At 37.6% G+C, this 144,179-nt stretch overlaps 2 long non-coding RNA genes across 2 annotated transcripts; one reads left to right on the top strand and one right to left on the bottom strand.

The window, feature by feature from the left end:
* Positions 1-25,127: 25,127 nt before the first annotated feature.
* LOC309394739 lies at positions 25,128-71,722 on the bottom strand. The gene is made up of 3 exons (XR_014175781.1): positions 71,585-71,722; positions 63,448-63,537; positions 25,128-25,169 (listed from the first exon to the last, which is right to left on the bottom strand). It is a non-coding gene; the product is annotated as an uncharacterized lncRNA (long non-coding RNA).
* Positions 71,723-72,151: 429 nt separating this feature from the next.
* LOC309394757 lies at positions 72,152-113,414 on the top strand. The gene is made up of 3 exons (XR_014175785.1): positions 72,152-72,229; positions 79,327-79,425; positions 113,268-113,414. It is a non-coding gene; the product is annotated as an uncharacterized lncRNA (long non-coding RNA).
* Positions 113,415-144,179: the final 30,765 nt, after the last annotated feature.

Below are 144,179 nucleotides of genomic sequence, written 5' to 3'. Positions count from 1 at the left end.
CCCCCTGCTTAGGCAGAAAACCCTACACCACTTCAGACAAATGGTTATCCAACATATTTTTTAAAAAAAACTTCCAGTGTTGGAACATTCACAAATTCTGGAGGCAAGTTGTTCCATTGATTAATTATTCTGTCAGGAAATTTGTCCTTAATTCTAAGTTGCTTCTCTCCTTGATTAGTTTCCACCCATTGCTTCTTGTCCTACCGTCAGGTGCTTTGGAGAATAGCTTGCTTCCCTCTTCTTTGAGGCATTCTCTGAGATATTTGAACACTGCTATCATGTCTCTCCTAGTCCAATTTCTATGATTGGATTCATACAACAATGTTCTATGGAAAGGTGTCTGTGTGGAATTAATCTTGAAAGATTAATGTGTCCTTTCCTGAAGAAGTCACCTGTTGAATCTATTACTTCACACAGTTATCAGCTTATATCCAATCTTACTTTTTGAAGGTTGGAAATTCTGAGGGTTTTGGAAAAATTGGTGTAAATCCACCTGTAGGGAATGATAGGGGGGGGGGAGTTTATATAGATATATAGCCGCCAGGGTTCATGCTGGATGTGGGATGGAATAACATGATTTACCCAATTGAATCATCTTCCCTGAAAACTGAATGGAGTATGCTCATATTCACTCTATTTGACTTCCCAGAAGTATTCAGTAATATCAATACCTTGGTTTCCTGCAAGGTTTGGGCTTGGAAGAACTGTACTGCAGTGGTTCTAAATGGGAAGTTCAGCTGGTGTGCTGGAGAAAGAATACATCCATAATTATTCCTATATAGGCTCCTACATGGCTTAGTCCTCCATGAATGCTATTGAAAATCTATGTGAAGTCACCAAAGAATGCCATTCATCAGTTTGATGCCTGATAATGGCTAGGACTGGACTGGGAGCACTATAGAAGTCTTATTTTTTTAAAAAAAAAAGTCTTATGATAGTGCCTGGAAGATAGAAAGGTTACAAGATAAAACAAGCTCAGGTTGCTGGTTGTTAATGATCAATCTAGTTGATTCCAATTTTGTTGAATAGGATTGTACTCCCCTTGAAAGAGGAGAATCTTGATTTGGATTAGGAGAGAGCAGCAGGTGGTAGTCAATGACAGCTCTGTCCAGTTTTGGCTATTGCTCCAACTAAGTAAAGCGTATGGACACACGAGTTGCTCACATTTGTTAGTTTAGGTTTTTGGTGGTTTAAATTGCTTGTATTTGATAGCAATAAGCCTTGAATCCTTGGCTGAAATGGGCCAAGTTTATAAATAATTGTATAAATATAAGTCATAATGTAGTTTGTGTTCTATGATCTGTTTAAGAAAATATAGATGTCCTTCTACCCAAAGAAATCATCAGACCATATAATTTTTATATAATTTATAAAAAATTATAATTTATATATATATTTTCTAACGAGAGAGGGGGGGAGAGGGAGAGAATATTTACCAAAGGGTTCACAAAAATGTTTACAGTATACCTTGGTACTTTACTGCTTTGAAACTTGTTGAATTTGATACTTGATGCATTATGACATGAAAATTTCGTCCCAATACTCATTTGTTTGGTACTCATTGCACAAGCTACAATTTGTCAGTGTTATGCCTCGTGACTCACTACCCTTTCCAGCTGATACAAACATCACATGGTTTGTTTGGTATTTCACAGTTTTAGTACTCATCATGCTTCCTGGAACCAATTATCAAGTACCAAGGTACCATTGTAAAAAAAAGTGGGTCTATGGTAGGGAATACTAGGACTTTAAGTTGGGTCTGCTATGAAAATCATCTGGTTCTGTTATACAAATAAGACAAAAAACAAATTGAACAACAAATTTTAATCTGCCTTCTTTTCTTCTTTATTTGCTCTACTTCAAAAATTAATGCTACTTGTCCTGCGGAATATACAGAGAAGCAGAAAGGATTGTGATATAGAAAGAAAGCTCTGAATCCAAGCTTTAAATTTGTTATTTATCTGGATTGTTTAACATGGTGCAATATGTTGTCATAGAAGGAATCTTGGGCTTAATGGGCTGTGACATTTTAGCTGTAGTGTTATTTTAACAAAATAATCTCCTCCAGTCTTTTTAATATTGTATGTTACAACGTATTTGTGGCAGAACTGACATGGATAGAATAACACTGATTGGGCTTGATAGCTGTAGCAAAGCTAGGCGACTACAACATTATTTAATGTATTTTGGATTCCTTTTAAAGAAAAGGAAAATTACAGTGTGTGAATAATTGTAATGCTTAAGGCTAAAAATGTTTGCTTAGCCTTTAATATGCTGTAATTTTCAGCAGTAATATTTGGTTAGATTTAGAGTTGGTATAAGACTACTAAAATGAGTGGGAATTAAATTACGTAAATTTTGTTTATTTCAACAGCTATAGTCAAAACATGATTATGTTTATATGAAAGTAGTTTTATTAACTGAACTTTCTTTTCTGAATAAAAAAAAGACTATGCCTTATAGTCTATATTAAAAGAAATAGAAGAAATATAATAAACCATTCATCATTGTTTAACAAATTCATTGTTAGTCTAGCTGTTTACTGACATTTGCGCTAATTCTATATTTAAAATGAGGTTTTAAAACATTTATGTTTTATACACGTGCATGGCCTTGTGTGGAAATCTAGAGTAAAAGTATTGTTTCCTTTGGGTTTCCTTTATATTGCCCAATGAGGACACAAAAGAATGCCACCTAAAACCATTTCTGACAACTCAGTTTGTCTTTATTTATTAAAGTATTATTTACTTTCCCCATATGCAATTGAGCATGGAGGTAAAATAGATTTTCAAATGATGCAAAGCATTGCAGAGTTTATTTTATTTGCTTTGCAGTAACTAAATTAAATAAACTGCCCAATGCTGCATTACCCTTTGTGGCACACTTCCAATACGACCGTCGATTTATAAGAGTTACATGTTAGCATGAAAGGTTATAAAAACCATGCAATATGGACTGTGTGAGCTATATCATAATGCACACTGATTTTGTAATGACAGGTCAGCTACATTTGTGATAAGGGGAAGGCTTAAAACCATTCATTTGGACTTTCAATAAGGATTCATGGTAAACCAGACATCCCTGAAAGTCCAGAGATGGCATTGTAGCAGAGATTGGTCATTGGTGGTCAGGCAGCAAATTCTGGCCAGCAAAGTCTCTCCGGAAAAAGGAGATCGTGAGAATGGCCATTTGTATTCTGGACAGCTGCTTCTTGTGAATAGACTGCAGGAAATGAGGGTTTTGCCTCTGGTGTATGGAGCTGCTGGAAGTCGAGAGATTTCAGTCAAGCTCACGGCCATAATCCAATTTACAGTACGTGGATGTAAGGTTTGCCGAGCCTTGTTTTTTAATTATTATTATTAAATTTATTTGGCGTCCTTCTTGTAGTTTGAGGCAACTATGATCATGCTTGGAAATTGCCTCTTAATTGTTTTTCAGCCATTAGCAACCTTTAAAACAAATTTTATGTCACAGGTCCAGCAAGTCTCCTTCAATTCTAAGGGGAAAAAAATTAAATTCCTTAAAATTTTAAGGAATTTTTCAAAAAGGTTTTTTAAAAAAATAAGCAGCAAAAGGATGATTAAATTGATTTTGGAAAGACTGAGATTGATTTGAAAGTGCATTTAAAAAGCAGAGGCTCAAGAATGATATGGAAAAATAGACTACACAGGCTATACAAATAAAAGCAGCTGATGTCTTAATAATAAAAAGAGATATATAGATAATAAACTAAAAGAGTGATCTGGATTTACAAAAGAAGGTTTTGAAAGATTTCATGAAAAGGAAAAAAATGAAAAAAATCTTCAAGTTCTAAGACAGTGATGGCTAACCTTTTTGTCGTTGCGTGCCAAAAGTGCATGCTCACGACAGTGTACCCATGTGCCCGCACTCATAATGCAATGCATATGCGACTCCCGCATGCCCCTGCATATGTGTACACAACACCCTGTGTGTGTGCCCCACTCCCAGCACATGCACAAGTGACCCCTCCATGCTCCGTGCACACCCACCTCTCCCCCCTTGCCCATTTTTTGACTTCCAGGTACAAGAGGACTTCCAGGCCCAAAACAGAATGTGAGGGGGAGGCCCCCGGCACCCCAATTTGGGCCTGGAGGGCCTCCTGCACCAACCTGAAAGTTGGGGTGCTGGGGTGCTGTGCAAGGCCCCAAAATTCAATGCGAGCACTCCTACACATGCATCCAGCCCCTTGCACATGCATGCACACATCCACTGCATGGGCCCCACCCCTGTACATGTGCAGCAGAGACCTGAAGTCCATCTGGCCAGTGGGAGGTATGTGCATGCATGGTGAAATGGGCTGGGGCAATGGCTGGCGTACCTGCGGAGAGGGCTCTGCATGCCACCCATGGCACGCGTGCCATAGATTTGCCATCACAGTTCTAGGACATTATTTGAAAGGATTAAAGGTTGTTAGAAGTAAAAGGAAGGAAAATATAGTTGATTTATCTGGCCAAGGTTAACATAAATATGTTTTTATATATGGTAACCCTTAATGTTTTGCTGACCAGGACTAAATGATGAATGTTACAGCATGAGAGTATTCTATATCATTTAATAGTAAGCCTCTAAGTTAAATCATGCAGGTGATAAGAATAGCATGGAATTATTAGTATTATCTTAAGTAATGAAGTAATTTCAAAATATTTGTGAATTTTGAGGTGATATAAATAATAGCATATTAATTATTTTACATTGCTTTATGATTTATTTGAGTGTTTATTGACATTTCATGACTACTTAATGGTATAGTATCAGCTACATACATGTTCCTACTCTTTTAAAAATGCAGTATTATTGTTCAGATTTGACTGCAAAATTCCACTCCTAATCAAGGTCAAATACTTGATCCTGAAGTCTAGAACATCATGATACTGCTCTTGCTGATATGATCATTTTAATCCAACCAATTTTTGTGTTGGTTCAGAAAATTGGTCCATTATAGTTACCATATGTTTAATAATACAAATTTAACACATGCTTGTCCTAACTAATAAGTGTTTAGACAGTGATAAAGAAGTCAATAGTTATTTTGTTTAGATCAAAATTCCCCCCTCCAGAAAGTTTCTGTAAATTCTCACTATCTTTTTCTCTTTCTTGTATTCAGCATACATGCATTTCCACCACACAAAACAAATCATTATTAACTTGAACAGGCACAACAAATTTCAGTGCAAAAGTAATTTTTAAGAGAAAATGGTTAAGCCTTGAAGAGAAGGGCTTAGATTGAAATGACCATCTCAACCATAACTGCAGTATATAGTATTGCTGCTGAAACACTAATAAAAAGGTAAGCATAGTGGATATTTGTTGGATTACTTTTACCATGGTTGACAGTAAACCCATGATTGCTTTTCCAGAACTCCATGAGAAGAAAAGTAATGTCTATATGTAAGGAGACTTATGTTGAATTTTATCAGAGATGCTGAAGTTTAAACTATGTCAGCAGTATTCCTGCAGTATGTAAATTTTTGTGGTGGGTATTTTGGTTCTAATTTTGCTTCCAGAATGACATTTGCCTTTTTAAAGTAAGAAAAGCCCAGTGAATTTTTATATAACTACATTTTGAGAAATCATGTTTTGCCTTTTGTATGTTTGGTGGAAAAACAACTCTCTGTAACAGCACAATATTGTAGTGGTAAAATATATCATTGCCTCGGTTCACATATTGTATTATTTCTTTAACAGCTTTCTGTTGAATAAACTAGAGTTGCCTAACTCACATATAACACTGAATAGATGGACACATCATTTAAGCCATATATGCTGTTATGGCTTAAAGCAACTCAAAGTTGAGCATGCTCCAGTTTAATGGAAATAAGGCAACAGCTGAAATCACAATGGGTTAAAGTCAGCAGTCAGGAAATTTGCAATATTATTGTTATGGTTATGTTATAAATGGCATGCAGAATACTTCCTTCTCTAATTCCAAAATCACAGTAGCCCTGTGGAATAGCATGGGATGACAGATAGTGTCTGATCCAAAGTCACCTGGCAAACTCTAATTGCTGAAGCTAGTCTTGAGCCAGAACCCAACGCTATAAATTCTACCAACCTTCCACAACTGGACTGCTTCCGAGTGTGCTGATCAATCCTACCCAAATATGGATTATGACACATTAGAGATAGCTGGAATAAGCACAAAGTAGTGCCAAATGGTGACTGGAATGGGCAACATGATCACATTAATTAAAAAAGAGCTAATGTTCAAGGTCATATATCTCAACACATTGATATAATCTCAGTGAAATTAGCAATACTATGCACAATAATAAAGTGGTAAATAATAAACCAATTATCCAAAGAGGTTCTTTGGGGTTTCAGGGATGATAAATAAGTATTTAAGTTTGACACATACAACCAACTTTTATTTGAGAAGTTTCCTTAGGAAGAGATAATCTGTTTCTTTGAAGAATTGTCTTTTTGAATAAGTAATTAATGAGAGCTACACTGGGGATATGAAAACAATGAACAGGATCAGAATCAAGGAGGCATTTTTTAATTGATATATATGTCACCTTCCCTTCAGAATGTAAGAGAGAAAAAGAGACAGAAAAAAAAACAGTTTTAATTTCATAACAATCTTGTCATTGTTTCATAACATTGGTATTAGACATTGCCGACAGAAGGAATATGACACAGTAAGGATTTGAACCATGACCTTAATTCAGCACTCTAGTCTACCGTATTCCATTGTCATACACTTTGATATCCATTTAAAAAGTAGCCTGAGTTCTCTGCCATTGAAACAACTGATTTCTCTGTGTGAAGCCTGATTTCTTTTTGAAAAGCCAAATCCACATCAAGTAGGATTGAGGGCCATTGGTAGCGACCTTTGCTTTGCTGCTTTAGGGTATGTGTGTATGCATATATATTCTAACATAAAGGGCTTTTAAAGGAAATCAACAAATTAAATGGTACATTTACAAGATGACAAAGTGCAGAGAAAATAAAATATTATTCCATGAAAGGAAAACAAAATTCATGAATCTATCAATCACTTACATGATCATTGAAATAAATCAATGTGTTATCGCAAAAATAGCATTTCCACCAAACTGTATAACTTTGCATTTGGCATATGTCCAGGCTTGGATTTGCAAGTTTAAATGAAGGCCGAAAGGTTTGTGCTTATATGATGGTTTCAGACCAAATTCCTTTACAAGTCTTCATCCAACTCCATTACAAAAAGACAACACAGTTATTGCCAGGAAGAATGCTGGAGTCTAGCTCCATATCTGAAAAAACACACTGTAGAACAGATAATATATCCAATAATAGTTTGTTAACATCACTTTGTTTCATTTAAATGCTAGAAATAGTCTTCATAATAGCCTGCTTTAAATGATGAAATAATCCGATAAGTATTAACCTCTAACTTTGTTTGTTAATTATTAATGAATAATGCTAAGGATACATGGAAGAGGCATAATTTATCTGGGTTTTTTTTAGAGAAAGAAAGAAAATATTCAAATTGACTGTGCAGATTTTGCTCAACAGGAGCTTTCCATTAAGAATGCATTTAGTTAATGGAGACATATGGCATCCATAATGCACAAAGTCCCAACTGGTACTCTTGGTCTCCTCTGATTGTAATAAAGAAATAAAATATCTATAATCCTTTGCAATATGTGATACTGTAGATGGTGATGAGAATTACCTTCTAATTACTCAAAACTGGGAAGATATTGCTTCACACAATGCATGGTTAGGGGTATGCTGATCAGTATGCTGCAACTGGGAGCCATGAAGTAGTTAGGTATATATCTAGTCTACCACTTTTGAAATGCATTTTCTTCATTGCTACAAAATCTTCCTCATCTAAGATAAAGTTGGTGGTAATGCTGGAGCAGCACCAAAAGATAGGTGGGATGGCATTTCCGTTTTTAGGAATCTTGCCTGGGTAAATACCTGGCAAATAATATTAATATTAGGTAAATGTAAAGGTTCCCCTTGCACATATGTGCTAGTCGTTCCCGACTCTAGGGGATAGTGCTCATCTCCGTTTCAAAGCCGAAGAGCCAGTGCTGTCTGAAGACATCTCTGTGGTCATGTGGCCAGGATGACTAAATGCCGAAGGCGCACGGAACACTGTTACCTTCTCACCAAAGGTGGTCCCTATTTTTCTACTTGCATTTTTACATGCTTTCAAACTGCTAGGTTGGCAGAAGCTGTGACAAGTAATGGAGCTCACTCTGTTACGTGGCGCTAGAGATTCAAACCACTGAACTGCCGGCCTTTCTGATCAATGAGTTCAGTGTCTTAGCCACTGAGCCACTGCGTCCCATACTATTAATATTACTTAACACTAAATGCTTTACACCTTAGGAAAACATGCAGAACATTTTTAATTTCAGATTTTATCATTCAAATAGTTATGCTTTATGAGATTTATACAAGTTCAAAATCCCCAGATTTTGGAGCAAGGTAAAAAAAATAGCTTAGGATAAATGCTGCAATAGCTTTTTGCTTTGGTGCCAGTGTTCACATCTGGTTCTTCAGGGAGAAGATGATAGCCTTTCCTGCCAGAATATATCCTTGTCCCCCTATTAGCTTTTCAAGAAGGATTTCCTGAGATCCTCAGGAGATTTACTCAATCCCAACATGGTTTAATGGGGCAACATGGTGCAAATACCTTCTAATAAGAGCAATTCTAAATAAAGGTGGGGGAATGGCGAATGTGGCATTTACTTTCCTGTCTTTCAGTTTCATGAATACAATTGTATTACAACTCCTCTTCTTGATCCTCCTGAAATGTAGAACTTTTGCATCTCATTTGGAAACCAAGGACTCAGAGTATGGAGGAAGAATGGAGAGGCCAATCGAGCACAGTAATCCCACCGTCATTGAACCAGTTTTTGGTGCTTTTGGCAAAAGTTGCTTTCATCAGAAAAGAGGACTTTGGACCACTGAGCAACAGGACTTTGGACCACTGTGCTTCATTAAGACCAGGGTCAACGCAGCCGTCTACCAGGAGATTTTGGAGCACTTCATGCCTCCTTCCGCAGATGAACTTTATGGGGATACTGACTTCATTTTCCAGCTGCCCACACTGCCAAAAGCACCAAAAACTGGTTCAATGACTGTGGGATTACTATGCTTGATTGGCCAGCAAATTCGTCTGACCTGAACCCCATAGAGAATCTATGGGACATTGCCAAGAGAAAGATGAGAGACATGAGACCGAACAATGCAGAAGAGCTGAAGGCCGCTATTGAAGCATCCTGGTCTTCCATAACACCTCAGCAGTGCCACAGGCTGATAGCTTCCATGCCACGTTGCATTGAGGCAATAATTGCTGCAAAAGGGGCTCAAACCAAGTACTGAGTACATATGCATGCTTATACTTTTCAGAGGCCCGATATTGTTCTATGTACAATCCTTGTTTAATTGATTGTATGTAATAGTCTAATTTTCTGAGATGGTGGATTTGGGGTTTTCATGAGCTGTATGCCATAATCATCACAATTATGACAAATCATGGCTTAAACTTTCTTGCTATGCATGTAATGAGTCTTATCTCATATATTAGTTTCACCTTTTAAGTTGCATTACTGAAATAAATGAACTTTTGCACGATATTCTAATTTTTTGAGTTTCACCTGTACAAGCAATGCAATTTTTGATCCTTTGAAACCATTCAGCTTGATTTTTTTCATTATTAAAATGCTGTGTCCTTTGTTCAATTTATTATTGCATCTGCCATTCATCTGCGTCCAAAAACAATATCAAATTTTTCAGTGACTTATTTCAACACACTTCCCCAGGAATTATTTGATAATTTTTGTAAGTTGTGCTCCTAACCACAATTAATTATTACTTTGAGAGAAAGAAAGAAATTGTGTTTTCTAACCACAAAATGAATATATTCAATAGTTTGTTATTAAACTGTCATGGGAATGGCTATGTGGTTAAAAGGAAAGTTGCTTTCAACCAATATAAATTCTGTGAATTCCAACTGTTATGAAATCATGTAAGTTTATTTTAGAGATTTGAAATTTGACATGAGCAATACTTGATAAACTCAACCTCTGAACTCAACAGACCTTTGGAAGCCTTGGCTTCATGCTGCTGTTACTAAATGCTAGGTCAGTCTCTAATAAGGTAATTTACTCACTGTTGAGAGGGTCAAACTGGCATATATTACTGAGACTTGGCTGGGACCAGATTTGGGGGGGGGGAGTCTTACTGGATTTCTAGATAGTCTGTCTGAAGTCCTAGTGTCCACTTGGAGTAGGAGGGATGCTAAGGCCTTGGATTGGATTGAGCTTATGCGACCTCTTCCCTCTCATAGATCCCATCATTATCTGGATGAATTGAGGGAGATGAAATGAGAGATGTCCAGGATGTTGCTGGTGCACAACAAGGGATGAAATTGTTCAACATGGATTAGAGTTGCTATGAAGGCCTACCTTATCACGATAAGGGTGGTGAAGTAGAAATACAGCCACCAAGAGAGCCTGAGTCACTGGAAACAAGGCTGTGGGGTACCTATTGAGTTTGGTGGCTGTATGCAATAGTATGCTGGAGTCTTGGACAGTTTAACAATCAGCTTGTAAATGCTTGCAAGAGCCATTGTTATATTTTCATAAATTTTGTGAGCTGACAGAGAGCAGAGCTGAGCTGAGATCTAGTGTGCTGTTCAGTTATTTGGAGCCATGGCATGAAAGCAGCAGTGGAATTGGCAGAAGTGATTGATACACATGTATTCAAACAACTGCTCAGAATCAGTGGAAATTAGCTGGCATATAAATTTAAAAAATTATTATTAATGTCTGCATAGCACTGGCTGCACATAGATATGATTTTGCACCTGTTTCTATCTTTATTTCATTCAGGCTATTGCAGCTCCACTTACAACTATTTTAAAAAGTATTTAGGGTGCAAAATATTGATAGGACTTTAAATACAACAAATAATTATAAACTTGACAGCGCTATAAATACCTTGACAGAAACTGGTTTTTTTTTTTTTTTGAGCCCATGCGATCGCTTCCCTCTCATGAATCCCACCATTTTTTGTGTTCATGGATAAATTGCAACAACTGAACAAACCTGCAACTAAAATATTAGGGATGAGAGCTAAGCTAGGAAAGAGAACAGTCTGTCTAGATGTTTCTTTCTGTTTCCTGAATTCTGAGGAATTCCAATTATATAATAGGATATGGACCATTTGCTAGCCAGATTGTTTTCTTGATGCAACTTAAGACATACTATCAGATGTAATCAGAAATCGGTTAGTATTATCATTATACCATCCAATAATAGTATAAGAGAAAAACCCATTAGAACAAGATTCAGTGGTCCATCTGCATTTGAAAGACAAAAGTCACTTTTTTGAAGACAGCCAAGTCCACATTTGGGATAGAGAGCAGAGGTGGGTTGCTCTCAGTTCAGCTGAACTGGTAGTGGATTTTAGGCCTGGGTCACAGAATTGGCAGAGACCCAGGCCTGCCGCCCCGAACTGGTTCCCTCACCACTGCTGGGTCACTGCTATTTTGGCTTTTAGTGACTGCACATGCGCAGTTCACTGTAAATTGTTCTGTGCATGCACAAAGAACAATTTACACTGAACAGCACACGCGTGTGCAGCTGTAAAACTGGCAGCAACCCACCCCTGATAGAGAGGACCATTGATATGAAAGAGGGGTAAAAGAGGCCACGTATGTTAGAATTGAACAGCCCTCCTTCAAAGATGAACAAATATGACACTAGCATAAATGCATTAGACCATATTCATGAACAATGTTTTAATTCCTTAGTTATGCTTCCAATAAGTCCATTCTTTGAGTCTTCAGCACATAAAAATATTTTTGAACTATAAATCACATATTAGTTTTGCTTCATTTATATTGAAGGTTTGCCATTCAAACACATTACTCTAGAAATTGCATAAATATTGATTTTATCTAATTCCTTTAATTTTTTATACAAAAATTGTTACTGACTAAACACACACAATTCATGAAATCTTTATGCAATTTTTGAAGGGCCAAAAGCCCATCTTGAAATCCAGAAACCTTTAGCCAAAAGCAACCAAATTACATAAAATGAACAACAAATGTTTAAGTTAAATAAACCTTCATACATTGTCAGTAGAACTTTTATAAACAGCTTTTTCAAAACTGAGTGGATTCAAAATTGATGACGATGTTGATGATGAGAGAAGTTGAATTTGGTACCATCATCAAATTGAAGTGCTATTTTAAACTGGAATTATTACAGAATAGAATTGTAAATGATATTTGTAACCAGATAATTTCCAGATACAATCTACTTTGATATATTAACTGTAGGAATTAAAAGTGATAAATAGGGTTCTTAACAGTTGTCAGAGTTTCTATGTAGTTTTATAACCAATGTCAAGTAGGACCTGAAAAAGAGCTGTATTATGATATTCCTTATCACAGTCAATCACTGATACTAGAAATCTTGAAGAATGTTAACCAAATGACTCCCTGTGGCTGCTTCAAAATTAATTCATAAGGCCAGTGTCATCTCTTCCCTTTCCAGTGAGGGGATGCTAAATTTAAGAAGCTTTTTCAGGGTTTTTACGAGGTACTTACTGTATATGGTTGATGTGGTAAAATTTATTCTTTAATGGGAGGCATTTTGGTGCCTGATGCCAGTTTGCAGTTAAGGCATCAGGCTAGAAACTGAGAAGCCATGAGCTATTATCCTGTCTTAGGCATGAAGCCAACTGGGTGACCTTGAGCCGGTCACTTTTCCTCAACCCTAGGAAGGAAGCAATGGCAAGTCACTTCTGAAAAACCTTGCAAGAAAACTGCAGGAACTTGTCCAGATACTCATCAGTAGTCAGGACTCAAAAGGCACTAAAAACAAAACAACCCCCAACCCTTCTAGGAGAGTTTTGTCCTGTGTACCCCTTATACTACTTTGTGATTTTTCTTTTAAACAGCTGCTCTGTGTATTAAAGATTTTGCCATCTAAATATAATGCATGAACAAATATATTGCTTGTTTCTAGGATTGTATGCTTTGGTGAACCTCAAAGCAAACTCAATGTTGTAAATATCTGGTTTCTTTTCACCTTCTGAGTTCAGTGTTGTGCCCTCTAATTCATGCTAAGTGTATTTTCTCTTCTCTGTTTTTTAAAGGATAAAATCCATAATCAAAGGTCATTGTACTCAAGTCATTGGCCCTTTTGTTTTACCTGATGACAATAGCAGATAAAATCAAAGATTTACACTGCACTTTGAGTTTACCACGACTTTTGGATATAGATGGTAGCAACAGTAGTACAGTAAACTGACTTTAGCAATTGCTACAGCGACACAGGGCTTATTCTGAGTCAAGTCATTGACACATCTAATCAAGTATTATCTATACTGATTGAAAGCAGCACTTGAGATTGTTTGATAAAAGTATTTTCGTTCTTTGCAGGGGAGGCTGGGAATTGAATTTCTGCATTTAAACCTTGTGCTCTACTACTGAGCTATAATGATTCTACCATTTGCTTTCAATAAGAAATAAATACAGGAGTGCAGCAAAAAATAATAATTCTGCATGGCTGGAGAGAAATTACTATTCTTAGCTTAAAATCTTGGAAATGTGTTCACTCTCAGCCTTTGAATTAGCTCTTTATTGATGAAATGGAATGACTTGATCAATATAACCCCATGAGGGCAAAATTTAATTTGTTGTTTAAAAACTGAGTTGCTTCTATATATTAATTGTATTTTTTCTTGCCTTTTGGGATTTTTTTCCCCTGTTCAAATCTTCTCTTTTATATATTTTATTTTGTATTTTATAGTAGGTTTTACTTTGTCCTTTTCTTGTACATCATAGCACAGAAGTAAAAAACAAATATAATGTCTTCTCTTGCCTGCCAACATATTTCGCCATCAATTTGCAGCTTGTACTGCTGTTCTACAATTTAATTCAATAGTTAATGTTTCAATTTGCCAGTATACACATTTCCTTCCTTCCTTCCTTCCTTCCTTCCTTCCTTCCTTCCTTCCTTCCTTCCTTCCTTCCTTCCTTCCTTCCTTCCTTCTCTAAGCACTTCTATTAGAAGTGTAATTAAATAATTGGTAGTACATACAATCTTTCACTATCTTAGATGAAGGAAACATTTGATTATTCTGAAGTAACAAGATCAACAATTAGACATTTCAAAGACCAAATATTTATGCTCTTTAGTCTATTGCTTTTAACTGGAGACTATCCTAGGGATCTGCAAGAAAGAAAAAAGTATTTTCTAGAAGAAAAATATATAGAATAGATGATATGGAATTAGAGTTACACTTTTGTAATATTTCTATATTAGCTTGTGACTTTTTAAAATACATTTTAAATGGATACAGCTGTCCCATAGCTTGCATTCAAATTAGGTAAATTTACATATTAAAATATAAACTGAACATTTTTCCCATTTGAAATGATGTGTCCTTTTCTCATTTCAGTGAATCTATCAAGAACAAATAGTTCTGTTAAACTTACTAATAAACACATGTTCAGTTATTAACTGTGAAAATAAATTAAACAAACAGTGGAAAAGTTTTCTGTTCTAAATTTTTAATTCTGAAACATTTTCATTGAGAAGTATTATTGCCATGTACTGATTTTGGAAACATCTGATGATCACATATGGTGCTTATGGCTGCATAATTATGTTCTGACTTTCTCACTTCCATATTTCCATTTGTTGTCTTATTTAATTCAGTGACTCCTGCTTATTTATCATCATATAAGCCATGTGTTTATTCTCTAGTTTAGTCATCATTTTCATTAATGCTAAGATGCAGAATTGTCAATGTGAATTACTTTATTTGTGAAACAAAGCCAACTGCATTTTAGAGGACACCACATAGGCACCTGCAGCTGGCCAAATGGTTAGAAACAATGGTTGGAAACTAATCAAAGAGAGAAGCAACCTGGAATTAAGGAGAAACTTCTTAACAGTGAGGACAATTAACTAGTGGAACAGCTTGCCTTCACACATTGTGGGTGCTTCATCATTGGAGGCTTTTAAGGAAGAGACTGGACAATCATGCATCTGAAATGATATAGGTTCTCCTGCTTGAGCAGGGGGTTGGACTTGAAGACCTCCAACGTCCCTTCCAGCTACTATTCTGTTCTGTTGTGTTCTACATGCTATTCTAATAAATGTCCAAGTGATATCAAATGTCAGGACACAAGCTCCACAAACTCACACATGCAGCACAACATTACACTTAAATATGCGAGTGGTGGAGTTTGGATTGGAAGTTTGTGGTGTCACAACACATTTATTGCCCCTATTCTCACCCATGTAGAGAACGTTGCAGTAGTCCAGGCGAGAAAGGACGAGGGCATGAGTGACTGGCATCGGGACATCATGTCGAGGGCATCGTTTGGGTGGTTTGGGGTAGAGATGAAAAGTTAGGTATCACCAGCATATTGATGATACCGTACCCCAAAATCACGGATGATCTCGCCCAGCGGTTTCATATATATGTTGAACAGTAGGGGTGAGAGAACCGAGCCCTGGGGCACCCCACAAATGACGCGCCTGGGGGTCGATCTCTGCCCTCCAGCCAACACAAACTGCGACCGATCTGATAGGTAGGAGGAGAACCACCGTAAAACGGTGCCCCCCACTCCCAACCCCCCGAGTCGTCGCAGTAGGATACCATGGTCGATGGTATCGAAAGCCGCCGAGAGGTCTAATAGGACCAGGACAGAGGAGCAGCCCCTGTTCCGGGCCCGCCAGAGATCATCGACCAATGCGACCAATGCCGTCTCCGTGCTGTACCCAGGCCTGAAACCCGACTGAAACGGATCCAGGTAGACAGCTTCATCCAGGTACTGGGGAAACTGACGTGCTACCACACTCTCGACAGCCTTCGCTACAAAGCGAAGGTTGGAGACCGGACGGTAGTTGGCTAAAGAGGCTGGGTCCAGGGAAGGCTTCTTAAGGAGGGGCCTCACCACAGCCTCCTTCAAGGTGGTGGGAAAGAACCCCTCTCTCAATGAAGCGTTGGTAATCGCCTGGAGCCAGCCTCGTGTTACCTCCCGGGAAGCCGAAACTAACCAAGAGGGACACGGGTCCAGCACACAAGTGGCAGCACTGAGTCTCCCCATAATCCTGTCCATGCCTTCGGGGGTCACAGGGTCAAACCCATCCCAGATTGTGTCCTCAAGATTCATCCCCGTCGGCTCACCCGAATCTACCCAGTCAGAGTCCAAGCCTGTCCGGATCTGAGCAATTTTATCCTGCAGATACTGAACAAATTCTTCAGCCCTACCCTGCAATGGGTCTTCCCCAGTTCCTTGGTTAAGTAAGGAGCGGGTCACCCTAAACAGGGCGGCTGGGCGGTTATCTGCGGATGCGATAAGGGCGGAAAAATATTGCCGTTTTGCCGCTTCTATCGCCCCTAAGTAGGATTTAATATGAATTCTTACTAGTGTTTGATCAGATTCGGACCGGCTGGCCCTCCAGCCACTCTCTAGGTGTCTTTTCCAGCATTTCATCTCCCAGAGCTCCTCGGTAAACCAGGGAGCCATCCGGGATCGACACCGGGTCAGAGGCCACAAAGGCACAACACGATCCAAAGCCCCAGCGGCAGCCCTATCCCAGGCTTCCACTAGGGCTTTGGTCGAGCTGTGAGCAATCCAGCTAATACATCCAGCAGCTCCGGCAGGGCCGATGAAATATAGCAGGGAGACGGGTATGTAACAAAAAGGCCCACCTGAGCTCCAAGGCCCCACTTCACAAAGAGGGACTCACACCCGCCTATCTGAGGCACAGTGACCTCCTGAGGTCTGAGACTTTCCCTAATAACCACTGCTACCCCCCCGCCCCTGCCCTGAGATCTCGGCTGGTGAAACGCCCAGAAGCCTGCTGGGCGTAGTTTGCTAAGGGGCAGACACCCCTCATGGTCCAACCAGGTCTCCGTAATGCACGCCAGGTCCGCTCTACCCTCTTGTATGAGGTTGTAAATGAGGGGAGCCTTATGTACCACAGACCTGGCATTAAGTGACACCAGCCGGAGACCAGGGTCCTGTAATCCCGGGCACCCAGGGGTGCAAGAAAGGCGATGAGGGTCGGAACGCGCGATCGCTCTTAAACAGCAAACCCGCGTAGTCCGAACATCATTTGGCCCTCGGCCCCCACCATATCTGCCTCTCCCACAAACAGTAGAGATGGTGAACCCCCCAATGGAATGGCTTAATGTCTCCCCCGGAATCCCAACCCTTCCTAGCCCTCCCAATCCATGCCCATTAGTTAGCACTGGCCTGTGCCCTGGCAGACTCCCCCCCCCAAGCCTGTCTGAGCCATCTGAATCAACCCCCCTCCCCTCCTTAAAATTTGGTTTAAAAGCCCCTGTAAAAAACCCTTAAGAAGTCTCTTCTTCGCATGCCACCTCTTGGGATCCCAAGATCCGTCATTAAGGAAGCGTCTTAATAGGTCAGAAGGCCATCCCCGGGAAAGGGGGAGTTCCCGGAGGAAATAAAGTTCTGTCGCAGTATAGCATAGAGGAGAGTGTGGCATCAACCAAACGGGATGACATCATGGGGAGATGGAATGAGGAGATGGCATGTCCATGGGGGGGGGGGCAGCCGGCAGTGTTCAAGGGGGTAGCAGGAAGCTTATGTCCATCATAAAAATTGTCGGTGTTGGGGACAATGTGTAAGGGTAATGGCCAGTTCTCCAAAATCACAGCAGATGCTAGTTTGCGAGGTGGTAAAGCGCCAGTGATGGCAGCAATGAGGACAGCAGCAGCATCGGCAGCTGCTCCAACTCCGACTCCAACAGCTAAGCTCCGCCCATGCCAGCCGCACTCACATCCATCGCCAGGGCCGCACTCCATTGACCCAGTCCATAATATCACAGGAGGGGGGCCAAATGGCACAGAACGGTGGCCCAGGCAACGGCAGTAATACCAGGGGGGGCACAATGAAGGACCCCCCACTCCAGCCACGCCCGCGCCAGGTCCCGAAGCCATCTTCCGCTGGAGTTAGTATCCATGCCAGCTGCCTCAGCCACTCCCCGCTGATCTAATTTATCATGTTCACAAGCAAGGAGGAGGGGGGAGCAACCGGGATAATACCACGGCGTGGGGAGCGGCAGCTGTAGAGACCCCAAACCGGGCATCCCGCCGCCACCGCTGACCATACCCACGCCGGCTGCAGAGACTCCAGGCCGGGCGTCCCGCCGGGTGTCCCACCGCAGCTGCTGACCACACCCATGCCGGCAGCTGACCGACGCTCTCCATTCTCCTTTCACCGCCCCATTTCACTCACAATGTTCCGGCTATAAGGCAGGACATCGCAGCTCAAGGGTATCCCCCGAGGTCCCAGGAAGTTCTCATAGCTGGACCTGGAACCAACGATGGAATAGGGTACCCCTGCAAGCCCCAAGAAGGACAATCATCTCCCCGAAGCTCTCCTCAAACGCGACAGGACACCATCTTGGGCATGCGTAGTTGAGAGATGCGTAGTTGAGAGTTGAAAGTGAATTTACTGAAGGTATACATTGTGATTTTTAATGCTTTTGGTATGATGAAATAACTAAAATATTGCCTCTATAAAATATTTTGTACTAATATTCCTTTTTCTTGAGCATCAGTGATGAAATATGAGTGTTTCCCCAATTGTTGATGTTGGAAATTGATTGATTTTATTGTTCTGAGGGCCTGGAACCACAGTATACATATCGCTAGTTCTGGTCTTAAGCCCTTATGCCATTTAGACACACAAAGGAGCTGTCCAGTAGCACCAGATAATCAATATTACTCAAAAGGCAGGATTATCCTGGTGCTAAGTGAACAACCAAAGAAGCTGTCCAGCAATCATTAGACAAAATGAAATTATTGCCTGCAGAGAAATTCTGCATTTTTCCCTTTGCCGATTCTTGTTCAATTTGATGAAAGGACATTTGCTTTAGAATTAGTTTTCTATCAAGGATTTTTAGTATGGACATTTTTGCACATATTCAGTGACAAGATGACCAAGAGGTGTTGCAAATGTCCTTTCTTTCATTAATCTAGCATCCTTGACTTGACTTCCTGTGCTTAATTGCATTCCAGGAAAGGAAGAATGAGAATTCTTTCATTACTGTGGAAATTTGCTATTGAGAAATGTTGGAGAATTTTTCTCTCCTCAGAGACGTTCAGAGTCATGTCCCTTCAACTTCTCTGATTTTAAAATTGCTGGAGAATTGAGCACTATATGTGCGTCACTCTAAGTAGTTAAGGAAAATGCTTAAGTATAAATTTTGTGAGGGAGGGTGTATCTTCTTATTGCAATTCTCTCCATAGCATATCAATCATTAGGAATACAGATCAGATCTGTCTGAACTCTTAAGTGATTGATGTCATATTATTGACTTTTTTATCATTTTATTCTTACTAGCTTGGTTTAATGTTTTCATAGCATTTTGCAGCTGCTGGCTTTGTTGCTATTTTTAATTGTGCTTTTTTAAAAAAATCATGCTTAAAAAAAGAGAAATCCAGAGTAGTAATATGAAATTTAGAATTGCTCTCCATTCTTACCTAATACCATGATGCCCCAACTTCTTGGTCTATCAGCAAATATATTTTCCACTGCTTCTCAAATGCAGTTCTCTTATAGTAGTCACATCATAACCCCCAGTTCGTTCTGTAGTATCTAAATTAGAGTGTACGGGATTAAACTAAAATATTTATATACCATGAATCAAACCTATAGCACAAGATTTATCTGCTTAAATGGACTGTTCATTACATGCCATATGTATATAAAAGGAATACTGTTTTATATATTTAAAAGGAGACAAAAATACTCTTCCTTCTAAGTTGGAGGGAGCAGCTGTTTAAATAACTCCATAGAGGGAAACAATGACCAACTGACTTGTATGTTGTAAGGGAAAAATGATATCTTTTCCTCTGAGAATGCCATATGTTCGACGCTTTGAGGCAAGCTGCCAACAGTACACAGCAATTAGACAGAGCAGACACTGTATGAAAATTTGATCCAAAATACCAACAGAGAAGGATCTCTCTAGGCATTTTAATTGCTAATAGAGATGCATATCAACACTTGAGATTTATCATACCATAAAATAAATTTCATATAATGCAAATTCTTGCCTGCTACACCAATTCTTTGTAAGCCAGAGTTGTTGTTGTTGTTGTTGTTGTTGTTGTTGTTGTTGTTGTTGTTGTTCTTTTTGGTGTTTTTAATGTGAACTATTACATGAATTGTTGTGGCCCAGTAGTTTGGGATTAATCAGCTCTCTTGGTAAATGTACAACTGTTTTTTCCTTCTTTTTTAGTTTTGTACCTGCAACTAATGACCTTGGACAAGTATTAGTTCTAGAAAGCTTTATATAGGTATTCATTGATACAGTGGCGATTATAACTCATTCTGACAGCTTTATTTACACTTGGGCATTAAAAGTCTATGTTATGTAACTAATATACTACTAATTTATCATGTGAATTCTAGTCACTAGAATCTTTATAGATTTGGTTGGGCAAACAAGCATGGATGGAAGTACACTTCTAAATTATTTGCTAACCTATTACCAAATAATGAATGTTTTTCATTATTCCCTGTCTCTTGTGCATTATCTTCTCCACATAGTAACTTGTTTATATTTGGTTTGCTTGACCAGAGTAATGAACAGAGTAACAGGTAAGCATAATCAGACTGAGCTGTAAATTTCTTGGGGAACACACCATGTTTATACAAATTTGTAAGGCATTCTACAGAGTGGCAGTGTTGAATATAGGATGTCTTAGGCAGGGAGCACTGTATAAGAGATCAAGATGATGGATGCAAAGTGGCAATTCACGTCTTTCCATTTTTATGCACCACGGTGCAGCATTGAGGTTCAGAGACAAGGGGTGAGGTTTCAGCTAGTGTTGTATCTACCATCTTGCAGATTTTGACCCATCCCTTATAGATTCTGCTAGCTGAATATGTACAAATATACTTTTTTTTTTTTGCAAAGAGAAAGCAACTCCTAACTACCACAGTCCTATTTGTTAAGTCTGTAGTAAATTTAGAATTGAAGATGTGGTCACCTTAGAAGAAGTAGAAGAGGAGGAATGGAAAACAGAGGAGGGTGGTAACATTGGTATTCTGAATGGCTGTGAATCCCCTTCCTACAGCATTGTCTTTTTGCTGGCCTTGGCACAGACACTGTGATGACCAGGTCGGGGCTGAATTCATTCTTAATGCAGTCCCTCATTTTTCAAATAGGTAGTCTTGGCTGGCAACTAAGTAACTTTTGGTGGGGACTGTACTGACCACCCTTTTCTTTGTGAGAGATGATGGGAGAAGATTGGTTTGGATGGGTATGATTTGAAAGGGGCCCCTGACCAGTCCAGTGAGAGCGGTTGATGGGGCTGAGTTTGACTGTACTGTTATGAGATTGGGAAGATAGTTCTAGATACAGTACCCCTGATGTTGATGAGAGCTAAGGCTGAAATGCTGAAAGGCTCAGTGGAGCCTTCTTCCCTTCCCCAGAATGGATGATATTGAGCATGGGAAGAGTTCTTCCTGGGAAGCAAGAGGGCTGAATAAGGAGATATTGGGGGAGTTGGGAAGAGTTGGAACAATGTCATTGATTAAGTCCTGCCCTTTTGTGCTTGCATTGCAATATCCCACACCAGTACATCAGGGATAACATTGGAGTTACAATCTCCTAGCATACATTGTCACTTGCCTTCTATTTGCCAATCACCATTTGGGGAAATAGAGATTAGGTAGCAGGTAGGGCGACTACATTATTTTCACTGAGGAGCTGCAGCCTGGCCTTGCTTTTTTGCATGAAGAGATTCAGAGCAGTGGCTTATAAAAACCCCCAAAAAGATGCTCAGTAAATAGTAGAATCCTTGTAGTATTTTCATGACTAATCTTTTAAGAATGCCTTGACTTGTACTTTAGAAAAAAAACATGTGAGTAATAATTATGTAAGGCTTGGGAATGCCTCACACTCATATATTTGAATGATTGATTGTGTTGAGTTCAAATAAATCCCTTCAGATATATCTCCAATTATTGTAGGAAAAAGTGGGGCCAAGTCTTCAAATTACTCTTGTTTTCTCCTCATTCACGGGCATCTGTAATACTTAACATTCTTATATATGCAGGTTTTTTTTCTGCTTTGAGACCTTCTGCAGGCAGGTTTCCAGAGTGAGATGTTTGCAATTGTTCAACTGATCCATCTTTTTTCAACTGTTGTGTCCAATGATCGGTTATCGTGGATAGTGGACAGAATTGCTAAACATTTCTGAGTTATCCATATATAGCATGGATGCATGGGAGAGCTCATTTGAACTATTCTTCCTATAATACTTTCCCAGGTTTTACCCTTTACAAGAAAATCCTTAACCATATGAACAGCTTGCCTCCAGAAGTTGTGAATGCCCCAACACTGGAAGTCTTTAAGAAGATGTTGGATAGCCATCTGTCTGAAACGGTATAGGGTTTCCTGCCTAGGCAGGGGGTTGGACTAGAAGACCTCCAAGGTCCCTTCCAACTCTACTATTGTATTGTATTGTATATCTATAAATTCTATGTGTAATTTCACTCTGCTTTTGTTCCTTTTTTTGTAGGAAATAATATAATCTTCATACATTTCCATAGATCCAGTTGCTGATCTTTTGGCATGTAATATTTTGCAACATCATCAGGTTTCACCTTTAAAACAACGCAATCTGAACTGTTCAGGTTGTTTTTCCATTGTGCTTCATTTGGCAAGAAGTATAGCATATTTCATTTTGTTCACAAATACCAGAACACATTGTCCAATTGTTCAAGATAGATAATTAGAGACAAGTTTTATTTCAAAGATATTTTCTCTACACACACACAAACACACACACACACACCGGAAATGGCAAAAACAATTTCATCCCCCCCCCCACCCTCCCCAGGCTAAGAGACAAGTTAGAAATATTAGGGAGTCTGAGACACAGATGGGGATTTGACTGGTAAAAGTTATTACTGATAGAATAGTGGTCGTTGAGACGGAAGATATGAAAATCATAATAGCTTTTCAGGTGCATATTCATGATATGAGTTATGTTACAGAACAGGTCAAGCAATCAGTTTTACATTCATATCCTGAGCCTTAGTCATTTCTGTTAGAATGCTCTCCTGTGAACAGCTAATTCAGCTGGGGCTTAGAAATTTATTCTTGTGTGAAGTCTGTCTTATTTAGCAAAGGTGGAAGGAAATTTAAAACTATCTCTGACCTAATTCTAGATGACCAAGATAATGCATTTTTTAAAGAAGCGTGTTAGCTTATTTATTAAAAATTGTAAAAAAATGATTTTGTGGATTTATAATTTAGGTGTTTTTTTTAAAGGATGTTTTGGAGTTTAGGGAGCAAAAAAGAAAAAAATCATGCAGGAAATATATTTATATCATTAGGATATTAATTAGAATTCTTAAAATTTATTTATTCAACAACGTTATTCTGAATAAGAAATTCTTGTTTATATTTACAAAGATTTCCTGAATCGTTTAGCAATATTGTTTCATCCACCATGTTACCTATAGTTTCATAGAATATTAGTTCCTTTCTTGAAAGCTGAGTGGTTTGGCTCTTCATCATGAATGCAGATGCCAAGAGTGGTAATAAATTGATCCACAATAATGCCGACAGCGCTAACTGAGCATCTCTTGGCTATAAGTTCCACATTCTTGGTACTTTCATTATGGATAAAGAGCAGAGAGAAATAAATCTATATGCGATCATATTGCACTCCATTATAACAGGATTCCCCAATCTTTTGGGGTTTGGGAACTGATGGGGTGGGAGAAGGGATGGTTTTATGTGAGCAGCGGGCAAGAGTCGTGCGTGCCCTTGCTCACACAAAAGGGAGTACACGAATGGAGCACACATGCAATATGCTCACCTATCGCTCGCACATGCGGTTGCCCGCTACTTCCACAGCCTGGTTCCGAAAGGCTCAAGGCCTGGTAGTAGTCTGTGGCTCAGGGGTTGGGATCCTTATGTTATAAAACTGTTTTCTCATTTGCACTGGAATGGAAAAATAAAAACAGAAAGAAAAAGTCATAAGCTATGGATTTCATAAACAGTTTCCTTACTATTTGGGTGATGTATATTTTCCCCTTGTCTTTTATTGTACAATCATTACTATAGCAGTTTTCTGTTTCCCAGGAAGACACTTTGAGATAGCTCCTCAAATTGGGCTTTCTCAATACGATTGCTACTGTCACACTAAGGTTTGTCTTTGAGAATGTGTTGAAGACTTTCTTCTTTCTCTGTAAAAATTAAGTGTAATTGTTCACTCAGTTCCATTCATTGATTTGGTGGTAATGTTGAAAGACCATTTGTATGTAATACTACTATTATAAATTAAAGCTACTTTTACACCGAGAGGAACATTGCAGAGAACAGATGTAAACATGAAATTCCCCCAAAACTTTAAACGAGAAAGAGGGAAAAAGACAAGAAAATTTATTCAGCTTTTATTTTCTTTGGATTTGGTATAAAACGTCTTCAATAACTGGCTCATTTATTATCTTTTTAAATTATGATCACTTTTTGTAATGATGCAGAGAGGTATTATCACAACTAAATTGGCAGAGTTACAGAAATTTGATCCAATGCTGGAATCAATCTTAAGAATCCTGAATTATCATGCTCAATCTCACTTGTACTGCATTCTATTACTATTGGTAATAGTACCAATACAATTTGCAATAGTAATTTACATGCGCCAGTGATATTTAAAAGTTATGCTGCTGACCTGTCCAAGCAAAGACTTTAAGAGTGGATTGATCATTGAAAATTTAAATCTTTGTTGATACAGTATTATGCTCTGAATTTGCCACCTCATTTTAATAGGGCAGCATGCTGCAGTGGAAAACACAGTAGAAAGTGTCTTTTCAGTTTAGGATTTTAGCACACCAGAAGTGGTAAGGCAACAGTCAAATGCAATATCCAAAAAAGAAAAAAAAGGTACATTGTCCATCTTGAGTTTTGCTAATAGGCATATAAAAGAAGCCTTTTATTTTGGAAACATTCAAACATTATCAACATAATTTGTCACTTCCTTTTTACTTACTTCTAAGTAAGTGTACAAATCATTGGCAATGATGATAATGGTTATTGACACCACAGCTGAAGGAGAATCTATTTTCCCTTTCTCTTTTACTTCATTCCCTGCTCCTCCCATAAGTCATACTGCAAGAACAAAGAATAGCTTTTAGCGTGGTCCAAGATAGACACAGATTATAAGACATGTTTAGCTGCCATTTACTTCAAGCACTGTAGGATAAATCACCCACCTACTTCTAATAGTTGTCCATGAGTGCTTTAAATGGAACAGGCCATGTGGTAGTTAAAAATGTTTTGTATGAAGTCCTCAAATGAAGGTTATGTAAGCGAAGAAAGTCCTATCAATCCCCCAACTAGTCCATAAAGCTCCAGAATGGGTACAAAGTTGAAAGGAAAACCCCCCCCTCCATAATTCTAAAATGTGATGGTTGCTACTGGGCCTCTTTTTAAAGAACAAATTGCATTATTGGAGCATAAGGCTGTGAAAATTAAATGGAAAAGTAAAAGACATTACCAAACACAATATCCAGAGTACTCTTTCCAACTGAGGATGGTAGATGGTTTGCTATATAGTAAGGCTTCCAGCCATGGAAGATGAGCAGGACTCAAAGCAAAAGGACAAAGAGAGGAAGAAATTGGAAAGCACCTGGAAGCAACAGAAGAAGGGGGGCATCTCCACAGCAGGACCTGAGGGATGTAGCCATCCAAGGGAAGAGTAAGCCCAGGAATGAACCCAGCAGGGGTGAAAAGAGAGAGAGAGATGGCACCCAAAGCTTGTGGAGGTGGGGGAAGAGAAGTAGGGAATTTACACAGTAGGAGAAGAGCCAGGAAGAGATGCAGACAGCAGATGCCAACAGCAGGAGGGATGTTTGGAGCAGGGAGACAGAGCTTATGGAAAAAGGAAAAGGAGGAAAGTAAAATGATTCCCTCCCCATCTTAAAAAAAACCATAAATATGGGCATAATATAGAGTTTAAAATTAATACTTATTTTTTTAATTATTGAAACAGTAATCTAAAGCAACATGGTGTTATTTAAATGGCACAAGTATCTGGGGAAAAATCTTATTAAAGAGGTCTATGCTGGAGAACACTTGCTGCTAAAATCAAAAGTGGAGATGTTTCATTTGAATCCTATTGACTAGTTCATGAATACACTTCTAACACCACGATACCAGACACAACGAGCAATGAACATTTGCTCTGAATTATGCCTAAACTTCCTTAAAGCTATAAAATAAATAACCCCATATATGTTTTTTAAAAATATAACTATTACACATCACAACCTTTTTTAATTGTAAGAGGACCTCTATCATGCATCCAGATAAAATGAGACCAGAATGGCTGAATTTATAATATATGTTAAGCTAAACTACAGTTGGCTTGGGTGATTTCATTGTTATGGGAACTCAACCATTGTTTTTGCATATTGCATGAAATGAAGTATTGTACTAAGCCATAATTTTATCTTCTTTTGGGTATATTATCTTGTGTTTTATTAAACTATGTGCAGGCTTACTTAGGATTTTCAGACATGGTTGCAAAAATTATGATGATCACAAGCTGGCAGTAAATTCTGTTCTGCCTCTTAGTGACCATTTAATTTTGTAGGGTACTTTACTTTTACTTTTATTTAGACTTTTATACCGCCCCCTCTCCCCAAAGGGACTCGGGGCGGTGTACAGTCAGATAAAACACATCAAGATAGAAAATACAAACATAAAAGGAGGCAATAAGAAACTGTACAAAAAGCAATGCAGTTAAAAACAATATTTAAATAACCCTAAAAATACCCAATTAAAATATCTGCCAGGAGGTAGAATAAGACTATGAATGGGCCAGGCCGGCTAAACGGAACAGGTGAGTCTTCAGTTTTTGTCGGAAGGAGCGGAAGTCGGTGGTGGTTCTGATATCGGGGGGGAGGTCATTCCAGAAGGTTGGGCCCATCACAGAGAAGGCCCTACTCCTAGGCGCCGCCCGTTGGCATTGCTTAGTGGACGGCACCCGGAGGAGTCCTTCCCTGTGAGAGCGAATCAGTCGCAGGGAAGTGTGTGGTAGGATGCGATCCCGCAAGTACCTAGGTCCTGAGCCATGGAGCGCTTTAAAGATGGTAATTAACACCTTGAAACGCACCCGAAAGACCACAGGCAGCCAGTGCAGCTCGCGCAGGAGCGGTGTTATGTGGGAGTACCTAGTACTCCCCATAATAGCCCGCGCGGCTGCGTTCTGGACTAGCTGCAGTCTTCGAGCGCATCCCAAGGGAAGCCCCATGTAGAGGGCATTGCAGTAGTCCAGCCGAGACATCACCAGTGCATGAGTGACCGTGCGTAGGGCATCCCGGTCCAGTAGGGGGCGCAATTGGTGCACCAGGCGAACCTGGTGGAACGCCCCCCTTGCCACGGCTGCCACATGGTCATCCATTGACAGCCGGGCATCTAGGAGGACGCCCAAATTGCGCGCCCGTTCCACAGGGGGCAATTGCTTGCCCCCTATGGTCAGTGATGGAATCAACTGACTGAACCGGGGTGCCGGTAGCCACAGCCACTCAGTCTTGGAGGGGTTGAGCTTGAGTCTGTTGTCCCCCATCCAGACCCCGACGGCTTCCAAACACCGGGTCATCACCTCGACAGCCTCGTTGGGGTGGTCTGGGGTGGAAATGTACAGCTGCGTATCATCAGCGTACAGATGATACTCCACCCCAAAACCACGGATGATCTCCCCCAGCGGCTTCACATATGCGTTGAACAGAAGGGGCAAGAGGACTGACCCCTGAGGCACCCCACAAGTGAGTGGCCTTAGGGTCGACCTCTGCCCCCCTGCCAACACACATTGCGTCCGGTCGGAGAGGTAGGAGCCGAACCACCGCAGAATGGTGCCTCCAACTCCGATCCCCCCCAGCCGGCGCAATAGGATACCATGGTCGATGGTATCAAAAGCCGCCAAGAGATCTAATAGGACCAGGATAGAGGAACAACCCCTATCTCTGGCCCTCCAGAGATCATCGACCAACGCGACCAAGGCCGTCTCCGTGCTGTGTCCGGGCCGGAAGCCGGACTGGCGTGGGTCTAGATATTCAGATTCCTCAAGGTGTCGTGGAAACTGCTGTGCCACCACATTCTCTACAACCTTCGCTAAAAAGGGAAGGTTGGAGACTGGACGATAATTAGCTAGCTCCGCCGGGTCAAGGGAAGGCTTCTTGAGTAAGGGCCTCACCACCACCTCTTTCAAGGCGGCAGGTAAGGACCCCTCGCTCAAAGAGGCGTTCACCAAGCCCAGTAGCCAGCCTCGTGTCACTTCCCAGGATGCCAGTACCAACCAGGAGGGACACGGGTCCATTAAACATGTGGTCGGTCGCAGCCGTCCACGCAACCTATCCAAATCCTCGGGGGCAACAGAATCAAACTCCTCCCAGAATGGTCTCACAAGACTCACTGTTGGCGGCTCCTCTGGTCCACTGAAGGGGGCCCATCAGCTCCGGATCTGAGCAATTTTGTCCTGCAGATATTCCCCAAACTCCTCTGCTCTGCCCTGTAAAGGGGCTTCCCGCGTCCTCTGTGATAAGAGAGAGCGGGTCACCCGAAACAGGGCGGCAGGGCGGTTATCGGCGGATGCAATAAGAGTGGCACAATGTCTGCATTTGGCCACTCTTAATGCCACAAGGTAAGTCCGTGAATAGGCTCTTACCTGTGTTCGGTCAGATTCGGAGCGTGAGGACCTCCACCTGCCCTCTAGGCATCTCCTATGGCGCTTCATCACCCTCAGGTCATCGGTAAACCAAGGAGCCCGGGTGGGTCGTCGCCGCAGGAGAGGCCGCAAAGGCACAACTCGGTCCAGGGCCCCAGCGGCCGCCCTATTCCAGGCGGCCACTAGGTTCTCGGAGTGAGAGCGGGTCAGGGCTACAGGGAATGGCCCAAGCTCCGTCTGGAACCTATCCGGTTCCATCAGGCGCCTGGGGCGGTACCAACTTGGACAGTTTGGTTCCGCCTCCTCGCGGTGGGGGGTAGCGCCCGGGAAGTCCAGCCGGAGACATGAGTGATCTGGCCATGACAGGGGAGTGATGGTTACATCCCCTCTTCCCAGATCACTCGTCCACTGTTCAGATACGAAAACAAGGTCCAGAGTGTGGCCACCATCGTGTGTGGGGCCCTGAATTAATTGGGTCAGGTCCATGGCTGTCATGGAAGCCATGAACTCCCGAGCTACCTCAGATGCTTCCCCCGTCGACGGCAAGTTGAAATCCCCCATAACCACAAGCTTGGGGGCCTCAACTGCCGTCTCTGAGATCAGCTCGAGGAGCTCGGGCAGGGCTGCTGACACATAGCGAGGAGCCAAGTATACAATCAGCAAGCCCCACTGCCTCCCTGGGCCCCATTTCACACCAAGGGACTCACATCCGGGTATCTGAGGTACAGTGAACTACCTCGGCTCTAGACATTCCCGTATAACTACTGCCACCCCACAACCCTTACCCAGGGCCCGAGGCTGATGGAATGCACGGAAACCCGGTGGGCACATTTCCATGAGGGGTAAACCACCCTCGTGGCCCAACCAGGTCTCCGTTATCCCTGCAAGGTCCAGCTCCCCCTCTGAGATCAACTCATTAATGAGGGGGGCCTTGTTGGTCACGGACCTTGCATTGCAGAGCATTAGCCTCAGGCCCTGGCTCTGTAGTTCCTGACCACCTAGATTGCGGGGGTTGGTACAAACGACCGGGTGTAACCAACAACCACGGTCTCCCAACCGATGTTGTGGTCTTCTCCTGTCCTCGCATCCCCTCCTTCCCGTGACCGATGTAATAAGACAACCCTCTATTGGAATGTTCTTTCCCCTCCCCCCCTCCACCACACTCACTTCCCTCCTAGACTCACCCGTTCGTCTGGCACTGGCCCCCCTCCTGGACAGATTTCCCCCCCCACCCTAAAACCCTCCCTGGAACCCCCTAAAAAAGATAAAAAACATTTAGTTAAAAACCCCCTAAGCTTCCGTTTCTTCCACCTCTCGGGGTCTATAAACCCGTCATCAAGGCGGGCCCTTACAAGCGTCAAGGGCCATGCCTGCGAGAGGGGGGACTCCCGCAGGCAGAGCAGGCCTAGCCTCGAATAAATAATCTTAAAAATCTTAAAAAACATGATGGGGTCAAAGGTGTTGTAGATGATGAGTGGTCAGTCAAAAAAAAAGGGGGGGAAGAGTGATCAAATGTCCAAATGGTGGTCTGGGTGGTGGAGAGATAGTCCAAAGGGTGGTAGCAGCCTAGATGATCCTAGGTGGGTGGGAGTTCATAGAGAGAGTTTGTAGATAGTAATCTGGAGTTCTTAAGGAATGGGGTTCCCAATTGGGAGGGGGCCGATGTTCTTGGGGGCAGATGGTCTTGGCCTAGACATCCCTGTGGCCTACCCATGGCCCTAATATAGGGCTTCCGGCGGCCTCCGGTGTTCCAGGCCGCCCCCAGTCGCCCCCAGCCTCCATTCCAGTCCTGCTCTCTCGTGACTCCCACCCAAAATCCAGATGTTGGTGGGTCTCACCCAATGTCCTAATGATGTTCCTGGCGTCCATGGCAGCTCTTTCAGCGGCTGCTGCTGTTGGTGCCAGCCTCTCTCCTTCCAGCGTCCTTCCAGCGTCGCTGCAGCCGCAGCCGCAGCCACTTTCTCTCTATTCACCAGCTTCTTTCCTTCCAACTCCTTCTTTTACTCTCTCCTTCCAATCTCTCCTTCTCTCCTTCCAATCCTCTCTGCTCACCAGCCTCTCTCCTTCCAACTTCTTCTTCCCTCTCTCCTTCCAACGTTGCTCACCAGCCTCACCAGCCTCTCTCCTTCCAGCGTTTGCTCACCCGCCTCTCTCCTTCCAGCGTTTGCTCACCAGCCTCTCTCCTTCCAATGTTTGCTCACCAGCCTCTCTCCTTCCAACGTTCCAACATTTCTCTACCCGGCGTCACCGCGGCTATAGCCTCTCTCACGCAGCCTCTCAGCTCACAGCTCACAGCTCGCAGCCTTACATTCCTCCTTCCTCTCTCCAACGCTGCCGCCGCCGCCGCCGCTGCCACAACGCCGCCATTTCCGCTGCCGGCTTCTCTCCCCACTCCGCACACCATCTTCTCTCTAGCCTTCCCTCCAGCCTCCCGACCCACCCTGGCGGACCCAAATGGGTCCAAAATGGGCCAGGGTGGTCATGCTGTCTGACTCCCGGCCCTCAGATGGAACGAGGGCCGGATACAGCCTCTTTCCCCCATCGCCGAGCTCCTTGGCGTTCCGGAGCTTCAGGAGGCGACCGCCATTGCCGGAAGCTCCTCCTCCTTGTAGCTCTAGATTAACTCATTCTGTAAATCCAGCCAACGTGTATTATTTCTGAAGCTGGATCACATCACACCAAGGAAGTTTCAAGATAGATATTTCTTGGCACTATCCTTCAAAAAAATGTAGCAACTCCATATTGTCTATTTAGTTGATTTTTTTAGGATGAAAAGTTGGAAGCCATGGTAGAAAAATCAAAGGAGAATGTCCAAGGGAAACCTATTATCTTAAATTTTGCAAACAAGTTTAGTAATTAAAAAATAAAAACAAGTATGGATGCCCCTTCAAATGGAAAAACAGGTTATGGTGGTTGAGGGGGGAGGGAGAAGGCTGAAGCTTGGAAGAACCAAGAGAATGAAACTCATTAGCCATGATCCCATGAAACAACTAAATAGTTACTGAATTAGCTCATTTTTAGATCACACAGTATACACTGAACCATAATCTAACCCAGAGCTGTCAAACTCTTGGTCCATGGGCCAGATACATCACACGCTGGTTATGTCCATGCCCGGTTTAATGAAGGGGGTGGGGAATCATGATACATCACGTGACACCTCCATGACAACGCGGATTTAATACCCCTGATCTAACCCAATAGGTTACAATGGTACAATGTTCTAAGATATTAAACAAAAACAAAACCCACAAGTTAACCACAATTAGTATGCTGTATTAATGGAGTCATTGGGACTATCTGACAAAGACAATTTTATCTTCAAACACAATTTTGGAGATCAAAGGATCTGCAGAAGTTTCCACCACTTCTGAATCTAAATATCACACTTGGGAAAAATGTGATTCCTTATGAAATATCTTCTGTGTAAACTTCTCATTGATATGAATTCTCCTACACTGGTATCTCCCTCATTTTTAACTGATTACTTGCTTATTCTAGAGGAATCCAAAAGGTCATTGAAAATAAAAGTAGGTATATTAATTCAAATTGAAATGGTTGGTTTGGATTTATTTTGTTGGAATATGCTTATCCTATTGTTTATGTAAATGTAAATAGCTTGAATATATATTTTACTTCGGGGATCTGTCTAACTGTTGGTCTTTTTTCCATTTTTGACTAGAATTTGTAAAATTCAATAATTTATCAAGAGTATATCATATACCAGATCACTTCCGGTCCCCGAGGGTGACAGACATTGGCGTCCACTGTTCGTCTTCTCGGTGGGCTCCCCTTAAGTTTAGGGGGAGCACAGGGAGCCTTGGAGGGCCCCCCTGCCGTAGGGTGGCTTGTTGGGACCCCCTGAATCGGCAGCGGCTGTGGGGAGGTCGCCAGTTTCGCCCCAGGAGCCGGGGAGCGTGGAGGGTGCACAACAGCGCGCCTTCGCCAAGCGGAGCCTGGAAGGAAACAGCTAATCGGATGTTACAGTTGAAATGCAGTGAGGTGGGAAGCTTCCCTCAATCTCCTTTTAAATCTATCTAATTGATGAGCAGCAGCCTTTCTAAATTGTGGATTCAATCCTTTAAAGTGTTAAGATTGGAGGGGGGGATTTTCCACCACCCCCTCGGAAAAGCGGCAATTGGAAAATCCTTCTCCCTCGGAAGAGAGAGAGAGAGCTAAAAGTTACTTTCTCTTCCTCTAAGCAATGGGAGGATGACTTCTTGCTACAATTACAAAGGAGGATTGCTGAGTTGATTCTTTTAAACTACTTTATGGAAACTTTGGACGTTGCTTTCTGATCTCCTGTGAAGGCGGAGCCAAGATGGCCAACTTCCTCCTTCTTCTTGCACTTATGAATGATTTTCCCTTTTGAAAGAATTTCTGGCTTTGTACTATATCACACCCTAGAGATCTCCAGGAGCCTCTTTTTGCACGTATCTCCCTTGGATTTGGAATATTGATTCATACCACCTGGCTTGGAGCTGTATAGAGATCTATGCTCTCCTCTGGACTTGCTTGTCTTGTGACTTCTCCCGGTTGTGTCTTTCCACAGACGCCATTTCTTTGTACAGACTTATAGCTATCTCTGAACCTAATATGGGTCCAAAAAAATTACCACCTGGTAAGCCGTCTTCAGCCCCAACATCATCTACGTCCAGCCCAGTTACCCAAAAGACACCATTGGCTTCATTTTTACAAGCTAAAGCGACTGAGGAAAGCTCAAAGGAACTATCAGTTGAGCAAATGTTTCAAACTCTCTTAAAGGGACAGGACGAATTGAAAAAAACAACTGGCAGATTTAAATGATCAGCTCAGAGAAACGCAACAACAAACAATACAAAATAAACAGAGAATAGGGGTGCTGGAGGAGGGAGTGACTGGGTTGAGGGAAGAGATTAAAGCAAGCCAGAAGGGGACTGTAGAATTTGAAAACCATATAATAAAGGTGGAATTTGAGAGAATGTCTTTTTTCTTAGATTCCAAAACTTGCCAGAAACAGAGAATGAAGATCTCAAGGAGATTATGACCACAATTTTAGCAGAATATATTAAAAGAGACAAACAACAGCCCTGGTGGGATATTGATTTGATCTGTAGGATTAACTCAGCATACGCTAGAACACACAACATGCCAAGGGAAGTACATGTTGAATTTCTTAGAAAGACCACAAGAGACGAGGTCTTAGGAGCTCAAAGGGTGGGACCACTAAAATATAAAGACAAAGAAATAACCATTAAGCAGATTCCAAAAAAAGTAAGACATAAGGGGAAGAAATACTCCTCATTAGCAAAGAAATTATATAACAATGGAGTCTGGTTTAAATGGTTGTTGCCAGAAGGAATGCTAATTTTCTGGGAGGGCAGTAGAATTAGAATTAACACAGTTGTGGAGGTGGAAGCCTTTATTAAAAAAATAGTGCCCTCCTAGATCAAACAGGGGACAGTACACATGATGTGAAGGAGGGAGGGGCCGCGGCTCTGCCAGCGGACATGGGGGAGGATGCAACACTTAGAAGACTCAGATCACAAAAATGAGTTGAAACATTTTTGCAATTGTTGTTATAATGTAACTCTTGGAAGTGATATAAAAGATGATTGAATATATTGATGATTGAATGTAAAAACAAAAAGCTGCCAATGTTTATTCAAATTTTGATGTTTTTTCTTTTCTTTTTTGTTAAAGTTGTGAGATTCGGGGGGATTTCTACCTCCCGCATGATGTAGCTGTCAAAAATTTTCTACACCTATTTACCTTTTCCCCTAAAACATTTGTAAAAAACCAATAAAATTTTACAATAAAAAAAGTATATCATATACCTATGATTCCTAAAAACAGCAACAAAATAAATTTAGGTACATGAGAATACAATGATGACAAGCTGAAATGAACCAAGATTGGAAAATTTTTGTCTTCCAGAAATGAAATGTACAGTAGATTTATCTTTCAACTAGCAAGTTTACTCTCCATTTAATGTTTTCCTTTTTTCCAGTCCTTTATAGTGTTTCTCAACCTTGGCAATTTTAAGGTGTTTGGATTTAAATTTCCAGAATTCCCTAGGCAGCATGCTTTGGGGGAGGGGGGATTTCTGGGAGGTGTAGTCCACACTCTTTGAAATTGAATCGATGTTAAAATAATTTAAAAGAGGAGCCCCTGTATGCACAATGGGATTTACTTTGTAGCTCTCAAACTGCCTTGAAATATTGGCTCTGGCTGCATATTTACAATGGAAATGTTAGTATCTGCTTTCTCAGATTCCTCTCTCCTGAGAACTAGATCTTTCTGCTAAATTCCAAACAAACATTGGTTGCATATCTCTGCCCCATCTTGAGCACTGAACCACACCTATTAAATTAAACCCTAGGGTAAATAGGGAAATATTATAAACGGGAAGCCTTAGGCTATCCTTGGGGCAAATGGGGGAAAATAACCACACATATTAATATTTACAAATCTTAAAGTCAATAGGGTAAATAGGATAATAAGGCAAGAGTGTAAATGAGAGGATTAGACTTTAGACAATCATGGATTAGACAAGATAAAAGTTAATCTGTTGTTTACAGGTTTGATTTATTTGCACAGTCAATGAAATTCTACTCCGTTTGAATGGCCCAGGAGGCATTAGCAAAATACAGTTTGGAAAGTCAGGTATTTGGCTAAAAAAAGGCTTATTGACATAGCATTACACAGATATAATAGATTACTATAAAATAATAAAGTTAAAAAACAATTTTCATTAAAATGGTAAGCGGAAGATATTTGATACTGATAACTATATGAAATTCAAATATTCAAGGAACATTTACAGAGCAATCCTATTGTTCTCCTTGAAGGAATCTAGCAACACAGCCTCAGAATGGTCCAATGACTTGGGGGGGAAAAAGACAGACCAGGTGATTGGTTTTGTAGTTAGATACCAAAACACTAAACAATTAAAAGCAAAATAAAACCCAGCTCTCAAAATCTAGCCATTTCAGTCCAGGTTCTCTATTTTAAAGACCTATCACACTGTCTGTTGAATATAATGCTCTTGCTGTTATAATAAATGTAACTGTGGTGAATGGTAGTAGATCTTTGTGGCCACTGTTCCAAATCATAATATATTTTGGGTTTGGCTTGTGAAATGGATTCTTGACAGTAAAGTATAACATCTTCATCTTACATGTTGCAGCTTCCTTGGAATTTATGTTGGATAGCTTGTAAACGAAGCTCCAGGAAGAGAACATCTGATAGCAATAACAAATTTCAATCAGCTGGCCTGGCACTTTCTTAGTTTTACCTCCCGGGATTTATTTATTTTAATTGGGTTTTAAGGGTTTTATAGGCTTTTAACGTATTATATTTATTATTCGATTACAGTCTCATAACCTCCTTCACCAGTATTAATTTAATTGTTTATGTATGTATTTTACAATGTATTTTAGTGACTGTACACCGCCCCGAGTCCTCTCCGGGAGAGGGGGCGGTCTATAAGTGTGAATAATAATAATAATAATAATAAAAAGGCTTTGCGCTACTCCAAATCCCCTGCAAGTTTGCAATAAAGAACTGTCCACCAGGGGGCAAAGTGATTCTTAAACCTATAAAAGCTTGCTTTTATTTTTAGCAGAAAAATTGAATTGTGGAAGAAGCACAAATATTAGCATCCAGGTTATTTGATGGTGATGACAATAGCAATACAGCCACCATCCTCTCTTAGCTTGGGTGGTGCACTCTCCTGCATGCTGGAGCCACTTATAGAAAAAGCATATTTAAAATGATCTGCTCTGTAAATCTTCACTGTATAAATTTGCAGTAGGAAAGGCAGCCTGAAATCCACAACTGAATTGTGGCTTATAATAAAGGCAAACGGTGGGAATATTTCAATACAGTACTGTATCTCGCACCAGTTAGCAGCTTACTGCTGCCTTATGTGCCAAGTGCAGCTTCTGCAGACTTTTCAAGAGAAGCTCCATATAGAGTATAGTAGTCAAGGGGATTGGCAATGAGGGCATGGATAACCATGATACAATTAGTAGGCTTAAGGAAGGATTCAGATAGTGTATTAAAGGAAATTGTACAGAAATTATTCTTGGCATAAACACATCCAAATCCAGGAAGAACTGGGAATCAGGAGTATTATAAGACTGCAAACCTATTTTAAGATAAACTATAACCTATAGTTTCACAAGTTTATTATTTATCAACACTTCCTGATTTTTTTGTCTTTCCTAGTTAAAATACAACCTGTAAGGGAAGCCATCCAACTAGCCTGCTATCCTTACACACAAAGGCCAACCTACAGCATTTCATCATGCCTCAGGCTGTCAATATATCCCTTCACTTTCCCTCTCACACTTTCTTGGGGCAGCAGGGAGATAAAGTCTAGCTTTTTATTACCACCTAGTATGTATGTATGTATGTATGTATGTGTGTGTGTGTGTGTGTGTGTGTGTGTGTGTGTGTGTATATATATATATATATATATATATATATATATATATATATATATATATATATATATATATCCATGGTATGTCTAGCTGATGAGAGCTAATTAGCTCGAAATAGATCTATACTAGTCTCCCTTTATTTATTTATCAGTACAAATACAACACAAATATAAAAAGGCAACATTAAAAATAAAAATATGGTTTTCTGCCTGCATGGTCTTCTGTGATGAGCCGAAGGACAGAAAGAGGGAGTAGTGACCTTCCTCCCATATTTAGGCATACCAGGGGTTGTAACACAAATACAAATACATATACAAATACACACACACACACACACACACACACACACACACATATATATATATATATATATATATATATATATATATATGTGTGTGTGTGTGTGTGTGTGTGTGTGTGTGTGTGTGTGTGTGTGTTGTAATTGTACTGATAAATAAATAAAGGGAGACTAGGATAGATCTATTTCGATCTATATATATGCTTGGTGGTTGAGTTTGTCAATCAAAAAAGTCAGCATTCAGCGGTTTGAATCCCTAGTGCCACGTAATGGAGTGAGCTCCCATTACTTGTTCCAGCTTCTGCCAACCTAGCAGTTCAAAAGCATGTAAAAATGCAAGTAGAAAAATAGGGACCACCTTAGGCGGGAAGGTAACAGCATTCCGTGTGCCTTCGGCATTTAGTCGTGCTGGCCACATGACCACGGAGGCAGCGTTGGCTCTTTGGCTTTGAAATGGAGCTGAGCACTGCCCCCTAGAGTTGGGAACGACTAGCACATATGTGCGAGGGGAACCTTTACCTTTAGTACCTATCCAGTTTCTTTGTAGTTATGTTCTGATATCCCTATAATATATTCTCCCCAATTTTCTTTATACATCCCTTCCCTTTACAGCACATCATGATTAACCATCTGATTCATCATCCTGCCTTCCCAAGAATATAAATGTTAAATATAAACACAGATCTCCTCAGCTTGCAGATTTTTCAAAGGGAAAATGCTATTGGAATCATCCATTTGGCCAGAACTTTGACTGTCCAGCATAGCAATAATTTTGAACCTCAGGCCTAGGAAAGTGAGGCAGTCCTGGGCAAAAAGCTTTGGCTGAGAGCATCGAGTCAAGGGCTAGATCCTATAAGACAGCAATTTTCTATGGGTTACATGGCAGTTTGAGAAGGTAGACTTTCCTTCTCTCTCACTACCTACCTGAGGAAAGTAGAAGGGTGAGAACTGTTTTGCACATAGTTAATTTGTGAGTGGGCTTTTCTAATACAAAGGAGGCCACATAGATGTTTGATGGAAACTTTGTGCTATACCTCTTATATGATAAATTATAGCTGTCAACATTCTCTCTTCCACTCAGATGTGGAAAGCATATTCCAAGCACTACTTTGCAGTTTGTATTCAGTCACGCGAATCTGGTCTTGTTAACAGAACTAAGCAAAGAAATAAACTTTTATCAAGACAGGAAACTTTTTTACTACTTGCTGTAGAATTAGAAAAGCTGAGGATGTGGAGACATGAGTTAGAATATTTTGAAACTTTATTTTTCAATGTAATATTCTTTTGTACTCTTCCGTGAACTTTTTAAAACATAAAAATTGCTAATGGGCAATTTTGGGTTGCTAATGGTAAATCTGATTGTATGTTCAGTCATCTTTTACCTCAAATATGTGATTAAAACATGTCTATATCATAAGTAGTTTTTGCAAAATGTCCTAATTCTCACTGCCTACTATAATTAGATTATAATTAAACCCAAACATTAATAGCAGAAACAATGATATATTGTTTCTCTCAATAACCTGCTATTATTACCTTTGTTATTTCTAGTACATTAAATTTTAGATTGTAAATTTGGTAGGACAGGAATATGAAGCATAAAGACACCAGGCAAGCTAATAGTGCCATATTAAGTGGATGAATGCATATATCATTCCACCATTGTTCCTGATAAAGAGGATTGAATTGTGGTTGTAACATTGATTATGAAGAAAAAACAAGGTATATAGTAGCCAAGAAGAGAAATGGTTAATGGTATTCAAGTAAAAGTTGATAAAAAGTAATCTAATGGCATAATACTTTGAAAAAAGTATAAAGGTAAAAAAAGATTTAACTCCACTAGTTGTTGTGGACTACAGGAGGTGGTACTCATCTCTGTTTCAAGCCATTGAGCCAACGTTGTCCGAAGATATTTCCACAGTCATGTGGTCAGCATGACATCAGGCAGCACTGTTACCTTCCCACCGGTGGTACCTATTTATCTACTCTGACTTGCATGCTTTCGAACTGCTATGTTAGCAGGAGCTGGGACAAGAATGGGAGCTGACCCAGTCACTTTGGTCTCAAACCTGGGCTACCGGCTTTTCAGGTGACAAGCCCTTAACCACTAGGCCACCGTGCCACCTTTGAAAAAGTATACAAGAAAACAACTATTTAGCACAGGCATAAGACTAAGAACTTTGGTAATGTTGAAAAAGACCATTTAAGCTACTGAGTCCAAATCCCTATTTTATAGGAAGCTCAGATTTAAGGATCCCCGATATATGACTATCTAGGATTGGCTCCAACATATTTAGTGACAGAGAACCCAGCAGTTTTCTGGCAAGTGGTTCCACTATGAAATGGTTCTTAGTTGAATATTTGCAATGTTACTCATTAGATTTCAATCAGGTTTTAAATCAGTTTGTGTAACACAGCTTGCATGTATTGTTGTCCATATATTATGGAATGCTATAGGATTGTTTCCCAATTCATTTTCAGTAATTAAATGGAGCACAAATTAAACTATTTCATAATGCCCTTGTATTCTGTAAAATTGTGATTTTTAAAAAAATGCCTACTTGCTCATTTACTAGCTTATTTACTTGATATTATAATGACTTGAACAGTACATTTTGACTTGTGACTTTCAAATTTTTTACAAATGTTGTTTAAATTAACAGTTAACTACAAATTTATGATTCCTTATCACTAGTGTTTGAAATAGATCAACAATCTTATGGGAATATCTGTTCTATAATCAAATCAAACTGGGATTCTAATATTATTTTTTCCCTCAAGTTAAAATATAAACAAAATTCTTTCCCTTGAATTAAATAAAATCAATCAAAATATGTCACATATAAGTACAATTTTAGTAAGATGTAATTAGTTATTTGATTCAATCCAGTCATAATCAAACACTCATAAAAACAGAAGTAAGCAATAAAATCAGAAGCTGAAAGGAAGTATTTAGGCTGTAGAGTCCAACACTCAGCTCTGTGCAGGAGTTCAATGAAAAATATCTAACAAATGTCTGTTCAGCTTTGATGAACTTCAATAAGTTAGTGAACCAAACCAATAAACCTCCTTGATAAGATTTTATAAGCCCATTTAAATCCCATAATTTCAGTCATAAATGTAATAAGAAATGTGCACAGTGGAAACCAATAATCGGTAAATACTCCAGATTAATGAATATTAACATCAAATTGACTTTTAGGAAATGCTAAGAAGAGCAGAGTTGACACCTAATTTCTATCAGAAAAATAGGTAGAGAACTGCACAAAATTTGGGATGTCTGTTGCATGCCTCCAGAATAGTGGGTCTCAACCTCCCTAACGCCGCGACCCTTTAATTCAGTTCCTCATGTTGAAGTGACCCCCAACCATAAGATTATTTTATGTTTTCCTTATTTTTTCAAAAATATGTGTTTTCCAATGGTCTTAGGCGATCCCTGTAAAAGGGTCGTTCGACCCCCAAAGGGGTCCCGACCCACAGGTTGAGAACCACTGCTCTAGAGCAAAGAACTAAATCTTGAAAATCAGGTGTTATCCTACTAATGGACTAATCAGTTTAAAGTAGTTTTTACATAAAGAGAAAATATAAAAGTAGTTGGGGAAGCTTCACCAAAGTAATTAAATCAGGCTTCAGTTTTTTTCTTTTTTTTACATACCATATACAAAACCTCCAACTACCCACAGTTGAGAAACCTGGGACAAATTGAGACATCAATCAGTTGTGTGGGTTTTCCCCCTCCTTCCCCCAAAATAACAGGATCAATTAGTCAAACATATATAAGAGAAGCCTTGGTGAAATATACGGTAGTTAAAAACTCTGATCAAGGAAGCATCTACTATTTGGCATGTTTGATATTCTCCTGAAGAAGACATTATATTGAATAACTCATCAATGCCACGACTATTAGGATAAATTGTTAGCAAAAACATGTGGATAATGGAAATTTCAAAAGCTGCAAATCTAGCATGATAAATGATGCCAAACGCCATGTGTTAGTTTACTTAGGTTAGATTTTAATGTTTTTAAAATGAGTGAAATGATGTATCTCTGTGCTACAGTCACATTATCATAAATGTATTTGCTAAAACAGAAGACATAAATTGCAGTTAAATGCAGAAACGTACAGCGGTATGCTTGAATGTTTCTTTGTGATTAAATGTGAACAATTGCTCCTTAAGGTAAAGGTCTGTGTATGCGTGATTAATTAGATTGGAATGACAGTACGGACAGCTCATGCCATGCCTAGTTATCAGATGATTGATTTTTGTCTATGTGGCTGGGTGAGAAAACATTTGTTAATAACTACATCACCAAAACTCTGATGTCACTGATAGCTCAAATCTTTTAACACATTCTGTATTATCTGGTTCATTTATAGGCATTGTGAATACAAATGATGTATTGGATTGCATAATATAAGATAAAAATGCAGATTTACTCTAGAACAATTCTTAGAGGCGTATAATGTGTATGTATGTACATACACACACACACACACGCACACACACACACACACACACGTACACACTATTATAAAGTATGTAATATGTATAAGGCAGGGGTGCTGCCGGTTGGCTCGTGTATGCGCTTTGTTGTGCGTGGTACTGAAAAACAAGATGGTGCCCCCTATGGTGCCAACTGGAGTGGCAGGCCAGAATCGCTGCCAGTTCCAGAGACCTAGGCCGCCAAACCACTACCGGCTCGGATGAACTGGTCGAAACCGATAGGAACCCACCACTGGTATAAGGTGTATTTTTGTAAACTGGCCAGAATCACTGCTAGTGAGTGGGCAGCCATACAAATATTTCTTAAATAAATAAAGAATATGATGACACAAAATGAGTATGCCATCTTGCATGATAATCTTAAGTAATAAGAAACATGATGACTTCTCTATACAAGACCTAGTTAAAATGATCTGGAAACGAAGAACACTATGCAATAATCAACAATGCATGTCTAGGTCTTGTACACACACCTTTATCTCAAGTTAGATATTTCACAAATGGTAGGAGGAAAAAAGACTTTTAACTAGTCTGGGTGAGAGATGTGACATAATGAAAGAGGGAAAATTAGGTAGTCCTCAACTTATGACCACAATTTAGTCCAAAATGTCCACTGCTAAACAAGATAATTAAGTAAGTTTTGCCTCATTTTATGACCTTTCTTGCCATAGTTGTTAAATGAATCACTGCAGTTGCTAGTTAGTAACATGGTTGTTAAATGAATCTGGCATCCCCATTGACTTTTCTTCTCAGAAGGTCACAAAGGGTGATCACATGACAGGGATTCTTCCGCTATCATAAATACAAGCCAGCAGCCAAGCGTCTGAATTTTGATCATGTGACCATTCGGATGCTGCAATGGTCATAAATATGAAAACCATCATAAGTTACTTTTTTTCAGTGCCACTGTAACTTTGAACAATCAGTAACCAAATGATTGTAAGTTGAGGACTATCTGTAATCACCTGTTATAATAATAATAATAATAATAATAATAATAATAATAATAATAATAATAATAATAATAATAATAATAATAATAATAATAATAAAAATTTGAATTTATTAGCCGCTCCCTTTCCAGACAGGACTCGGGGCGGCGTACAATGGGCATATAGAACATAGAAACATGTATACAAACACATAAACATACAAAAATACAGAGACACACATGCACGGAGGAGGTAACCAATTACAACATTTAGACAGTTAAAATCCCCATTAAAATACCCAATTGTAAAAAACCCAATGTACAATTAAAATTTAAAATTTAAAAAGACAGTCAGGAGGAGTGAGAAAAAATTACGGTTGAGCCAGGCCAGATAATTGAAAGAGGTGGGTCTTCAGCTGTACACGGAAGGAGCGGAGATCGGAAGTGATCCTGATGTCACGGGGGAGGTCATTCCACAGGGCTGGGCCCATCACAGAGAAGGCTCTGCTCCTGGGTGTCGCCCCCCGACACTGTTTGGTGGACGGCACCCGGAGAAGTCCCTCTCTGTGTGAACGAATTGGTCGTAGGGATGTGTGGGGCAGGATGCGATCCTGCATGTAACTAGGCCCTGTGCCATGAAGCGCTTTAAAGATCATAATCAAAACCTTGAAACGCACTCGGTAGACCACAGGAAGCCAGTGCAGCTCGCGCAGGAGAGGTGTTACCGGGGAGTATCTAGTCCTCCCCATAATCACCCGCGCGGCCGCGTTCTGGACCAACTGCAGTCTCCGAGTGCATCTCAAGGGAAGCCCCATGTAGAGAGCATTGCAGTAGTCCAGGCGAGACGTCACTAGCGCATGGGTGACTGTGCGTAGGGCATCCCGGTCCAATAAGGGGCGCAATTGGCGCATCAGGCGGACCTGATGGAACGCCCCCCTTGCCACGGCTGTTACATGGTCATCCATGGACAGCCGGGCATCTAGGAGGACGCCCAAATTGCGCACCTGTTCCATGGGGGCTAGTTGCACGCCCCCAATGGCCAGGGATGGAAGCACCTGGTTGAACCGGGAGGCCGGAAGCCACAGCCACTCCGTCTTGGAAGGGTTGAGTTTTAGTCGGTTGCCATCCATCCAGACCCGTACGGCCTCCAAACACCGGGACATCATTTTGACGGCCTCATTGGGGTGGTTCGGGGTGGAAATGTATAGCTGAGTATCATCAGCATACAGATGATATCCCACCCCAAAACCACGGATGATCTCGCCCAGCGGTTTCATGTATGTGTTGAACAGGAGAGGCGAGAGCACCGATCCCTGTGGCACTCCACATGTGAGTGGCCTCCGGGTCGATCTCTGTTCCCCTGCCAACACACGTTGCGTCCGGTCCGAGAGGTAGGAGCCAAACCACCGTAAAACGGTGCCCCTGACTCCCAACCCCTCTAGCCGGTGCAACAGGATACCATGGTCGATGGTATCGAACGCCGCCGAGAGATCTAATAGGACCAGGATAGAGGAACAACCCCTATCTCTGGCCCTCCAGAGATCATCAACCAATGCGACCAAGGCCGTCTCGGTGCTGTGCCCGGGACGGAAGCCGGACTGGCGCGGGTCTAGATAATCATTTTCCTCCAGGTGACGTGGGAACTGCTGTACCACCACACTCTCTACAACCTTCGCTAAGAAAGGAAGGTTGGAGACTGGACGATAATTAACTAGGTCCGTTGGGTCCAGGGAAGGCTTCTTGAGCAGGGGCCTCACCACCGCCTCTTTCAAGGCGGCCGGTAGAGACCCCTCACCCAACGAGGCGTTCACTAGGCCCAGGAGCCAGTCGCGCGTAACCTCCCAGGATGCCAGTACAAGCCAGGAGGGACACGGGTCCAATAAACATGTGGTGGGTCGCAGACGTCCACGCAACCTGTCCAAATCCTCGATGGCAACCGAGTCAAACTCCTCCCAAAGCGGTCCCTCAAGACTCGCCACGGGCGTCTCTACTGAACTACTGAAAGGGGCCCATCCCATCCGGATTTGAGCGACTTTGTCCTGTAGATATTTCCCAAACTCCTCTGCTCTGCCCTGTAAAGGGGCTTCCCGCGGTCTCTCAAACAAGAGGAAGCGAGTCACCCGAAACAGGGCGGCAGGGCGGTTATCTGCGGACGCAATAAGAGCGGCGCAATGTTGACGTTTGGCCGCTCTTAATGCCACGAGGTACGTCCTCAAATAGGCTCGTGCCTGTGCTCGGTCGAATTCGGAACGGGAGGATCTCCAACGACTCTCTAGGCGTCTCTTGTGGCGTTTAATCACCCTTAGCTCCTCGGTAAACCAAGGGGCCAGGGTGGTTCGTCGCCGCAGGAGAGGCCGCAAAGGCGCCACCCGGTCTAGGGCCCCGGCAGTCGCACTATTCCATGCGTCTACCAGGTCCTCCACTCGGGGGCGGGTCAGGTCCACAGGAGGTGGCCCAAGCTCCGTCTGGAACCTATCTGGTTCCATCAGGCGCTTGGGGCGGAACCATCTAATACCTTCCAGTTCCGCCTCCTCGCGGCGGGGGGGTAGCACCAGGGAAGTCCAGCCGGAGAAGTGAGTGATCCGACCATGACAGGGGAATATTATAGATAAACAAGATTTAACCAATCAACATTCAGCCTCTACATCATTTTAGGCCTCTCTATAATGAAGAACAGGACAAAAACCAGAAAAGCTTTCAAGCATGAATGAGCAAACCTCAGATTTTTATTTTAGCTATAATGTATTATTGTCTTGTAGGCTTGTATCATACGAATAGAGTTTTCATTTATTATATCTTTTTAAAATTGATAAGCTATAGTTCATTCTCTTTTTAGAATGTGAACCATATTATAAAAAGACACACGTAACAATAATAAACTACAAAATAAGAGACATAAACAATATTCAACCAGCATTAAAACTGAAAGGAATTGTAAAAAGCCAGAAATAGTTAACCTATTTCATTTCCCTGGGAGAGCATTTAAAAATCAGGTGCTACCACAGGGAAGCCTCTGTCCTTTGTAACTGTGTTTAGAATTTTTCTTACAGATGAGAAATGGATGGTTCTTACTGCTCTTTTTCTCTATACTTTTTGCACAAAACCTGCCAATTCATAATTGGTTCTATATTTCACTCTTCAACTAACATTGGATTACTGTACAAATATATTATTGCAGAGAAGCAGTATATATGCAAATTTTGTTTTTAAAGCTCAAATGGAGGGGAAGTTCTTTCATATTATTGCAGCAACTTCTGAAAATGGGATAGAAATTTTTATATGATGGGATCCAGTTAATTTTAAGGCTTACAAATTTATCATCAGTATTTTCAAGCATGTTGTAGTTCTTTTTCCAGTGTGATTCATATTTCAGACTGTATTTTTGACAACCTATTTCATGCTTGATTGACCACAAAGGTTAAAAATGCTCCTCCATATTGGATTAGTAATATATTTTAACAAATATTAAATTTGTTATGATAAATGGGTAACTAAGTTAGTTTAATTGCTGCTGGTTCTTCCAGGATCTCTATTTTTTCTATTGTTGTTTTACGTCTATTGCTTTTACTTTCTTTTTGGTTAGAAGGAATGCGATCAAAAGATACAAACAGATCAAGTTGGAAAATTACTTTAAAAGGTATCCATGTTGAGGTTGAAGATTACTGGATGAGAGAAAACAAAATATTCATGGGCAACTTGTAATAGCTTTTGCATTGTTTATTCATATTGCTTAGTCAAAAATATTCATCTTTCCTATTCAATTATGCTTAACACCAGTGACGTGCGGTGAGGTTTATGACTGGTGAGGCACTGACACAGTGCTGAGTTTCAAATATTTTTAGACTTGTGGACTTCAACTCCCAGAATTCCACAGCCAGGCATGCTCAGTTCTAATTTAAAGCGACAGCATTTGTTTTTCTCCTTTGCTCCTTCTTTCTTTTTCTTTTTCTTCTCCTTCCCCTCCTTCCTCACTCTCTCCCTTCCTCCCCCTCTCTCAAACACACACACACACACACACACACACAGAAGTTGGATTGGACTATCTCTCCTACCCCTTCCCTCTCTCACTCACTCTCAAACAACCCCCCCCCCACAGGATTGGATATCTTTTCCATGGCTTGAAAGCAGCTCCTCTGCCATCCCCCCCCTTCCCCTGCTGCCTTTCCCAAACACCTCCACCATTGCAAATACAGCCTGCTGTCTGGGTGGGAAATGCCTGGAACACAATAAAGCCCACCCATCACCTCCTGCTGGCAGGCTGGGGTGAGAGGAGAGGCAGAGAAGCCGGAAGGCCGAGCCTTCCAAAAGAAAGAGGCTGGGGGGAAGTGTGTGTACTACAGCATGGCTCTTTGCCTGGCTTCCTGCCTCCTCCTGTGGTCTCCTCAGTGCTCGCTTGTGCTCTCCCTCCCCAAGTGTAGTTTGATTGCAGGTGGAGCCACGTTGCCTTTTCAAACTTGTAATCAGTGAAGCTGGGCTAGATTTTTATATAGTTTTATCCAGCTGTGTGTGTGAGAGAGAGAAATGAATGGGGGCCTGGGGAGGAAGTCACTACACTTGGGGAGGGAGAGCATCAGTGAGGTTAAGCAGAGTCATCCACGGTGAGGCAGCAACTAGCTCAGCTTTTTCCTTTTACTTTTTTTTTTCCATGATGAGAGTGGTGAGGCTGTGCCTCACCTGCCTCACCTGACTGCACGTCACTGCTTAACACTATATACTATGGTGCGTATATACTATGGTGCGAAAACAAAATATGTGTTGGTATATAATAATTATTTTTTCTGGTGTAGAATTTCCTGTAATAAAAATAATTCAGAATAACAAATCATTTCTTTATTACATGTAGTCCTTGACTTATGACCATAATGGAACCTGTAATTTCCAGCATAAGTCATGATGGTCACAAGTTGACACAGCCACATAGCTGACTACATTTTACAGACTTTTTTGCAGCAGTTTTTAAGTGAATGCTGTGGTGGTAAAGCAAATATGGCAGTCATAAAATAAGTCAATTTATTCCTATAGACAATTCTACTGGAAATTGGCTGAGAGGGCCAGAAACCAACATCATCAATAGGTCCTCTGGACAGCTCCTCCTTATGAGGACATCACAGGACAATGGTTTTCTATGAGTTTGAACACTAGAAGATAATGGGATCAGCCGTTTTGCTTACAGTTGTGACAGACCCTTTGAAAAGGCTGTTTTCTTAGATATAAAAAAGAAACTGGCTGATGTTTTAAAAATTAAAAGGGACATATTAGTGATCAAGGGGATGATCTGGCAATGCTTTCTTACTGGATCTACAAAAAAAGAGGGCTGAAGAAATGTATATGATGGGATAAAGAGGAATTGAAGAGAAATATGGATGGTATATATATATATATTTCTCTTCAGTTCAGTGTGTGTGTGTATATATATACAAATCAATGTGTGTGTTTATACATACATACATATGCACATATATAGAATGTATATGTGTGCGTGCATGTAGACACACACATATCTTACCAAGTTCTTTTCAAAATTTACTGATACCAGGATTAAAAAGTTGATGTTTTATGGATTTTCTTTTCTGTCTGTCCTTCTTTTCCCCATCCGTGAATGTGGGATCAATCATAGATTAAGCTAGCTGCAACATTCCTCGCTCATATCTTTTTGTAGTATTGTTGGATGCCACGTTTTAGATTGCCTTGTATATAGAATAAATAAATAAAGTTATTAATTTTAGTATAATGAGATAGCGCCTTTCAAATATACCTTATTATGGATTGATTTTCCGTTCCCATGGTGAACAATAGGAGGGCATTGGATTTCTGTTTATGATGCAAGCTAAATAGTGATAGAATTTTCCTGTTACTTGAAGCAATAAAACAAAATCTGGAATGCAAGCAACATCAAATTAATATTTTGCTTTCTTTTCAAAAGTAATTGTACATCAAGCTGTGTCATAACTTCAAAGAAGAAATAAGTATAAGTTTTCAACAGCCACACATAGCAATTTGCTAGCAAATGCCAATTTGTTTATATAATGGACACTTGTTTGGTAGGGAATAAAGATTATTTAGCAGAATTGTGAATTGCATTGAGGCCCTTCCTTGTGAAGAATTGTCAGAACCATAGATAGAAAATGAAAAGTAGGAATTGGATTAATATAGACCAACCGTATATCTCTTTCACACCATATGCTTTCTTCAGTCCCCGCATCAAATATGATTGGCTTTCAAATGATTTAGCAAAAGGTTTAGCTTGAACTGCCTGCCCCAAATGACAAAGACAACAAGGACACTAAACTTAGGCAATTAGCAGATAGTATCTGGGTTTGTGATACAAGGGATGTTGTTATATGGTAGATTTTCTCTTCCTCCACCAAATGGGGGTTTCTCTACAAAAGTCAAAGCAAATTAAAGATTGGATCTACCTGATCAATAGTATTTTTTGCTACCAAGAACCAAAATCACATAAGCCTGGAACTGGTGCAACCTTTCCCATTGGAATTTAAAATGAGGGGGGGGGGGGGAGAAACCGCAATGAAGTTCAGCTGAATAGTTTTGTAGGTACTTCGTAGGTAGACTATTTATATTTATAATGAGTAAATGATCTATACTGTTACACATCCTAAGTTCATTTACAATTTCACTAGTGTAGCTAAAAGGTATCAGATATTGAAAACAAAATCTTACATCTGAAAAGCTGCTGAAAGTTAGAAGGTGAGTAATTAAGAATTATAGATGATCCTTGACTTACAGCCACAATTGGAACCAGAATTTTCATTGCTAAGTGATGTGATTGTGAAATGGTCATGTCATATTTTACTATCTTTTCTGCTGCAGTCAAGCAGATCACTCAATCATCCCTCATTGATTTTACTTATTGGAAAGTCACAAATTGTGATCACATAATCCCGGGATGCTGCAACATTGTGAATAGATACTGGGTGCCAAGAGCCTTAAGTGACCATGAAGATGTTGTGATGGTTACAATTGCAAAGACCAAACACTTTTTAGGGCTGTTGTAACTTAAACAAATGGTCATAAGTCAAAGACTACTTGTGAAATCATTTTGGAGCTTAATGAGAAACTGTAACTACTTTATAGTATTTCTAAAAAAAACTTTTATTAAACTACTAAGAAGTCTCAAACCTTTGTTTGATTTTAGAACAAACAAATTTGGGTGAATTCAGGAAAGTACGGGCATAAACCCAGTTTTGGTTACTCTAAAATGAGAGAAAAATCCTTACTCAGTCAAGGAATGAGAGCATTGTTGCATTTATAAAATCCTTTATGACATTCACAATGAGTCCATATGTAGTACCATACATTTTTGTTAGTTTTAAATCAGTGCAAAGACTGTATTATAAGACTGGGAAGAACAAGTGAAACACATTTAAAAATTAAATCTCTGAAATGATTCTCAAACATACCTACTTTGTTTCTGCACTGAAAAAAATAATAGGATGGACTTAGATTTTAAGAACTAACTGCTTACATAGAATTTAATACAGTCCTATATAGTGACTGGCTAGAGGAGAAAAAAACCTGAAATGTTTATTCATACTTTTATTTATACTTTAAAACTGAAATGTTTATTCATAATGTTTATGAACCCGGTAATGACAAATCATAAGAAGTTGAAGCTGCAAATCTAAGAATTAATAACATTTAAAAACAATATTTCTTTTTTCTCCCTGATAATCTTACATTCATTCCATTACTATGTAATCCAGGATATTTAAATGTATAGGATATTGAAATTACATTTGAATCAGCTCATTCCATTGAAATTAAGTGCTCTATTCATTAAATGGTGTAGGTTTTCTTACTCTGAAAAACACAGTAAGACTGTTTTGATGAACATAACCTAAGGATTTTAATTAGACTCTTCCCTAAAAGGTACATAAGCTCATTAATGAATAGATACAGTGTACATCTTTACAACTAGGACAACTATCAAAGCTAATGACATATTTTAATTCCTGTCTGTTGCTGGAGATGTTATTCATATTCACAGTATGGGTGCTTCCATCCATGCTTGTCTAAATGCAAATGAAGTGAAAGGGCAATCAAATGGAAACAGAGAAAAATATAATTTTCAATACTGAACTCAATGATGGATGAAATTCTGACTCCATCAAAGACAAGACCCTAAGGCCATCTTCTCAAAAGCTAGTCCCACTTCAATGGGACCTCACTGAAATAAACAGGAAAGATTGCAAACAAAGTTTTCTATTAAGAAAATAAAGCACTTTAATCCTGAATTTTCTAAGAGTGGATCTGGTTGCATGCTTGTTAATAATTGAAACTGATGCATCTTTTTCTGCACAGAAACAAATGTAAAGGTTTATGCAGAGGTTTACACACACACACACACACACACACACACACACACACACTTACTTATATTCATGGAAAACTGAACTAAACTATTAGTAAGAATAGATGCTTCCACTGGTGTCATTATTAGATAAAATCATGTACAAATGGGATATAAAACATAAAACACATCCCAAACTCCTAAGAATAAGCATATATCACCCTGAAGGTACAGTGGGAACGGAACCAGAAAAAGCTATTTCAAAACCAACAGTTGTATTAGAAATTTAAGGAAGCTGAATTCTGTCAGTTTGGAAACTAAATTAAGTTCATCACCCCAAAGGATATAGTTGATACATTGTTGGGGAACATGTTTTTACATTTGCAGATTTAAAGGGAACCTTCACATCTTTTACTGTTCATTTCTTCATATATAATTTTCTAACCTGATTCCTTTCCACCTTCAGTTGCTAGTTGTAGATCCAGATTTGTTTAAAGGCATTATGATGATGCCAACTTTACTTTCAGTCCCTTTAAGGTTCATAACCTTCGTATGGAATTTGCCTTTTTCACAAGCTGCCAGACAATGAGACAACATGTTCACTGAGCTACCTGCTATAGTTTTGAATTATTTTCTCCCATGTACTTACTTACACATAGCTCAGACTCCATCAATGCATATGTAAAGTTAGATATATTTTTTTAGTTTCACTGTGTATCATTTTCCACTAACTTCACTTGAATTGCATTTGCCATCTGGCTCTTATGATTTATTTCAACCACTGTGAATAGTTTGATATCATCTTTATTTGACCAGCTTGCCCCCTACCCTTCAGTCAAGATAATATATGAATAACCTAAAAATCATTAGTCTTAAAAACACAGTTTCTGTAAGAACTCAAGTTCTTTCTTCTCTCCATTGAGAAAAATCACTCATTTACTCCTAATCATTGCATTCTGTTTTCTAATCAGTTAGCAATTTATAAAGGGACAGATCTACTTATCCCATTATTACTCAATTTACTCAAAAGCCTTTAATAAGGGATTCCATTTGAAATGAATCACAATTGTTAGAATATCCCATGACAGTTGTTCCTTCTCACATCTTTTGTTATTTTTAAATACAAAAAACATTTGTTATATACAATACAACAGATTGTTACTTAAAGTTTGGTGCTTTTAATTAGCTGTGCCTTAAATTATCCTGTTATATGAAAGGAGGGAATACTTGTAACTTGGAGATTAAATATAATTACTTAAGTAAATTCCACTTAATTGCACTTAGTAATAGCTTCACTTACATTGAACCCAAATCCTAGTAATTATATGGTCACATTCCATTGTTTGCTTAGCAACGATATGGAAGCTGACTTCCATTGCCTTCTTCCAGGATATTCTTTGGACTTCCCTGTCCAGTCTGCAGCTCTACTCAGGATTTACTCAGTGTAATTACCAAGAGGACAATCCTTTCTTACCCGTATAGATTTGTTTAACTAACAATAAACCCTCTGAAGAACATTTTCATCGATTTCTCCTCAATGGATCATATGTGATAATTCAATCACCAGATGATTTATGAAACAATCATGAGGTTGCTTTTATGACTGATATTTGATGCTATTCTTGGGATTTTATAAATAACAGAGCTCCATGCCAAACTTCTGGACCCTGCCTTGCCTTTCTTCATTACCCCGTTTGAGTGGATAGACAAAAGTAGGGATGAAGAGCATGGACAACAGTCTTTACTCTTCTTTTTTTATTCTGAGTGTTCAAGAGCTCAAATAAATGGAGCATAGGAACAGTAACAACACTTGGGGGAAAAGCACTGAGTGCATCTTATCCAAGCACCCTCTTCTTAAATCTGGGTATAGCTCTGCATTTTTTGCATCCATGATAATTTGTGTTCCAAACAGAAGTGTTGTGCTGCTCATTTTCTAATTGAAATACATTTTGAATATTTACCTTGCAATAATATGGTTTCCAATCTTTTCCTTTACACCATGATTCAAAGCATTTGCAGTCCATCATGCAAATTGAAGCAGCAGCACTGTGTTTATAACACTCCTAGATAACATTCACAAAACTCTTACAAATAGTCTAATAAACTGCCCAAGTTTTAATCTTGTGGGATTGGGTGATCTTATAACTATTTGGGCTTTTTAAAAAAAGGCACTGACATTCTATGCAATATCTGTGATATACTCATAGACCACAAGTTGGCAACCAGTCATCTATTTACATTTTCACATATCTGTGAAAGGATGTATATGGATCTATGCAATAACATAAATTCTCCATTGTGGTATGTTTTTGAAGTACAATGTAAGATTTACAGTGAGGAGATGGGTATCTTTCTATCTCTTGAGACAGACTTTGATACCCTTTGTAATGAAATCATTTGACTTTTACTGCTAGCTTCCCATGGATCTCAGAGTACACGGTTACTTGTTCAATCTATGCTTAAAGGAGTGTATAAGAAAGTAGTGTAACTTTTGTCAATACCATTGTCCTATTTTTGGATTCTAATTTTTAGAAGACTCTTTTAATTATGAAATAAAACTGTAGGATGGCATTTTGCTAAAAACAAATTTAGCATAAACATTATGTATAAAAATATTTTCACCCCCCCCCCCGGAGTTTTTAGAAAAGAAATCTGCTTGTATGTCATTGGATAATATGTAAAAATTGCCTTAAAAATGATAAAGAAAAGCTGGTGTGGTAGAAAGCAGACAATGAAGGTTAGATGGAGTGGCAATGATGAGCCTCAGCCATTTGCTTTTTGATATAAAGATATTTTAAGGTTGTCTATTTATCATTAGGAACTGTTTAATGCTTAGATAAGCCTAGTCATGAAAGTCATTTCCTAAAAGCCTGCTACAAAGTTCTTCAAAATTCCAAATGGGCCCATTGGTTGCAAAAGACTGCTTAATTCTCTTAAATTTCCTAACCTGACTATAAGCATTGTAGTCATTTTTCCTATTTCTCTTTGTATATTATTGCTTCCAGCATTAATTTCTCGTGCGTTCATTTTATCAAGGGTTTTTTTGTCACCTGTACATGAAAAAGGACTCTGCCCTTGGATGGGGCAATAAAGTCTTCTTACACAGTTTTCTGATATTGCTACTTCCTGACATCCATGCACCAAGTATTTGGTTATCTATTTTAGCTATTTTTTCAGGATATTTCCCTCCCTTCCCTGTATTTTTTAAAAATAAAATAATTATTAACCAGCATAGATTTGGAGGTTTACAATGCCAAAGGATAGCTATGTTTTATTGGGTGTCCCCCCCCCAAGTATGTTTAGAAATAACATTTTAAAACAAAATGTCAATTAACATGGTATCATATTACATGATGGATAATTTAAAACAGTGTGAACATTATCTGCATTTGCCTTATATGTGAATGTTCTAGACACAGTGGTAAAGCTGAAGTTAAATTAGTGTGAGATTTTTGAAATGGAAATGGAAATGAGTTCAATGAGCTAGGCTGCCTATTCCTCAATGAAAAAAATGGAAATAAGCAGTTAAATCATAACATTATATCTATGCTTCACTAATCAGTTTTGCTTCCTGATCTCGTTCTCTGCCCTCTCTTTTGCTTCCCACAGCCCACGTATGCTTAGCATCCTCCTGAGCTATGTTAACACAGTCGCTAATTACAAGATATAAACACAGAGACTATTGTGCTCTAATTTTCTACATAAAACTTGATGCCTTATTTAGAAATAGTAAAATGTTTAGAAAACTAAGTTCAAGGATCTTTATTTAAACATGGAACTGCATACCGAGCAGAAAGACCATCATACTGCATTTGAATTATTCAGTCTTAAAGTTAAATCAGTGATTGCTTTATTCTGTATAGATCCAAACATTATGACAAATCCTTCCAACATACCACTGCTCCCTATCTTACTATGGTGATTCCTAATTCTATATACTACGGTGATTCCTAATTCTACATGCTGCTATCTATATGCTCTTAAACTTTCATTGTCATGACCTTTAACTGGGAAAAATGGTGCATCATAGGACAACAATTTTTTTAACCTCAAATGATCTAACTTACATGATGTGTTCAAAATTTGGGACTCATGATTCCCAAGGGAATCAACTTTGGAGAAGTTGTGGCTCTTCATAAATACTGCCGGCTACTGCCTGCAGGCCTGCTGTTGTGGTCATGTGAACTTCATTTTCAACATTCTGCGACAGTTTTTTTGCAATTACTTACTCCCTCCCACACCAAGCAGCAGTCATTTGCTTGCCTATTGGGAAGGGAGATTTCTGTTGGTCCCTGCCAGATCCCCACAGGGAAACTCAATGGGGAAGCTGGCAGAAAGTCAGAATTTGTTCCTGTTCCTGTTGCTTTACTTGCCTTTGGTCATTCTGTTTGTTTAGGTAGGAAATACCTCTGAAATGATGACTCAGTGGGGCCCAGGCTGTCTAAAATATGGATATGTATGTATGTGTGTGTGTGAAAGAGAGTGTGCAGGTATGTATTTACAAAATCAATTCACTTTGAAAAAAACTAGGAATGTTCACTGACCACAAGATTCGGTTTGGGATCAATTTGGCACATCAAAAAATTGAAATGGCCCAGAATAAATCAGAGATTACCTGTTTCAATTCAGTGTCTAATAGTGGAGAAAACCACACCCAGGTGTAACGATTTTGAAACTGTCTTCAATATGAATTGAGGAAATCGGTATGCACAATAGAAGGTTCTGGATGGATAAAGAAAAAGTGAAGAAAACTGCAGGCAAGAGTGAAAACCTATTAAATTCTGGTTTACTTTTTAAGACAGAAGAGTTTATTTATTTATAAAATTTATTGGCTGCCCATCTAACTTCAGGAGAGCTCTGGGTGGCTTGCAATTATAAAAGATAAAAATCGTATAAACAAAAAGATAAATAATACAAAACAAAATTTTTGTTTGGAGGCGGATTTGAATTTTGTAATCTCTCTAAGGTCTATGATTGAGTTAGTTCTAGGTTTTCTGTTTTGTTTCATGTAGCCAGAGAACTCGACAGAAGTAGCTCAACTGGATTTAGGATTGTCGAGATGTGATGGTTCTTGGTAGTTAACTTTAAGACTGTCTACTATTATAAAAGTGTATTTAAAAGTGGTAATAGAAGAGGAAGAGACAGAGGCTGTTTTGAATGTGGAATTGAAAAGGACAGGTTACAAGAACGATATGGAAAAAGATGTAACATTGGGTTTACAAATGAAACTGGATGTGTCTTTATAATTGAAAGGAATGTACAAATTACAAATAAGAACAGTTACTTGGATAACTTTTTTTATCTTGGATTTGCAAACATGTTAAACATATGGTAAAGTTTTTGATAGGAAACAAATAAAAAATGAAATCACGTATTTTTCTTTTTCACTTTAATTTTAATATTTTTCTCAGTTTGCATTAGTTTTTATCTTTGAATCTGTAAACTTTAGTGAAATTATGTAAAAAAACAAATGTGATGATTTTAGAGTAGGAATCCTGTGTCCTACTGATGTTACTGAACCATTGGCTTTTATAGCCAGTGGTATGGGATTTGGAATTGGAAGGCTATGAGCTTTTGATGACAATATTTGTTGCTTAATTGAGATAATCTGATAATCATACAATAGAGCTATCATTTGGAAGATAAATGCATCATACTTTTAGAAATTATTTTTAGTGGCTGAGGGAGGGTCACAGAGAGGCTGTGATAACATCATGAAATGACAGAGCCACTTTTCCTTTGCTTTGTGAAGACGCTATGTTGAAGACTTAATATAACTTATTTCTTTTCTAATTGTTTAAACTCATATGCATAAATGTTTTTTATAGATTTAGGATTTTTCAGTGTGAGGACCTAGATTCACAGATTAATTATAGACCATTCTATATTTTGCTTGGACTCATTCTTCGTATTGATCATCTACCTGGATTTACTTCTATAGTGACAAAAAAGAAAAACTAAACACATGGGCAGCTTGTATACCTTTCCTTCCTAGGTAAGTTGTGTATACCGGTTGCTGTAAATTTCATCTCACTTTACACAAGGATGGATGCATATAGACATACATCCTGATCTACAGAATACAAGTGAAATTTTTCTAACTCCTCCAATGGCCATACATGTGCTTGAATTACTCCACATATTTACAATTCAACTAGTAATCTTAAAGTTGAATACAGTGGCACCAATATATGTTGACAGCATGGGATGTTATATTGCCAGCTATTGTAAGTGTAAGTTGATAATTAAGTTATATTATGGATATGGATTATAAATTATGCTGCCTGAACAAAAGGACCAACTGCTGAGACATCTTTTCTGCCTGCTTTATTTTTGCATAATATTGGAAGCTTGTCCATGTGCAATGATTTTCTTATCTAAGAATACCAGCTGCTTACTGTCGGCTGAAACGAGTTGTTCCTTTCTCCATCACTGTCATAAGGAGACAGAAATATGTGCATGACTTTCATAATGCCTTTTCATAATGATAGATGCACTTTACTTAGAAAATTGATTATAAAAATAGAAAATCAGCTTTGAAAAGCAATTTAAAGCCAGGGCATTTGTCTGTTTGTGATCATATTGGAGATAATGAGTATATTTTGCTTGTGTAGTTAATATTTTCAAATTATTACAGCATTGTTAATATAGGAAAGCCAATGTTTGTGGTATGATAAACATTTTACTGATTTGCACCCGTATTATATGCTAACTATTTAGTCTATTATTTGAATGGAAGATGCATGTAAAATGCAAATATAATTTACAGCTAAAGTAGCTATCTCATTTAGAATAATAACAGAATTGCAGTAAGTACATTGATCTACTTTTATCTTAGAATGACATAAGTAGATAATTTATATAACAAATTGAACGGAATTGCTATTTATGATTACAGTAAGTGTGTATTCTGTGTGTGTGAGTGTGTGTGTGTTAGAGAGAGGGGGGCAGAGGGAGAACATTTTTTCTATCAGCAAGTTATAGATGCCTTCAAGGTATGGCGAAGTATTCAACTTCTTATCACATGCTCCCCTTTTTGCTTGTGGAATATAGGAGAGATTGCAGAAATGAAAGCTTTTGTTCAATACTGTATAAGAACAGAATAGCTATTGATGGGCAATGGAATAACTTATTATATACATCATTTTGGTGGCATTGCCTGGCTTTTTTTTTGCCAAGCACAAGTCTTACATTTATCATAGGCCACATCTTTGGCATTTTATCAGACAAGTATTAAAATGCACTACGTTCTTGTTAGTAATTTGTATAACAATAGGTAATGAAAATTGTTATTGGCAGAATGCAGTACTCACACTCAATAAGCGGGTAAATGTTTATATATCTATTGTTAAAAAGTGCAGAAAATATTTTTATCACCCTAAAATGGCATGTGAAATACAAGGTCAATATGTGAAACATATGTTTTCCTTGACAACATGCTATCAATATTATTAAAATGGTGTCACAAATTGTAAAAGGTTGCAGGCCATTTTCTTAGATATATAAAGTTATTGCATGATAATAAAGGAAAAAGTTAGCCATGAAAAGACTAATAAATAAATGGTTTGATGCAAACATTTTGACATATAACAAGAAGGGTTAAGAATCAATGACTGTTCCTAGTAATATATCTGGAATCAGTGCACATCTTATGAACAGTGACCAGTCTCCAAAGTTTCAGTTTTCAAAGTATTTCAAATAAGACAGAAGAAGAGGAGGAAAATGAAAAGGAGGAAGGAAGATGAGGGGGACAATGATGGTGAAGATGCTGCTGCAAGAAAGAGTTCATCTTTTATTATGAAGCATTATTATAGCATATTAAACTAGAAGATGCAGGCTGAAGGAAGCCTTTTGCAAGTGGATTGGTCTTCTTTTGCAATTCCATGGTTGGTTTATTTGTTGATGATGAGATAGAGATAAAGTTCTGCTTAGAACTTTATTGCCACCAATAAGATTTTCCTTCATTTTATAGCAAAATAAACTTGTTTGGCCCTATGTAGCCATAGTCCTTTGTTTTAGATTGAGATAGATGTTTCTGGATGATGTTCCTATTGTGGATGTTAGTTCCTTAAAACCATACTCCCCTGTCTACAGCTTCCCTGTTATAACGAACCTTGAAAGCTTCAAAGAACTGCTTTTGTCAAGCAGTAGCCATCCATGCTATGTAGCAAGCTGTAGCTGAAACTTGGGATTTTCAAAAGCAGCTTACATTGTAGAAGTATAGCCTCTATTTAACAATCCAGTGCCCTTCCTCCTCCTGGACATGCTAAGGCATCATAGGACTGTTGTGTACCTAAAGGAATCTCTTGATATAGAACCCAGACGAGGCCTGTTAAATGGAAAAGGTGGGGGAAGAAGGGGAAAACAGAAAAGAAAATATGAAATGTATAAGTATACGGCAAAAGTGAGATACAAAGGGGAGTAAAATATAGCTAGGATAGATTAGCGAAGGTAAGGGAATAAGAAATTATATCAAATTATATTTGGGTCTGCGGAAATACCATCCCAAAGAAATATAAACTGAGGCCAGAAAGAGACACCTACAATAATAGAAAAGAAAGCGAGAAAGGAGGAGAACATGAAAGGAAGATGGGGGAAAGAAGAAAGAGGCAAGGAGAGGAGGATGGAAGGGAGAGGAAGAGAAGGAAAGAGTGTAGGAAGGGGAAGAGGAGGAGCGGGAGAAAGGCAAGGGAAGAAGGAAGGGGAAGGAGAGGAAGAAGGAAGAAAGTAGAGAAGGGAGGGAAGGAGAAAAGAAAAGGAAAATGAGGTGGTGTTACAACAGGAAGAAGGGATGGTAAATAAAGCAACCCCAATTGTATACTATAACCTATTAAATGAAGTAATAAAGGTATAAGAATGATAAATGTATAGAAGAATAACAACTATGTGAATGTATACTTAAAATGCTATGTAAGAGAATAAAAAATAAAAAAAAATCTGGAAAAAAATATATTTTCTACTAGTCAGACAAGTAGAGGTAAAGTTTTCTGTGGTGTAAGCCATACTCATATAGGGCTTTAAAAGTGACAACCAGCATCTTGAATTGCACCTAGAAATGCACAGGCAACCATAGAGTGCAGCTCATGGACTAGTGATGTTATAGGTGCAATTTAGCTGACACCATTTATTTATCTGTGCAGTTGCATTTTGTACCAAGTGCTATAGTGCTATCGTGGCTATCTTCCTATTGAGAGGTGGAATTCTTTTTATGCAATTTTCTATGTGCCTTTACCCTTTATTTGAATATAAATAGAGCTGCTTTTTATTTCATTTATATGTAGAGCCAGGAATGGATCTATTGTACAATTTCCAGACTACGCACGCTTTGGCAATGATAATCTGGCATACATTTCAACATTTCTTGATTTTTTCCCCACAAATAAATATGTATGCTACGTAAAGCCAAACATACAGATGGCAGTAGAAACAGTAAACTATAGTTACTCATTGAATGCCAATCATGATTGAACATGCCTGACAAATAAAGCACTGTGGTTTTTTTTTTTTTACAACTTTTGTATTTTGATAAGATTGAATAACAACAAAAATGGAGCCAGGGGAGAAAGAGGAATCATTGTTACTATTTTTGTCTGGCATAACATGTGCTATTGGGAAGCTTCCCATTTTGCAAACATGAAATACATTGGCTTATACATGACTTTTGAAAGATTTTGTAATAGAAGGTTATGAAGGATCCAGAATACGACTATCATAAAAAGTGTCCATGTTGTGTATAATATATACATCACGTCTTGGTATTATGACTTAAGCATCTTCATTTTAAATGTTTATGGCAGGGGTGTCCAAACTTGGGAACTTTAAGACTTGTAGACTTCAACTCCCAGAATTCCCCAGCCAGCATGGCTGGCTGGGGAATTCTGGGAGTTGAAGTCCACAAGTCTTAAAGTTCCCAAGTTTGGACACCCCTGGTTTATGGAAAATATGTTGCTTGCAGAGATTAAATCTCAAGAAAGGACAACTAAGGAGAGATTGAAAACAAAATCAATACATGTTCCAAGTGGATGGTGAGATAGGAAAAATGTGCTGTACATTAGGGTTCCCCCCCCCCCGCCGTGGAAAATAACTTACTTGCAGAATTAGGTTTTCGGCCATGCTTGACTATGTCAGTATGGAACTTTCCTACTTTTGAAGGAGAATAACGATGGAGACCAGTGAAGAACATATAGATATATCCAAATAGAGGACTTCATGATGGCAACAAAAGGAGATGTTTGTGGAAGAAAGAAAACAGTAGAAATAGTTGCACAAGAACAAAGAAGGCAGGAAGAGAACCCAAGGAGGAGGAAGGCAATTCTTCCAATGTATAAGCCAATTGGAATACTGGATACTTGAATACATGCTAACAAAAGAAGGCAAACTAAATAAATGGCTATGCAGCTGGAGCTAATTTAAAGCTCTGGATATAAAAGACAAAAGTTTTCTGAGATAGTTCAGTCAGACCAAAAGAAAGGGCTCACCTTCACAATTACCACCAAAACTAAAGCTCTACATTAGGAGAAAAATAAGATTGTTGATCAGTGGTGGGATTCAACATTTTTTACTGGGCTTGGTGAGTATGGCAGGGGAAGGATACTGCAAAATCCCCATTTCTTCACAATCAGCTGGGGTGGGGGCAGGGCCAGTCAGAGGTGGTATTTGCCGGTTCTCCAAACTATTCAAAATTTCCGCTACCGGTTTTCCAGAACTGGTCAGAACCTGCTGAATACCACTTCTGGTGTTGATGGTAGCGACTACATACGTTTTTCCCTAACTTGATATTTCAGTGCTTCCAATAATCTGTAATTTATTTATTTATTTATTTATTTATTTATTTATTTATTTATTTATTTATTTATTTATTTATTTATTTATTTATTTATTTATTTATTTATTTATTTATTTATTTATTTATTTATTTATTTATTTATTTATTTATTTATTTATTTATTATTTATTTATTTATTTATTTATTATTTATTATTTCTTAGATTTTTAGACCGCCCCTCTCCCAGAAAGGGATTTAGCCTATCTACCTTGCTGCTGGTTGTCCTCTTCACTTTATATCCACCTTTCTCAGTATTTGAGCCTTCTCCAGAGAGCTAGTTCTCTGCATAATATGTCTATAGTAGGATTATTTGAAGCTTATCATTTGTGTCTTTAATAAGAATTATGGGTTGATTTGCTTGATAATCCATTTGTTACTTTGCTTGGGCATCCATAGTATGCTTTTCCAACAACCAAGTTCAAAAGCCTCAATATTCTTCTTATCCTACTTCCAATTTTTGCTTCCATAGAGGGACACAGTAGAATACCATTGCTGCAAAATGCTGATATTTAGACATAGTCATACTTGTTGGTTATATAGTCTTATATTAGAGACTAGATCAGGGGTAGCCAACCTTTTTATACCTACCGCCCACTTTTGTATCTGTTAGTAGTAAAATTTTCTAACCGCCCACCGGTTCCACAGTAATGGTGATTTATAAAGTAGGGAAGTAACTTTACTTTATAAAATTTATAAAGTAGAGTTACAGCAAACCCCTACCACCCACCATGAAAGCTGGAACGCCCACTAGTGGGCGGTAGGAACCAGGTTGCCTACCACTAGACTAGATGATTATAGGGCTACCAAGTCTATCCTTCAATAAATGTAGATGGCTGTTGCCATTATTATTATTAACTTATCATCATTTTGAATAAACTGAATATTTGCAACACAGATCTGCTAGGTTTACTTACGCATCTACCCCTTGAATCAAAAATATGAACACAGTAAATTATGACTCCTGTATTATGTTCTGGTTTATACATCAATAAATTCTCCATGCTGTGGGACAAGAGAATTATGGCTTAAAAACCAAGGAAAACATGAATATATAGACAATAGTATCTTCTATTGTTCAACAGTTTTACTTTTGGTGCAAATATTTACTTCACAATAAATCTGAAGATAAAGGGAGAGAATCTTTTTGGAGCTTTTTGATTGAAAATTCGAACTGTGTATTCAAGGTTTCCATATGAAACATTCTTTAGTCACTACTCTAAAGTGGCTCTGATGGAAACTTTAAACAGCTATTACATCTCATCGGTTTTATTTTCTGCAAAATTATGTTTAACCCTTTTTTACTCTGATGGTTGAATCATCTTAAGAAATTTCTGAAGTCTAAAAGGTATTCCAGAAGAAAAATGAAAAATATATTATTTATTCTTATTAGAAGTTGAATCATTTATTGTATATCTAAACTTACCATTTAGTTTGATTTTTGGCCATCTGATATCAACCTGCATATTTCCTTCTTTTGAAAACATAAGGATAATTCAATTGCTCACTTAGCCATCTGAAAACAATTAAGATGAATAATATATTAACTAATTTTTACAGTAAATAAGCAATTTTATTTTTAAATGTTGTGGTAAATCAATGGTCAGCTATAGGAGCATTTTGCAATCAATTGATCATATTTTAAATTATTTCTAATAAGATAATCTAAAACAAAATGTCCTTAAGGACATTACAAAATATGCCTGGAATTCATATACTACTATATCACATTCCTCAGGAAGTCTAATATATTTACAATACATTCAGAATATTCATTATACTAACTTAAAGCTCTTGTAAAGCTTTATATATTATATTTTGGGGTGGAAATATGAAGATCTCTATAACAGATATTAGTTTTTCAAAGTTTTTAAAAGAACTCTTGTTTATATTTTACTTTTATAAAGGTTTGCATTCCAAGACCCAATGGTCATATCCCCAAATTGTTCTATTATTCATTTCTTAAATAGAGTTTTTTAAAAAAAAACTTATCAAAAGCAAACAAAAACCAAACTCAAATAAACATTGTAAATGTGGCTAAGATTAAAAGAGCTTGTGTGTATAGGAAAAGGACACCTAAACTTTAATATGATACGCATTGCTGATAGCTATATTTGGCCACGAAGGCCTAGCTTTTGGTAGAAGATACACTTGAGTGCATGTTTTTGTTTGACATGATCAGATTTTGCTTTACTGTTCTGTCTAAAATGAGAAAATGTTATGGATGCTTTTTGCAAAGGTATTGTTCTGTTTTTGATGGTAGTTCCAGGGCTATCCCATTAGTAGTTGTGAGCATAAGCATTTTAATGCACAAAGTGTAGCACTACTTCAGCCAATCTGTGATAAGAGAAAAAAAGAGATCACTATGGAAACAGCAGGGAGATTCTAAAAGGCTTTTTTTACAAAGTCAATGTCTGATGTTTGTGACTGTGGAAGCAAAATATTCATAAATCTGTACGATGCTATCATTTCTGATTTGTTATAGCAAATGCCAAGTGTTAGCAGTCTGGCCATAGTTTTATTAAGCGCTTTCTTTTTCAAAGAGTATTACTGGTTCTCCAGAGAGAGAAGGCAGAATAAGCGAAAAGGCATGTAGGAGATGGCAGTACTGTCTTATTTGTTTAAACTACACAGCGTATATACACAGCATAATGTATATATGTTTGTTTGTTTGTGTGTGTTAATCACTGACACTTTAGGGTTTATACCTTTGGAACACCAGTATGATTTCCAGAAAAGTACTAACTCAAGAGAGATCGAATACAACTGAGAAAACATTTTCTCTATTACATGTCTGCCTTTGATCTCATATTGAAAATCTGTAACCTTCTGACTTCAATCCAAGAGATAAATGCGGAAGGGATAAAACCTTCATGGCGCAAAGAAAGTGTTAGGGATCAACATATAAAGGTAACAGCTGCAGCAACAGCTCTTCCTGGACCTGCTTGGACGTCAGTCAGCTAGATTCCCTGGATGAGTCTCAGAAGATTGCTGTGCTTTGAGGTAATGCAGCATCCCTGGCCTGGGAAAGGCTAAGCAGTGCTGGCATTTAGGTTTTGTTTTTTCAGTCCTTGATGAAACACTTAGTAAAGCCAGGATGCAGTAGTATATCTGATCAGTTTCCTGTTCTCTACAACTACAAACTCAGGCTGAAAGAAAACGATGGTAAGCTGGTTACTATCATTGCCATTTAAATATACCTTTTTTGTTTTCAATCCAATAGGATAACTCTGAACTTTTAAAAATATAGATATGCATTATTAAATATTGTACAATGGAAAAATCAGGTTTGTTTCGTTAATGATTATTAGAAATATAGGAAATTTGAGAGACATATGTAAAGGTGGACTTACAGGTTGTTGAAGTAGATTTTATGTCCACATGAAGGGATTGTGTCTAGACATGTGATAGGCAACCTATTATTTTAAATAAAGTATTATTATGCACCTTAACTTTAGATGTATCATTGTAAAAGTCTAACTAAAAGTGAAGATTACTGGTTTTTGATCTACATTTTTTGAAGATTACAACATGAAATTGGATAATAAAGTTAGAAGAAAGGATGGCTTGCTAAAATCATCTAGTTACTGAAGTTGGTTATGTTTTTTAACTGGACCAATATTACTAAGAATTGGGGATGTTTTTCAAGCCTAGTGATATGAAATTGGCAATGCATCCTTTTGAAAATATAGAAGCAAATCTCTGAGCCATAAATACAAATCTAAAAATGATTTGGTTTCTTATATTTGTTTTGCTCTTTCGTGAACACCATTGTAATCTATTAACCAAGAAGAAAATTGACTTTTTGAAGGAAAATTAAATGGCTTTTAAGAGCTTCCTAAAGAGGTGTAGTATGTTGGGAAAAAGCCAATAAAACGTTTGTTTTAAATGGTAAAGATCTTGCTACATTTATAATTCATGTTGTGTTCAGACCATATCAGAAGATGATGACAGCACTAACTATAAAGGGCAGGGTGATGGTAGAAGAGCAAGATCTTGGATGTCTGATTTTCTCTACAGTGAAGATATTCTACACATATGGCCTTTCCAATCAGTAACCTCAACGGAACAAATTACAAGGTAGGTGTGAATGAACTAACAGACAACTTGATAACTTTGAGGCAATCAAAGAGTACAAACCACACATTTTTATGAAACATCTTTTTATTTTATTTTGTTTTAAATATGTTACATTTTATTTTTCTGATATCTGAGGTTTTCAGCTTTTGCTTCTAGATAAGAATAGAGAAAGGGAACCCGGGGAAACAAACAATTGTCAGTATTAAAATTGCAGACAAAACAATGTTATAAAAACATCGCTTTCTTTACAGCAGTGTTTCTCAAACTTGGCGACTTTAAGCCCTGTGGACTTCAACTCCCAGAATTCCCCAGCCAGCTATGCTGGCTGGGGGATTCTGGGAGTTGAAGTCCACAGGACTTAAAGTCGCCAAGTTTGAGAAACACTGCTCTACAGCATTATATATTATATCTAAAGATCTTTGAGATGTAGATTTGTGCCTAGAGCAAGGTGGGTGGCTGAAAACTCTACCCACCCATGGTGGTGACTGAAAATTCTATCCACCCAAGGTGGGCGGTTGAAAACTCTACCTCCACCTGTGAGATTTCTAATGAGTTTTCAGATAAACAGAAATCTCACTGGAGCTAATAAACTACCAACTGAAAGGTTTTTTTTCAACATATCTTTATCATGTTAAAGGTCAATATTGCAGGAAAATTTGATAAACAAAAGCTGTCGGTAATTTTTTCCCCAAATTATTTTCAAATGACGCTAATAAATAATGTTTACCACTATTACTGTTGTAATTTGTACACTGCCTAACTCTATTTCTATGAAAACAATACTTAAAAAGTAATTTGTTGCAGTAATTTGAGGCTTATAATAAATTATATAATGTCAGACGTTGGCCAAACTGGCTTTTGCTATCTTTTTCAGAATCTGTAATATTAGAACAACCTCACTAGCATCTGCACGATTATAACACCCAGTGGCTGGGGGATTCCAGATTAGCAATTGTCATATACTGTTCTAACTGAATTTTGATTTTTTTTTCATATTTCTTTACGATGGATATTTTGGTCAGTAGTTTTGCCTCCCATCTAACTGATATAGGCTGCAAACCAATGAACAGCAAACTTGCTTAGGTCCTAATGAAATATATACTGATTTCAGAACTGTACCAATAATGTAGAACGTAAGTTGGTATTTAAAATAATTTATATCTAAGAACTAACTGAATTATCATAGTTCTTGTCTAGCAACTCTCCATTCAATGTTAATTTCTTTAAATGTTATAGTAGGAAAACTACTATTTTAAATACATAGAAATGAAATGTGTGGTAATAAATATGCTCCAAGATTTATATAGCAACTATTAAATGAAGCTGATACAAGCTGAGTATTTTCTTGGTATACTTCACACACAAACAGAGAGAGGGGAGGGAGGGAGATATTTCTACATCTAAATGATTTCTTACTAATACATCAAAACTATATAACTATAAACAAATCATCATAGATAACACTAATGAGTTAGTTGAAGGGAATGCTATAACTGCAACCTTAAATATCATCTGCAAATACCAACTGATTATGCGTGAAAAAAAACATGTTCCTTAGCTTTTGTGCAAACCAAATCATTTCAAGCAAGCCAGAAAGCAAAATGAATCCTAGAGAATTGTAAGAACTCTTGCTATGGGAATTTATGTTTGTTTCTCCTTCTTCTAACTTAAATTGATCATATATTTTTCTGAAAAACACTCAAAGTTAAAGCATTTCATTCTAAAAGTATAGTTACATCATAATTTTTGTTTAATGACATCTGAGAACATGCTAATAAATTAAAACACATGGCTTTATTTGGAGAAATGTTAACAGATCTAATTAGGTTGAAACTGGTGAAAACCTTCTGAATACCGTATATACTTGAGTATAAGCCGACTCGAGTATAAGCCGAGACCCCTAATTTTACCCCCCAAAACTGGAAAAAGTTACTGACTCGAGTATAAGCCGAGGCTGGGAAATGCAGCAGCTCACGGTAAATTTCAAAAATAAAAATACAGGTAGATAACAATAAAATTGCTAAAGGTGTGTGTGTGTGTGAGAGAGACAGACAGACAGAGGAACAGAGAGAGGGAGAGAGAGAGGGAATCAGAGAGAGACTGACAGAGACGAATCAGAGACATACTTTTAACTACCTGGCAGCGGCGTTTTGCCTTGGGGGGCTCCTCAGAACATCCCAAGACTTCGGAGGGAAGTTTACAGCCCTCCCTCGGAACGCTTCGGAGGGAAGCTTCTGCAAAGGCGAGTGACAACAAGTCTCCCAGGCTTTAATTTGCCGAGCTGTGCACACGCGCCTGTTTTCCATTTTTTACAAAAAAAAAATGTGGCTCTTTAAACATTTTAATGCGGCTCTTCTGTGTGCTGGGCGCCCGCTTCCCTCCCTCCTCTCGGGCTTCGGAGGGAAGCTTCTGCATAACCCCGGCGAGTGACAAGTCTCCCAGGCTGTAATTTGCCGAGCTGTACGCGCGCGCCTGTTTTCCACGGCATGGAGCAGCGGCGAGATTCTGCGTGGCGAGCGATGATTCCAGGGGCCATCCGGGAAGATGAGGAACGCGAGGGGGGACCCTGCCCCCCCCACTGATGGCCCCCGGAATCATCGCTCACCGCCCAGAATCTCGCCGCTGCTCCACGCCGTGGAAAACAGGCGCGCGCGTACAGCTCGGCAAATTACAGCCTGGGAGACTTGTCACTCGCCGGGGTTATGCAGAAGCTTCCCTCCGAAGCCCGAGAGGAGGGAGGGAAGCAGGCGCCCGGCACACAGAAGAGCCGCATTAAAATGTTTAAAGAGCCACATTTTTTTTTTGTTCACTGGAGTATAAGCCGAAGTGGATTTTTCAGCCCAAAAAGTGGGCTGAAAAATTCGGCTTATACTCAAGTATATACGGTAATATTCTTTATGATACTGTAATGATGCACTAGTTTACAGAGTCCAGGAATGTCTTGATTAGGCCATCATAAGGGACCAGAAGGGATTGTCAAAAAGATAAAGAATGAACACAGTCATCTATCACAGGCACTTTAAGGATAGGATATTCCAACATGCGTGCAGTTAAATTAAATACTCTCTTAGCTTTTAAAAAGGTTTTAATCCCATTTTTTCAGAATATAGAATAGTACACTAACTTTTGTTGCAAACTTTTTATCAAAAGGGAAAATGTTGCAGGAAGCAAATCTAGTTTCATTTTGACTTAAAAAAGTGGTTTCATATGATTCTCAAATAATATATTAGGGTGGTGTAATTTTTCTGAAGATTTTAGAAGCAATTCCACCCACCCACAATTGGAAAAATTAAGCAGCTATATTGTTTGTGCCGCGGTTCTAATCTTGGTATGGTCCACTTATGTGGCATTTAAGCTGTCAGGTAAGAATTTTGGGTGTATTATTATTATTATTATTATTATTATTATTATTATTATTATTATTATTATTATTATTATTATTATTATTATTATTATTTAATGCTTCTAGACCGCCCCCTCTCCCGTAAGGGACTCGGGGTGGTGTACAGTTCATACAAAATATAACAAGATACAATAAAATTAAATATGTACAGTTGACAGTTGACATGGAGGAGGTTAAAATGTAGTTAAAAGAACTGTACAAAGCAAATATAATATAAGTTTAAACCCCTAAAAACAGATACAGTAAATTAAAAAACCCCTAAAATAACCAGATACAATATATTTGCCAGGAGGGACAGTTGAATTATGCCAGGCCTGCTAATCGGAACAGGTGAGTCTTCAGTTTTTGCCGGAAGGAGCCAAAGCACTAAGTCTTGTCCAATCTTAAAAAAAATACAGTGAGATATAAGTATTCATCAATATGAAAATAATGATGCTTGTCTTCTTGACATGAATGTTTTCAGTTCTCTTTACAGTTCACATTGCTACAGTACTTGTGTTCAGAATGTGTTTAAATGACTAATCTGGGATTAGCTTCTGATTTATGGTATGGCAAATAGAGGAAGTGATTTTGTTTACATCACTGGATGCACTATATGAAAGCTTTATGAGACGGTGAAATATGTTTAAGCTGTAGAACGACTTATATTAAGGAAAAGTGATAACTTGTCTAGGCAAGAAAGTTGAGAAATATTCTACTCTCTTCTAGTAGTCTGGATTGGAATTTTAGTATTTTAGGAATATTAAGAGATGACATTGCACACTACTTGGAACGGATAGACTTGAGACATTGTGGTGTTATAAAGCTATATCTTCATTCATCATTCATCATTCATCTCAGTGCTATTTTATTCTTTGCAAAACAACATTTGCATAGTGCTATTGGATAACACTATTAAAACAAGTTTGGGTTAATGTGTGACAAATGGATACATTTGAGAAAAACTGATTTGAGAAATTATGAAACAATTTTTTTAACAGGCTGACCCTGCTAGTTTGAGCTGCTTGAAGAAGCAACAGGATATCTATGTAATTGATTTTTTCAGCTATAATAAGTCTGAGTATGTTTATTTTAGAATATCTTTTATACTTTTTAATTTTATCATAAAATATTACATATGCATAGGACATTTATAGACTTCGGCATCATTTTCTTAAAATATCTATTGTTCCTTTCTGTAAAAATCTGCATTAAAATGGCTTGGCCAAGATTCATTGTTTTGAATTACATTGTTCATCCTTACCGTGGAACATTTTATCTTTTAAAGCTGAAGATATATTATAGAACAGTATATTATAGCAGTTCTCTTAGGAAAGAGCACATATGACTTCCTTTTAATAACAACAATCCATTGTGATCTTTTCCATGTAAGAAAAAAGCACTGCTCAAGTCATACTCTCAAAGTCATACTCAAATTCCATTGCCTTTTAAAAGGATATGTTAAAACAAAAGTGAATATATACAACAGAACACCAATTTGTTCTGAACGTTTCTTTGCAGATTTTGAATGTGCAGTGCTAGGACTTTAAGTCCTGTGAATTTTAAAAAGTGTACATCTTCTTAGGTTCCTCTCATATTGTCTTTGCTATTGATTCTTTTACTTTTATTTGGAAGGAGAACTACTTGTAGCTTATGAAATCCAAAATTGAGGGGCACCATTCCTAAATAAGTCATAGTGGATTCAATCTGTTGAGGAATAAAAATTTTCTCCATGAAATATCCATTTAGAAATACAATGGATACAGATCATACTGTAATGAATAGTGACAGTTATTATTGGTGAAAAATTCTTACTTGCATACATGTATCATTCAAAATATAACAAGACTGAAATCAGCAATAGGAAAGAAGTTTGCAGGCTTAAGGTCAGCCAATATACATCGGGCTACAAGTAGCATAAACTATTTAGACATTTTTCACGGAAGGTATAACTCAGTTCCTCTCAAAGTACCGCCTAGTTTCCTAAACATAATATTTTTTTCGTTCTGCAATTGTGTGCGGTATTTAAGAGTACACGTGCATGTGCGAACACAGAGAAATACGATTCCTTGGTTTTCACGTGAAGGAAAAAAATACCTACCCATATACCATACATTGCCCATTTAATCCATAGGGAGCTGCGGAGGATTATGGAGGGTTAAAATAAATAAACTCAGTGGTCGTTGAGCTCAGTGGTCGTTGAGCTCTGCCAGAGATTGGGCGGCTGGCTGCAGCTCAGTCCGGGGAACAATAGGTACCTGTATTCGGCATGGACCGCTGGGCAGGGACCAAGCAATCTGGGGAAAGCTTTGCCTATTATGCTTCCTCCGGGAGAATGCATAATGAGAGCTCCACTTTCCCGCGGAGGGGAAGGGAGGAAGGCGAGAAAGAATCCCGGCTCTTGCATGAGGAGGGGCCCGACTGAGCTTTAATCATTTCTAGCCAGCCTTGACTTGGCCTGAACGTGAGATTCCCGGGGTAGAACTCGGCGGGCTGCCTTTCCCCTTTACTACTTCAGTCAGACACTGTCGCTGCAGAAGAAGCACATGCCGCTTCTCGCCCCTTCCAGGCGGGCGCGCGCGCGCTCACGCCTCCGCCCGCCCCCCCCCCCCCCCGCTGGTCTGAGCAGGCAGCTTAAGTGTCACCGCTACAACCGAGCCCAGTGCAGCACCCGTCGCCATGGTGTGAAGAGGGGGCCCCGGGAGATGACAACAACGAAGGAGCTTCGTTCGGCTTTCAAGTTGGGGTAAGGGAGAGTCTTTATTTCCTCCACACTTTTCGAGTCCTTGAAGAGTAGGGTTTTATCCTAGGCTTACCTTATTTTCAGGGTGAAAGCTCTTTGCAAAGCCCGGATCGTAGGCATACATTGCCTGTGCAGAAACGGACTTGCCCCGCTTTTTCGGAGATGAGAACTCTTCGAATTCGAGTGGCTTTTAACATTCGGCAGCCAGAATAGGTTCTTTTCTTTTCTTTTTTCCCCTTTTCTTTTTTGCAGAAGGGAGAGTATGGTCCTTGGAATAGAGTGCTTACTTGTTCATTAGAGTTGGGAGTGAAAAATGTCCCTTTGCCCTGGCGATCCGTCCCATTTATTTTACTTTTTTTTTTAACACCCTTGCCTGTCTTGAGGTCAGACTTTTAAAAAAATAATGAACTTCCCTGCCGAGTTCAAATAACATAATATACACGAAGCAGACGACCTCATGATCTCAGGGATATTTTTCGCGCAGGTGTAAAGTTCAAACTTTAATATGTTGTTTTCGGAGTACTTTATATTAATTGGAAGTATGTTTTTCCGTTAGAAAAATGTCACGTATCTAAATTATTAGCACAATGCAATGTTAACAAAACACATTGCAGAGCATAACATAAGTAGGCAGGTTTTTTTGTGAACTGCATGAATAAATAATACGGGGATCCTCCCTACATCATAGGTGTGTAGTAGATTATTGTTAAGCGACTTCCTAAATATGTAATTCAGAGAAATTCATAACAATTGAGGAAAATGCAGTTTGAACCATAAATGTAAACTTATATCTTAAAAAGATGACCAAGAATGTTAGCAAAATAAATTGAATTATACAATGAAACACAACAGCAGGGAAACAGCTTAAAAAGTCTAATATGTACTTTTTGTTATTTATAATGATGAAAAAGAAGCCACAAATTATTACTGGTATTTGTTAGTTAAAGAAACAGCTAGGACTAGCTGCAGCAAATAATCCTTTTAAAAGTCCTAACTGGTTCAGCAAAAGACTATCTCTGATATAGAACTAGTTATTATATTTTATTGGTTGTAAAATAGAGCAAAGGAGCAGTGTGTATTATGATCTGTGAGAGAGCTGCATTATATTAAATCACCCATTTCTAAGTTTCATTTTATAATTATGTAATTATGCTTCATGGAAAAATAACATTGAGATTTGGTTTGCTTTGAAACATATTCATTTCAGCTGGAATGCATGTTATTTATTCAATGTGATGCAAGAACAAGAAAATAGTTTTTCCCTTTTGGACCTATTGTAATGGGCATAGGATGATCTAATCTTTTTAATTTTGATTTTCACACTCCAGAAGATTAAAGAGAGATTTCAGCTCTTTCTAGTGGTTGCTTAAGTCTTTCTAAATGTTTAAAAGACTATTCTTGGTTGCTATGGCTAGACTGACCTCTCTGCCATTTTAGGTATTAAGGCAATCCTTTTTTACATTAATTCCATGTACCATGATTTATCTTTAAAATTGTGACTAAATGTCTTTGTTTCCAAGTGATAAATGTGGCATGTATTAATCATTTATTAGAAGTAAACATTGCTGTCCTACTCAAAATACGTTTTGTTCTGAGTTAATGGTATGGAACAAGCCACTCTCAGCAAACAACTATCTATTATTTTAAAGAGCCACTGAAAACTTGGCTCCAGAAGAAGGAAATTGGCATTCACTTTCTCTTTCATCGGTGTTTCATTTCTGATATCTGATGATGAGACAGCATGTAAACTGAAATGAATGCCTAGTATTCCATTCTCCAGCCAGATGTATATTGGGTCAATTTTGTATATGTATTCCATACTATCCCCCACTGCTATTTTATTATCACTGACTGTACAAAAGATATGTAAATAGAAGTATTCTTCTGATAGAGGCTCCCTAGTTTTATACTAGTTCATTGAATAGCATCAAATTTTGTTGTTACAAAGTATGTTCATCTTTATTTAATGTCCCTTGCATATTAGAAAATCTTTCAGAAAGATTTAGGTTTTTTAGATGTTTTTCACACCCAGTACAAACTGCTTATTGAAGAAATACAGCAGGGCTTCTTTCCCCCCTCTGTTGGATGAAAATTGCTGGTTTGACTTGTTGTTTGGGTTTTGTATGCCAGGCTAATGTAATAATGATCTCAGGCTAGCAGAGAAAATTATTTGGGAGTTTCAGATGCCTGAAAAACACATTAACGGTTAACTTTTTTTCCTTAAAACTATTAGCTAAAATTGCAACTGTAGATGCAGTGTGATGCCGAATGCGTTACCAGTAAAATTTTTGATTTAATTAGCACGCACACAAACTAATATTTTTAAAGAATATATTTCTTTAACATGCAGGAAGAAGTGCATGAGTAATCCCAATGATTTTAGGGGTCCACTCTATGTCTAGCGACAAGGCATTAGCTAATGGCTTTCAAAAATGATTGCTGTCTCCCAATTAGGCATCAATTGGGAGACCCAAAGTAGTCTTTTAATATTGTAATAAGGGGTGCCCTATTGAATAATGTTTTGTCATTTAAAGAAAGTTTTGCTTAAAGCATTTGTAACTGATGTGATCCTTAATTCTGTTGTACATTATGTAATATTGAAAATATAATTGAAGGTGTCTGAGATTTGAGATAATAAAGGTGATGCTCTTTAAGAAAGTCAGTAGTCAAAATGTTCAATATAGAAAGAGGCAAATTTAGTTAATAAATGGCATGCATTAGTTTTCAGATTAACAGACTTTAGAAGTTGGGTCTTTTGGAACATTATTCAGTTTTAGATGAATTTGAGTATGTAAGGGGATTGTTAAGGATTATATAGGTAGAATTATGATATATGAAGCTTGAAGTCAAGGGATTTAGTCTAATCAAAACAAAGAAAAAGTCCCTCCAGCAAAAGAAAGAAAGAAAGGCTAAAGAGAAGTGCAAAATTGCACTTTGTTCAAAGTCTGATTATAACTAAATTACAAACTTACTGAAGAAAGCACACGGTTCTGTCATGTATTAATGACACTTAGTTGGCAAAGGGTTACCTTCAAATATATTTACAGTGAAATATATTTAAAATAAGAGTTTAATAGTATTTTTGTTTGAAAGATTGTCAAAATGAAGCATTGCGGGTTATCCAAGAAACTCCACATCACAATCATTTCTCAATATGTAAAGTAGCACAAATTTGATTTGTTCTTGTGAAGCCAATGCATGAGGTTAAACAACTTTATAAATGTATAAATGTATCAACTTGCAAATGAAAATGTATGTACAAAATGTATGTACTAAAGACGGTTATGCATAAAAAAGCACAGGCACACATATCCTGCATTAGGGAAATTGCTTACAAAGCTGCATTGATAAACGTATGTATTTTAGAAGAAAAATGTGTAAGATGGTATATAGATTTCCATTACATTATCAAAAAATCAGAAGGGGATGATGAAGAAAGAGAAACAACTTGAAAAAAAGATAACTAAACAAATTCCAACTGGATCATTTATTTCTACTTGCGTAAATCAGTGGCCAGATAATAGGCAATTATTTCCTGGTATCAGAAACCAAAAGGAAATACTTCATAATTAATTGAAGCACATAATGCTGTTTTAAAAAAAAAAATATTGTCACTCTTCTTGATGATGTATGTACATTTTCATTTTTTGTATGTTTACTTAAAAATATTAAGTGATAGAATTACACTGTCTATTAACTGGTGCCAGATGCAGCATTATTGATTAACTAACAGAAGGTACTGTTGAAGCATTTCAGCTGTCACCTTTATATTGGGCTTCATCAATTGCAATACAAATGTTTTTACAACTAATTATTCTTATGTTTTGACTTCCTGTAATTTGTGAACTAAGTCTTTCATTTTCCATTATCTTTTCATCTTTGTAGGCTTGTACTGCCTTCTGCTTCTGAAGTATAATATTGTTAGGCATATGTGTATTTGTGAAACATGTGGAGTGTCAATTGAGTAGGAGTGTGTTAAAGCTCCTTCATTAAATGAAACCCATATTAAACATTGTATCTTGTAAATTTGTTTAATACAACACTGCCAGCCTCCCACGTCTGTGCTTTAGAAATGTTATAAATACTACATCTCAAATTTCTAGTCAGATTTATATGTAAACATCCTTGTAACTTAATGATGTTCAAAATGCTTTCCTCCCTCATTCTCTCTCTCATACACAGCCAAAGAAGATACAACAGAAATGCTGTATTTATTCACTTTCTTAACAGAAGTGTTTTTGTTCACACTTCCAATCAGACATTCATTTTAAGCAGGGCCAGTCCTCTTTCCCATTGTTTTGATTTTTCTGTTTTTTTCCCACCCTTCTTTTCTTCCCCAGCTATTACTTTCAGTTTGTTTTCAGAGAGCATTTTTAAATTTCAGGTTCTCCCAAGCATGTTAATAATAATCTCTCTTTATCCTCAGTGAAGCCATTCTGGCTCCTTTTGTATTGGCACAAATTATATAATTTGATTGAGGCATTCAATTTATTTATTTATTTTTAACTTCCTAGTTCTGTATTTCCCCTGATTATGTGTTCTGACTTTGTATTCTAATTGTGCAAAAACATTTTGTTGCAATTGGCTGCCAAGTTAAAATATGGAGCATGGTAATGCCCATTAAATATTAAATTATTCTGACTTGAGAAGCCTGAGAAGTACATTTCTGCCTGTTCCTGTTCCTACTTCTACTATATTTTTGCCCATTTCTTTGGGAATGAGTAGCTCCATTTAAAAAAAGATACAGGCTAGAACACCGGCAAGAAAAGACAGAATGCTTTAAGTAAGTAAATAGTTTAAGTAAAAGTAAGATAATTACTTTTATATAAAAAAGATAAAGAAAAATCAGAATAGTTTTTTCCCCATCATTTTTATATAAAAGTAATTATCTTGTTGTATCATCGCATTACAGATCTTAGGGGTTTGGAATTATCATCCATTAATGCAAATGAGTGTTGTGTTATGTCTAATGCAGTGTTATTGCAAGTTATTTAGAGAATAAAGAGAATTATTGCCTCATAACTACCAAAGACAGATTTCCTCTAAATCCTTCTATTGATTTGTTCCCCTCTGCCCCATCCATAAATAAAAGCCTAGGCCTTAACTGGATGTCCCATTTTGTGCTTTTCTAAAATCATTCCTGCAAGTTGTTTTCAGTTTGCAATTCTTACTTTCTTCCTCCTGGCCACAAACATCCCCAGCCTATGAATTCCTTTTGCATACTTTACTGTATATTTAAATTGCACTGTACAGAAATATTGGCAGTGATGAGCAAACTCGTAGAATGTAATGGTCTTGTATTGCCCTTTGGCATATTGTTATTAATGTTTCAATTTAGACTATTCCTCTGACTACCAGATACCCAATGAGTTTCATTAAAACAAGATATAGAAGGGAAATCCTGGGAAATATTATCAATTCTTCATGAAGATCAAAGCACTGAACTTCTGCACATATCCTTTGAAGCCTATTAAATTGAAATACAGAATATTGTTAGCTGACAGTAGATAATGTTTTCTTATTTTGAAGAATGATTTGAACTGAAGTTGTGCTTTTTGAAGTTTTTATGAATTTATATTTTTTCCCTAGTCCCCAAAATTAATTATTTGTTCCAAATCAAATATTACTAATATTTCTTCTTTATACACAATGTACATTTTAAAATTCTGTTTAATATTCATTGTCCACTGTTAGTAGTTACAATTTTGAATCTACCATGTTATATTACCTTTTTATAATTGTACAATTAAGGTTTTAGCAAGATGATTTATTTTTTCTTCGAGTAATTTTTGTGTTTTTTCTTCTCCCATTTTATCGAAATATACATAAATTAGGTTATGCTGGGCGTAATGAAGATTTGATTTGATTTGAAATTTGATTAAGGTTCTTTTTAGATCTTCGTTGTTTTTGTTGCCCAGCCTCATGTGAACCTAAGCCATTTGTTAATTTACGTTTCAGTCAAGTGTAAATGCAGAAAATGATAATAACCAAGATTAAATGTGTTGTGTAAACATAGTGATCGAGTCAGGAAGAGTAGCAAACATTTGTTAGCAAGCTGATGTTTTGGTGTTGAGCATAATTGAAGAACCAACCAACCAATCTATGTGTTGTCTCCTGCCTTTCACCCTGTCCATCTGTATTGATAGGATGGGTTTCTTTCCATTCACTAGAAGAATAAGATTGGAGCCAGGTTGAATTATAAAGATCAGTTGGTATAGTTATGGATTGGGCATCTGGGGTTTCTTTTGGGGGGTAAAGTGACATATGACCATTTTACACACTTACAACCATTGCAGTATCACCATGAACATATGATCAAAATTTACACACTTGGCAAGTGACTTATATTTATGATGGTTGTTGTGTCCCAGAGTCATGTGATCACTTTTCGTAACCTCCTGACAAGCAAAGTCAGTGGGGAAGCCAGATTCACACAACTAACTTAATAACTGCAGTGATTCACTTAACAATTGTGGCAAGAATGGGACAAAACTCACTTAACAAATATCTTGCTTATCAACAGAAACTTTGGACTCAATTGTTGTAAGTTGAGGACTATGTGTATTGTTCTACTAGACTTGTGTGTCACAAGGTGGGCAACTGTAAATATCTTTTAAATAAAATAACATTATGAAGAAGAACTATAAATATACTGATTGAATATACTTACAGTTAAGTATTCAATCTACACAATAAGAAACTATATATTATAATCAGGTCCTTCCAGTGGTGGGTTGCTGCCAGTTCAGCCCAGATCGGCCGAACTGGTAGTAGCGGTGGCGGGAGGCTCCGCCCATCCGTCCAGACGCTTCTTGTGCATACGCAGAAGCATCACGAGCACGCAGGGGAACGTGCCCGAACCAGTAATAAAGAAATTAGCAACCCACCTCTGTATCCTTGGTTAAGCAGAATATTGTAAGTATGTTCAACAGAATACAAACCCATTTTGTCTTTAGAAGATACTTATTAATACAAGAAAGTCATGAACAGAATAGACAAAGTCCTTCTTTCAAATTATTAGGCCTTGATCCCATAAATTATTATATACTATGAAAACCTATCCTTATTTTAATCAGTTAAGAATCTTTTTTTTTTTGCAGTTTGAAAGGACTTCTTCCAAATCAACGTACAGTAAAATATTATATGAATGAGAATCCTGGACTGAGATTAGACTATAAAGAACAAGATTGAATATTCTGGTATGTTTTCTCTATAATCTTCTTCAGAGTTGTGAAAGTTATATGTAAGTTTTTATTAGGTCTGTCAATGTTTATTTTTATCCTACTTTTTTATTTTTATAAATTAGTCAAGGCAGTCTACATACCTATTTTCCCTCCTCCTATTTTCCCTACAACAACAATCCTGTGAGGTGGGTTAGGCTGAGAGAGTAACAGGCCCAAGATCAACCAGCCGACTTTCACGCCTAAGGCAGAACTAGAACTCTCAATCTCCTGGTTTCTAGGCCAGTATCTTAACTACTATTCCAAACTAGCTCTTCTAGCTTGTCTTCCATATACCCTTATGTCATTTGATTACTTCTGTAATTGTTCTAATAAAATATTAATTGTATGAGCAAGGGAGTTCAGATCTGTTCTAATAATATATTTGGGTCAAATCAAATGTAAATCTCTCCTCAGGGTTAATGCTTCTTTTGCAAGAAGATTCCTAATATGATGCCAGGCTCTTGTTTCCCAGTAGTTTTGTGGAATGGGACAATTCACCGTAACCAACTTGCCACAGTCAACCCACTGCGGCCAACTCACCACGTGGCGAGTTGGCCGCGGCAAGTTGGCCACATTGAGTTGGCCTTTAGCGAGTTGTCATAGATCCGTAGTTTTGAGGGCATCGTCATAATAACTGTAGTGGCTGTTCCAGAGAAGAGGAGGGAAGAACACATACCTGTTCCATTCTATAATCCAGTTTCCTATCATGCACTCAAAGATGTAGACTGAAATATTAATATGTAAATGAACATCACAGGGTAAATAGGGATGGATGACTTAGTTTGTTTCTTATTTCTGAATGTATTACCTATAAGACCAGTAATACTAAAATGTTGTTTCTCAGAAAACAATGTATTTTATTTTGTTTGAAAATAGAGAATTTGATACTTTTTTGAGCAAGAATCATGTTAAAATATATAAAAATGCAGTGTCAAGATCAAAACAAATTAATTACTCTCTGTTTTGTGCTGTTGTAGCACACCTATAATACTGTGATCAGTTCTGGCCGTGTTTTAGGAAAGATACTGACAACATATGCAGAGAAAAATAGACAAGATGATAAAGGACCTCAAAAGAAAAAAAAAACATAAGGGACTATTTAAGATGTCGGATAGGCTTAGCAGGAAAAAAGTGCAGTATATATGCTAGGTCTGCAAAGTTGTAATGGAGAAATTCAGAGTTGCTCCAGATAGTAGGATAAGTAACAGTGGGTTTAAACGATGAAGACATTTTGATTGGCCAAATTCCTAACAGCAATACTTATTTAACAATGGAACAAATTACTCTGTGAAGTTGTGGATTCTCATTTATTTGAAGTATTTAAACAGAGTATGCATGGCCAACTTTTAAGGATGCCGCAATAGTGGATTTTTGCACTAGCACCACAGGGATCGGGGGTGTCAAATTCATGACACAGCCTGTGACGTATCACAACTTTTTTCCCCTTCGCTAAAATGGGAGTGGGGCGTGGCCAGTGTGTGATGCATCCGGTGTGAGTTTGACACCCCTGATATAGATGATCTCTCAGGTAACCTCTAAACTTTATATTATTTGATTGTTTAGAGGCAAACTTGATGTAGTATTCATACAATTAGTACTTATATGAATGTTGAAAATTCAATTATAGGCATTTTGACAGCTGATTAGGATTGAATACTTGTGTGGAAGTTGATAATGGTGGTGAGGGTACCATTTGACCCAAACATAAGTTACACATTAGCTTTAGGGAAGCTAATTATGCAGACGATCATATTCCTTAAACACTGGGAGATCAACAGTTAAGTGATGGCAGAAGAAAGAAGAACTCAGCGCCAGACGAACAGGTGAGTCCACGAAGGAAGTGAGCGGGGTGAGGGGTGAGAGGGAACAAGTTATTCCAGCAGAGGGTTGTTTTATTACAACGGTCGCGGAGAGGGGGGGATGCGAGGACAAGAAAAGATCGCAAGGTCGGTTGGGAGACCGTGGCTGCTGGCTACGCCTGGTCGTTTGTACCAACCCCCGCAGCCTAGGTGGTCAGGAACTACAGAGCCAGGGCCTGAGGCTGATGCTCTGCAATGCAAGGTCCGTGACCAACAAGGCCCCCCTCATTAATGAGTTGATCTCAGAGGGGGAGCTGGACCTTGCAGGGATAACGGAGACCTGGTTGGGTCACGAAGGTGGCTTACCCCTCGTGGAAATGTGCCCACCGGGTTTCAGTGCATTCCATCAGCCTCGGGCCCTGGGTAAGGGTGGTGGGGTGGCGGTAGTTATACGGGATTGTCTAGAGCCGAGGGAGTTCACTGTTCCTCAGATACCCGGGTGTGAGTCGCTGGGTATGAAATGGGGCCCAGGGAGGCAGTGGGGTCTGCTGATTGTATACTTGGCTCCTCGCTATACGTCAGCAGCCCTGCCCAAGCTCCTTGAGCTGGTCTCAGAGATGGCGGTTGAGATACCCAAACTTTTGGTTATGGGGGATTTCAACCTGCCGTCGACGGGAGCAGCGTCTGAGGTGGCTCGGGAGTTCATGGCTTCCATGACAGCCATGGGCCTGACCCAACTAATTCAGGGCCCCACACACGAAGGCGGCCACACACTGGACCTTGTCTTTATATCTGAGCAGTGGACGAGTGATCTGGGAATAGGGGATTTAGATATTACGCCCCTGTCATGGTCAGATCACTCATGTCTCCGGCTGGACTTCCCTGGCGCTACCCTCCACCGCGAGGAGGTGGAGCCAGTTTGCTCAAGCTGGTACCGCCCCAAGCACTTGATGGAACCGGATAGGTTCCAGACGGAGCTTGGGCCATTACCTGTAGCCCTGACCCGCGCTCGGTCGGAGGACCTAGTCGACGCCTGGAATAGGGCGACGGCGGGGGCCTTGGACCGGGTTGTGCCTCTGCGACCTCTCCTACGGCAGCGACCCACCCGGGCTCCCTGGTACACCGAGGAGCTAAGGGTGATGAAGTGCCATAGGAGACGTCTAGAGAGCAGGTGGAGGTCCTCACCCTCCGAGTCTGACCGAACACAGGTAAGAGCCTATTTACGGACCTACCTTGTGGCATTGAGAGCGGCCAAACGTAGACATTGTGCCGCTCTCATTGCGTCTGCGGATAACCGCCCTGCCGCCCTGTTTAGGGTGACCCGCTCTCTCCTGTCGCAGGAGACGCGGGGGGCACGCTTGCAGGGAAGAGCAGAGGAGTTTGGGGAATATCTGCAGGACAAAGTCGCTCAGATCCGGAGCGGATGCCCCCCCCCCAGTGGACCGGACGAGCTGTCAACAGTGAGTCTTGTGAGTCCACTCTGGGAGGAGTTTGACTCTGTTGCCCCCGAGGATTTAGACGGGTTGCGTGGACGGCTGCGACCCACCACATGTTCAATGGACCCGTGTCCCTCCTGGTTGGTACTGGCATCCTGGGAGGTGACGCGAGGCTGGCTTCTGGGCCTGGTGAACGCCTCATTGAGTGAGGGTTCCTTACCGACTGCCTTGAAAGAGGCGGTGGTGAGGCCCCTACTCAAGAGGCCTTCACTTGACCCAACGGAGCTAGCTAATTACCGTCCAGTCTCCAACCTCCCCTTTTTAGCGAAGGTTGTTGAGAATGTGGTGGCGCAGCAATTTCCACGTCGCCTCTATGAATCCGTATATCTAGACCCACGCCAGTCCGGCTTCCAACCCGGGCACAGCACAGAGACAGCCTTGGTCTCGTTGGTTGATGATCTCTGGAGGGCCAGAGATAGAGGTTGTTCCTCTATCCTGGTCCTATTAGACCTCTCAGCGGCTTTTGATACCATCGACCATGGTATCCTATTGCGCCGGCTGGAGGGGATGGGAGTCGGAGGCACCGTTTTACGGTGGTTCGGCTCCTACCTCTCCGGCTGGATGCAATGTGTGTTGACTGGGGGGCAGAGATCAACCCCGAGGCCACTCTCTTGTGGGGTGCCGCAGGGGTCGGTCCTCTCGCCCCTTTTGTTCAACGCATATGTGAAGCCGCTGGGTGAGATCATCCGTGGTTTTGGGGTTGAGTACTATCTGTACGCTGATGATACTCAGTTGTACATCTCAACCCCAAGCCACCCCAACGAGGCTGTCGAAGTGATGTCCCGGTGTTTGGAAGCCGTCGGGGTCTGGATGGGGGACAACAGACTCAAACTCAACCCCTCCAAGACTGAGTGGCTGTGGCTACCCGCACCTCGGTTCAGCCAGCTGATTCCATCACTGGCCATAGGGGGCGAACAATTGCCCCCTGTGGAACGGGCGCGCAATTTGGGCGTCCTCCTAGATGCCCGGCTGTCAATGGATGATCATGTGGCAGCCGTGGCAAGGGGGGGCGTTCCACCAGGTTCGCCTGGTGCGCCAATTGCGCCCCCTTCTGGACCGGGATGCCCTACGCACAGTCACTCATGCACTGGTGACGTCTCGCCTGGACTACTGTAACGCTCTCTACATGGGGCTTCCCTTGGGACGCGCCCGAAGACTGCAGCTAGTCCAGAACGCAGCCGCGCGGGTAGTCATGGGGAGTACTAGGTACTCCCATGTAACACCTCTCCTGCGCGATCTGCACTGGCTGCCTGTAGTCTTTCGGGTGCGTTTCAAGGTTCTGATTACCATCTTTAAAGCGCTCCATGGCATAGGGCCTAGTTACCTGCAGGATCGCATCCTCCCACACACATCCCTGCGGCCAATTCGCTCTCACAGGGAGGGCCTTCTCCTGGTGCCGTCCACGAGGCAATGCCAACGGGCGACACCGAGGAGTAGGGCCTTCTCTGTGATGGGCCCAACCCTCTGGAATGACCTCCCCCCCGACATTAGAACCACTACTGACCTCCGCTCCTTCCGACAGAAATTGAAGACACACCTGTTCCGACTGGCTGGTCTGGCATAATTTATAACGTCTACCTCCTGGCATACACATTTTTACTGGTTTTTAGAGGGATAGTCTCTTTTAAATTTAATCTTATATGATATTGGGATTTTAAATTTTGTATATTCTGATTTATTTATTTAGCTGTACAGTTTGGCATATTTTTATCCTCCTCTCATATACGTATTTATGTATTTATTTATTATGTTTTAATTTGTTGTATTTCGATACGGACTGTACACCGCCCCGAGTCCCTTTCGGGAGAGGGGGCGGTCTATAAGTGCTAATAAATAATAATAATAATAATTTTAGCAAAATATGAAAAGTTATAGGGGACTAACTCAAGTCCTTATTGCTTCATACTCTGCTCCATAACTACCATTGGTATTCTTTTAGCAGTATAAAGTATTAATAAGAAACTAAATTATATTACTGTAGCTTATGCCATATCTGACTGCCATGTCACAATCTTAACCTGTTCTGTTCTTAATTCAGTTCTTAATGTAATTGTTTTCTAGAAGAGGTGTAAAGCTGAGTCTCAAATTTGATAACCGTAAGATAGTGCCTTAGAAAATAACAAAATCAACTATTAGTAGACCTTAAGGACAACATAAAAGTATAGCAGGAAGAAGTGGGAAATATTTCCTATCACTGCAAACATTACCAATCTTTGTACAAGTTGGTCATATTGATGTCTGGAAAAACAGAAAGATTTTTCATTCAAATGAATTAAAAATTATGTTTCCACATGAAAAAGAATTGAGTCATATGTTCAAATTACATTCTTTATTATGGATCTAGACTTACAGACTATTTTGCAGTGCTTCCATTTCTTTCCTGTGGCAGATTTAGTGAGTGATGGGACAAAGTGGGATTTTGTCTGTCCTTGGCTGTTCAATATTTATATGAAACTATTAGCAGAAATCATTAATTAATTTAGGATGAAATATTAACAATATGCTGTTGATATACCGTATTTTTCGGAGTATAAGATGTACATTTTTCCCTCAAAAAAGAGGCTGAAAATTTGGGTGTGTCTTATACACTGAATACTGCCTTTTTTGCCTCCCAAAGCCCCGCCCCTTCACCAAAATGGCCATGCAGAGCCTCTGGGAAACTTTTAGAGAGCTCCTGGGGGCTGGGGAGGGCAGAAATGAGCAAAAAAGTGCCCTACTTTTTGCTCAATTTAACCCCCCCCTCAGCCCCCAGGAGCACTGTATAAACTTCGTAAAGGCTATCCATGCCCTTTTAAAAATGAAAAACGGGCCCATTTTTGTGAAAAATGGGCCGTTTTTTGCTCGTTTTTGGCATCCCCCCAGGAGCACTCTGCAAGCTCCCTAAAGGCTACTCATGCATTTGGGGGGGATGGGCCCGTTTTCGCGAAAAACGGGCCGTTTTGGGGAGTTTTGCAGAGTGCAAAAACTTTTTTTTTTAAATTCCTCTTCAAAACCTTGCTGCGTCTTATACTCCGGTGCATTTTACACTCCGAAAAATACGGTAATTACACAGATATACCTGACATGCATTGGAGAATTTGACTTCATGTTTAAGGATTTAAAAGGGGTGCTGAATGAAACGAAAGAAGCTGAAATTGAACTCTTGCAAGGTTGGAATGCTATCCAAAAATGCCTTGTTGTCAGTCACCTCCTATTCTGACTCTGAATGAAATTGCAGCATTTTGATTTTGGATAGGTTTCTGAATGCAATTCCAAGAGTTGCTTTTAATTTACAAAACTGTGCTTTGGTGTTCTGGCACCCCACACTAAACTCTTAGGAGTACCACCTAATACTTTAGTATTTAATAAAGGGAAATGTTACAGTTGACTGTGATTCCATTTGGATGCTGGGGTACCATGAAAAAGTCACTGAGTCACTGAGATGCCAAGGGAAACTGGGAAAGTTATAATGATCAACATGTGTCCCACTTAGTAAGTGGCTTGGGTAGCATCCACTCTGTGGGCTTTTGGGAAGGTGTAAACCAACATAAGACTCTAGGGTGTTTGTGTCAACATTAGATTTAGGCTGAGTGTCAGCTTTTGTTAGCATTTTTATCAAGGGAATATATTTTACAACCTCATTTTAAATTTTAATTTGTAAACTGTTGGGAGTTACACTAGAATATATAGTGTATATTTTATGTCATTTCATGTTTTGATTGCACCAGATATTGGATATTATTGTCATTGTTGCGTATTTTAGGTGAACCTTTTCTTTATTTTCTATTTTTATTAAAATTATTTTTAAGTTCCTAAAAAGGTGTGTCATATTGTCATATATTTAGTTTTTAGGACATTTATTTATTTTTAAATAGAAATCTGTGTTTGATTTTGTAAAAACACTACTTAATATCAAACCTTTCTTCATCTTCTGAAAGAAATTGCATTATTTCCATCTTCATTAAGAATTACTCAGTAATTTCTACAAAACATGTTTGTATTTCATACCAAATTGTTTTCCTTCTAACACATATTCCGACTGTTAAGAACATTCTTGTTCCAGACACAGGAGCTTCAAAGACTCTTAGCGTTGTGATAAGTGAAGATAATAAATTAAAGTCTCCAGTATATACAAATATGTTATAAGCAGCAGACTTGATGTCGACGTTAGGATTAACATATTCTGATATGGTTAATTTTCTTAACTTTTTGTTTCTTCCCAGTTCCCGCTGCCCTCAAAATCCTTGGTTATTTGAATTTCTTTCTGATCATTCTTACCCATCTTGCATTAGACTCCTTAACTGCTCAAAACTATGAGATCAATAGCAAGTTCCCCTACCTTGATCTAATTGGTCAGGTACTGGTTGGAGTATATGGCCTGTGAAATCAATCTCAATGGTCTTTACTCAGCTGATCCCTATAGGGAGTGAACCATCACATTATTAACAACTGATCTGTTGAGTGACCTGGTATTTATGCTATGCAATTTCTGATAGTCATATAACAATTTACATATGAGCTGACTATGGGCCACCAAATGAGATGAAGCAACGGCTACCTTGCCTGAGATGAGAGATAAGGACCCAATAAGAAGTAAAAAGTTAGATGTGAAAAAAACCAATTTCCACAGTATTACGTTTGAAAAGTGGCTGTTTCGATAATCCAGCATAATTCTTAGAATCCCTGGTCAGAAGACGTCGAAATAGGAATCAATGACAAACCCCAAGACTGTCCTGAATGCTGGGTGCTGTGGTTTCTATAGCAACAGAAACTGAAGATGTCAGAAAGAATAACTGAGAAACTCACCTATTTAACTACTGGATGCTAAATTTACCTTGAAAATATTTTGGTCTTATTTTTTACCCATTCAGTTTCCTTTTTTTTTTTTAAGTTATGAGAAAAGTAGTAGGTTGCCTTTGCAGCAGCAAGATATGGAAATAATCAAACATCCTGGTACTGTTAACATTGCAAATAGGTGCTTCTATTCCTTGTTGATGCAGAAGATAAGGACTTACTTCCTCCCTCCCTCCCTCCCTCTTTAGGAAGAGGGTTCCTCCCTCTACCTTATCCCAGGGACGTGCGGTCAGGGGAGGCAGGGGAGGCAGAGCCTCACCTCTCATCATGAAATAATAATATATAATAATAATATATATTTCCTCCCATCCCTTTTACACGGCTCCCGCTAAGCTCCAATAAGGAGAAGAGCCTTTGGGGAGTGAAGAGGAAGAGGAGGGAGGTGGAGAAGCGCGCGCGGGGCGGTGCCAGCTGGGCAACCAGTGGAGGCAGGAGGGTTCTCGGAAGCACCAATAACCTTCCTGCCTCCGCTGTACTTTGCGTGCTCCTTGTGACTGCAATAGACGTCCAGAAGTGGCAGGGGCTGTTAGGCTGGAAGCCCAAACCCCATTAGCCACAAAAGCTGCTTCTGGACATATATTGCAGTCGCGAGGAGCGCGGGAAGTCCAGCAGAGGGAGGAAGGTTCTCGTCGCTCCCCAGTCACTTTCGTGGCTTCGTCATCAAGACGAAGTCTGGGAGCACCGACAACATTTCTGCCTCCGCTGGACTTTGTCTTGATGATGTCGCCACAGCTGCCATGCGCAGATGGACGGAGGTAACCAGAGTGACACCGAGGCAGTCCGGCGGATGAGCAACCGAGGATCATGCTGCCTGATCCTCCATCACTCACTCGCTCGCTCTTCGTCCGCCCAGACACCTCGGCGCCACTCTGGTTACCTTCGTCCGGCCGCGCCCAGCAACTACGACAACGTCATCAAGACGAAGTGGCTTGGAGGCGAAGTGCTTTTCAGTGCTTTTCTGTGCATCTGGCATTTAGGTAGATAGCCGGATGTCCTAAATGCCAGGCGCACAGAAAAGCACTGAAAAGCAGCTGCTGTTGAGGACTGCGGAGGGCGAGCCGGCGGAGCGCGCTCAGGAAGGCGGGAATGGGAACACGTGTGCTGGAGGCTGAGGCAGCCTCAGCCTCCAGCACACGTGGTCCTATTCCCCACCTTCCTGATGACGTCACCAGCCTCACCACCCATAAACCTCACCGCACGTCACTGCCTTATCCTTCCCTCCTAATTGTGACAAATAGGAAACACTCTTCTACTGTAAGTCTGAAGTGCTCAAATTATTCAGACTTTTGAGTTGTGCAAGTGGTGGATATATCCCTTACTCCCTTAGGTTTTTTCTGTTCATTTTGAATTTGTTTTAATCATTTAATTAAAGTGAAGAACAGAAAAAAAAGGAAAAAAATATTGTGTATATACATGCACATGTCTGTATAAGATAGTGAATGCATGTATAGTTTTACAGAGTTCCAATAAAGCATGACCATATTTGATTATACCTGATGATATACAGTCTATATTTGTAAATAACTTTCTTAATTTCCATGTAGACACATAATTAAAAAGAACATAACATATTACAGTATTACAATATTCAAATTCAACTTAAATGAAATATAAATTACAGTAAAAATATTCTGGGATTTCCCCCTACCTCCCAAATTACATGTATTTGAATAAATATTTCAATGAAATATTATTACAGCTCCAACAAACAGCTCACTTCTTTTCTATACAAAAGTAACGAAAATTGTGTCTCCTTTGTTTAAAGTCTGAAAAAAACCAAAACAGCAGGCTGTCTAAGAGTTCTGGTAGATTGAAATTGATGAGCTCAGTCATCATCATCTCACTAACCTTCCTTCCATAAGTGGGAAAGATCGCTATTTCCTTCTGGTTTGGTAGATGTCCTGATGAGAAATCTTGTGTTACCAATAGCTATGACATTTCCTCTTCCTTCTAAACATCCAGGCAGATTCCACATGTATGTATTCATAGTGGTAACCCAGCTTCGTTTTCCTAGTGGTAGCTCTTTCACTTCCTGAATCCTGACCTAATCAAGTTTCTTAGTGGTGCCTGGGAATTGGCAGTTTAGAATATTATGCCCCTCCTGAACTATAACACCAAACCAAATGCAAAACAGAATTTATTAGGGAGGTGATTGGTAGTTCATTTCTTGCAAAATGATTATGCTGGATGGGAAGAGAGATATGGTTGGAATTCAGACAATCTCCACCTGGAACCTTGCTCATGTTATAGTGCGCACAGTAACACATCAACACCCAGCGTTTGATGTGTGGTAAAGATCAGTACTTTTGTACTAACATATTTTTTATTTCCAACTCCAGAATGGGAGAAAAGCAAATTATTACCAACCTAAGTTACCCATGGGCTCTGTTCAAAACAGAACAAAATAAAACAATGATTTTCTTTCATTATTGCATTGCTAATTCCTATTTAATGTTATAATCAACTATTTTTCCAAGATATTTTTCATGCATCCTTCCCCAAGTGGGATATTTTACATTCTGAATCAAAGCATTTTTTTGTCTCCTAACTACATAACTTTGCAGTTGAATGATTTAAAAATATTTTTTTCATTAAAGTTCTCAAGGCATTTTTTGGGGTCAAAGTTAAGACTTTCATGATACCTTACTCAAAATATTACTCAAAGTATTTTAGTGTTGTATTTCCTTTTTTTGAAGCTCTTTACTCTTTACTCAGCTTCAGCTTCTGGTCTTCCATGAGTCCCAATTGGTTTCCCATGTGTTGTTATCCTTTGCTGCCCCTTCCCCACTCCCATATTCATGTCTTTAGTTTTCCTTTACCAAATGTAGAACTTCGTATCTTTCTCATTTAAAATACATCTTGATGAATTTTGTATCCATGTCAGCATTAGATACTGTCCTCTGCTAGTGTGATTGGAATCCCTCCTTCTGTAAATGTGTCAATCATATTTTCAAACTTCTCATTGAGATCATGTGTAAATGTGTTAAGCCTAGAATAGATCCCTCAAATATACCACCTAATTGTTCTTGCATTGATCTATGTTTTTGGATACAGTCAGTTCTGTTTTCATCTAATATTAGCATTGTGTAGCCCAGTTCCTTCACCTATCACTAAACTAAATTCTTGAAAGATCCAGCACATTGAAAATATAGCCACATTACTACTTTTTTTTTGCTGTTCAGAAGAATTTGAAGAGACAAAATAGATTTAGTAGTATTTTAAAGGACTTACTGAACTTAAGCTGGCCACTCCAGTTCTTTGGAGTATGTAGTAGTAAGCAAAGGAATATGAGCAACATTTCATCCTGGGCATTATATGACATAGGATACTGGCCTAAATAAAATTTTTATTTATTTTTTATTTTATTAGCAAGGCTTTTAGGAATACAGTTAACGTATAATCAGTGGGCTCATCTAAGTCATTATTAGCAATGTTCAATAGCAGAAATAGCAAGAATTTAATTTAAGATTTTCATTGAACAAGAGATGCCTATTTTCAATGAGCCATATGTCCTTTCCAATGTTAGTGTTGTCAGACTTATTTATAGTTTTAAAAAGAGATATGAAAGTTGAAAAAGCAGTAGTAGCAGTCCATTATTTTGATAGCAGGAGCTGACTTTTACTTTTCTTTTATATCCCAATATAATGATTAGACCAGGTCTGCACAAATATGCCTGCAGGCAGCATATATCCCACCAAAGAGCCTTGTGTGGCTTGCCACTGTTTCTTAAAAAGTAACCAATTTGCTGCTGCTGCCCAAAAAGAAGCTTTGCCAAATATCCTCAAGCCTCATCATGGCTGCCAGCATCAGTGTTGCCCCTGCTCTGCTAGCTGCCAAACAGCTGATCAGTGTGCCTGGTATTCCAAGTTTTTTTTTTTAATGGCTCTTTCTCTTGTACAGTTGTGGAGGGTAATTGTATGTATGGATATATGGTAGTATCAGGGATGAGATGGTATTAGTGGTATACTTGTATACGACTTCCACACTTACTTATCCACTCCAGGCTTGAGGAGAATAACTGGAAATAAATCATGTTGGCATAAGTTCAGAAACTATATATACTGATATATTTATATGTATGGATGTTGCTTACTTTGGTCACATTATGAATTCATACTGTAAAAATTATCTCTATCAGCACATGGGAAATGTTTTGGTTCTGGCTTTGAAAATTGATTTTATGATTTGACTCAAATTAATTTATATACAGAGTAATTATGGAAAATCATTACAGGATGTGCTTGTTTTGGAAAAATATATATACAAATAATCAATGAAAAAGTTTTTAAAGAAAGAAATATGAGCAAAATACATAGTGGCCAATATTTGTAAGACGTATGTGAAAATGATACCGTAGAAAACGTTTGTTTAAAATATATTTACGTGTGAAATAGTGAAAAAGCAAGGTGTCACTTCTTGTTGTGGATAATGCTACACAGAAATGTAACTATTTTTCACCCAATCATTATTTTAGTATAATCCAATTACACATTAAGATTTTACATGGAAATACTGGTGATATCTTGGCTAGATGAGAAAAAACAAGTGTTTTTTATGAAAAGGTATAATAACAATCTTAATGTTAGTTTATTAAATATATACTTATAACAGTAAATGCAACTGGATCGTCTATTTTCAAGGTGTCTTCTAATTATGCTAGGGCTCTCTATTGTACTTCCTGGACATTAATACTCTCCTTTATTGGGGAAATGAACAGTTTATCCCTTATAACCTACCCTGATTTCTCAAAACCAGCCTAAGATGTAGAGAAAATGTTTTCCTGTCACAAATGCTGAAATAATATTCAGTTGCTAATATGATGGTAAATAAGTGGCATCATGTTTTTTTGCTATTCTGGAATGGCATTACTATTAATGTCCACCTGTCTAACTTACCAACATCTGGATATTCGGGGTTCAATCAATATTTAGTAATATTGCATATTTGCCTATAGAAGGCACTAGAATCAAACTCTCTCTGGGTAGGACTAGAGAAATAATTCTTTTTAGAAGCCTTGAAACTGCCAGTGCCAATCAGCACGGATAGTATTGGATTAGACAGGCGTCTAGTTTAACTGAATAAAAAGTAGCTTCCATGATGCCTTATTTAGCAAAACTATAAGATACTCACAAGTTTGAGGTGTCAATGTGAATGTTTGGGAGGAGGCAAAGAAGAAATGGGTGAAATGTACTGTATGTCCTGATGCAAAAAATATTTTAATTTTTCTATCAAATTTATAAGCCACTCATTTTACAAGATTGAATTCTGAAAAAAGTATGTTTGAATTAGAGAATGCATTCATACATGTATTTAAAAAGATTTGTGAGAAGGATGTAAGGATTTTCAAACTGAGATTACTGAATATCATAGCTGGTACTAACTCTGCAAGAAAGAAATCAAAGTCCTATTTGGATTTGGAGGTGTTCATGATACAATAGGCTTCCAGTTCCCCAAACAAATATTCCAATATACTAAGGAAAGAACCGACTAAAATAGTAATTCTACAGTGACATATTAAGTTATGTTCATAAGGTATTGTTCTTGAGTGCTGTTGCTTTATTAGAATAATGAATACAGTTTTATTACTATTCATATATTATCTGGAATAGAAACAAAGAATCGTGCCCGGATTTTTACATTCTGAATTTGCATGTAATCATCCACATGCTAAATTTGAAAAATAGAATAATTTATGATGATTTTTTTTATTTTTCCCTATGAAAAAATGTATTCATTATTGCTAATTATTTAAAATATTTTCATTCTTCAGTCACAAAATTACTCAAAAAACCTTAAAAATTATGAGTCACAGTAATTATTAGTTACAATTCTTAATAACATATTTCTAAAGATAGCACAAGATAAAACTTGAAGCTTGTATCACATTATAGTATATTTCATTATTTATTTATTTTATTTATTTGCCATTCCTTTCATATCCAACGTCTTAGGGTGGCTATTTTACATTAGATATTGGGCACATTGAGTAATCTCATTTAACATTTGTTTGGGATTTATGACTTTCAATATATAATAAGATAAAATATAATTGTTCATTCTGTATTTTGTATGTTATTTGTGGTATTATTGTAACATAAATGGGTTCAGAAGTATATACAATATTTGCTTGTCAAGATGATTATCTGCCTGCTGGATACAAGAAAATGGATAAAATTACTGAAATGCAGATGGACTTTTTATTCTACAATACAGTATTTCCCAAAGGATATGAAACCAGTTTTGGGTGTCTGTTACAGCTGACCTTTGAAAGAATAAATTAGGTTTTTCAAGCCTTCTCTGATGTGTAGCCAAAAGGGAGCTGTCTAGTTACATGCATTTTTAAACATCTGCTAGGAGAATCTAAGATCAAAATGCAAAATCTTTGACTCAGCAGTCGTCCCTTGAGGAAATGGGAAATCTCTGAACTTATAAAGCTGAAGCACTTTCAGGCATATAGTATTTTCTACACAGAAAATTGTTTCTCATTGTACTTACTGTCTACTAGAAGTGTCAAATTGATCAAATAGAGCATTGCAGTACAAACCTGAAGCAAATATATAGGATAGAGAGAGGGAGGGAGAGGAAAGGAGAGAGAGAGAGAGAGAGAGAGAGAGAGAGAGAGAGAGAGAGAGAGAGAGAGAGAGAGAGAGAGAGAGATTACATTTAATTTTTGTTTCCTTATTGTATAAACCATGAAAGCTTATAGTAACGTGTATGTGGTTTTTAATTTTTTTTCTTGTGCCTGTTTCAGAAATTAAACTGAGAAATAGAATTTACTTCAAATTCAGTATTCCAGTTTTATACATTTGAATTTGTCTCCTCTAACCAAATGTTTTACTAACTCAACATTTTTATTGAAGTAATATTAATCTATTGGAAACATGTTATGCTATTGATAGCCCTTAAGATGATTATCAATACATATCTGATGATTTTTCAGTGGCTAAATTCACACAATAAATTAAACCATTGTTTGGTTTTGGCATAGAAAGCCATGTGAAACTAGTAGTTTGATTTGAAAACAACTAATATATCTTAATGTGTCTCTACTCAGATAATGGTAATTTATTTTACAAATGACCTATAGAAAACTAGAGCTAAGTATATTGTGTGACCAAGAGATTGACCATACCAAAGATTTATTTCTTATAGTATGCATTTCCAATCTTTTAGTACAACTGTATATATATCCATTTTGTTGTTAACATGGTGTAAAGCTATTTTTGCAAACCATAGAAAGGGAATAAATTAAAAATATGAGATTGAGACATTAGATTAAAAGAATAGGAAATATAAATCATGTTTATACCAACATAATTCACTAAGTAGGAAGTCCTTGACTTACAACATCCTAACAGATGCCATATAATCTTTTATTCAGGTATATTATTTTGCATGGTTTCACAGCCAGACAATATGTCTGTATTTTTATTTATTTCATTTCATTTGTTAATTCATACACTTTATTTTTTGGTCTCCTAATATATCAGGTCATAATTTATGTATACCTTGCTAATTATCATACAGGCCTGTGATATTAGTCAAGACTGCCTATTATGGCTTTGGACAATCAGAATTGTCACATAATATTTTTTTTAGTAAAATAGTAAAATAATCATATAGGCAGTAATCCTTCTCGGTGAGAAACTCGGTTTTACCCCATGCAAGCTTATTTCGGGTATCTCTAATCCTGATACTAACTAAGGTACTTTTGCTTTCATATCCACAACATGGATTAGATAAAGTTGTTATGCCCAACACAGGTTTGGGGGTTTCATTTTCTTCTGTCTCCATTGATGCCTCTCCATAAATAACCAGTTTTCTGCCTTACCAGGGACTATCAGTTTTCTCTTTCTAGGAAACCTGATTACAGAAGGGCTGAAGATTTTTTGTCCATTAGCTGGAACCATTGGTTTCCCACCCTCTGGATTTATCACTGTCACAAAAGGAATGGTACTCTTTTGCCCATTGCCTGTATCTCCTGTCCCTCTGTTACTCCCTTTTATTTATAGACATACCAGTTCATTTCATCATTTTTATGAACATGCCAGTTTGTCATAAAAGCGACTGCCTGCAAAGGCTCTTGGATTGGGGCTGAAAGGCAAAAGCGGAAGCACTATGCTCCGTCCCATATTTGGGTAGACCAGGTTGCCCTAATAGACCGGTCTCACCAGAAAAAACACTTGATCATGTTCCTTTTATTTGAAACCTAGGAAGTGGCTACATAATATATCTTTAATGCAGTGATGGTGAACCTTTTTGTTGTTTGGTGCCAAAAATGTAAAGGTGCGCACACAATAGTGTGTGTGTGTGCCGGCACTCAATCAAAGTGCATCCTACATATGCATGTGTGCATAACCTGCCCAACTCCCCCCCCACGTACCCCACACTGCTCGCCTCCATACTGAGCTTGATATTTCTTTCACGGGGCCTGCGAAAGCTGGTTCCAGGAAAGCCTCCAGAGCCTTGGCAGGGCGAAAAACGGGCCCAACGGGCCAACTGGAAGTTCAGAAATGATCCATTTCTGGCTTCAGGAGGACCTGCGGGGGCTGTGGGAGGCTGTTTTTGCCCTCTCCAGGCTGCAAGAAAGCCTCCGGAGCCTGGGGAGGGCGAAAAACAGGCCCAACTGGCCAACTGTAAGTTCCAATAGGCCCGTTGAGCATGTTTTTTGCCCTCCCCGGAAGCTTTCCTGAAGCATGGGGAGAGCGAAAACAGCCTCCCCTGGCCCCTGGAAGCTGGAAACGGATCATTTCTGAACTTCCAGTTGGCCCTTTGGGGCTCTGGATGCTTTCCTGAAGCCTGGGGAGGGGAAAAGCGGCATCCCCCGGCCCTCCGGAAGGCTGAAAATCACCCGATGCTTGCATGAGCACTGGAGCTGACTGCTCGCTGCCAGCAGATACGGCTCTGTGTGCCACCGGTTCGTCATCACGGTCCAAATGTGGGGGTGGACAAAAGCGAAAAGGATGAGAAAGAAGGAGCAGGCAAGTGGAAATAACTTTAAGTTCTTCCTGATCTATTGAAGTTGCAAATTGTTAATTATTCAGCATTTATTCCAAAACACTGGTGATCAGTTTGTCAGAGGCAGGAGTGTTTGAGTACCCCAGGAGACTAATGTTCATTTCATTTCTCTCTTCTATAAAAAACTTAGAATGCAATACCATCCCTTACATCTTGGCTCATCCTTGTGACTGGTTCTTCATCATATGTATCGAAATGGGAAGTTTGGAGGCTCTAATGCCTTGTTGAATTCTTCAATGTCTATGAGCATATATTTCTACTGACTTCCTCCTTTTTCTGCTGAGAGTTTGCAGTCAGCTATCATCTTTCTACTTTCAACATCCTGTAAAAATTGAAAAGAAAAGGGAGGTTTGAAGGTGGGAGCAGAAGGATGGAAAAACAGTTCTTTTGATCTCTAGAAATTATTCTTAAACAAAACAAAGGTTCAAGTTTAATATGGATTCTTGGGACAAAGCAAAGCTTTGTTGCATTTTGCTCTCTGAAATATGATGCAGCTTGAAATACAGAAATACAACCTGAAATAATATATTCATTCACAGCATATACCTGTTCAGATCTTTAGGGCTGCACTCATCGGCGTCTCACAACTAAAAGATCTTTCTCCGTTGTGGCTTGCTTGGAATTATCCTTTTTCAGAGGCTAGATTGGAATTGACATTGGCTGCCTTTGATACCAATGAGGAAACACTTTACTTTTTCTGTGCACTTTTAAAACACGTTTGTAGCCAGATGATGACTTTGTTCCTTAAATGGATTTTATTTTTGTCAGTGTTGTTATTGTGATTTTTAAATTATTAAACATTTAATTTAATTTTACCACTTTGCTTTGTTTATGTTGTAGACTATAACTCTACCATTATATCTTTGATGTGGTAGCTAATTTATGAATCATTTTAATGAACAAATTATAATGCATGTAAATCACTCCGGCAGGACAATTAATAATTATTTCAAATAATTTTACTCAGATGTGTAAATAGTTACTTTTGTGTAGAAAAGTTTTAATGACTTCCATTGTCTTCCAATGTTATTGCAATTTTTACTTCTAAATGCTGATAGTTTTCAATAATCATAAGAGGAAGAGGGGCTGGAAGAGTATGCGTGTGCACAGGCGGTGAGTTTTAAAAACGTCTGAGTGAATCCAGGAAGAGGGAAGAGGCAGAGGGGCTGGAAGTGTATGCGTGTGCACAGGCTGTGAGTTTTATTTGTAAGGGTAACACAGTTTAATGAAAAAAAATATAATGGAAAAGAAATATATTTCAGAATCTGTGAATAGATTTCATTGTAATTTCATTTTAGAGCTAACTTACCTTTCTCCTTTCTGAATTTTAGCTTTATTTGAAATGATATTTTACTAGACAGTTTGATTGATGATAGCTGTGTGTCATCGAATTGGGGTTTATCCTTAGATACTTTTATGTATCTACTCTTAGTTAAATTTTCTTCAGATGTATGTTCAACTTGATCATTCAGGTCTTCCAATAGTACACCAATGCTGCTATAATTAAGTCTATTCACACAACTACTAGTTGTCCCCTCCTTCTCTTCTCTTCTCTCCTCTCCCCTCCCCTCCCCTCCCCTCCCCTCCCCTCCCCTCCCCTCCCCTCCCCTCCCCTCCCCTTCCTTCCTTCCTTCCTTCCTTCCTTCCTTCCTTCCTTCCTTCCTTCCTTCCTTCCTTCCTTCCTTCCTTCCAAAAAGCGTGTTCTGTATACAGTGTGCAAAAAACAATTTGTGCCTCAAGTGAGAACTCTAGAATTATTTCTTCTTTGATCCATGTCTTTGTTTTCCAGATTACCCATAGTGTTCTTAGAAGTCTTCCCCAACACCAGAGTTCAAAAGTTCGAGTTCAAATGTTCAACTTCTTGCTTCTTCAAAAATTAACTTTTTTTTTTATAGTGGTCACAAAGAAAATTGTATTCTGCATGATTCTGAAAGGTCTTAACATTAATTGTTACTCTATCAAGTGCTAGTCTGTGGCATATTTTTCCTTGCTTGTTTGGATGGATAGACAATCCTAAAAGGCAAAAACTTCCCACCACTTGATAATCAATTCTAACGCTCATCGTTGTCATTAGTGTGTTCTTATTTACGCTTAATCCTAGGGATATATTTAGCTATGTTAATTAATTTTTCATTATTGGAGCTTCCAGATTATTTACATTTTCAGCTATCAAAATAGTATCATCAGCATAGCACAAGTTAGTCATGTTTCTTTTTCCAACTTATAGCTCCTAGTTTTTGGAGTTCTACATTTTCTCTCATGGATTTATTTCTATCTTAAAAATTAATGCTAGGCAGAGAATCTCCCCTGCATTTTATATCTCATTCACTATCTTTGCTTTTGAAAGAGAAGAACATTTAGACAAAATATTCATGGATGCAGGTTGGTGTTCTTGCAGATAACAAATTGCAATTAATATAATTTTCTTATATTAATTTTGCTCCGAAAGAAGCATTAGGTCTTATTTTCAGAGAAATACGATGCTAAATGCATCCGTGTGGTTGACAATCTTAACTGGGCTTATTTTGGGCATAGGGCTTATATTACGAGCATCCTAAAAATCACGCGAGGCCTTATTTTCCAGTTGGGTCTTCTTTTCAGAGAAACACGGTATGCTTCCTTTTGTTATACATTTTTTCAGTGGGCTACAGTCTCTCTGGCTTTCCCTGTGTGAGTTAAATCCTCAGAGAAAATATCATATAGTTCTTTTTGAATGTTATGCTAATTTCATTAATCAAAAGATTCCTAAGAAATATCTCTTTTACCAAAAGAAATGTGAATAAATTGTACTAATCATTTAGTTATTTTCTTTCTGACTTCCTATTTACTAGGACTGGTAATATCCAGTTTGAGACCAAAGCATATCAGTGTATAGATGTTAAGATACTGAAGTAATATTATTTAACATAGGAAGAATAACATCTTAATCTTGGAACATTGTCTTAGAATTCTAAACCATAGTAAATTGTAATATAATATAAGTTTAACCTTTGGAGGGTTGATTAACTGTAAAAGTATAACACTGAATACTTTTAGTATTCTGTTAATCTAATTTGTTTTTAAATATTGTGACCAAAATATTTTATTATAATTAAGTATTAGAAATTGAACTGCATATAAAAGTATTTATTTTTCAGTTGATATAATTCTTTATTGGCCAAGTATGATTGAACGCATAAGGAATTTGTCTCTGGTACATACAAGCAACAAGTGATAAAACATGATCATAATTATCATAAAAATATAACACTTAGTGATAGTCATAGGGTGCTAAACAAGCAGTCAATATAAATAATACTAGCATACTAAATAAAACATTATAAATCGTAAGACATAAGCAACAAAGTTACAGTCATAAGAAGATAAGGTAATAGGTAATACGAAAGATGAAAAGAATAATAGTAATATAGTCCTACTAGGTAATTTGACAGAATTGTGGGAATTAGTTGTTTAGCAGAGTGGTGGCATGGGGGGGGGGAGGGGAGAAACTGTCCTTGTGTTCTAGTTGTTTTGGTATCCAAAGCCCTATAGAATTGTCTTGAGTGAAGAAGTTGAAACAGTTTATGTCCAGGATGCAATGGGTTCCACATCCCTCTTTCTGGCTTGTACAGTATACAGGTCCACCGTGGAAGTCAGGCTGGTAGCAATGGTATTTTCTGCAGTTCTAACTATCTGTTGAAGTCTGTGTCTGTTGTTTGGCAGTGGTGCCAAACCAGACAGTTATAGAGATGCAAATGACAGACTCAATACTTCTTTTGTAGAACTGTATCAGCAGCTCTTTTGGCAGTTTGAGCTTTCTGAGTTGATGCAGGAAGAACATTCTTTGTTGTGCTTTTTTGATGTTAGGTGTCCATTTTAAGTCTTGAGATATTATAGAACCTAGAAACTCAACTGTTGATACTGATGATGATGGATTGAATTTTGATTTAATTTTGAAATGACGATTTGAAATATACAGGCATTTCATCTATTTCTGCTTCCAATACCTTTGAATGGTTTAAAAAATAAATTTAAAACAAAAACAAAAGAATAAAAAACTGTCAGTAATATTTTAATGACTTATACCATCTTATTCTCTTTTTAAACAAATTATTAAGGCATTACACATATGAAAAAAACTAATACAAATATAAAAATGAAGGAATTAAAAAATAGTGTAGAAAAAAATGGAAAAGAATTAGAAAAGACAGAAAAAGCGGAAAATAGCAAATATAGAGGTAGTCCTCAACTTATAACAATTCGTTTAATGAGCAATTCGAAGTTACAACAGAACTGAAAAATGTGACTTATGTTTGTTTTTCACACTTATAACCAGTGCAACATCCTTATAGGCATGTGATCAAACTGCAAATACTTGACAACTGGCATGTATTTATGATGGTTACAGTGTCCAGGGGCAGGGATCATGTCACCCTTCTGAAAAGCAAAGACATTGCGGAAGCCAAATTCCCTTAACAACTGTGTTACTAAGTTAACAACTGCAGTGATTAACTTAACAATTGTGGCAAGAAATGCCATAAAATGGGGCAAAGCTCATTAAATAAGAGTGTTGTTTATCAATGAAATTTTTGGGCTCAATTGTCATAAATTGAGACTATCTGTATGCACACACACATATACAACACATGTATCTGTGTGTTTGACTATGTATATATAAGTTTCCTCTTCAACCTACTACACGTTCTTAAACTATAACATATGATCTCTCTCCTTTCCATATCTTCTATACTACTCTATCTATAAACAAATCTCTAAAATCTTGTCATTTAGTAAACTCCATTAAGTATTACCAGAAATAACAACAATCTATTTTAACTTTGAACAAATAAACTAATTCTATATTCATTTTAGCAATCTTGGTCTTTAATTTCGTCAAATAATATCTGAGAACTTGATTTGTTTTCCCTACTACTTTTTTCTATCTCAGCAAATCTTTTAAAACTTTACCAGGTCTCTTTTGTAAATCCAATATATAAAAGTTATTCAAGTTACTTTCTGGTTTGTTATTTGTATGCCCCTTTTAATTATTAAGTCATCAGCCAGGTTCATTTGTATCTCCAATATATTGTCTTTTTCCAGATCATTTTGTAGCCTATTATTTCAAATTCCACATTGAAATCAATTCCAGTCTTGTCAGAAGAACCTGTTCCTCTAACACAGTGTTTCTCAAACTTGACAACTTGAAGATGTCCGGACTTCAACTCCCAGAATTCCCCAGCCAGCATTCGCTGGCTGGGGAATTCTGGGAGTTGAAGTCCAGACATCGTCAAGTTGCCAAGTTTGAGAAACACTGCTCTAACATAACATCATTTACACACAATTTCTCTATGATGGCAGATGTTTTTGAAATTAACTTTTTAGTTCATTATCCAATGAGTTCTACTTAGCTGGACAACAAATCAAAAGGGGAACAAAGAGACCAGAACTCCTTCTCACCAGCAATCAGCATCCAGAGATTAACATGAAGATTAATATTAGACCAAGAATCAAGCAGCAAACAATATACCAATCAAGCAACTGCCAAACAAGCTAATAGAAAACAGTCCAACCAAAGAACCAGCAAGACCACTCTCCCCAATACTGATAGGGCAAGCCATTAGAACAGGGGTCCCCAAACTTGGCAACTTTAAGACTTGTGATTTCAACTCCCAGAATTCTCCAGTCTGGCTGGAGAATTCTGGGAGTTGAAGTCCACAAGTCTTAAAATTGCCAAGTTTGAAGACCTCTGCATTAGAATATGAAATGACAGCAAACCCCATTCCCTACTAGCACTGATGATGTCACCTAGTTTACCTAATGAAATTGTGCAAGAAAACAGCCAAGCTCAGAGGCATCAAAGAATCTGCCTTTCATCCCTGAACTACAAATATTCTCCTCTATCAGAACTTTATGTCCATATGGGAAAAATTACAACTGTGAGATTAGATGGAATCCATACTCTCAACTAAGCAGCTGACCACCAAAACCTTGTCTCTTCAGCCATCTGAAGTGCATGTGGGCTATTGCACTTCACACATCCTTTTTCTCTGGAGAGATTTTGCTATCCAGGATCTAACTTTTGGTCTTTTTAATGTAAAAAATATTTTTGTAAATATTTGAAATGAAATAAACATTAGTAAGTGAGATTTCATGTTCTTAGTTCTTATGTTTTATAAATATGTCAGTTTTGCTGTGTTAAGGTTTGCTGAATTTTTAAAACACCCCCCCCCCCCCAGCTAAGTATGTATGTGCTTATGTGTGAATTATAATTTTCAACTTCACCTAATTTTGCAAATAATTTCCATAACAAAATGTATTTCCTGTAATGTTTTTTCTAAACAGTTTGGATATATTTACCTAATATATATTTTGTTATTGCTTGCAATAACTAAACTGAACTAAACTGAACTAAACTGAATTGTGAAATTCAAAGAATGGTAATCATAATTACAAAGTACCAGTTTGTATATTATTGTGAAACAAATATAAAGTAAATGCATTTCTGGCATTTATATTATAGCATAGTATTCTATATTAACCCCTTTTCTATTTAATGACTCTTCATAGCATCCTTAAGTATAATTTGATTACGCTGTAGACGAGAAAGCCAGCACAATCAGCTTTCCACAAAATATATGGCCTTCAATTGTTCCACAGGGATGTAGAAATGATCACATCCTTTTTATGCTGATTAAAATGAAACAATTGATAGAGCGGTGGCTGCAGTGTAGAATCCCTCCTGACAAGATCCCAAGTTGCTAACTGATAAGAGGTAGTGTAGCATCACATTACAGATACTGTAGTGTCCTTGTTGCAGTTGAGCAGTGTCAGATCTATAATCAATAGAAAAGAAGATGCAAGCGGAACTCAACATCTTGTTCCCAAAAACAGTGATGCAAATAAGCAACAATAGCTTGTCCTAATCTGCATCTAGGCTCTGTTCATGAATATCCACCTAATTGTTTAGATTGACTGTTGGTTTATCTAATTCCATGTTTCTGATTCTGTCAATCAGAGATCAATTGGCAGATAAGCATTTGATAAAAACTGGATTTTGATGGGCGCTTTTGCACCCCGACAAATTGCAGGGGAAATACCAACTTGCATTATCCTATAGGTTGCACAGCTGGTATGATAAAAGAACAGCATAAATGTAAGCTGCTTGTTGGTATGCAGTTAGTAAATAGATAGGAGTTTCTGTTTCAGTATATAGTGAAAAAATAAAAGTGGCTATATCACTCCTAAATATTATTTAACAGATTTATTGGAAATCTTTTTCTTACAATGATATTTTTAATCTTTGTATGTTGCTCAGAATTGCTTTGAAACTGTAGGGCCCTAAAAACTGAAACAAATACATTAAAATAAAAAGGGTGGGGTTTTTGTTTAGTTATTTTGTATCTTGGCTTAATTTATTCACTACCAGGAATATTTGGAGTGAGATAATTAACTTATAAAAATGAATATTGTAATTATTGTGAACATTTCAGTAGAAGATCCCTCTTTGAATTCCTTTATACATCTCAACTTCACACATACATATTTTCGAAGACTTGCAGAGTTAAATTTTTGTCTACTCTGACAGTGCCTGGTTTAGCAGTATTGCACATATTTTAACAATTTCTTTTAGATTCCATGTTTCTAAAATAAGGTAAAATACAAGTAAATATTGTATAAATGATTTCATGAATGTGTAGACTGAATCTACGGGGACAAGCTCTAGTGAATTAATGTGGTGTGAAAACTAGATTTAGTACAGTGGTAGATTTCAAAAATTTTCACTACCGGTTCGTAGGCGTGGCTAGATGGGGGGCATATGACTGAGTGGGAGTGGCCAACATGGCATCACTCACGCCACACCACTCAATCACACGATCCACCACCAAACCACGGCCACAGGAAAAGGTAGGAAAAGTTTTGAAATTTCTATCTATCTACTCCCACCCCCATTTCCCCATCTTTAGCGGCCCCATCCCACCCCATCTGCCACCCCCAAATTGCATCCCACTGCGAGACATGCATCTTACCAGAGTCTGGCAGCTCCATCACATCTCTCAGCTGTTGTGTGCGGGGAAAAACCTTGCACATTAAAGAAAAACTTTTCTTGAGTGTGAGTCAATGAACTTCTTGATCTCACAGGAAGTTTTTCTTTACTGTGCAAGGTTTTTCCCTGCACACAATGGCTGAGAGATGCTCGCAATGGGGCACAATTTGGAGGTGGTAGGGGATGGGGAGGGGCGGGCTGCGAGATGCACATCTTACCAAAGACTGGCAGGCCTGGATCTTGCGGTTTTTTCAGGTTTTTTTTTTTAAAAGCCTCTCCAGACGAGCTTGAAAACTTCCAAGGTTGCTTCGGGAGGGGGCAGTCGGGCAGCATTTCCCCCCCCCCTTCCCATGTGCCTGCAGCCTTGGAGCCTGCAGCCTTGGAACAACTTGGAGCAACTCCCAGCGCTTGCATAGTAAAGAAAAACTTCTCATGAGTGCGAGGCAATTAACAACTACTCACACTCGTGATAAGTTTTTCTTCACTGTGCAAGGGCCGGAGGTTGCTCCAAGACTGCAGGCTCTGAGGCTGCAGGCGCCTGGAGGGAAACACTGCCCGATTGCCCCCTCTCAAAGCATCCTCGGAAGTTTTCAAGCTCGTCTGGGGAGGCAATTTTTTAAAAAGAAAACTCCCCAAAAGCCACAAGATTCGGAGCTGCAAGTTTCCGGTAAGATGTGCATCACATGGCCCACCCCATCCCCTGCCCCACCTGCCACTCTTCGCCCCTACCTGGAGGAGGATGCTCCCGGCACAAGGAGACCAAGAGGGAGGCTCAAGGGGGCTCTCCACCCTAACCCAGAGGTGGCCAGGAGTTGCTCTCACCCTCAGGCAACAGCTCCACTTTCCCCTCTCCTCAAGCCTGGCAAGGAAGCCTTCTCCTGCTGCCCTCCTGTCATATCCACGCAAGGAAGGAGGGAGAGAGAGAGAGCCGGGCTCAGCCAAGCTGCCTCTCCCCGAGCCAGAAGCAGCAGCAAGCACCAGGCCACCATCCCTTACGGGTTAGCCTTAAACTCCACCCCACAATGCCTGAGAAAAGGAGCTTTATTTTCTAGTTCACGCCGGGGAGCGTTGCAGTCTCTGCTCCTTTTCTCAGGCTGCCTCTGGATTAGGGTGGAGAGCCACCTTGAGCCTCCCTCCCTCAGTCTCCTTGAGCTGGGAGCATCCTTCTCTGGGTAGGGGCGAAGAAGAAGAGTACCGCCCTCCTCCTCCTCCTCCTGTGGCTCCTGCCCAACGCTCTCTCTTCTCTCTCCCCTTCACCTCCCCACACTTGTTTACTCATCCCAGAGAGTTCGGGTTATGACACCGTCCGTCCAGCCACCTTCCTCATCGGTGTCACTCCTGAGCGAACGCTTCTGCCTCGGCTATTGTGAAGAAGCGGCGGCTCTGGGTGCACCACACCCATTTCATTCTCTTGCAAAGCGGCTCTCAAAGAGAACAGAGCAGGCATGATGCACCCAGAGCCACCACTTCTTCGCAACAGCCGAGGACATTTTCTGCTTGCAGCTCCAGGCGGCGGCGGGGGTGAGCTCTCAGCTGTTTTTCCACTGGTTGGAAAAAATGCTGAGTGGGATCCTAGCTCACCTTTCACCTGCCACTTGGAACTCACCATACCTGCCCCACCGCTGCTTGGAGCTCCAGGCGGCTGGCAAAGGTGAATGAGGATCCCCTTCAGCATTTTTTCCCACCAGTGTAAAAAATGCTGAGAGCTCACCACCGCTGCCTGACGCTTAGAGCTTGCTGCTGCCCCCTGCTGCTGCGTGGGGAGGGGGGGGCTAGGCTAGTGCCAATGCTTACCTGTGTGTAGGCAGGAGGAGGCAGTTTTGTGGATCCACGTGAAGGTGAGGCAGGGCGCGCATCTGAGCAGGCCAGTTCAGGGGCATGGTCAACTAGCCATCACTATCGGTTTGGCAATCCACGCCTAATTACCACTCCTAGTTCTCCTGAACCGGTCCGAACCGGGAGCAACCCACTTCTGATTTAATATGATCAGAAACAAGCAGCCTCTTTCTGTTCAAAAGTAAGAGGTCTCAGCTTCTTAGGTATCTCAGGTAGGAAAACAGTTTCAATAACTGAACAATTCTTTCATTAATATAGCTTGTATTTTACTTTTGGTGATTGAAGGATTTCCTCTTAAATGATTTTTTTCAATTCTTGCAATAAACACAACTTCTAAATGCATTTGTCCTTAAATCACCGGTTGATTTTTAGTTATTAGAGTTGACTAAACTTCAGATATGTAGAATTAAAGCATATTGATTTGCCAATTCCAAAATTTTCTATTCTGCTAGATGTTGAATGGTGATTGCTAGCTTTACCAGGGATATGAGCCAGAGCTTGTAGGAAACCTGGAAACTGGAGTAAAAAATATATGAAATGATGGATTATAGATGAATGAAAACAGAAGAGATGATGAGAAACTCCAAATTCAGATGGAGAAAGATGTTGATAATGACACCAAGAAAAATATATTTAAAATTAAAAGTTGAAATGTAACAATAGAAATTAAGATTTGAATAAAATAGAGAACAAAGTGTTAGAAACATAAGCATAATAAGGTTTAAAAGTGATACAAATAAAAAAGTCACATTCTTTTAGTCAGTAAGTGTTAATTATATTTTCCATATATTTATATAATACATTTTCTCATAAAAGCCAAATGTATTGGACCTGATTGCTACTATGCCACAGAAAGGACCAATGATTCATGATTTTCAAGTAAAGGAATAGAAGAGTTTTGTGTTAATCTGTTACATTTATTTACTTACTTACTCATTTTCTATGCTTCCTCTCTCAGAGGTGAGAAAATCCCAATCCCATTGATTTCAATGAAGTTTGCTCCATTGATTTCAACAGAAGCTCTCTTTATAGACAAACAGCAGCTAATATTTGCTATATTTTTACTGAACTATTTATGTTGTCTATCTTTTGGGTTGTGGTAAAATATCACAAAATGTCTTGAATTCTTCTTTTTTATTAATTTTGTCTGCATATGTGCTGAGAAAATTTGTCCCAGGAGGGACTATGTTTGGCTATTTAGAAACTATGAACGTGATATCTAAACATATTGCTGGGTCAATCAAATCAGACAAGATTTCTTAGAAATATCTTTTGATCAGGAAGACTTGCAGTTATATAACATTGGGTACCAGCTTTTGAATTCAGTGCTGCACATTTTTTTTTTTTACTTTCATTGTTTTTATTTTCCAGATTTTGTTTTTCTTATTCAGGAAGGGTTTGAGGAGAGTTCAGTTCATTTTAGGTCAGATGAAATTTTTCAGAAATCTTTTAAAAAGAAAGCTGTGGTAAGCATTTAGACAGCATTTAGATGCACACATTTGTTTTACAAATAAAGCAGGGAATTCCCGGTATAATTACCGGTTTAATGTATTTAAAAGAAATGTATTCAGTATTTTGGTTGTCAATCAAAGTCCTTGAAGGTACAAAAAGTGGGTTTGGAGGCAGCCCAAGATAGGTTGTTGTTGTCTGTCCCTGATTTAATCTATAGTGCAGATTAAGAGCATTGGTGAGTAAGTGCTTTTATTTTTATCCAGTATTTTGTACTCTTTAAGGTTTACTTTGCCGTGTAGACATCATAATCTTCAAATTTAGACTTCAATTCTTTTAAAAATATTAATTAAAAATATTTTTATAAAATAATTTTAAAACAGTGCCTCTACTTCTACATTGTGCTAAAACAACACCCAAAATCAATAAGGGTTATATTTCTAAATACAAAGACCTATTTAATTTTATGGTCTTTGGGTTAGGATTAGAAGACCTTAGAAGAAAATGTTATAGAATTCAACTATTAGTTTTAATAGTTAAAACCTTGGTTTTAGATTTTCAGATTTGCTCAGCTTTTCTTTGGATAAACATTTAGTCTAACTTGACAGTGATATAGGTGAAGATAATTCAAAAAGAAGAAGGGGACGACAGAGAATGAGGTGGCTGGATGGAGTCACCAAAGCAGTAGACGTGAGCTTAAATGGACTCCAGAGGATGGTAGAGGACAGGAAGGCCTGGAGGAATGTTGTGCATGGGGTCACGATGGGTTGGACACGACTTCGCAACTAACAACAACAACAATTCAAATAGTAGCTTAAAATAAGCTTGGAAGTGAACAAATGTGTACTTGATTAAAACTCATCAACCATATGTTAAATCTATCCAGGGAATACTAAACTTTTCAGTATGAGTTTAGTTGCATTTGGCAAAATGAGAATTCTTAGGGTTTTCACATTTGTTTACACCCACTCTATTTTAGCTGTCCTGTCTGCTTTCCCTGTGACCTTAATGCTAATAATAATAATGAAAAATAGGAAAGGCAACATGTGGCCAATTAGGGTCATTACTATTGAAAAACAGACTGCAGGTTTCCCTTAGTTGGAAATCATTTGCAGAAATTAATATCCTTCCAAGGATCATGGACTTGTATATAAGTAATCCTGAAGTTATGACAATTGGGAATGGAATTTCCGTCACCAAGCAATGCAATCGTGAAGCATAAGATAACTAAAATAAATCTTTAAAAATCTGAGTCTATAAGAAATAACAAAGCAGATGTGGAAACATGGTTAAGATGGCCCAGTAACTGAACTTACAGCTAGCTAGTATCTTACAACTTGTAGTTTTGGGATTCCTCATAATCCAAATTCTTTAGAATAATTATTAGCTTTTACTATTGTTCTGGGCTGCTTCTTATCATCCTGTATTACAGTCTCTCCTACTATATGTTTTATCACCACACCTGCATATTATTATTTATGATCTCAGACCAACAAACACAACTACCAAATCATTTAAAATACAAGAATTTCCCATGCTAGCTAGAGAATTAGGTCTTAAAACTGCCAAGGAATGATACCCCCTGGTCTAGATTGATATACACACATGTAAAAATACACATACCCATATCCGCTTTCAATCTTATTAAATTTTATTACAATGTGAAATATTTAATTTTTCAAGTTACAAAAATAAGATACTTCTTTTAAAGCTCTGGATTTTACGGATATTTGTATATATTTGTATATTTTTCTCCTAAATAAATTATTAGAAATCCCAAAATATGTGTTCTTTAACAATTTATCTTTAAGGAAAAATTGCTCTTTGGAGAAGAGCATGCTGTTTAATTTAAAGCAAATACAGTATTCCAATAAGTGCAAGTTGTCTAGCTCTGATTTCTAGTTTTTGCAAGAAGATAAAAAGTGCCATTTGAACTAATATGAAAAAATATTGTAGTGCACACAAGTTGCAGAAATTCAGATTTAAAAAAAAAACCTTGAATAAGCCATAATGATTTAGTGGGCAAATAATGTCTGTTCAAACCAGAAATATACTATGTAATGGCTAACAATAAAAAAAGCTAATGTCTTCCAAAGACCTTTAGCAGTCTCCATTTTCCCCAATTAAGTGCCCAGTCCATTACTTTTAGAATTACCAGTTGAAAAATACTGCTATAGTTTAAGAAGTACAAGAAAGCAGACAAAAAAAGGTAGACTTGTGTCAGCTTCTGTGTTTATAGGATTAGGCTTCTACTTTCTAAGTGCAGCCTCACTAGATAGACTACAGTAGACCAGGAAACAACCCTGCAGGAATATTAAAACTGTTTTCATTCAGATTGGCTATAATAATAGAATCTTCCTATTGCACTGTACTTCCTCTTCCTTCTTATACTCCAGTGATTTAAGGAGGTGTCTGCCTGATCTGATTCTGAATATTATGTTGTTTCTCAGAGCTTAAAAATGTACCCTTTGTGAGAGTAACAGTTGTTATATATTTCCTTACTCTGGGTAAAAGAATGACAGCTCTGCCAGTGGTGGAGGATATTCCATTGGTGGGGTATCCAAAAGGAGATTGCCCTAGTTGGGAAGTCCCATCTTGCCAAGGAACATTGAAATCAATGAATGAGGGACTACTTTTTTGCTTGATTTTCTATAATTTCAGGTTGCAAAGTAATCAAGAATATCTAAGTCCGTGATGGCGAACCTATGGCATGTGTGCCACAGGTGGCATGGAGAGCCATTTGTCGGGGCATGCAAAGCGTTGCCTGTCAGCGGGCCAGCGCACTGGCTAGCTAACTTTGGCTTTCTTTTTGAGGCCATTTTTCACCCTCCAAGGCTTCAGGAGTGCGAAAAACCGGCCCTACGGGCAAACTGGAAGTTTGGGAACGTACTTCCGGTTTGCTCGTAAGGCCGGTTTTAGCCCTCTGGAGCCTTCAGGGAAGGCTCCTGAAGGTCCCTGAAGGCTCCGGAGGACTAAAACTGGCCCTACAAGCAAACTGGAAGTCCATTCCCGAACTTCCGGTTTGCCCATAGAGCCAGTTTTTCGCGGTCCAGAGGCTTCAGGGAAGCTCCTGAAGCCTCTGGAGGGCCTTCGGGGTGGATGCTGTTTTTGCCCTTTCCAGGTTCCTATAAAGCCTCTGGAGCCTGGGGAGGGCAAAAAAAGCACAACAAAAATGGGGAGAGCGCTGGTCGTGTGCGTATGCACGCTGGGGTCGTGCTCATAGCATTATGGGTGTGGCACACCCATGCATGATCCCCCTACTCTCCCCCCCATTTTTGGCACGCGAGCCAGAAAAGGTTCGTCAGCACTGATCTAAGTGATCACAGTCATTTAGACTTCAGTTTAAAGGGCTGCTTTTTAATGCTACATCAGTTATTTAGGAAAACATATAATATGTACATGATGTTATATGTTATAATCTGGATTATAATCTGGATGATTATTCATTATTCATTATATTTATTTATAAAATTTACCCCAAGGTAACTCTGAGTGGCTTACAATCATAAAAGGTAAAAATGACATTAAACCATAAATAAGTTAGTACAAAAAGTCAAACACTGCAGTGTAATTAAAATATGGGAAGGCCAGGAGCAGGATGGAGGGGGCGTAGGATCTGTTGTTAATAGATCAACCACTTCCACTGTGATGCACCCTCATTGGAACCCCAAGCTAACTAGGCTGGAACCAGGTCTTTAGGTCCTCATGGAAGGTCAGAAGGGCTAGAGCCAACCTCACTCCAGGAAGCAAGATATTCCAGTGGGCAAGTGCTATGGCAGAGAAGGCCCCTCTTGTGGACCCCAGCAGCCAGAATAATCAGATTGACACGGCCTACAACATGCCTCATCTGCTGAACTGGCATGCATTACAAAGACCTGACTGAGGAGAAGAGATGGCTAGTCTTCCCCTACTTTTTTAGAATACTCCATGTTGCAGCTAGGCTAAAGTTGGATAGGAAGGTGATATGGATTCAGTCTCTAGTTTGAAGTTCCATCTAATCTTTGGAAAAATTGTAAATGCTTGTAGGTGCTCCATTTTAGTGGCTGGGATAGTGAAGAGGATACACCTGCTCACTGTATAACAGTGTCTTTTTCTGAGCTACCTGAGGTGGTCTGTGCTATAGCATTGGATTTCCCTGGACTCTGTTTTGGGATATTTCAGGGTTCATATTAAGGATGTGTTTGAATATACATAGAAATTTGTGGGTAGCTAACTAATAGTTGCAAATTACAGAAATCGTGATCCAATCAAAAAAGTAGGAAGGTTTGATACTGATCTCTAAAATCCTAGTCAAGATAGAGCCTAACTGCTAGTGTACCTTTTCCACAATAAACCTGCCTGTCTCCTCAGATCAACTTGAGAAACTCTTTTGAAGATAAGATCTGTAGGTTTGTCTATCCAGTACATAGGAAATGGCTCTTATTGATGTCCTCCTTCAGTAGCACACATTCTCTAAGGATTACGCTTGTCCCCATCACAAAGATATTGGTGAAAACATTTCATTTCTGTCAGACTTTTAATTGTTAATTTATTTTAATTTAATGCTTGCTTTTTCCAGATTTTAATTATATTATTTCAAATAAACGTTTATATTTGTATTGTTGAAAACTTATTTTATTGCTAAAGGGATAGACTAGTGTAGAAATCAATCAATCAATCAATCAATCAATCAATCAGTGCTTTTCCTCTTTCCATTCAATGTTTTTTGAGGAAACATGTAGTGCATGAAGGAAGTATCAGTGGACAAAATTGTAGAGTTCATGGGTGTTGAATTAATTTGGAATAAACTCTTGGAAAGTTAATAGGAAACCAAATGTCCCCTCATGTTAGAGCTGACATTCCAAATTCAGTTGCTGTACTCTGATGGTAAAAATAAAATAAGAAACTGCTTCTATTGTGCATTAAATCAACATGACTCCTTCTCCTTATCAACTCTTAACCAGGTTTTATTTTGTAGTACAGGTTTGAGGAGAAAAAAGAATAGTTTCTGATGACAGTAATAACAGCTTCCAATACTCATCTTATAGAAAACAACTGCATCCACTATGTAAATTATTTTGAATGTGGACCTGCTTATACCCCTATCTCTCAATTTTGTGATGAGTATAAAGTAACTATGGGCTACAGATTGTTTCTGAATGAGGATCAAATCACATGGAAACCAAAACAAATACCATGTTGAATGTTCTGTTCAGTGTTTATTGTATGAATTGGCTCAACAATTGAACCAACTTTGTGCCCAATATTCCAAATTTTAATTTCATTATGAAAAAAGTATTTTTCTTTTTCATTTTCAGAATGTATTTTTAGAATGACTTTGAGATCTATTACTGATAGCAAAGGATGCTTTTGCATTTGTTACAGGGTTCTCCATGACTCTGCAGCCTGATTGTTTTCAAAAAGAATATGTTTTCTCACTTCACTTGGAATTTGAGGGTCCAGTAAAAAGAGGCTTCAGTCAGTTGAGGAGAAAAGTTAGGACACTGACATATATTCTGCAATGACTTTGTAAAGAAGGTAAGTGACATAATTCCAGCGCACCTATCTTTTTCCATCAAATTTGTCACTTGCCAAGATACCAGTGGTGGGATACGACCAATACGGGCCTACCAGTGCTTGCTGGTATCATTCTGGTATGGTGCTCTGGAGGGCCCGCCCGCCCACCGCCCTTACCTGTATTTGAGTCGATCGGGGCTTTCACAAACACGCACAGAGCGTACGGCACCTGTGTGACGCTTTGCCGAGCAGCTGGAGCGTTGCGGGCAGTAAGTATGCATGTGCCCAATGCGCGTGTGCTACACGCGTGCACATGGTGGATGCCCGGCCCCGTTGCACTGTAGCGGTTGCAACGGGATCTGGAACCCACCACTGCAGATACGATCTGTAGGATATCTCTAAAGGCCAGCCATCTTTAATTTTTTGCAGCAAAAGCAAAACTTCAGGTATTTGAAATATTATTTGATACAGTTTCCACCTCTACAGTTTATAATATACACTTTCCACATCTATTCTTTTTTTTTCTACCCTGCATTAATTCCTTCTCATAATGTTGATATAGTATGATGTTTTCAGTTTTCATTTTAAAATAAAATTAACATTTATTTCAATGTAGAGTCATAAACTTTTTGTCCTCAGTTTAGCTGTGCTCCAATATTGCTAGAAAATATGGATTTTTTAAAAAAAAAACAGTTTTGTACCTTGAGAAAAAGGCTGAAAGGAGCTTTGTCTGGAATGCTTTAAAGTGATACAAAAATGCTTTATGGAGGTAAATCACACCATACACATATTCTAACTGACCTGTTAACTAAGGTCGTTATCAATATTTTTAATAACATATAATTTTATACTTGTTTATATTGAATACCACTTCCAATTTTAAGCATGTTCCTTCACTTGTAAAATGCTACTCTGGAACTGTAACATGTACCCTTTATATCTAATTGCTGTAGATAATTTGGAACCTTGAACGAAGTTGTCCCTAGCTTCTGAGTTTACATGTTTTGTTTATCCTTCTTATGATTCAATCTATTTACAATATTTCTAATACAAACCTTTCATTAACTATAAGAAGGTATCTTTTCTTCCTCCATAATTGCTAGATTTGATACCAATATGAATGAATGAATATATGAGCAACAATATCGTATATTATAATGCTGAATTTGTTGTCAAAAAGGATGCTTGAAGCTTCTGTCGTATCTTGATTCAGTGATACTCTAATAGAGAGATCTAAAAGTACTTTCTGGTTTGGAATGCACATGGCATATGAATTAGACTCAATTTAGGTAATTACAGTGGTCAGATGAGAACACCATAAGATGACCATACTATAATAAGATTGAATCACCTTTGATTTGTTTTTCTCAGCTTTTTATGTATGATATGCAGATTAGAGGTACTGCTATTCAGCATCTAGTAAAGTTCCCCATGATGAACAAAATTATCATAGAAATCAGTGTTACTGTCATATTAGCAAAGTATATTTTATTAGCAATTGGTATGGTAGTCTATTCTGAATAATTTTCAACTAAAATTTTACATGGTTTTGTGATATAGGCTAGATGTTGTCAAATCATTTATCTGATCATTTAATAACATTTAGTAATGTTATAAAAAGAACTATTCCTTTGTGTTACATATGTAATTATATGTCATGAAAGAACATTGTTTGACTAAATGAGCTATAAAGCTCTACTTCTATTAAAACCATAATATTATATATAATATATATAAATAAACAATGTTCTAGATTTGTAAAAATCTAGCCCTATGCATTTAGGCTTCTATACCTCAGATTTTCCATATTAACCCATGGACAGAGAGGTAGAGGAGCTGCATGTTCTTAGGGATGGGTCAGAGTTGCAGGATTTTTGTGCTTTAAAGATGTGACATGTTTTCTTAGTAAACAATGAGTAATGGAGAATAAATAAGGTGAATTCAAGAAAGTGGTCTTGCAATAATTTCAGGTAGCAATATGAAATCACACAGAATTAAACATATTCTTGGAACACTTTTAGATGAGAATTTGAAACCAGACAGAATGAAACATGAAATATCTTCCACCTCCTTGTTTCAGTGAAGAGTTCATGATTACTAGCCACCTTGATTCAATAGATGCTAATATATTTCAGCCCCAAATATGATAATCAGTCAGTTCATTAGGTATCAAACTAATTTATCTGCAAACTCTCTTTGAGCCCAGTCCAATATTTTCCTATCATTTATTCTTTGTCAGTCTACATTTGCCTTTGCCAATTAAAAAATCACCATAATATAGCTGCTGATTGGCCTCTGAATTTTGAAAATAATTTCTTTCCTCATTTTATTTTTGTCTTTTATTTTTCCTTGATTAGTTATATGAAATACATTAAATAGCTTCAAAGAAATAAACCTTTGACACTCAGCAAAAGTCCCATATTCAGGAAAAAAAATAGGCTAGTCTTATTTACAAACAAAAAAAAGTATATTGCTTAAAGATTTGGCCATTGCCTCATTGATAATTTTCTGAAACTATTTTTTTTTTTTTAAAAAAAGATAATGGCACAGTTACTGTTAAAAAGCATCTAGTTGGAGGTGAACTTGTGTGAAATTTTCTATGCCACAGCTATTTTAAGCTTGGCTGATTGGCTGGCTTCTGTCATGATCTAGTCATTTTGCCACACTGATTGGCATATTGATTGCATTATAAATGTCAATCCTTTTGCAGAGAAACAAAGCTGATGTGCTGTTCTTGAAGCTATGCTCTGAATTCAGCCAACAAAATCTCTGACTTTCCAACCATTCCATTATAATGTCCAAGAGATTTGTTGCCAAAATGGCTGTGATTCTTAATCTTAAAAAGTTGGTTAGAATGTTGTATTTTTATTTAACATAGAAATTAGGTATAGAACAGACCACATGATTCTAAATAGCAGTACAAACAGAATATCTATATATCTATATCTCATCTATACCATCATCTATCTATATCTCTATTGTGCTGAGTGACACAGTGGTTAGAATGCAGTATTGCAGGCTAATCCTGTTAACTGCTGATTGCCAGCATTTTGGCAGTTTGAATATCACGAGGCTCAAGGCTGACTCAATCTTCCATCCTCCCGAGGTTGGTAAAATGAGGGCCAGATTGGGGGCAATATGGTGACTGTATTATTATGTGACGTAAAAATAGAAAATCTGAAAAATCTGTAGATGAGAATTTTGAAATATCATGGGAGATCTCAGGAGTAAGATCAGTGAATTATGGTAAAATTATATAGTGGTATTCAGCATCAAAGAAACTAAACTTAATTTTTGCAAAGTAATAGTGATGATATAGGAATGTAAATACAGTGGTGCAGTTTGAAACCATAAGTTCTTCCAAAAGTTAAACTAAGCACCCTCTAAAATGCTAGGTGGGAAAAAACAATTTTAGTGAGACATTAATTTAGGTATGAAATTTAAACCTAATTAGATTTTAATAAATCTAATTAAAATTAGATTTATGCTGACTTGGGCTGGTCAACTCACACACCAGATGTAAATGTAATATATCTCAAACTTGAAAATCCTAAAGATTAACAGTTTGATGGTATTTAGTGTTTGGTAGTGTAAGTGTATTTTGGCAAATGTTTTTCCTGCATATGGGAAAAAAATATTTCATAAGTTTTACAACAAAAATATGATCCAAAAGAAGCTCTATGATTGGAATTCTTCATTAGTTTATGTAAGCATTTAAATTCAAGTTCCTTGCTCTAAGACAGTGGTTCTCAACCTGTAGGTCGGGACCCCTTTGGGGGTTGAACGACCCTTTCACAGGGGTCGCCTAAGGCCATTGGAAAACACATATTTTTGAAAAAATATGGAAAACATAAAATAATCTTATGGTTGGGGGTCACCACAACATGAGGAACTGTATTAAAGGGTCGTGGCATTAGGAAGGTACTCCCAGAGCAGTATCCTACCTCCATACTTTGGAAGCCGCAACGGAGGACGGATGCCGCTCTGGGAGTATGCCCTATGGTTGTATGATCTGCAGCCCACAACTATAGAGCGTACTTCTAGAGCGGCATCCGTCCTCCGTGCTTTGAAAAAATACCCAAAGAAAAGCCGCTGCGCAACCCCCCCTCTCCATGCAGAGCCCCATTCACTCACCTAGGGGCATTCCGAAAGCACCGAGCCGTGGAAGGTGGAGGGCAGCGAAAAGGCGCTCGCGCTGCTTGGTGCCTTCCAGGTACTGCTAGGTCAGTCAGCGGTGCGGTGTCCGGCTGGAAAGGAGGATTGCCAGGCGGCTGCTCGTGTGCTTGATCCCCTCATGGCTGCTGTGTTGCTACTGTGACAGCGCAACACAGCCATTCGACCCTGAGGCTGTGCCCGGCTCTTCAGGAACCCAGTTGCAAGGGAGCAGCCTCCTGGCAACCCAAAAATAATAAGCCGTCCCCTTTAATAAGCGCAAGGCCATATTTTGTGGTCAAAAAAATATAAGACCCTGTCGTATTTTCGGGAAAACATGGTATATATATATTGAAATGACATGTATTTTACAACACAAATTGATCTTTTCACAGGCAAATTATCTCTTTTCTGATATAGATATTCAAATGTGCATATCAGTTGGATTTTTCATGATTTTTTTTTTATAAATGTGTGTTTGTTTGTTTCCATGTCCTGTTTCTTTATCAAACATCTTACACTAGTAGTACAGTAAAAAGCAAACAAAATATCTAACTCTGAATTTACTGGACATCAAGTACCCATAGTATATACAAAGGAACTCTAGGGTTATAAACTTTTTGGAGCAAATGGTCTGCATTCCAAATCATTGCATCCCTAGGTGAATTAATGTTTAATTGTTGACAAACACTGGAATAATAGAGATTCTTAGAGGCAGCCACTAGAAAAAAAACTATGACGAAATAATGAGTTCAAATTTCTTTCACATGTTTTGAAACAATTCAGCAGTTCTCTTGTTATATTTATATACATTTATACATTGTCATTTAAAATTATAGTAGATAATCTCATAACATTTAAAAAAATAGACAAAAAGGCATTTAACAAGAATTTAATAAAACTGTGTCTTATTTAGCTGAAACATTTGCATTTATCTCAAATAAATGTTAACAAATTCTTTCATGGTAGCATGTCTGAAAGAATAGCCTGATTTTTCTCTTTCTCTGTGGAATTCATGTTTTTTATGCGAAATGTGTTTATGAGGAATTTACAAATTATACTCATGAAAACTAAAGGAAAGTCAGTGGGGACGCTTCTCTTAGGGTTCAGTATATTAGTATATTAAAGGATGCGGTGGCTCAGTTGCTAAGATGCTGAGCTCGTCGATCACAAAGATTGGCAGTTCGGCGGTTTGAAGTCCTAGCTCTGCGTAACGAAGTGAGCTTCCGTTACTTGTCCCAGCTTCTGCCAACCTAACAGTTCGAAAGCACGTAAAATATGCAAGTAGAAAAATAGGAATCACCTTTGGTGGGAAGGTAACAGTGTTCCGTGTGCCTTCAGCGTTTAGTCATGCCACATGACCATGAAGAACATCTTTTGACAGCGCTAGTTCTTCGGCTTTGAAATGGAGATGAGCACCGCCCCCTCGAGTCGGGAATGACTAGCACATACTGTATGTGCGGGGGGAACCTTTACCTTTATATTAGTATATTAGAGTAGAATGATTCATATTTAATATCTCCATTAGGTCTTATATCCTGAATATTTGCCCTGGGGACTGGGTGGGGAATATATTTTTTAAAGAAAATAAGTTTTCCCAGTGTTGTTTTCTTGGCAGGACCTGTGAGGCACATCATAGATGTGGCCTTTTCCATGCATATAAGCCTAACAATATTGATGAAAACAGATGATATTTTCTAAATATGTGGAGAAACCCTCTAATAACATGAATGCTTGGTTTAATTACCTATATTTCATTTGAAGCTGGGAATTATGTACATGAATGTTGACAATGTAACATTTTATAATATGTAATTCTGGTAAACAGTTTGATATTTAACGTAAAAACAAGTAAGTCTCATTTATACAGCATAAATTAGTAGTTCCTTAGAAAAGGAGACCTTATATGCCATTCTTACAAGTGTTTTGTTTTAACATTTTACAATGTATTTTACAAAAATTATGCTAGTTCCACCATTTTAGCAATATGCTAGAAATATCTGTTCTTCTCATCGAAAGAAATGAGAAATTAATGTTTATGTTAATTTCCATAGTATTTTTAATGAGTGAAAAACGATAACCATATTATTTCATATTGCTATATTTTTATTTAGATTATAAATCTCCACATTTACAGTATATTTTTAAATGAACATTTAAAATGTAAATGGTAATATGGGGTACAACCAGCCCAAAGAAATTGAATGCATAAAAGAATCAATGTTCTGATGAATAATTATTTAATAAATGATATAATGTTTTATGTATTGTGATCATATTGACATATAGTCACTATTTTTCTGTGCTATTTTTGTACCTATTCATTTTTTATTTTAATAATTCCAGAAATAAAGCATTAGATATGAGTTAGAGAAGAGTCAGGTTTTTTAAAAAAACCTGGGCCAATTCCATTTGTGCAGTTTTCGTGGATTAATATTTTAAAAAAGAAAATATTTCTGTTGGGATTTGCTGGTCCAAATTCATTTTCTTTTCAGTATATGAAATGACAGTGCATTCTTGATGTCCCAATATTAATTTGTCAGGCAAGCATGTATATTCATTTGCCAAACATCAACCATTTGGGGGGATTTCTATTAGCTTGTCTCAAACTGCAGGCAAGCTAAATTTCTCTAACAGGCATCAATTCGATGTATTAAATGCCGGTTCTGCCCTGGAAGACATATTGATTTTTTTTTCTCAGCAAAGTGACAAATACCATTTTCATGACCATAATAGAGATTGATTACAATTTTATAGAACACAGGGGGAGTTGATCTTGATGAGACAGCTTGAGGGCATATCAAAATTGAAGAAAATCATTTGGATTAATAAAGAAATTAATTAATTCATGGGCTGCTGATAAAGCTGAAGCATTGTAGAGACAATGGAAACTACAGCATGGTCATTCATGAATACTGATGTGACTAAAAATTTAGGACAATTTTAAAGATAATATTGCTTAACTCTTATTTATTTTTCTAATTTAAAAATGCTATATTCTGAAATATTTGCTTGTTTTAATGTGGCATGAACTTTCCAAGGCAATAATGCAGATGAAACAAGAGGACATACAGACACAAACATAGATATTATTGCACATAAACTATATATCATGACTATGATCTGCATCCAGAACATTTTCTCCGTCCTTTATCCCCATATATCTATGGATAGCTTCTCAGTTGAGTTATATCTGTTGTTCTCAGTGTTTATTCTCATTATTTTTATTTTATCATGTATCTATCTGTCTTTCTGTCCATCTATCCATCATCTCTATCATCTGTCAGGTTGGGCTAGTGAGAGTGACTGGCTTAAAATCACTCTGTGGCTTTCATGTCTATAGAGCAAGGCTGTCAAACTCCAGGCCCATGGGCCAGATGTGTCGCACACTGGCCACCCCGCACCAGTTTAATGAAGGGGGGGGGGAAGTCCTGATATGTCACATGACACCATGACGACGTGAGTTTGACACCTCTGCTATAGAGTACTAGAACTCACAATCCTGGTTTTTAGACTAGCACTTTTGCTACTATATCAAACTATCACAAATTTACAAATTTTTTGCATTACATGGACAAGTGATTTAGCATTACAATTTATAATTCCTGTGAGTTCAAGCATTTTTCCAACCCCTCAGAATTGCAGCACCACACAGTTCAAAGTAGCAATATAGTTTATCACATTTTTCCATATCCCAGATGATTAATCTTAAACATACTTAGTGAAAATTAATAACATTTTTGGAGTTGCTAAAATCCCCAATTCCAAATTAAAATCAGCCAGAGTTATTCTATAGGTTGAAGAATGGAAATTGCAGTTACTCTAAAATGGAAGCAACAGTGTGGATAAACAGGTTACAAGAAGAGGGAGGAGACTGTTCCGAGGTTGGGCTCATTCTTTTTGAATGCAAAGTGTGAACTGGTCCAAGTGCACCAAAAACAGAAATTTAGAATGTTAATACATGTCCACATTTTCACACAAGTTCATCCAAAATAATGTTGCTTCCCTCCACCCTCCAGGCCTCATTGGTTAATTGAAAAACTCTCTAAATGGTATTAGATTTGCCTTTCTGTGAACAAAATAACCTTTTTCCTTATTAGAGGGAATCCAACAGAAGCTTCTTGTTGAATAAAAGGAACAGTGTAATCTGAGCATCATTTCTCAACCTTTGAAGAAGTGGTCTTGTTAACAGACCATATTAATGGGGTAATCATAGTGGTTTATATGCTGTGCATGTGGCTTGATGAAAAACTACAAATGTGACATATGGAACATACATATTAAGCATACATGGTTACAGGAGATTGAGGATAAAAAAAAATACTGAAGAAACTTACTGTCACTGCAGTAAACCAGTGCTGTTTAGATATCTACTGAAATAAGGCTAGCTCTCTCTGGATTATAATCATATGTTTGGTATCATTTTCAAAAATTCAAATTCAATGGGAAATAAAATACAGGTAATCAAATTTCACTGGGTAGTTTTATAATGACATTCTTTGGTTAGAAGAATAATGTCTACAAAACATCATGACAACTAGATAACAATAATTTCACATTGGTTTTAGAATCAAATAATGTTTCAGTGAATGAAAAGTATTCATTGCTAAATTCAATTTTATTGTTATTTATTAATAAAAGCAGCTGAGATACTTTTTTACAATCAGAATACGCCCTCTTCTTATTTAGTGACCACAATCACTTCCAGCAACTTGGCTGTTAACCAAAAGATCCATACGTGAACACATGACAGAGAGAAAAGAAAGATCACTGGTTGTTGCCATCTGATAGAGATAAATTTCTCTGGTATTTCTCCTGTGCCTGACATGTTTTTTTTTAATCTTTCCTCACCTCACAGAGCACAGAGATTGCTTAAACAAGCTGTTACTTCCTGTGTTGCTTTTCTCCATAGCTTAGTAAATCCCTAAAAATGCAAGTTAACATGTTCAGCACTGTGAATTAATTAGTGAGAACCTTCCAGCAGCAGACAATGCTGCCTGAAACTGACAAGACCGTAATCAGTTTTGCACTGAAGGCTTTTATTGTCAGGCACAAAATCTGGTTGTAAATAGGAGCATTGAATGGAAAATTATTTTTATTATCATTTATTACTATTATAATTGTGAATGGCTAAGCTAGGTAGTTGCTAAATATATATGAAGTGTGATACACAATGAATTTAAAAGCTGTTTTAAAATCTGGTTAAGAAGAATTTAGTTTTTAGAACACAGAATCAAAGGCCTGAAAGGCACCTAGGATTTCTTATTTTTGAAAACCTCTAGTAGTAGAACACATACAACTTCAGGAGATAAGTTGTTCCATTGATAAATTGTTCTTCAGGAACCTTTTCCTTAGTTTTAGGTTGGGTTGGGTTCCATTCTTATTAGTTCTTGTCCTGCCTTTTGGTGCTTTGGGGAATAAGTCAGTCTCCTCTTCTCTGACAACCCCCCCCCCCCAAAGTACTGGAAGACAGCTATCATACCACCCCTAATCCTTAGACTAAACATATATAGTTTCTTGAACCGTTCATCATATGATTTAGCCTCCAGATACATCATCATCATTGTTTCTCTTCTTTGCACACTTTCTAGGAACTTTTTTGTATCATGGGAATTAGAACTGGATGCAGTATTCCAAGTGTGGCCTTACTAATGCGGTAGAAAGCAATACTATCAATTCTTGTGATGTTGATGCTATCCCTCTGTTGATACTACCTAGGACTGTATTGGCTTTTTTGGCAGCTGCAGTACACTGTTGGCTCATACTGGTCCCCTATGACACCTAGATTCCTATCACAGGTAGCACTATTGAACCAGGTACTGCCTATTCTATACTTCTGCATCCTGAGTGCAGGTTCTTATTTTTCTCACCACTGAACTGCAGTTTGTTGGATAGGACCCAATAGTCAAGTCTGTCAAGATCCTTCTGAATCTTGAGTCTATCTTCCAAAGTGGTACAATTCTCCCCACCTTGATGTCATCTGCTAATTTGATGAGTTCCTCCATGTAGATGTCATTCTATTGAGGGCTACAAGCTGGGTGTGGTCAGCCAGCTGTGAATCCATCTGTTGATGATGCTGTCTAACCAACATTGCTCTTACTTATCAAGTAATAGGGTGTGATCTATTCTGTCAAATGCCTTACTAAAATAAGGCATTTGATGTTGACATATACTATGTCCACATAATTTCCCTGATCCACTAATTTAATCACTTTATCAAAGAAGGCAATAAGAATTAACTGATACAATCTGTTTTAACAAACTGGCTTCTAATAATCACTTTGTTCATTTCTAGGTCCTCATAAATCCGTTGCTTGATTATCTTTTACAGGATTTCCCCAGATATTGATGTCAAGCTGATTGGTCTATAATTTCCTGTATTCATTCCTTTCCCCTTTTTGTAGATTGACACCACATCAGCTTTTTCTTAGTCTTCTGGTATGTCTTCTCTGTCCCCTAATTCTTTATTTAAATGCTTACTATTTCCAGAACAGACACATTTGTTTATAAAAACTAAATACTACATGATGCGCATTAATTTCCCATGTTTAATTTGGCATTTTGTGCCTTGAACCAGATAGGTTGATTCCTGGTTAAAATTTAAATATACTTTTAAATATAAAATTGCAATGCATTCCTTAATTATTTTTTAAAACTATGGATGTAATTATACTAAGCATTCTGCCCAATTTTCAAATCACTCCCCATCTGTGATAAAATGCAGTAATAAAGTTAGTTTTATACATTTTATTATAGATTTGGGGGTTTTAAGGACTTTTACAGAAATTGTTTAAGATCACATTTTCGAACTAAATTTCCCTAAACAGTGGCAGCTTTTGCAACTCTTTTATATGATTTGATTCTACAAATTGCTAACTATTTGTTGTATTTATGCTTCGTAACTATAAATCAAGTTTGTGTGAATGTAATTTTGAGCAATTAATGTTGTGATTACATGTTAAAATAATCCATTCCCCACCTCATTTATTTATGATTTATATGCTGCATTGAAAGGTTGGCCATGTGGTTACTGAATATTTAAACACCTGAATCCTGTAATAGGGGAAGGGTCTCACAACTGCCTCTTTAGACTTATTTAACTTGAACCAATTACTAGCCGAAGATAAACTATTCAAGGACTTGCATTTGCAAACAGTAGATAACAGGGAAATCAAACGTATCAGCTGAATACAGATCTATAAAGAGATTGTTCGGTCAACTAAAAAAAATAATCTATTGGATTGCAGATATCACTCCCTTTTTCCAATAGGGTAACAAGAGCAGCTGCTGTTGCCATATTAGTGTAAAAGAAAATATGGGATGAAATGAAGAAATACATACTGCAATTTGATTTGTGTCTAACCAGTTTCAAGTTCCATAAACTGGTTAGACAGTTTAGTTACCTTAGGGTTATGGATAAGAAGTCAAGTCAGTTTGTATGTGGTTTATTTATTAATGTATTTATGTCCTATGTTTTCCCTGAGTGCACAAGTTTAAATCCAATAACAAATATCTTTTGAGGTAGATTGTGAAATACTAAAGTCAGGTGAAGATGAGTAGGATTAGAACATTCACCTTCCCATTTCGTGGTGTTGTGTTGTGTTGTGTTATGTTATATTTTTATTGTATTACATTACAGTTCATTATTATAATATTTATTGTATTATATTTATTATATTATATTATGCTACACTACACTATACAGTGGCTTGCAATACAGTGTACCACCTAAATACAGGTACATTTTTTTATTAAACAACATAGTATTAGGGACAGATGGATAGCAAATTAGAAACCACAAAATTGGTTACAGCTTAATTCATGGTTTAAAAAAAAGTTCAGATTAGGACTGAATAAATGCTACCAAATTCAGCTTAGGTCCTGAGTTTCACTTGAAAATACAAATAGTGTAATTTTATTTCTTTTAAAAACTGGAAAGGGTAACATTCAGAGATGTCCTGAGAAAAAGAATAGAAATAAGTGAAAAGGTTTTGGAATTATTGCCTGTTGTATTCTTATTTTTTTAAAAGGCAAATAATAGACATTTTGATCTGTGCATAAATATTTACAGTTTTCTGACAGATTGTGTCTGTACAGGGATTGTTAAAAACTGACCTTTAAAATTTAGGGTTGTTAAAAAATAATCCCTTAATATTTGGCAGGCATCTTTAAAAACATAACACATATTGTTGGTATTTTTGGAAAAACAATCTGCTAAATTACACCCTGAATTCTGATCCAGATTTACAAATGTCTCATTAAAACCATCATCTCAATTACCCTGATTAAAGTTTAGTAAGTTTCAGTGGTTTTTTATTTTGAGATCTAACCCAGAGAAACTACCCACAGCGTATAATTAGTTTATGATTTTCATTGTTTTAGAAGGATAATTCCTACTGAACATAGTGGAATCTTCTTCCTATAAACATCTATCAGTCGAGGCACACTGGCAGAATGGTGTGTTTGTGTGTTTGTAGAAAATTCCATTTTTCCATCATTACTAATACCATATCAACACAATTGATTATAGCATTTAAAAAATCACTTTACAATCACACAGACTAGAAAGTAAATATGAATGTTCAGAGCGATAATACCATGAAAGACTGACTTGGATATTGCAACAAAATTGAGATGGGTCAAACTTATGCAGTTACCCAATGATATTATTACTGAAATACTGGCAGGTATGCTATGATGGAAAATGTTAATAGATGAATATAGTTCCTAAGGGACAATGATACAAAGACTTTTGTATTTTAATTTTTTACTAAACAATTTGTAAAATTTGATTTAAGGGACAAAAATGTTGCATGATTAAAGAGGTTTGCTCTAATTTACCATTTTGTTTTTAAAAGAAAATACATACTTTTGAGACACCTTTTGTGCAAGCAAGTCTTTACTGCATGAGTAGCTATTTTTCCTTCCAGATGGATTTCCTGTAGGTTTGACTGCAGAATAGCAGGTGTACCATTCCAAAGTGTCTTTACAAGTGGCACAGCAGGATCTCTGCCGTACATCCACAGGAGACTGCTCATCTGTTTAATCCTTATATTTTAGTCAACCTTCCTTATTATGTGTGCAGGGCTCTGACGCTCAGCTGGATTTTGACACTCAGAATGAATTGATGGAGCTCTTTGATCTTTCCAGTGTATTGCATCTGTTTCATCTTTCATCTTAATGCATTCTCTTTCTCCACTCTTTATTTTAGCTTTATTTTTCCATATGAATTCATCAATTTTATTTGTTCTGCTTTATCTCACAACTAATCATTTGATATGTATGCAGTTTAAAAATATACAAGATGACTAAAAATGTAAGTTTGTTGAGAATAAACATTTTACAGGAGCCAAACATTTACATGAGAATAGGAAGCGTTTCTTAAAATATACAACTAATTGCACACATTTTATATACTATCATCAAAATATGTATTGGTTTCATTTGTGTCTTTTCAGTACATGTATGTACATACAGACATACTATACACGTTCATTTGTTTTGGGCACTGTTGGAGTGTTTAAACCAATTAGCCTTATATGTAAGAAAGTTCTTAATGATTTTATGATTGTAGCCTAGTAGAGTAGGGTGTATTCAGTTTATTAAAATTATAAAGCTTATAATAACAAATGGGTTAACTGAGTGTTTGTATTCACTTTATTTTTTCTTCTTCTATAATTTGAATCTATTGCAGTTACTGCTACTATTATTCCATGTAATTTCTACAGAGATGAGAGAGGCATCAGCTTCAAATAAATATGAAGATTGGACTAGTGTACTTTATTTGCACCGAACCCAACATTTCTTTTTTTTTAAATAAATTGGCAGTAGTACAGTTTTATAATCTATTAGAAAGATTCCAGCTTTGAAGGTTTCTTGAAGGGCTGAGGGCAGAACTTTAGAGCAAATTTTCCAATGTCTCTTTTTAAATTTGCATTAGAACTTCAACTCAAGGACACATCATTCTGCTTTTGAATAAAACATACATGTAGTTGCAGCAGAATGGTCCATGTAGTAGAATAAGATGAAATATGATCAACTATACTTTTCTTCCTTCTTGCTGCAATCTTATAAATAGGTATGTGAAGGTAAGACTTATAATAAGAAGTTAGAGTTAAATCCTAATGACACAATTTTGAGCATATTAAAAATCTCTCTCAAAAATGAGTTTTAATTTGTTTCATAGATTTTCATCCTGTCTTTTCTTAAGGAAGAAGTTCAAACTTCCTTCTTCTAGATTTTACCAGTTTTCTTGCCAAAGTGGTTTGCCATTATCTTCTATATGAGATTTAAATGTCAATTATGCTGATAAATTATTTTAGATCCTAGTATAATTGTGCACAACATATTAATTATTTGGTTATTCTGGCATTTGTCTTGGAATATTTTCTAGTAATATTCATTATAATAAATAGTGAATTGACACGGCTCCTTGGATAACTGTTGTGAGATATTTTGAAGCATCAATCTTTACATTGCAAATATAAATTAATTGATTAGTGGGACTTTAAAAATAATAATAGTATTTTCAGATTAAAAGCCTAAATTCAGTATAATTAAATATATTGAAATGTGTTTGAATATTAGTAACTCAGGTTGGTAGTTAGACTGTTGTTTGAGCTCTGAGCTTGGCAATATGGTTGCATAAAATTAAATATATTGTTTCAATAACAAGAATAATGAATATGAGATCATTCTACTTGCTATGGATGAATTAAGCTAGCGAACAGTTTCTAACATGACTATAATGCTGAATAAATGTGTGATCCCATTCAATCCCACTGAATGCACATTTCGGAAACCAATATTTCCATACAATGAATGAAGTGAGAATTCCAGAAAAATGGAATCCCTCTCTCAGCTCCTCTGGAAAATTGTTTCTTCTCTTATAGGACTATAATGGAGTTTGGGGGCTCTGCCTTCTCCTGGTAGTAAGCAATTTGTGTTATATTTAAAAATACTGTAGTATTGCATACTGAATGTCAGTTGTAAATACAGATTAGAAGAATTATAGAATCACATAGTGAGAATGGGCTTTTTATATCATCGACTCCAATTTTCTTAGTGCTAGATTTGTAACTAAAGCATTGCCTTCAATACTATCAAGGTTCTGTTTGAATAAATCAAGTGAAGGAACCAATCACTTCTCAGAGTAATTGGTTGTTTTTCAACTGTTTTACTGTTTGGGAATTTTTCTATCGCTGAAATAGAACTGAATAAAAAATCTATAATTTAAATCCATTATTGTGTCTTTCACTCTTCAACAATAGCGACATTTCTTGAATTTCAACTGTGATATCCTTTCAGATATTTGGAAAGTGTCATCATCATACACCTTTGCATGCTTTTCTTGTCAGAGCTAAACATCCCTAATTCCTTTTATCTCTCTTCAGAGCATTTTGTTTCTAGCATTCATTACAAGATACAACTCTTGTTTCCAATAATTTGGAAATAATATTTATGTTGATGCAACCTATTTCAGTCATATCACATATTTAACTCCTTCTCTGTATGAAATCAACTGTTGTTCCAAAAGCTTATTTGCTAGTCTAACATCCCTCAAACTACACCTGAATATTTTACTTTGTTTCCTAAGTGCAGAACTATACTATTTATGTCAAATGTTATTCTGTTGTTTTTAACCGATTCATCTAATTTTGCAATGACAATTGTTAAAAATGTAGAATAGTATTGGACTGAACCTTAGGGTACTCAGCTCAATATTTAACAATATATTATTCATGACAATAATTATCATGAATCATGAATGAAAGTTGGATTTTCACTTAATTATCAGGCTTTGCACCCTACATTTAATAGAGATCAATGCATAGTTTCACTGTGTTATCACAGAATTGTGACACTTGGAATTCACAGAAATCAAACAATCAGTACACAAATTGCACTTGAAATTTTTAGATTTCTGAAATCAAAGGATTTGATTAGGGTTTATAGCAATAATGTCAAAGGGAAGCTACTAATTCCATTCTATTAGTAGCATGTATTATGTAGGGATACAGCAATGTTCTCAATGTACCACCACCTGATATTGTGACAGAGGGCTCAATTGTGCCAGGTTATCCTGATAAGAATCTTAGGAATATTTCATATTATAAGCCTGGAGAAGTTGCAGTCAATTTTGACAGCAGTATATCATGGACGAACAATTGTCCACAGCAAAGGAAAATTTAATCAAGATGATGACATGTACATGACAGAGCTCTTGTCCTTATACATTTATGCCTATATATCATTTGTCCTTCCTGGGCCTTTCCTTAGACACCCATGTATGGTGGTCTCTTTTTGTGCAAAAAAAAAATCTCAATAACATTTCATGTAAAATGTTTACTATTATTAAAAATATCTGGCTGGGTATTATAGGAGCTATATTGAAATCTGTATGGAAGGCTACACATTGGGAAAGGACGTAATATATGATTACAGATTATTTACATTTTAGGTAATAAGTAAGCCATTACTTAATTCCCTGTATACTAATTCTGAGGCACTAGGTTTTCACCTATGGAAGATAGAGACATAACATTAGAAATGTAATACCATCCTTTCTATTTTATGTGTAATTCTTTTCAAGATTTCTATTGTTAAAATATTTTCCCTTCCTTGAAGATATTATTTCTTTTTCCCCATATGTATTTGATTATGTATATATTTCAGCAGTGAAGGTTTTCATTGAGTCCTTCTTCATTCTATATAGGGCGTATGTGGCAATGATTTTTGTAAAATATGTTCTGCTATCTTGTGGACAACAGTGATATAAACTGAATGTGTTAAAACATTGGGAAGAAATGCTGACAAACATCAATGAGTGAATACATTTTTTTAAAATACTACAATAGCATAAACACGGAACAATATTTTCTTGAACGCGGTGTACTGTTTTGTATAATCTTAAAAATAAAATACAGCATATTTACCAGATAGCAAACTCAGTGGGGCTTAACATGAGTAAACATTGTTATTTGGCATAGTTAGGGTGCAGTTTTATCCATAATGCTAATCAATTGAAATTAGTACTGCTATTTACATGGCCTGTTGTTTTTTCTGAATTTATTTAATATACTTTTAAAAATTAGGTAAATATTCCTATGTTTAGTAATTACCAATAGGTAATTAATTAGGGATGAAACAAGCTATTTTGTACTTATATGCTATGTCATCATTAGTCAACTTTGTAATATAAGAACTTCCTTGAAGAATTCCTTTCTTTTATCTTTCTTTTCTTCCTTCTTTTAGTCATGTTCCATTTTCTAATTATTCTCAAGAATAGTATAATAAATGTAATAGTTTTATGACAACTCGAAGCAAATGGGTTGTCTCATAACCCTACAATTATTTAAGAGAAAATATAGTGCTGAGGAATATTTTGATTCGAAAATGTGAATTATTGTTGCAATAATGACATGTTAAAGTGGAGCTTCACATTGTCACTTTATTCATAACACCTCTAACAACTGCTAATATTAATTGGCAAAAAGAAAAATTTGTACTATATTGTAGAATTATCCTGCTTATTCAAGGTGTTTTGTTTTTAGTTATTTTAACATAACCTAGTATAATCATTTTATGGCTGGTTCTTTATATTTTAACTACATTTTTAAATTATCTTCTAGTTTACTGAATGTATATTTAATTTCTTTGATAATTTTACTTCAGAACCTTACAATATTTACCTTTTTTATTTGAAGTAAGCAATATATTTTGTAGTTTCAGGAGTAAAAATAAAATATTACCTAACACATCACATCCATTTAGGAATGTTACAGATAGAATTGTAGTGCCTGTTGCATTTGTAAGATTTCACAGACAATCAGTCTAGTTAAGACAGAAGGGTACCTACAGAGAAGATGTTAATGGAAGCCTATTGCTTCTGTGGGTCCAATTAAGACTATCTATTTGTGAAAGGCAACCTCCCGATAGAAGTTGGAACATCTACTTTGTGCACGGGAACAGCTTGTGTCATAATTTAAAGGGGAATTCTCTAGATGTTCAAGAGGTTCTGTCTCATTTCTAATTTTTAAGTGTGTTTTATTAATAAGGTTAGCCTTGAAATTCCTCAGTAGAGGTTTACATATGCATCATAGTTTGAACTTGAAGCCTGTTTTTGAGATATGGATGTGCTCTTGGTCCCAAATCAATCTTGTCATTCCTTAGCAAGCAATGAAAGATAATAAGTACTATTCACCTGATTGCCTTCCTGCTCTGAGACAGCTGGTGACGCTTGTCTTCCTGATAACCAGGACTTTCAGATCTAAGGCAAGGATAAAGAAAAGCTGGGAGCTTGCTGAATCTAAATTTGACAGTCGATGGCAGTGTTCAGGGGTCAGGAGGGATAGAATCTCTGACACGTATAAGAAAGGAACAAAATTTATCTGCTCTGGTTGCAATGATTAGATGTCTCGTTGTCTGGCTTTCTTATAGTGGATGATTGATCATGCCCGCCAGCTGCCTAATATCATAATTAACAAAGTTGCTACCTTGTCTGAGAAGTTTAATCGAAAAAAATTGCCAACAGTATGATGCTGCTGTTACCCATAAAGATCAGAAGCAGGGCAAAGTCGACTTTTGGACTAATGGAGCTGCAGAACTATGTGGGCAGAATAAGAAGTAGAGCACCTGAATGGATAATGGTATGTGCTTTGTTTCTGAACTGCATTGTCCATATAGAGACAGATTTTAGTTTTCATTTTCAAGATGTCATTTGATATAACTCCTTTAGTATTTGATGCTTTCTTGATGTTTACTGTCTGCACAATTACCATTGTTAATTATCTTGTAAAATTATTTTTTAAAAACAGTTGCGAATGTAGTAATTGTTGCCATGGTTATTCCTACCCCCCTCCAATTACAAGCATATTCTCTAGGGTTTCCACGTTTTCTTAGAATGTGTCATGCAAAAACAGTAACATAAAATAAACATGAAAATATAGTCGGTGCCTATTTGTAGTATGATAAGGGATGTTCTCTGATATATATATTTAGATACTTGATTATGGTTATAGAAGTTTCTAACAATATCTGATTTACAGTCCTGACTCTAAATTCCCAAGATCATTTAGGGAATATCCAGCCATCCAATTACTTGATCTGAAATCTTTATATGTTTTACTAGTGAAGAAAATATTCCACTGTGTTCCTTCTTTGTTGCTCTCTCTCTCACTCTGTGTGTGTGTGTGTGTGTGTGTGTGTGTGTGTGTGTGTGTGCGCTTTATGTTTTCCTTTGTAAGCTTTATTTGCTAACACGGTTGTCCTTGGAGTACCTGTGATATTGCCATTCCAATATATGACAGGAAATATTTACAGTGATGTGTATGTCCACGCTACATATAACAAAGAAAAAGGATAAAGAATGTGGAATTGTAGAAAAAAGACAAAGGAAACAATAGCTGGCTTATGGAACAGCATATGGAAGATAATAATAGGAAAACATTTAAATCCTATACATTTTCCTGCAGATTAGATTTAATGAAGCTCATGGAAAAAGAAATCTTGATTTGGCTGGCTGATAATTGTGAATTATTATTATTAGAATTAAATTATATATTTAATGGAACATGTTCCTATAAGGATACAGTTTAACTAAATACGCAATAATCTGTGATGGGAGATAGTTCTCATAATTATACATCTGAAAATTATTCCTTTTTATACTTGGTTTACGCTATTCACAACAAAAAATAGAAGTTGCTATGGAATATATAAATAGCCCATTCAATATTTTAAAAACATTGAAATATAAACATATCCTTCAGTTAAATATGTTTACATTGTTTAATCAAATTTATAAATAAAATAATTAAAAGCGATGCATAGCAGTTTTCCTTTTCTCAGCCCTTTTTAAAAATTGCTCATCAGAAATATTCTTCCATATCATCATTAGACAATAATTTTAACCTTCCATTACATTTTTATTGTTTGGCTTTGGTTTAAACAAATCAACAGTTTGTTCTGCCTGGAACAAAGAATTGTATAGAATAAGGGAAAACAGATTAGTGATGCAAATTTCAAATAGAAGTAAAAACATAAATAGCTACAATAAGTATATTGCTACTTTAATCAGCACTCCCATAATATTTCATGTAATTGAAATTTAGTGTGTTGTTAAAACTCAACTGGAAAACCCAATAACTCTATAGATTATAAAAGGAATATTAAAAAGGGAGGTGGGTGGTAGAATTTTATGAGGGACTGTATGGTGGAAGTTTAACTTTGATGTGATTTTTTTAATGTTTATGATTTTAATATGCTTATGCACTATGTTGTTTTATTATTAATTCTATTTTAATTGCTGATAGGAAGCTGTACAGAGTTTGATGTAAGATGGGACGCTATAGAAATGTTTTAAATAAATAAATAGTGTCACAGCAAATGTTCCTGATTTTAAATAGGACTGTTTTGGGGGTGTATGGCAGTGAACTCCTTGTAATAGTTTCAGAGGAAGTAATAACATCTAGGAATATGTTAACACAGAATGTGCTAATATACAGATTAGCAGATTAGCAATGTACTATTCAGCATTGAAATAAATGTTCCCCAGGTGACACAATCTGCAATTTTTATTGGTGATTAAAGTTGGATGAATCTTTCATTAAGCTTTTAGAAATTAAAACTCAATTCTAAAGAATTGAGCTCAATATAATTTTCAAATACAAGAAACAAATGTTTATGATCAAATTTTTAAAGATATTTTAATTTTTAATTTTTTATTATTTATTTCAGTAAGAAGATAGTATAATACAAAGGACTCTGACACAGTCTGAGCTGTGTTACTTTGAACACCAAAATTACTTTCTAGAATTCAGTGGGAAAATTTACGTGCAAAGGAATTTCAGAACTGTGGCTGAAATGATTAAAAAATAGGTAAGATAAAGAGTATTACTTATTAGTCTCTGTTCTTGTATTATTGGTTATTGGTAGCCTAAAAATAAAAATATTTAATTTAGTCTGTTTTAATATCAGTGTCTGAAGCTATTACATGATACCAGAATGTAGCATAAAAAGAACTATGTCCATATTTAAAATGTAGTTTTATATTTACATGAAGAAATACGGTTGAATGTAGAAAGACTTTAATATATATATATATATATATATAATATTTCTCTGATACGCATATGTGTACATTGATTTTTGTTATTTATATATAAAGGCTAGGAAGAGGTCCAATAATTTTATATTAATTATATTTATACAATTTTGATTATGAGGTACATATTTGAGGTTTTGAGACATTGACAATATATTTTAGCACTTTACATTTTTAATAAGAGTTATATGAACCTTATTTGTTTTGCAGAAATACCACTGTAATATTTTCATTGCATTCAATCTATATTATATTGGATTTGTTACCTATTTACCTATCAGATGTTTAATCAAATCAGTTAAAACTATCATTATTTATTAACTTTGGAATGATTCTTAGATGGATTTTATAATGTCTTGAAACATGAATTCATGCCCACTTTCCTAGTTTTCAATTTAAAGTAAAATGGATGTTAAAGATATAAGGAGGTGATCATGTTGTGTGTAAAACTCACTGATCAGGTTTTGGTTGTACTTCGCTTTTTAAAAACCCAGTATTTTTTGTATCATTATTTCACATTTTTCTAAATTTAATGCTTTTTCAAAATAGTAAAATTCTTGAAAATTATTTCAAGTTCAACCAAAACAAGTTTTTTTTAAAAAAAAACCAAGACTACTTTATACTCTTTGTATAGATTCTTACAATCTCTAAACCTCTAATTACCACCTGTGCAACAAGCTGCAGTGTTACTGATGAATCACTCCTGAATTAGTCAGCTTTATTCCTTGTAGTTTTAAATTCTGAAGTGCTTTGATCACTTCTTTATTATTTTTTGAAAGAAAAATCTGGTATACAACTAAGAAATGAAAAGTTCTATTGACTAATTACTGTATGTCATTTGGAATAACAAATTCAGCATTAAGTTCACAAAGAGGAAGTTTTTAAATAAAATTATAGAAAAAGTTTGTTGAATTGGATCACTTCAGAACAAACCTTTTCTTGCTCACAGCAAAACAGCATTTTTATATACAGTAATAGAGTGAAACATTAAGTACTATAAGAAGCCACAGTCTAAGTTCTGTTTTTGGATTGGTAGAAAAGCAGTGTAAGAGCTCCTAGAATAGAAAACAAGAAACTAACCAGAAGAAAGCTAGATTAAAAAAACATGCTAATTGAAACTTTATTTTTCCATGTGCAAGGATTGTTATTTTTTTTTAAAAACAAGAAAATAATGAAATCACAATAACTTTAATATCTATAAACTGACCCTTCTACCTTCAGCTGAAAATTAATGTTCAGTCCGTAAAATAAATCCTAAATATCGGAGGGAGAAATTTATAGATCCATGAAATAGGCCTGTCCAGTTCAACTGTACAACTAATTTTCTCATTAATGAAACACAGAAAATTCTTCTCTTTATGTATATTACAAAACAAAGATCCCTATTTTAAAGGTTAAAAAGAGTAGTTGTGAGCCAACTTTAATATCTGTGTTAACTTCACTGAATACTTAGTTGACTGAATACTGAATACTTTCTATCCTTTCAAATATATGAATGCTATTAAAATGGTAATAAATATGCAGTCTTCTGCCCTTTCCAATTTATTTCTCTCTTTCATCAAAGTTGAATTCCCAACTACTGCCAAGGTAGAGAAATACTTGGTATTGTCGTGTAAATGTTAAACAGCCTGAGGTGGCAGCTATCTTCTACCTAGCCCTTCCACTCACTCTTAAAATACCCTCTCAGGAGAAGAAAAAATCTTCTTACAGGATTCCATGAAATATGACAGAGGAAGGAAACTATCTTGCTGTAAGAGTCATTAAATTGCATGGGGCGGGGGGAGATTTCAGGATACTGAAGTAAGAAAAATGCATACTTTGAAGTTTATATTAGCATCATATTTTAACATGCGATGAAAACGATTGCTCTGGAAAGTAGCATAATTGAATCCAATGACTTGTGGAAGTGCAGATGGGCATAGGTTCTGCAATTAATCCAAATAATCAGGTTCCTGGTTAATTAATCTCTATTGCTTGTGCTTATTTTCTTGAATAAAAATTCACTGAATTTTGCAAACTTATTCCTGAGTGAACACGAGTAAAACCATTGATATTCTTTTTTACCCATTACTAATTTATAACCGTCTTTCAATTTTGGTTATTTTCCCCTAAATGTTCACTGTTTATTTTAAAAATCTTAAGAAATTACATCTATGTTAGAAAATTATACATTTATTTGTGTATATGCTCTAGCAGTTTTAACCACGTTATCCATTCTACTCAAAACTGTTGATATGCTGTACTTAATTTAGTATGAAAATATTATTGCACTTTGATAATTTCCTGCATATCCTAGCATGATTATCCTCTCTTATCCTCTCATGCATACTGTCTTCAGAATATGGATTTGTACTATATAATCTGACATAAAAGTTTACAACATTATTTACTTTCCATTTTTATAACTTTTTTCTAAAAGTATCACATTTGGATTAAAATTTTATGACCGAAGGCCAATGTGACATAATATTGAAGGTTTTGAACTGACATCAGGGGAGACCCAAGTTCTAATGTAACATCAGCCACGGAAGCTCACTGGGTAACTATGAGCCAATTACTCTATCAAAATCCAACTTGCTTTATAGGGTTGTGCTTAGGAGAAAATTAGGAGGACAGAGCAGTATATATCTGCCTTGACTTTCTGAAAGAAAAAAAAAAGAATATTAAGTTAATAAGTAAATGCTAATGAGATACATAAGTAATGTTGTAGATTATATAAAAATATAAAAAGAGAATAAAATCATATGAATTGAGGGCCAATATATGACCATTAACTTATCTGCAGGACACATCTTTCATTTAATTAAGTCATTTAATCATGTAAATGAAATCTAACCCAAACTGAAATTGCTGGGAAGCCAGAGTTTCACAGCAATTTCAGTATATTTATGGAATCTAACTTTAAATTTTTGCTCCTGATCACTCAAATAATTGTATGCAGGTTCTGTATGCAGGTTTAATATATCAAGGCTGGGGTAGTTTGAATAGGAAGAACAAGCTTCAATTTAGCCTAAGCAAGATTGAGTAGCTCTGTATATTGGGAGCCACCAGGAATTTTCCATCTTTATTTCTAGCTGGGGTTGTAGTATCAAGCTGACACAGTGCAGTTTTCAGATTGTCTGAACTCATGGTTCCTGTTTGAGGATCAATCATATATCAATCAAATTATACTCCAATTGCATCTGGAGTGGGAGGCTGGGCTTACAGTTACTCTTGTGTTAATTATCTCCTAAACTGCAGAATGCTTTACCTGGGGCTGCACTTGAAGTGCTTTTAGAAGCCGCAGCAGTTACAAAATACAGTAGGCAGTTAGTTATGTGCTTTGTTCAATCAGCACATAATATACCAGTCAGTGGTGGGATTCAAATTTTTTACTACTGGTTCTGTGGGCGTGACTTAGTGGGCATGGAGTGGCTTTGTGGGCATGGCTTTGTGGACGTGGCAGGGGAAGGTTACTGTAAAATCTCCATTCCCTCCCCACTCCAGGGAAAGATTACTGCATAATCCCCATTCCCTCCCGATCAGCTAGGACTCGGGAGGCAGAGAATAGATGAGGGCAGGGCCAGTCAGAGGTGGTATATACTGGTTCTCCGAACTACTCAAAATTTCTGCTACTGGTTCTCCAGAACTGGTCAGAACCTGCTGAATACCACCTTTGATACCAGTGCACAAAAAGCTGCAATGGTTGCCAGTATACTTCTGGGTTCATCATGCTGGTAATTGCGGTAAGGAATGGTAATTCCTGACATAGGGTTGATTGTGCCTATCTGTTCCATTAGGTCCATTAAGACAGCCATGCTACAGGTCCCATCTATCAGTGTCATTTGGCAAGATCTAGGAAAAATCTTACTCTTATGGCCACCTTTTGGAGCATAATCCCCTGTAGATTTCATTAGCCCCAATCCTGCTGACTTTCCACAAGGCAGGGTGTCACCAAGCTTGGAGATCCAAATGTGTGACAGAGCCAGTGAAACACATGTACTGATTTATTTGCTGGTGGTTTTGGTTTTCATCTTACCAATTTATTATGTATGTGTTATGTAAATTATGTATTAATCTTATGGTGTGCTTTTATATGGTGCTTTTCGCTGCTGTTAACTATTCAGAATCATGAATTTGAGATGGACAGCCATAAAAATTGAAATATAATTAAGTAAATAAATATACAGATATTGTATAATGTAGGAAAGATGACTGAGTAGTAGACATCCCACATTACAGCAAATAAGGGCTCAAATCATTCTATCCCCTGTAGATGCAATTGGAACCACTGAAATGCGTATCTCCATATTGATAGAATTGTATGTTGCAAAGGAATAGAGTAATACAGAGAAAACATTATGTAAATATCCTCCTAGCTCTGAAAGAGAAGGAAGGGTTAGAAAGAAACTCAAGATTTCCCTGCTTTATTCTTTTTTATATAAGAGATGTGAGAGAACCGTCAGGCTTTCAAAATTCTATTATTTTACTCTACAGTAATAAAACAGAATTCCAGTAGTCTTTGTGGAATCTGTTTCCTGACCTGGCCAATTTCAAAGGAATGACAGAAAAGATCCAAAATGAACATAAACTTGTTATTTCCTGAAAAGAATAATTCCCTAGTAAACTATGCTAAAGGTTTGGTAGCTGTTTCATAAATTCTATAATGTGTTATGATATCATAGGACTATATTTATATATAATCCCATATTGGAATTATCACTTAGCCTGACATTCAAATCTTATTCCAAAAGTGCTTTAAAATGTGTTGACTTTTTAAGTGTCTAATTTTGGATGGATGTAGGCTTTCCAAATAAAAATAAAATAATAAAATAAAATAAATAAATACTGGCTGGCATGGATGAAAAGCCCTGTAAACAAACAAACTAATTGCTACTTTTAGATGGAGTCTAAATAATGGTTTTATTTTGTTGCACGACTCAGTTCTACCTTCATACAGCAAGTTCATCTGAAGCAGGAATGTTCACTCTACTATTTTATAGATATAGAAGCTGCCCCGCATTTTGAGGGAGCTATATATTTTGTGCAATTCATGCAGCTCTGGAACATTCATGATTGGTTGACAAAGGTTCCTGTGATTGGTCAGATTGCTTCATTTATTTAAATAAACATATAAATTATTTATTTAAATATTTGCTGTTCTGAAAAAGCTATAATTCTGTTACTGCTGAAAGCCAAATTTTATACTTATAAAAAGAGGATGAAAAAGGAGAATGCTAGATCTAAGGGGAGGATGAAACATCTAAGGTTTCTCTAGCCCAGTGATGGCGAACCTATGGCACGCGTGCCACAAGTGGCATGCGGAGCCATTTGTCAGGGCATGCGAGGTGCTGCCCTGTCAGCTGGCCAGCGCGCATGCGCGCGCTGGCCAGCTGAGTTCACCTTTTTAAAAGCTATTTTTCACCTTCCCCAGGCTCCAGAGGCTTTATAGGAGCCTGGGAAGGGCGAAAAGAGCTTCCCCCGACCCCCCTTCGGAGCACTTAAAACCACCCTCCGAGCAACCCGGAAGTCACTTCCGGTTTGCTTGGAGGGTGGTTTTAAGTGCTCCGAAGGCTTCAGGGACGGTCCCTGAAGCCTCTGGGGGGTTGGGGGAGGCTCTTTTCGCCCTCCCCAGGCTCCTATAAAGTCCCTGGAGCCTGGGGAGGGCGAAAAAAGCATGTAAAAATGGGGGTGTCGCACGTTGTGCGCGCATGCGCACTGGGGGGTGTTGCACGTTGCATTATGGGTGCGGCAGACCCGCACTCAACCCCCCTGCGCTCCCCCCACTTGTGGCACGCGAGCCAAAAAAGGTTCGCCATCACTGCTCTAGCCTGTAAATCATGGTTGTTTATTCAGAAAATAAAACAGCCCATTCAGTTTGTAAAGGAATATTGAGCGCATATATACCATTACTAAGTGCATAAATGATAATGTGCTCAAAACATTTCCTTGACAATTTTCAGAGGAACAGTTTAAGAAAATAAATAAGAATTTGAAAAGTAAAAGGAGAATAATAAATACAGATTATGTGCAGCTAATGAAAAAAAATGACATGCTGTTTTACAAAGAAATCAATTCAAGCTTATATTGATTTATTATGAGAACAGGAATTTGCCAGGGATAGTTACGCTACTGCAGTCATTTTAAACATTTGTTCTTTAAAAAATCAATATACTTTTCATGAATTTTCCCTGTGGAATTCTGACTACAGTCTGACAAAGGTATTTGTCACTGAGAGGTTCCTACTCCCATTTTTCCCCCTAATTTTTGGACTAATTATACATGAACATAATTCAATGTGCTAAAAAATTCCATTTATTGCAATCCATACAGTTTTATTGTAATGAATAAAAATAGAAAGTTGAAATCAGAGGTTGTTTGAATAGTGTTTTTATTTCTAAATATACTAGCCAGAAGTTTGAGTAGATATTCCTTCTTTGCTAAACTTATTTTCTATCTTTTTAAGGTGTAGGCGTAAATATGTGTAAAAAGTCAAAATGACCACTAGAGTCATGCAGTTGAAGTTCTCCCACTTTCTGTCAACACACAAAAAATTATGGCGCTATGATTACAAATTGTGGTGCCATGGTTTTTTTTTTAAACTTCCCTGATGACCCTCTGTATCTTCTTCTCTTATACTCTACCTTGCCTGCTGATCATTATAAGCCAATAAGCTGCACTTAAGTAGAGTGGTTTTCTTATTATAATATAATTTAACATAAATATTTATATTTTGGTACTGTTTTGTTGCCTTTTTATTTTGATATAAGTATATGACTTTGGTGAGCTGCTTTGACATCAGAATCACTCTACTTAAGTTTAGGTATCCTCAGGAAAAAGTTCACTGCTTTTGTTAGCTAAACATTATAATACCATGTGTAAATACTGTAAAATCTTGTGCACAGAAGGCTGAAGATAATTCTGTCCTTATATTTATTTTCACCTATACCAATCCCTTATTATGATGGGGCTAGAAATGTGAAAACTTTTAATAGCAGCATTCCATGCCTGAATTACAATTTTGGTTAAACAGAATTAATCCTACATTATGAGGCATTAATACCAAGCAGTCAAGCTACTGTGTGTCTGTAATAGATGGGAGTATTGTTTTTCCAGCAACATACTATACAAAATGTTCCTGAATGGAAATCTTAAGCATTTTTCATCATTGCAGACATTACCTTTCTGTGAGATGAAAAGATAAGTGAATTACTACAGGCTTGTCACAAAGATATAGCAGAACTAGAAAGACTTCCAATTGCAATATGTCATCCTGTGTAAAATGCCCCCGAACTACCCAACAATTAGTCTAGTTTATACTTATACCAATAAAAGTGGAATAATTAAAGATGCATATCAGACTATGCCTTCAAACCATGCCTTCTCCACGGCTGCATCCTTCCCAGACATGTGGATTGTCCCAATCCTGTTAGCATTTCTCCCTGTTCTCCTGGACATTTGGGTTGGAAAGTTAGGTGAGCTCTGCTGATGATGATTTTTTTGTTTTTGGAATTGTTTTAATCATGGCAGTATGGGTTATATGCTGTTGCTATGATGTTAACCTATGTATGCTGACCAAAATCATTGCAAGAATTGTTTCTTAGATGAAGAGGCTAAAACATTTTTCAAATCATGACAAATAATATTTGGAAGCAGCTCAGGTAAATATCCCTTTGATTAACTGGAGTATAAGAAAGGAGTGGAAGTAGATCACAATGGAGCTTGGTTATTATTGCCAAAAAGTAGATGATAAAATAGATAAAAATGGTTTTAACCTTTCTGAAGAGTTGATTTCTTGATCTGGTTTGCCTAAAAGGACTTATGGCTTTCATGTAGTTGAGCTAAGAGGAAAGCTATCACTATATTTCTACAGTACTTTCCTTTTTATTGCAGTTAGTCCTTATTTAGCAACGATTTGCAATTATGATGATTAAAAAGTAACCAATCCTTGCATTTGCAACTTTTGCAAGTCTGTAAAGCAAAGGAAAATGAAGTGAGATCATAAGTACAATGATGATTTTATTTCACAACTGCTTTGTCTCTGACTACTCTGTTGCTCTTTGTGTATTTACCCAATTTTGGTGTATGAAGGCAAATGTATCCTAAACCCTGATTCACTATTAATCTAACTCACCCATCAGGGTTGTTGTTGTGGCAAGAAATGGAGACAAGAGATTCAGGTTTACCACCTTGAACTTATGAATGAGGATATAAACTTAATAAATACATGAATATTAAATATTCTTCTGAAGATGTGTTCAGAACAATTGAATGGAGTGGACCAAATTTTATCAACAAAGTACAGATCAATATTTATTTATTGTAATTACATTAATCTTGAATGTTTTTCTTGGTACTAAAAATCTTGCTACAATATATCTTGCCATTCTGAGATCCCTCTGCCAGTTAGCAAAGCCACACTCTTTCAGAAAGCCAGAGGAATAGAGGGCCCCTCTTACCTTAGGAGTGTCAGGACAGTGACAAAGAAGTCTCTCTTCCTAGACCACACCAGTCAAAATTCACAACGCACTCTTCCTGCTTGACAGGATGGCTTGAATTGAAAAAAAATGGATATATTTTACTTAATGTAGATCGGGGTGTCAAACTCGATTTTATTGAGGGCCGCATCAGGGTTGTGTTTGACCTCGGGATGGGCATGGCCAAGGTAGGCATGGCCAGCTTGACATCACTCGTATCAGGGGCACCTGTAGGGACCTGGTTGGGGCTGTGGGGATCCGCTTTTGCTAGTAGTTTGTTTTGCTAGCACTCTGCCAGTGAGGTCCGTGTGTGGCAGAGTCACTGTGGGCCGGTCCTTCGCTGTTTCCAGTGCAGTCCCATGGGGCAGATTTAAGCATCCCGCGAACTGGATTCGGCCCACGGGCCTTGAGTTTGATACCCCTGATGTAGGTACATAAAACTTGAATGTTCTTCTTGCTCATAAGAACATATTTGTTCTTATGTGAATCTCATAATGCTGCAAATAATTATATTAAATTTCATAAAGTTTCTGAAAATAGAGGCCAGGTAATTGTTAATATATAATTTATATACTTTTTTCTGAATCTGCAGGTCGTTTACATTTTGACTAAATTACCTTTGTTGTACATCTTATTTGAAAAAAAGAGATTCCTGCTTAGTGAATTATTACTATAGAATCTAGCTTTTCTCCCCAAATTGCAGACTTTTTGCATAAATGTGCCTAATTACCTGAATTCAGTTTTGATTAGCAGTGTTAATTGATGCAGCTGTGGAAGGGATCTGTTTACCTAAATTACTATGTGCAAACAGCAATACGTCTCAAAGTGAATATGCTGAACTGAAAATACTAATTAGCTGAGACACATTGTTATTCAAGTCACATCCCAAGGCCTTTTTTAATGAAAGCTTGGATATGTCAGGGCTTTATGATATGCAGACAAAAATGTCTATATTACATATGATTTCTTAAATATAATTCATGAGAGCAGATGGGATGTTGGCTGGGCTTCTCATCTTATTTTTAGTATTAATGTGACTACTCTTATATTGATAATGTAGACGCTGTG

The sequence above is a fragment of the Natrix helvetica genome, assembly GCF_964273705.1.
Source record: "Natrix helvetica genome assembly, chromosome: 6".
NCBI classification, from domain to species: Eukaryota; Metazoa; Chordata; class Lepidosauria; order Squamata; family Natricidae; genus Natrix; species Natrix helvetica.
Note: the sequence above shows the minus strand (reverse complement) of the source record. Positions and strands in the feature narration are given on the sequence as shown.